This window comes from Rhinoderma darwinii, chromosome 3, assembly GCF_050947455.1.
Source record: "Rhinoderma darwinii isolate aRhiDar2 chromosome 3, aRhiDar2.hap1, whole genome shotgun sequence".
Lineage (NCBI taxonomy): Eukaryota > Metazoa > Chordata > Amphibia > Anura > Rhinodermatidae > Rhinoderma > Rhinoderma darwinii.
Window position 1 is genome coordinate 243,780,481 of NC_134689.1, and position 133,725 is coordinate 243,914,205.

The window sequence follows — 133,725 nt, forward strand, 5'->3', positions numbered from 1 at the left end:
ACGCGTGTTGCACGGACGTATATCACGTTCATCTAAATAAGCCCTAAGTTTGAATTAGGACTGGGAGATATGGCCTAAAAATAACGTCTCAATTGTTTTCAAGTTCAGAGGCGATTCTCAAATTTGATTGATTTTTTTGTGATATTTTTTTTTGCTAAAAGATACGAAAAAAAAAAAGCTTGTGCCACTAGGAGTCTTATACATTATATGGACAAAATTATTGTGACACGTCTCTTAACCCCTTGCCGACCACCCCACGTGGAAAACACAAAATTGTCTGGGTGACCCCAAACTTTTGAACGGTAGTGTATATATATATATATATATATATATATATATATATATATATATATATATATATATAAAGAAGAAAAATGAGTTTGCATGTATCACTTCTAGTTATTGCTCAATGTGAACGTTTAATGTAAAGATGTTATTTGTTGATGTTTTTCTTCAAATTAATTATTTGATTAAGATCAATTAATGATTATACAATGAAAACGCTTGTTCTCCACAGGAAGTCTCCAACTGGAAGCAGAAGGCGTGAGAACCAGATTCTAACAGAATGTGGACGGATAAAGGAAGGTAAACCAGTAGCACCCAAGGCACTCTTGATGGCGCTTGCATCGATTGTGTGACCTCACATATGCCCCAAGACTGCAAGGATCGATTTGGTAAGATCTAATTGGTATGTCCCAGGCTTTACAGCTGTTGCTGCTAAATTCTGTTAGAGCTGTTTGATTTGCCTACAGAACAGTCCTGGCAGACCAGTGCCAACCTTATCATACCCGCCTCCCACGAAGAGAACAGACCTTGAGAGGCCTTCCCAGGCAATACAAATCAGAGTAAGAAAAATTGGTTTGCAACATTTGTCAGATAAAAATGTGGAATCTGTGTATATTTTTGGAAGTTGGAGCTGTTCCAAGCAATCAGCTCAGATCAAGGTACAAATCCTGCTGAAAAGAGTGACACCAAGTGCAAATACAATGTACCCAGTAACCACACATCTTCTAGGTGCCATGTCCATTGTAACAGAGAAGTTTTTTCTTATATAAAGGTGTGTTTGATTTAGTTTAAGGGTCTAACATTGTTATTGTATTTACTTAGAACAACTTTTATATTACGTGGATGATATCACCAGATTAGTATTTATTTTAACAATTGACAAGGGTTGGGGGTCCCCAGAAAGTGCCAGTAAATATGAACTAAAAGACTTTTAATATGATAAACTCCATCACTGAGATGCGGCAGGCGCAGCCGGAGCCAGTACAACGCGTTTGTCATGAACTGACGGCAGTGACACAATTCTAAGCAGCCGCCCAGACAAGTAACTTACCGGAGGAAGAGGATAGATACGGAGGGTTTGTGGTAGTCACAATAAAACTCCACTAACCCGTCTACGTGGGATCTCACCCCAGGCTCACAGCATGAGGTGCTATGTACAGCCCGGTGATGTATACTAAAAGAGACGGTGTCTGAAAGATGAGAAGGACCAAACCAAGTCCTGATGACATCAGCGAAGATCAAAGTAAAGCAAGGAAAAAAAAACTGAGTGAGCCCGTTAGCAGCATCCAAGTGTTTTAATAAATAAGTGACCAGGAGGGGGTAATAATAAATCCCCCACTAGACAACACCAGTCTGACACCATAATTGTGTGGGTTACCCTGAGGGTGACAGTCAGTGAAGAGCAGAAGATAGAAGAGGATGATGATGATGTACAGGACTTGTCAATACACTGGTGGGACCCCATACCCAAACTGGACATTGGTGATGGCATCATATTAGTTGTGGCCCTATTGATATATTGTTTGAGTTTTATAATCATAATATATAATTTCTGTAATTTAATATGAGAAAAAGGGGGGTTTGTGAAGGATGGTTTATTTGCTTATATACTCTGTATAAAATTACATTATGAATTATCAAGCAGGATGCCGAATTACTAAGATATGTATTATTTGAAAGTGATTATAATAATGTTTAAATGATTTAGTTTCGTGCAGCAGCCATCTTGTCTGGAGTTCCCATTTTGGTTCTTTTGTAGTGAATAAGATAGACATTGTTCCTTTAACACAAGTAATGTTGATTTCGTATGTTTTATCTTTGACCTTGGCTCCCATACAAAGCTTGCAGTGAAGGCACAGGGAGTGAGATGGGAGGGTGGCAGATATGCGTGTGGGAATGCCTCCCCCATCTTACGGGAACATTCTGAGAACAAGAGAGATAAGGCCACCTGCAAGCCTGATGTGTGAAGAATTATAATGATGTATCTGGGATGTATCTTATGGTCTGCTATTGGCTGAATTACAAATATTGTCACATTGTCTCTGATTGGTTAACCTCAAGCCTACACCCCTTCTGAATGATACTATTACAGTTTGAGTTTGGAAATAAAACTCCAGAGGAGTATTTTGAGAATATCAGCAGCGTCTGTGTGTTTTCTTCCCCTCTCTCGATATATATCGGTATGAAATATCCTGATTAGGATGCTGGGTAAAGTGCCTGGCCTGAGAGTCTGTTGGACTCTTCTAAATTTCAGTCTAATATATTTTGAGCCATTGGCTTCCACGACACCAGCAAAACCCCAAACAGAACTATTACCAAGCAAAATCTGCACTCCAAAAGCCAAATGGCGCTCCCTTCTGAGCCCTACAGCGTGCCCAAACACCAGCTTACATCCACATATATGAAATTTTATAACTGGGAGAACCCGCTCAACATTGTATGAGGTATTTGTCTTCAGTGGCACAAACTGGGCACAACATTGTGCATTAAAATGGCGTATCAGTGGAAAATGTAATATATGGAGCGAGCTCGTGAGCTGCGTCCGCTCCATATTCTGCAGGTGTCAGCTGTGTATTACAGCTGACACCCGGGACTAACGGACAGGAACAGCAATCGCGCTGTTACAGGAGCCTTCAAAATGACATTAGACTGCAATATATTAGTATTGCAGTGTATTGTACCAGCGATCTAATGATCGCTCGTTCCAGTCCCCTAGGGGGATTAATAAAATGTGTAAAAAAAAATAATTTCTACTGTAAAAGCATTTATGACCACGTGGGGTATTGCCGTACTTGGGAGAAAATGCTTTACATATTCTGGGGTGCTTTTTCTCCTTTATCCTTTGTGAAAATGAAAAAATTCAACATTTTTGTGGAAAAAAATGTTGATATTCATTTTAACGGCCTAATTCTAATAAATTCTACAAAAGACCTGTGGGGTCTAAATGCTCACTATACCCCTAGATAGATTCCTTAAGGGGTGTAGTTTCCCAAATGGGGTCAGTTTTGGGGTGTTTCCACTGTTTTGGTCCCTCAGGGGCATTGCAAATGCAACATGACGCCCAAAAACTATTCCAGCTAAATTTGAGCTCCAAAAGCCAAATATTGTTCCTTCCCTTCTGAGTCGTGCCGTGGGTCCAAACAGCAGTTTATTACCACATATGGCATATTGCTGTAATCAGGACAAATTGCTTTACAAATGTTGTGGTGCTTTTTCTCCTTTAATCATTGTAAAAATTAAACATTTCTATGTTTTTTCAGAAAAAAAGTAGATTTTAATTTTCACGGTCTAAATCCACTAAAGTCATCAAAAAAAACTGTGGGGTCGAAATGCTAACTATACCCCTAGAAAAATTCCTTGAGGGGTGTAGTTTCCAAAATGGGGTTACTTTTTGGGGGTTTCCACTGTTTTGGTCCCTCCAGGGACATGGCACTGAAAACGATTCCAGCAAAATTTGCTCTCCAAAATCCAAATGGCGCTCCTTCCCTTCTGAGCTCTGCCGTGGTTCCAAACAGCAGTTTATTACCACATATGGGGTATTACCGTAATCAGGAGAAGTAGCTTTACAAGTTTTGGGCTGCTTTTTATTCTTTATTCCTTGCAAATACTTTTTTTTTTTATATTTTTTCAGAAAAAAAGTAGATTTTCACTTTCACAGACAAACTCCAATAAATATAGCAAAAGACCTGTGGGGTCAAGATGCTAACTATACCCCTAGATAAATTCCTTTAGGTGTGTAGTTTCCAAAGCCGTGTCACTTTTAGGGGATTTCCACTGTTTTGGCCCCACAAGAACTCTTCAAACCTGACATGGTGCTTAAAATATATTCTAAAAAAAGTAGGCCCCAAAATCCACTAGGTGCTCCTTTGCTTCTGAGGCCTGTGTTTCAGTCCATTATCACACTGGAGCCACATGTGAGATATTTCTAAAAACGGCAGAATCTGGGCAATAAATATTGAGTTGCGTTTCTCTGGTAAAACCTTCTGTGTTATAGAAGTAAATGTATTTCAAATTAATTTCAGCAAAAAAAACAACATCTGTAAATTTCCCCTCTACTTTGCTTTAATTCCTGTGAAACGCCTAAAGGGTTAAGAAACTTTCTGAATGCTGTTTTGAATACTTTGAGGGTGCAGTTTTTAATATGGGGTGACTTATGGGGTCTATCTATTACATAAGGCCCTCAAAGTCACTTCAGAACTGAACTGGTCCTTGAAAAATAGCCTTTTGAAATTTTCTTGAAAATGTGAGAAATTGCTGCTAAAGTTCTAAGCCTTGTAACGTCCTAGAAAAATAAAATAATGTTCAAAAAAAAATGCAAATATAAAGTAGACATATGAAATATGTGAAATAGTAACTATTTTGTGTGGTATTACTATTCGTTTTACAAGCAGATACATTTAAAATGAGAAAAATCATAATTTTTGAAAATGTTCTTTCAATTTTGGTGTTTTTCACAAATAAGCAATGAATCTATTGACCAAATTTTTCCACTAACATACAGTACAATATGTCATGAGAAAACAATCTCAGAATCGCTTGGATAGGCAAAAGCATTACAGAGTTATTACCACATAAATTGACACGTCAGATTTGAAAAAATGGGGCTGGTCATGAAAGCCAAAATGAGCTCGGTCCTGAAAGGGTTAAATATTGCTAAATTATAAATTTTGAATTAAGATTTTGCCTGACCCATACTTATCGCCCTTTACGATAGAAATATTCTTTCCAATGGGATAATGAATCACGGAATTATCTTGGAATCCAACTAATCTTTCCATTGTCAAATTTACTTTCTATTAACCCCTATCCGCACCAGTAACTGTACGTAGTCGCGGGAGGTTACTTCCCGCACGACGACGTACAGTTACTGAGTTTTGTCGGCGACAGTGTGCACCGGGAGTTCAGCTGTTGCCGACAGCTGACACTCCACTCTTGCCGACCAGCGGTCCTTTGCCGCTGATTTCTGCGAATTAACCCCTTAAATGCCGATAGTTAGTATGGCAAACGGAAGCCAAACAATGGCGTCCGTGTCTGTCATGGACGGAAGCCCAACAGGACCAACCTTCGGTTCCCGATGCTGACACTCCAGTGTTGCCGATCAGCGGCTCATTGCCGCTGATTTCGGCAATTAACCCGTTTTCCTATAATAAGTCATTTGTTATAGGGAAAAAATGAAAACGTAAAAAAAAGTGCACATATTTGGTGACACCGTGTTCGTAACGACCCAAACTATGAAACTATAATGTTAATTTTTCCGCACGGTGAATGCCGCAAACAAAATAAACGGAAAACTGTGAGCATCGCTATTTTTTGGTCACCACCCCTCCGAAGATAAAAAGTGATCAAGAAGTCGCATTTACCCTAAAATGGTACCAATAAAAACTACAACCCGACCCGCAAAAAACAAGACCTCCCACAGCTTTTTTGACGAAAAAATAAAACAGTTACGGCTCAGAATAGCGTGTCTCAGAAAATAAATTATTTTATAGAAACGTAATTTTATTGTGCAAACGCTGCAAAAAAAAACTATACACATATGGTATCGGCGTAATCGTACCGACCAGCAGAATAAAGTAAAATGTCATTTATTGCGCACGGTGAACGCTGTAAGAAATAAAGAATTTAAAGCGCCAAAATCGCTGTTTTTTGGTCAAAACGTTCACTATACCCCTAGAAAAATTCCTTGAGGGGTGTAGATTCCAAAATAGGGTCACTTTTGGGGGGTTTCCACTGTTTTGGTCCCTCCGGGGCGTTGCAAACCCGAAATGACACTAAAAACCAATCCAGCAAAATCTGCGCTCCAAAATCCAAAAGGCGCTCCTTCCCTCCTGAGCCTTGCTGTGGGTCCAAACATCAGTTTTTTGACCACATATTGGGTATTGCCGTAATCGGGAGAAATTGCTTTACAAATGTTGGGGTGCTTTTTCTCCTTTATTCCTTGTAAAAATGAAAAAATTCTATGTTTCCACAGAAAAATAGGTGATTTTCATCTTCACAGACTAATTCCACTAAATTCTGCAAAAAAACTGTGGGGTCAAAATGCTAACTATACCCCTAGAAAAATGTCTTGAGGGGCATAGTTTTGAAAATGGGGTCACTTTTTCGACTGTTTAGGTACCACAAGACCTCTTCAAACCTGACATGGTGCCTAAAATATATTCCTAAAAAAGGAGGCCCCAAAATACACTAGGTGCTCCTTTGCTTCTGAGGCCTGTGTTTCAGTCCATTAGGACACTAGGGCCACGTGTTGAATATTTCTAAAATCTGCAGAATCTGGGCAATAAATATTGAGTTACGTTTCTCTGGTAAAACCTTCTGTGTTACAGATATTTTTTCATTACAAATAAATTTCGGCAAAAAAAATGTAATTTGTAAATTTCACCTCTACTTTGCCTTAATTCCTGTGAAACGCCTAAAGGGTTAAAATACTTTCTGAATGAGGTTTTGAATACTTTGAGGGGGGCAGTTTTCAAAATGGGGTGATTTATGGGGACTTTCTAATATAGAAGGCCCTCAAAGCCACTTCAGAACTGAACTGTTCCCTGAAAAAATGGCCTATTGAAATTTTCTTGAAAATATGAGAAATTGCTGCTAAAGTTCTAAGGGTATGTGCACACGTAGTGACCAAAAACATCTGAAAATACGGACCTATTTTCAAGGGAAAACAGCCCCTGATTTTCAGACATTTTTTGAGCAATTCGCGTTTTTCGCTGCATTTTTTATGTCCGTTTTTGGAGTCTATGAGAAAACGGCTCCATAAAATGTCCTAATAAGTGTCCTGCACTTCTTTGACGAGGCAGTCATTTTACGCGTCGTCTTTTGACAGCTGTCAAACGACGACGCGTAAATTACAGGTTGTCGGCACAGTACGTCGGCAAACCCATTCAAATGAATGGGCAGATGTTTGCCGACGTATTGGAGCCGTATTTTCAGGCGGAAGTCGAGGCATAATACGCCTCGTTTACGCCTGAAAATAGGTCGTGTGAACCCAGCCTAAGCCTCGTAACGTCCTAGAAAAATAAAAGTACGTGAAAAAAAATGATGCAAACATAAAGTAGACATATGGGGGATGTTAACTAGTAACTATTTTGTGTGGTATTACTATCTCTTTTACAAGCAAATACATTTAAACTTAGAAAAATGCTTTTCACAAATAAATATTGAATAAATATTGAATTTATCGATCAAATTTTTTCACTAACTTAAAGTACAATATGTCACGAGAAAACAACCTCAGAATCGCTTGGATAGGTAAAAGCATTCCGGAGTTATTACCACATAAAGTGACACGTCAGATTTGAAAAAATCATCTGTGTCCACAAGGCCAAAACAGGCTGTGTCCTAAAGGGGTTAACCCCTTCGCGCTCAGCGAGGTACTATTCCGTCGCGCTAACCAATACGTTCGCGCTCAGCGACGGAATAGTACGTCGCGGGAGTAACGCCCATTTCGGCTGTCCTCCCGACACATACAGGAGCTGTGATAGCTGCTGTCTCGTACAGCAGCTGCCGCAGCTCCTACAGCGGGGACCGATCGCTGTGTCCCCGCTGATTAACCCCTGAAAAGCCGGTTAGTGATCACGGCTTTTTAGGGGTTAAGCTACAATCGCCAGCCTGCTACGCGATAGCGGCTGGCGATGGTGACTATGGCAACCGGACACCAAACAATGGCGTCCGGCTCTGCCATCGACGGAAGCCTAGTGGGTCCTGACGAAGTCAGGACCCACTATGCATGCTGTCAGTGAGTAGCTGACAGCTCTAATACACTGCACTACGCATGTAGTGCAGTGTATTAGATTAGCGATCAGGGCCTCATGCCCTCATGTCCCCTAGTGGGACAAAGTAATAAAGTTAAAAAAAAGTAAAAAAAAGATGTGTAAAAATAAGAAAATAAAAGTTTTAAAAGTAATAAAAGTAAAAATCCCCCCTTTTCCCTTATCAGACCTTTATTATTAATAAAAATATATAAACAAACAAATAAACTATACATAATTGGTATAGCCGCGTCCGTAACGGCCTGATCTACAAAATTATTTTGTTATTTATCCCTCGCGGTGAACGCCGCAAAAGAAAATAATAATAAACCGTACTAGAATCACAATTGTTTGGTCACTTCACCTCCCAAAAAATGGAATAAAAAGAGATCAAAAAGTCGCATGTACCTAAAAATAGTACTGATCAAAACTGCAGTTCGTTACGCAAAAAATAAGTCCTCGCACGGCTTTCTTGATGGAAAAATAAAAACTTTATGGCTCTTAGAATATGATAACACAAAAAGTGAATGATTTTTTACAAAACTTATTTTATTGTGCAAACGCCATAAGACATAATAAAACTATAAACATCTGGTATCGCCGTAATCGTATCGCCCCGCAGAATAAAGTGAATATGTAATTTATAGCTCACGGTGCACGCTGTAAAAAAAAATAGATTAAAAAACAATAGTAGAATTGTTGTTTTTTAGTCACCATGCCACTTAAAAATAGAATAAAAACTGATCAAAAAGCCGCATGCACCCCAAGAAAACTACAATGAATTCCTCAAGGGGTCTAGTTTCCAAAATGGGGTCACTTTTGGGGGTTTTCCACTGTTTTGGCAGCACAAGACCTCTTCAAACCAGACATGGTGCCTATCAAAAAGGAGGCCTCAAAATCCACTAGGAGCTCCTTTGCTTCGGAGGCCGGTGCTTCAGTCCATTACCGCACTAGGGCCACATGTGGGATATTTCTCAAAACTGCAGAATCTGGGCAATAAATATTAAGTTGCGTTTCTCTGGTAAAACCTTTTGTGTTATAAAAAAAATGGTATAAAGAGGATTTTCTGACAAAAAAAAAAATGTAAATTTCACCTCTACTTTGCTCTAAATTTCTGTGAAACACCTAAAGGGTTAATAAACTTTCTGAATGCGGTTGTGAATACTTTGAGGGGTCTATTTCTAAAATGGGGTGTTTGATGTGGGTGTCTAATATATAGGTCCCTCAAAGCAACTTCAGAACTGAACTAGAACCTAAAAAAATAAATAAATTAGACAATACGTCGCTTCTTACATTATACTGATAATGAGCCGTGCCCATCCCGAGATGACCCCAGTTTTGACCGTTTGTATAAATTGAGACCCCTATTAGACCGTTTCAGTGCCCAATTTTCCCAAGCATACACCACCGAGACGTGTATTTCTATTGATGAGTCCTTGGTACATTTTAAAGGGAGGGTTCAATTCCGCCAGTACCTGCCGGGTAAGAAAACAAGGTATGGTGTGAAGATGTATAAGCTGTGCGAGAGTGCATCAGGGTATACCTACAAATTTAGGATATATAAAGGGAAGGACACCAGTATTCAACCCCCATAATGCCCCCCCCCCCTTACTGGGAGTTAATGCAAAAATTGTGTGGGATTTGGTGCACCCACTGCTGGACCAGGGTTACCACCTCTACCTGGATAATTTTTATACCAGCGTCCCACTCTTCAACTGCCTTGCTTCCAGTCCTGTGGCATGTGGCACTGCTAGAAGAAACCTGAGAGGCCTCCCTAAGACTCTGCAGGGCAAACAAGAAGGGGAGAAAGCAGGGCACAATCTAGCAGCAACATATTGTGTGTCAAGTACAAGACAAGAGAGATGCCACACCAGTACCCATGTACCTGTACGAGGTACCAGTACAGAGACCCCCAAACCAGACTACATCCTGAGCTACAATAGGTACATGGGAGGGGTGGACTTGTCAAGTCCTGAAGCCCTACAACGCCATGCGGTGTGGTATAAGAAGCTGGCCGTGCACATCATACAGATGGCATTGTACAATGTGTACGTGCTACGTCGATGTACAGGCCAGAGGGGAACTTTCCTGGAATTTCAAGAGGTGGTTATCAAGAACCTAATCTTTAGGGACCAGGAAGGGGGGGGGCACCCAGTACTTCTGGAAGCGAGGCCACACGCATCGTACAAGGGCAAAACTTTCCAGGAGAAGTTCCCCAAACTGGCAAGAAGGGAAAAAGTCAAAAGAGGTGCAAAGTCTGCTATAAGAGGGGGATAATGGAGGACACAATATATCAATGTGACATGTGTCCCGAAAAACCAGAGCTCTGTATGAAAGAGTGTTTTAAAATTTATCATACATCCCTTGGTTTATAATTTACCCCAATTTTACTTACCCTGATGTACTCCGCACAGCTTATCCCCCCTTATCTTTCCCTTCTGAACCCTGCTGTGTGCCCAGGCAGCTGTTAACAGCCACATTGAGGGTATTGCCATACCCGGGAGAACCCACATTACAGTTTATGGGGTGTATGTCTCTGGTCAAAATGCTCACTACACCTCTAGATGAATGCCTTAAGGGTGTAGTTTTTAAAACGGGGTCACTTCTTACGGGTTTCAACTGTACTGGTACCTCAGGGGCTTCTGCATACATGACTTCACACCAGAAAATCCCCACTAGGCCAAATGGTGGTCCTTTCGTTCTTAGCCCTCCCATGGGCCCAAATGGCAGTTTATCACCACAAATGGGGTATTGCTGCACTCAGGACAAATTGCGCAACAGAATGGGGTATTTTATTTCTTGTGAAAAGAAGAAATTTTCAGCTAAAACTACATAATATTGGAAAAAATTAATTTTGTTTTAATTCCCAGCCCAATTCAAATAAGCTCTGTGAAAAAACTATGGAGTCAAAATGGTCACAACACCCATAAATGAATTCCTTGAGGGGTGAAGTTTCCAAAATGAGGTCACTTCTGGTGGGTTTCTATTGCTTTGATACCTCTGGGGCTCTGCAAATGCGACATGGCACCCGAAAACCAATCCAGCAAAATCTGGACTCCAAAGAAGAAAAAGCGCTCCTATCCTTCTGAGCCCTCCCATGGGTCCAAACGGCAGTTTATCACCATAAATGGGGTATTGCCGCACTCAGGACAAATTGGGCAACAAAATGTAGTATTTTATTTCTTGTGAAAATAAGAATTTTTTAGCTAAAACGACATATTATTGGAAAAAATATAATTTTTTTTAATTCGCAGCCCAATTCAAAGAAGTTGTGTGAAGAAACTATGGTGTCTAAATGGTCACATTACCCATAAATGAATTCCTTGAGGGGTGTAGTTTCCAAAATGGGGTCACTTCTGGTGGGTTTCCATTGTTTTAATACCTCTGGGGCTCTGCAAATGCGACATGGCACCCGAAAACCAATCCAGCAAAATCTGGACTCCAACAAACACATAGCGCTCCTTTCATTCTGAGCCCTCCCATGGGCCCAAACGGCAGTTTATCACCACAAATGGGGTATTGCCGCACTAAGGACAAATTGGGCAACAAAATGGGGTATTTTGTTCCCTTTGAAAATAAGAAATTTTGATCACAAATGACATCTTATTGGAAAAAATGTCATTTTTTTAATTTCACAGCCCAATTCAAATAGGTGCTGTGAAAAAACTGTGCAGTCAAAATGGTAACAACAACCATAAATGAATTCCTTCAGGGGTGTAGTTTCCAAAATGGGGTCACAATTTGGGGATTCCTACTGTTTTGGCACCTCAACACCTCTTCAAACCTGGCATGCTGCCTAAAATATATTCTAATAAAAAGAGGCCTCAAAATGCACTAGGTACTTCTTTGCTTCTGGGGCTTGTATTTTAGTCCACGAGCGCACTAGAGACACATGTGGGACATTTCTAAAAACTGCAGAATCTGGAAAATACATATTTAGTAGTATTTCTCTGGTAAAACCTTCTGTGTTACAGAAAAAAAATTGAATAAAATTGAAATTCAGCAAGAAAAATGAAATGTGCAAATTTCACCTCCACTTTGCTTTAATTCTTGTGAAATGCCTGAAGGGTTAAAAAACTTTCTAAATGCTGTTTTGAATACTTTGAGGGGTCTAGTTTTTAAAATGGGGTGTTTTATCAGGGTTTCTAATACATAGCCCCCTCAAAGCCACTTCAGAACTGAACATGTACCTTAAAAAAAAGGCTTTTGAAATTTTCTTAAAAATATGAGAAATTGCTGTTTATGTTCTAAGACTTGTAACGTCCAAGAAAAATAAAATAAATGTTCAAAAAACGATGCCAATCTAAAGTAGACATATGGGAAATGTGAACTAGTAACTATTTTGGGTGGTATAACCATCTGTTTTACAAGCAGATACATTTAAATTCTGAAAAATGCTTTTTTTTCAAAATTTTCTCTAAATTTTGCAATTTTTCACCAATAAACACTGAATATATATCGACCAAATTTTACCACGAACATGAAGCCCAATGTGTCACGAGAAAACAATCTCAGAATCGCTTGGATAGGTTTAAGCATTCCGACGTTATTACCACATAAAGTGAAATATGTTAGATTTCAAAAATGGGCTCTGAGCCTTAAGGCCCAAACTAGGCTGCGTCCTTAAGGGGTTAATTATAACTCCTTACTCAACAATATTAACCCCTTCCCGACATTTGACGTAAGTATACGTCATGGAAAGCCAGTGCTTCCCGCAAAAGCTGAGCCGGATCTTACAGCTGACATCCGGCTGTAATGGCGGGGACCGAAATTAGCTTAGATCCCCGCCATTAACCCATTAAGTGCAGCGCTGAAACGCGAGTGCTGCACTTAAGGTGTTTGCAGCTCATCGGAACCCCAGCAATGAAATTGAAGGGGTTCCGGTGGCTGCAATGGCCACCGGAGGCCTAATACTGGCCTCCCGCTCTGCCTAGGGCGGAAGCTGGTCAAGATACGCCCGGCGGCGGAGCCTGATCGGCTTCCGTAGCCGCCGGCTCAGGAGCTGATCCGGCGTCATCAGCGGTGGAGGTCAGCTGTATGTTACAGCTGACATCCACCTGTAATTGCAGGAACCGGAGCTAGCTCCGATCCCTGCCATTAACCCCATCGATGAAGCAATCGAAAGCGATTGCTGCATCGTAGCGGTTACTAGCAGATCGCTAGCCCTGACAGGCAATCAGGGCTGGCGACTGCTGTTATGGCAAAAGGACACACAATGGCCTCCTGCTCTGCCATTACGGAAGCCGATTAGGCCCCGCCGGGAGGCGAAGCCTAATCGGCTTGCTGTCAGTGAATAACTGACAGATCTGATACATTGCACTACATAGGTAGTGCAATGTATTATAAAAAAAACATCAGACAGTTAGAACTTCAAGTCCCCTAGTGGGACTTGAAAAAAAGTTAAAAAAAAGTGTAAAAAAAAGTGAAAAAAATAAAAGTTTGAAAACAATAAAAGTTTCAAGTAATAAAATAAAACACAATTGCCCTTTTTCTCTTATCAAGTCCTCTATTATTGAAAAATAAAAATAAACGATACGTATTTGGTATCGCCCCGACCGTAACGACCTGAGGTATCAAAATATTATATTATTTATTGCACGTGGTGAACAGCGTAAAATAAAAACCGTAAAAAACTATACCAGACTTTCTGTTTTTTGGTCACTTTGCCCTACAAATATTGGAATAAAAAGTGATCAAAAAGTCGCACGTTTCCAAAAATGGTACCTATAAAAACTATAGCTTGTCTCGCAAAAAACAAGCCCTCATACAGCTCCATCGACAAAAAAGTTAAAAAGTTATGTTTCTCACAACTTGGCGACAGAAAAAATACATTCTTTTTACAAAAGTAATTTTATTGTGCAAAAAGTTGTAAAACATAAAAAAGTTCTATAAATTAGGTATCGCCGGAATCGTACTGACCCGCAGAATAACGTGAACATGTAGTTTATAATGCATGGTGAACGCTGTTTAAAAAACCTAAAAAAACTATGGCAGAATTGCGGTTTTTTGTTTACCTGGCCTCTAAAAAAGTAGTATAAAAGGTGATCAAAAAGTCGCATGTACCCCAAAATGGTACCAATAATAACTACAGCTCGTCCCGCAAAAAAAAGCCCTCATACCCCTACGTCTATGAAAAAATAAAATTAGTTAAGGCTCCAATAAGTCAGGAAATAAAAAATATGCAGATGTGCCGGCCCGAGGGGAACATTTCTTCAAGAGGCGATTTATCAAGGACTTAAAATTAGGGAACCAGGAAGGGGAGGGCCCAAACATATCTGCTGGAAGGGTGCCCGTATTATACCAGGACAACACTTTCCCATAAAAATTCCCCAAACAGCAAAGGTGCGGAGTGTGGACCAAAAGGGGCATAAGAAAGGACGCCATATATCAGTGCGACACCGGCCTGTGCAGAAAGGATTGTGTCACAGCGTAACACACATCTATGGATCATTTTATTGTTTTTTTACCCTATTATTATACCACCTGACTATGCCCCATATATACTCCGCCCAGCTTACTTGTACCCCCACATTATAAATGGAAACACCAGCAATAATCAAACAAATCTACTACCAAGCAAAATCCGCTCTCCAAAAGGCAAAAGGCGCTCCCTCCGCTCTGAAACCCTACAATGTGCCCAAACAGCAGTTTCCTTCCACATATATGGCATCGTCATACCCGGGAGAACCCTTTTAACAATTTTTGGGGTGTGTCTCCCCAGTGGCATAAGGGCATTACATATTTGTCACTGAAATGGCATATCTAGGGAAAAATATAAATTTTTAATTTGCACCATCCGCAGTGCAATCATTTATGGAAAAGACCTGTGGGGTGAAAATGCTCACTACACTCCTTAATAAATGCCTTGAGGGGTGTAGTTTCCAAATGGGGTCACTTCTCAGGGGTTTCTTTTTATTATTTCACATCTGAGCCTCTGCAGTTGTGAACCAATACTTTGTAAATCGCCAAATTAGGCCTCAATTTTACATGGTACGCTTTTACTCCTGAGCCTGGTCGAATGTCCAGCCAAAAGATTAGTGCCCCATGTAGGGTGTTTCTCAAACTGGGAAGGAAACACTGCATAATAATTAGAGAGCTGTCTTGTTATGGTGGCACAAGCTGGGCACCACATATTGGCATATCTATGGAAAAAAATCCCATTTTCACTCTGCAACATCGAGTGCACACTAATTTCTACAAAACATCTGCAGGGTTAAAATGCTCACTACACCCCTAGGTAAATGCATTGAGGGTGTAGTTTACAAAATTGGGTCACTTCTGGGGGGTTTCCACTGTTTTGGGCCCACAGGCGCCCAGAAACCAATCCAGCAACATCTGCACTCCAAATGGCGCTCCTGTTGTTGCTGATGTTGTGTTCTTTTTTCCCTTTATTTGTTGAGAAAATGAAAAATTTTGCGCTAAAGCTACGTCTTATTGAAGAAAAAGGATTGTTTTTATTTTCACTGCCCAATTCTAATAAATTCTATGAAACATCTGTGGGGTCAAAATGCTTACTACACCCCTAGATGAATTCCTCAAGAGGTGTAGTTTCCTAAATGGAGTAACTTTTTGGGTGTTTTCATTGTTTTGTCCCCTCAGGGGCTCTGCAAATGTGACCTGGCCTCCGCAAATCATTCCTGCTCAATGTGATCTCCAAAAGCCAAATAGCGCTCTTTCCCTTCTAAGCCCTGCCGTATGTCCAAACATCCATTTATTACCACATGTGGGGTATTGTTTTACTCGGGAGAAATTGCTTTACAAATTTTATGGTGCTTTTTCTCCTTCAGTCCTTGTGGAAATGAGAAAAAATTAGCTAAACCTACATTTTCTTTGAAAAAATTTAGATTGTCATTTTCAGGGCCTACTTCCAATAATTTCTGCAAAAAACCTGTGGGGTCAAAACGCTCCCTATACCCCTAAATTATTCCCTCAATGGGTGTAGTTTCCAAAATGGGGTCACTTGTGGGGGGTTTCCACTGTTTTGTCCCCTCAGGGGCTTTGTAAATGTGACATTCCTGCTAAATTTGAGCCGTGTGAATCCAGCCTATCTATTCAGCTTTTTAGTGTTCCCACACCGTATGCCAATGAGCAAAAAAGAGTCATATCTTCATTTGAAAAGAGTCAAATCTTCATTGCTTAAGTCTTTCCGAGTTCACCCCGCCTCCTTAATTTTGATTGAAAGCTCCTCGCCTTCCCTCCCCCAGCACACAAAATCCCAGGCTTGTGCATTGATGTCCTCTTCTGGGGTGTGCGCACAAAGGGACACCGGATTATTACGATAAAAGGCGCGAAATGTTTGCAGACCGTTATTTACAGTCGGAGGAGTTTAGGAGAGGGGATAATGGCAATGAACTTTTGATAGCAGCGGCCAGTGAGGGGTAAGTAAAGTTCAATAGGTGAAGTGCTAGAGACAGGTTCCCTTTAATATTTAAATTTTCTGAGACACTAAATAAGTTTTCATTTACTGTTAGCCATAATCTTCAACATTAAAATAAAAAAAATGTTGGAAATAGATCACTCTGTGTGTAATGAATCTACAGGGTGGGCCATTTATATGGATACACCTAAATAAAATGGGAATGGTTGGTGATATTAACTTCCTGTTTGTGGCACATTAATATATGGGAGGGGGGAAACTTTTCAAGCTGGGTGTTGACCATGGCGGCCATTTTTAAGTCGGCCATTTTGTATCCAACTTTAGTTTTTTCAATGGGAAGAGGGTCATGTGACACATCAAACTTATCGAGAATTTCACAAGAAAAACAATGGTGTGCTTGGTTTTAACGTTACTTTATTCTTTCATGAGTTATTTACAAGTTTCTGACCACTTATAAAATGTGTTCAAAGTGCTGCCCATTGTGTTGGATTGTCAATGCAACCCTCTTCTCCCACTCTTCACATACTAATAGCAACACCGCAGAAGAAATGCTTTTCACGCGTGTTGTACGCACCTATATTACTCTATGGGGCAGTGCAGACGATGCGTGATTTTTGCGCAGCGTGAGTGCGTTGCGTAAAACTCACGACATGTTCTATAATCGTGCGTTTTTCGCGCATCACGCACCCATTGAAGTCAATGGGTGCGTGAAAACAAAGCATGACACACGGACGCTCCTGCGTTGCATGCGCGAAAATCACGCATGAGCTGTTATGTACATGCAAAAGAGTCTATAAAGCTGGTCCAAGCAAATCCAAACCAGGAAGTATCTGCGTTTGCACTGCGAGGGGGCAAGCCTAGTCAGTGCCTGTAGACTGTATCAAGTTTGCTTGCTGTGTCTCAAATAATCTTCTGCCATGCCGCGCGGGATGGACGTAGAGCGCCTCATCCTTTTTGTCCAGGAACATCCTGCAATCTGGGACACGCGATCAGAGGAGTACCACAACAGGACAGTGAAGGAGGACGCCTGGGAGGTGGACGCCCAGAGCCTTTTTGAGCAGGAGTGGGAGAGTGGCCGAACACGGGATCGCAGTCGGTTTGGTGAGTACCACGTATTTTCTGTCAATGCCTGTCATCCCTATAGAAGACCTGGGGCCCTGTATGTGTATTCCGCGCATTAGCACGAGGAACTTTGGTGGAGCAGGCGCATCACCGTGTCCCACGTCATTGGCACTGCAGGGCCCTTTATTTAGAAGTGAGAGGTGATAGTTCTGATGGCGTGTTATGTGTTTGTTAAATCCAACAGTCCAAGATATAAAAACACGGTGGCGGAGCTGCCGTGACCAATTTCGCCGAGAGATGGGTGAAAGGGGACGCAGCGGGGATGGCGCATCTCGGATGCGACCCTATATCTATACAAAGCAGCTGATGTTCTTGAAGGACATCAAGGAGATGCACACGTAAGTGTTTATGCCTTTGCATGTTTCTAATGTGTGTTTGCCCATGTCCTGTTTGCCAACATGTTGGTGTGGGCATTGTTCAATATTCTAATCTTACGTTTTTTTCTCCTTCTAGAACCACCGACAATTTGGAGGACACAGCAGAGGAGACTGACGTCGGCGAGTCTCAGCAAGAACCTCCTGCTCCCAATGTCCTGCCGCCCAGCCCAGAGCCGACACCCCAGGAGCCCGCACCTGGCCAGTCTGCAGGGGCCGTCGCCTCTCCAGCAGAGGAGCGCCCCGTGCATGCCCGCACTCGCCGTGCCCGTGCTCCACAGGCGTCCACAGCTGCCCAGGTAGATACTCGTGTCCTGGAGTATCTTAGGCGAGCCGCAGAAGAGGACGGGAATGACGCGTTTGGCCGAAGCATAGTTCCCCTCCTACGGCTGGTGCCCATGGACCGTATGGGCCGTCTGCAGGCGTCGATAGTAACATTGATCGACGCTTGCAGACTGCCCCACAATCCTAACATCTGCTTCACGGCCATCGAACAATGGCGTAGTTCAGCCATGCCGGCCACCACGAAGGCCGGAAGAGAGAGATCGGCCGAGAGGAATCACCGGGCCAATGTGACTGGTGCCTGCATGTGTTAGGATATATTCTGCATCAAAGGTAGCATCATTAATGCGGCAGAAGTTATGCAGAACGACACACGCTTGTATAACACGTGTGACATTCGGCATGGACAATTGCATTGTCGTCAGAAAGACACGCCACCTGTTCGACATAATGCCAAAGGCACATTCCACACATCGGCGAGCTCGGCCAAGGCGGAGATTGAACATGCGCCGACGGTCATCCAAGCCCCTTCTTGCAAAAGGACGCATGACTTGCCTTGTGAGTGCAAACCCCTCATCCGCCACGATGACATACGGGATTGGGGGCCGCTGGAGCCCGGGAGGATGGAAGGTTCCGGCACCGCCAGTCGATTATTCAGGAGTCGCTTCCCCATTCTTGATGAACGGAATATGCGTGCATCTGCCGAGCTTCCATACGAGCCAATGTCAACAAAAGTGAAACAATAATTAGTGTCCGCCAAGGCTAACAATACCATTGAAAAATACTGCTTGTAGTTATAGTATTGAGAGCCACTGCGGGGGGGCTTTCTCACACGAATGTGTTTGCCGCCTAGGGCAACAATGCAATTTGGGAATTCACTTGCTCTAAGAAATCCCTCTGAAATACTTAGCCACTGTTCTGTCGTGGGCTGAGGCATGACCGTGCTCTTTAACCTCTGCCACAACACGACACAGGTGGATGGGACAATGAACGAAATGGTGGTCACTCCCAAAAGAAATTCAAAATGTAACGAATGATAACTATTGCCTGTGGCCAGAAATCTAGAAAACAACGAGAAAGAAAAAGAAAGCCACAACACATGTTAGGGGGGGCTGGTGAATCAGACAGCGTCATTGACCAAGTAATAGCAGCTGCACACATACCTCAAGGTCACAAGCAGACGTTCCTCAGGCGAAATGCAGCGTCTCATGTTGGTATTCTTGTAGGTGAGACCAGAGCGAGTTTGCTCAAGCAGAAGGTCAAATGTGGCCACAGACATGCGGCAGAAGGCTCTAAATTTTTCTGGATGCCGGCGTAAGTCCTCATACAGGGTATGGAAATGGCCTTTTATCGTACGTTGGGCCACAAGTGGATGAACCCAAATGCGACATCTTACAGGCGTCTGGTGCTGCAGCATGTGTCGGCGCTCCCCAAACCTACGTGAGATCATCCAGACAAGAAGCACACGTGCCAGCGATGGAGAAGGCATAATTCTGGCGTGTCAAGGCGATTCAAACGTGAAGGGAGAAACACACACTGTGGTTTCTGCAGAGGCGGAAATAAGGTTCTAAACAGCCTTCTCCCAGCAAGCAGGGGTTGGGCCAGCTGGCCTATTTGTAGGCAGGCATCCCAGTAATCCCCTCTGCGTTTTTTACGCGCGTTGAAAACGCTAGTCGTGCGCGCGTTTTAAACGCAACAACGCTGCGTATACGCAGTGCATACGCAATACCAACGCGCGCAAAACGCAGCGTTTTTTGAGCGCGCAAAACGCACATGCTCGTGTAAATCAGGCCTAACAGTGGTTTGGACGGGGATCTGAATTAATTTACAAGTCTGGTCTTTAATTTAGAGAGTCTCATGTCCACTTCAGTTTTTTCCTTCAGGGTGCTATCCGTTTTTGTCACGGATAGCACCTCTGAACCCATTCATTTCTATGGCCCCATGCACACTTCAGTTATTTCAACGGATCCGTTGTTCCGTTCCGTGCAAAGTAGAGCATGTCCTACTTTGCTCAGTGATTCAGTGAACGTGTGGCCCATAGAAGTCAATGGGTCAGTGAAAAAAACGGATGGCACACGGAAGGCTTCCGTGTGCCGTCCGTTTTTGACGGATCCTTTGCCATAGCAATGGCTGGGTGGGCCAAAGTTTACAGACTCACAGACTACAGTAAACATTCATTCCTGAAGATAGGCTCATATTTTCACTCCAAAAAACCAAAGTAAGCCAATCAGAGTAATCTCAAACTGTTCTCTATGCTCTGAAAGCTACAGAAAACAGCACCAAAAACTTCTTGTAAACTTTCTATGGGTGTTTCCTGGGACATGTGACAAGTTCAAATGAAGTTCACATCCGTTTTTTAAACGGAAGCCAAACGGAAGCAAAATGTCAGTGTAAAACGGAACAGAAACGGAGTGCACACGGAAACAAAAACGGACACACGGATCCGTCAAAAACGGCCGATAAAATGGTGATGGAAGTGTGCATTACAGTTTGCTGTGGGACCCAGCATTTTCTAATTATTGTATGCCCCCACTTTCATTTCTATTCGTGTTCTCAGGTACTATAATTTTTTTTTAACATATTTCGTTTATTTTATTGAAAGCATACAGTAAACTCACAAAATTTGCATTCGCATAAGAAACATTCAATATACTAAATAGTGTTACATAAAAAGATCTATTTAAATTACAACAAAAGGGCAATAGAATAATAAGGCAACACAAAACAGTGGCGACACTTGGTGATGAGATTTAGACATATCTTCAGGGATTGAGTTGATCTGTCAGAGTTTTTCTATAAGGCCTCATTTACACGAGCGTAATATACGCGCGTGCGACGCGCGTGCTTTTCACGCGTGTCGTACGCACCTATATTACTCTATGGGGCAGTGCAGACGATGCGGGAATTTTGCGCAGCGTTGCGTAAAACTCACGACATGTTCTATAATCGTGCGTTTTTCGCGCATCACGCACCCATTGAAGTCAATGGGTGCGTGAAAACCACGCATGCCGTACGGAAGCACTTCTGTGCGAACTGCGTGATTCGCGCAAGAGCTGTCAAAAGGATGAATGTAAACAGAAAAGCACCACGTGCTTTTCTGTTTACAAACATCCAAACGGAGTGTCAAATTAGAGATGAGCGCACCGAACTTCACCGGGTTCGGCCGAACTCGTTTTGACTGAACCCGGCAAAAAAAATTCCGGTACGCGACGTCGGGAGACAGTCACTGTCCACGGTGCTGAAAGAGTTAAACTGGTTCAGCACCATGGACAGTGACTTCCGATCACAATATACATGTACGTGTAAAAAAACAGAAGTTCTGACTTACCGATAACTCCCGGGTTCTTTCTCCAGTCTGACCTCCCGGGATGACAATTCAGTCCAAGTGACAGCTGCAGCCAATCACAGGCCAAGCACAGGCTGCAGCCAATCACAGGCTGCAGCGGTCACTTGGACTGCCGCGTCATCCTGGGAGGTGGGGCCGGATGACAAGAGAGGTACGCGTCACCAAGGCAACGGCCGGGAGACCGGACTGGAGGAAGCAGGAAGTTCATGGTAAGTATGAACATCTTTTTTTTATTCACAGATTGGTGTATATTTTGATCGGAATTCACTGTCGAGGGTGCTGAAAGAGTTACTGCCGATCAGTTAGCTCTTTCAGCACCCTGGACAGTGACGGACGTCGACTGGCCTCATCTCTATGATGGCGGCTGCGCGAAAATCACACAGCCGCGCATCATACACGGATGACACACGGAGCTGTCAAGTGCCTTTTGCGCGCGCAAAACGCTGCATTTTTTGCGCGCGCAAAACGCACACGCTCGTGTAAATCAGGCCTAAGATGTATGTCAAATCAAAAGAAATTCTCAATTAGCTATTAAAATGTTTTAATTAGTAGAATTTAGCATAATTCTACTTATTCAGCCTAGAATTCAAATATAATTTTGGAGAATTGCTGTTTTAGGGTTATATGGTTGGAAATTGACTAAATTTAGAGATAATATACCTTGAGCGGGAGTAGAAATGATTCTGTGATTGTGATAATAAATTTTGGATCATTTCCCACAAGGGTTATAGAGCCAGGCATTACCGTTACATATGTCTCATATCTCCCCCTCCTTTATTACATTGCCAACAGTTATCTGAATAGTTATGTAACATTTTTGTTGTCAATCTGTGGAGGGTGTAGTAAAGGGCTTTACAGGCAAGGACATTGCTGCTTATAAAATTGCCCCTAAATTAACCATTTATGGGATCTTTAGGGAGAGAGGTTCAATTGTTGTTTGGTGATGAACAATGCTTTCTCCAGCATAATGGAGCACCATGTCACAAGGCAAAAGTGATAAATAAATGGCTTGGTGAACAAAACATTGACATTTTGGGTCTATGGCCAGGAAACTCCCCAGATCTTAATCCCATTGAGAACCTATGGTCAATCCTCAAAAAGAGGGTGGACAAACAAATAAATACAACACAAATTGTGATAAACTCCAAGCACTGATTAGGCAAGAATGGGTTGCCATCAGTCTGGATTTGGCCCAGAAGCGGATATCCAGCATGACAGGGAAAATTGCAAAAGTCTTTAAAAAGAATGGTCAACACACTAAGGGTATGTTCACGCGCTGGGTCAAAAATGACTGAAAATTATGGAGCTCTTTTCAGAGAAAAAAATTTCCGCTGTTTTTGAAGCTGAAAAAGTTTTTTGAGGTGTTTTTCTATTGAAAACAACTCCAAAAACAGGTCAAGAAGTGACATGCTCCTTCTTTTTACGGGGCGTTTTTTTACGCATCGTTTTTTAAAACATTGGCTTACAAATATTCCCTGTCTGAACATAACGCCGTTTTTCCAAATGATTTCAATAGGCAGATGTTTGTAGGCGTTCAACTACCATTCACGGACGTGAAAAACTGTTGTTTTGCACGTCCGAGTTGCCCCTGTGTGAGTCCTGTTTTCACGGATCCCCATAGACTTGAGTCTATGGAGGGATCCGTGAAAACGGAAGAAAATAGGTGTTCTATTATTCAACAGACCCTTCACACGGTCCGTTAAAATAGCGGCAGTGTGAACAGCCCCATTGAAATACATGCGTCCGTGTGACGACTGTTGTTTTAACGGTTGTCACACGGACGTATTCACCGTTCATGTGAAAAAACCCTAAAAGATCTAAAAACACTAAAGCAGCAAACTTTCCTGAGGGTATGTTCGAATATAATCAAAAAGTGAATTTATTTCAGTAATCGAATTCAAAAAGTGAAACTCATATTATATAGACTCATTACACACAGAGTGATCTATTTCCAACATTTTTTTTATTTTAATGTTGAAGATTATGGCTAACAGTTAATTAAAACTTATTTAGTGTCTCTGAAAATGTAAATATTAAAGGGAACCTGTCTCTAGCACTTCACCTATTGAACTTTACTTACCCCTCACTGGCCGCTGCTATCAAAAGTTCATTGCCGTTATCCCCTCTCCTAAACTCCTCCGACTGTAAATAACGGTCTGCAAACATTTTGCGCCTTTTATCGTAATAATCCGGTGTCCCTTTGTGCGCACACCCCAGAAGAGGACATCAATACACAAGCCTGGGATTTTGTGTGCTGGGGGAGGGAAGGCGAGAAGCTTTCAATCAAAATTAAGGAGGCGGGGTGAACTCGGAAAGACTTAAAGAGGCTCTGTCACCAGATTTTGCAACCCCTATCTCCTATTGCAGCAGATCGGCGCTGCAATGTAGATAAGAGTAACTTTTTTTTTTTTGAGGCTTTCTTAAGTACAACTGGGCGTGTTTAAAGTTATGTACAAGTGGGCGTGTATTGTGTATGTACATCTGGGCGTTTTTACTTCTTTTACTAGCTGGGCGTTGTGAATAGAAGTGTATGATGCTGACGAATCAGCATCATCCACTTCTCTTCGTTAACACCCAGCTTCTGGCAGTGCACAGACACACAGCGTGTTCTCGAGACGTCACTTCCTGCCCCAGGTCCTGCATCGTGTCGGACGAGCGAGGACACATCGGCACCAGAGGCTACATCGACTTACCTGCAAATGCCGATGCTGCTGCTGTAGCCTCTGTCGCCTGGTGCCGATGTGTCCTCGCTAGTCCGACACGATGCAGGACCTGGGGCAGGAAGTGACGTCACAGCGTGATCTCTCGAGAACACGCTGTGCGTCTGTGCACTGCCAGAAGCTGGGTGTTAACGAAGAGAAGTGGATGATGCTGATTCATCAGCATCATACACTTCTATTCACAACGCCCAGCTAGTAAAAGAAGTAAAAACGCCCAGATGTACATACACAATACACGCCCACTTGTAAATAACTTTAAACACGCCCAGTTGTACTTAAGAAAGCCTCATTTGCATAAATATAAAAATGGTCATAACTTGGCCAAAAATGCTCGTTTTAAAAAAAACAAAAACGTTACTGTAATCTACATTGCAGCGCCGATCTGCTGCAATACGAGATAGGGGTTGCAAAATCTGGTGACAGAGCCTCTTTAAGCAATGAAGATTTGACTCTTTTCAAATGAAGATATGACTCTTTTTTGCTCATTAGCATACGGTGTGGGAACACTAAAAAGCTGAATAGATAGGCTGGATTCACACGAGCACATTACGTCCGTAATGGACGAAACGTATTTCGGCCGCAAGTCCCGGACCGAACACACTGCAGGGAGCCGGGCTCCTAGCATCATACTTATGTACGATGCTAGGAGTCCCTGCCTCTCCGTGGAACTACTGTCCCGTACTGAAAACATGATTACAGTACGGGACAGTTGTCCGGCAGCGAGGCAGGGACTCCTAGCATCGTACATAACTATGCTAGGAGCCCGGCTCCCTGCAGTGTTCCGTCCATTACGGACGTAATGTGCTCGTGTGAATCCAGCCTAAAGCTACAGAGCCGACTAAGAAGACAATTCTAGGTTATATAGAAATTATTTTTCACCCACTACCACCAGGTATTGCTGGTTTAATAGGTGAAATGCTGGTGACAGGTTCCCTTGAAATAAGCCCAATTTCAAAAATGATTTTTAATACGGAAATGTTGGCCTACTGAAAAGTATGTACTGTATATGCACTCAATACTTGGTCGGGGCTCCTTTTGCATGAATTACTGCATCAATGCGGCGTGGCATGGAAGCGATCAGCCTGTGGCACTGCTGAGGTGTTATGGAAGCCCAGGTTGCTTTGATAGCGGCCTTCAGCTCGTCTGCATTGTTGGGTCTGGTGTCGCTCATCTTCCTCTTGACAATACCCTATAGATTCTCTATGGGGTTTAGGTCAGGCGAGTTTGCTGGCCAATCAAGCACAGTGATGCCGTGGTTATTAAACCAGGTATTGGTACTTATGGCAGTGTGGGCAGGTGCCAAGTCCTGCTGGAAAATGAAATCAGCATCTCCATAAAACTTGTCAACAGAGGGAAGCATGAAGTGCTGGAAAATGTCCTGGTAGACGGCTGCGCTGACTCTGGACTTGATATAACACAGAGGACCAACACCAGCAGATGACATGGCTCCCCAAACCATCACTGACTGTGGAAACATCACACTGGACCGCAAGCAACTTGGATTGAGCCTCTCGACTCTTCCTCCAGACTCTGGGACCTTGATTTCCAAATTAAATGCAAAATTGACTTTCATTTGAAAACAAGACTTTGGACCACTGAGCAACAGACCAGTCTTTTTAAAGGCTTAGGAAACCTTTGCAGGTGTTTTGTGTTGATTCGCTGATTAGAGTGTCACTTCACGAGTCTACAATCTTCAACTTTTACCCAATATTAAAATTTTCTGACTGTTGCCATAATCATCAACATTAAAAGAAAAAAAAATGTATGAGTTTCACTTTTTTAATTACTGACATAAATTAACTTTTTGATGATATTCTAATTCATTGAGAAGGACTAGTATGGCATATACATGGGTCAGGCCGTAAATGTCAGATAGATGCAGGTCTCAGCACCTCTCTTCAGAATGGTGGTCACCCATGCCCTGTCCCACCTGGTGAGGCTGCCACCGCATTCAGGTGGAGTGTAAGTAGAGAGGTGGCACACATGGGGACAGCTCTCTCCAATCAGTTCAATGGGAGTTACAGAAACAGCCGAGCACGCTTGCGAGACTGTTTCCATAACTCCTATAGAACAGATTGGAGAGCCACGCACATGCACAGCCCCCCCCCTCTTTATTCAGTTTCCACACGGACTTGAAGACCGGCAGCTGCCTCACCAGACGGAACAAGGGCATCCGGCCCGTTTGGGAGATAGGTGCGGGTTATAAAAAAAATATTAACGAGGAAATCAGTGACATACTTTAGACCCCAATAAGTGTGTAAAAATGTATATACAAAGAACTGTAGATTTCCACAAGAACACAGTCTTCGATGGTCCAAACAAAGGTCGTAAGTTGTCAAAACCTCCTTTTGCAAGATGATCACAGATGTAATTTTGCTGTTATACCGTTGATGTTAAATCTCCACCGTCTGAACTTAGAATACATTTAACAAGGGTAGTTTCTACCTTATGGTAATCTGGTTCCTAAAGACTGCGCCTGCAAGGCAGCAACTTGGTCTTCACCAGATACATTTATAGATTATAAGCTGGACATTTAGGTTAGAGCAGCAGCCTTCAACTTTTTTTTTTTTTTGGGCTGCAGTGGTTTTCTTTGTTGTGTCCTTCTATAAACACCATTCTTGTTCAGTTTGTTCATGTGTCCACTGATAGAAAAGAGGTTTTTGAAATCTATAGTCTTTTGTAGGTCTTTTGCCGTTATCCTTGGGTTCTTTTTCACCTCCTGCAAGATTGCCCGTGGTGCTCTTGGAGTGATCTGGATAGGACACCTACTCCTAGGGAGAGTAACAAAATTCCAGGGTTTTCTCCATTTGAGGACAAAATGGCTAACCGTGGATTCATGTACACCTAGGTGTTTAGTAATGCTTTCGTAGCCTTTTCAGCTCATTGCGTCTGTATAACACATCTTTTGTTTGCCTTGAGGTATAGATCACACTAAGGCCTCATGCACACAAACATATTTTTTTCCACCTGTAAATACTGGCGTAAATACGGGTCCTTTGTCACATGTATTCGACCCGTATTCCACCAGTATTTACAGACCCGTGCCCGTAAATACGGGTCTGGTGTCACCAGTATTCCACCCGTAATTACGGACCCGTTTTCTCTGCACTAATCAGCAGCCCCTTCTCTCTATCAGTGCTGAATAGAGAGAAGGGGCAGCCCTTTCGGGCAGAGTTTCCACGATTGAAAGTAAAAGAAGTAAAGTAAAAGAAGTTCATACGTACCCCGGCCGTTGTCTTGGTGACGCGTCCCTCTTTTGACATCCAGTCCGACCTCCCTGGATGACGCGGCAGTGCATGTGACCGCTGCAGTGGTCACATGGGATGAAACATCATCCCGGGAGGCCGTACTGGAGGAAGAAGCAGGGAGTTCTGGGTAAGTTAACTTTTAATACTATTAACTCTAGCAGTAGTCACTGTCCTGGGTGCTAAAAGAGTTAGGGTATGTTCACACGGCCTATTTACGGACGTAATTCGGGCGTTTTTGCCCCGAATTACGTCTGAAAATAGCGCCTCAATAGCGCTGACAAACATCTGCCCATTGAAAGCAATGGGCAGACGTTTGTCTGTTCACACGAGGCGTATATTTACGCGCCGCTGTCAAATGACGGCGCGTAAATAGACGCCCGCGTAGAAGAAGTGACCTGTCACTTCTTTGGCCGTAATTGGAGCCGCTATTCATTGACTCCAATGAATAGCAGCGCTAATTACGGCCGTAATTGACGCGGCGTTCAAGCGCCTGCACATGCCGGTACGGCTGAAATTACGGGGATGTTTTCAGGCTGAAACATCCTCGTAATTTCAGCCGTTACGGACCCCCGCCGTGTGAACATACCCTTACTGCCGATGTGACTTTGGCCATTTTAACATGACAGTATTTATAAGAAAAAACTAGGGTTGAAACCAACATAGAGAAAGTATAATGATAAGATTTACACCTCTTCTGTGTTTTGGACCTACAGTACCCCTAGTTTTGGCTTAAAAATACTAATGCTAAATATCAACCTTACTACTAGTGTGAAAGTGAATCAATAAAGAAATCCTAGTAATTCCAAACGATTCACTTTCTTTTTCTTGCACTGTAATTTTTATTTTTTAGCAGCTTCCGTCCATCTCATATATATTGGTATATAGTGTAGTTTTATGGCTGGAGCTACAAGGCGACTTTGGCCACGATACAAGTCACACGGCCAAAGATCAATATGTTCTCTAGCCTACATGGCAAGTAACGAAAGTGAATATGGTCGCAGTAATTGTACTTGTAACGTAGGCTACCGGACAAAGCGATTTTTGCCCATGGGACCTGTGTTGTGGCTAAAGCAGTCGTCTAGCCTCAGCCTAGAACCTATACTATATATCAATATATATGACACAAACAGACAGACATGAGATAGATAGATAAGCGATAGATAAGATATATATTAGATCGATAATAGACAGACAGGAGAAATAGTTATGATATAGATATTAGATATATATGAGATAGACATATAAAAAGACAATATTGTTATACAATAAAGATTATTATTATTTCTCTCTACCTATATCTTTCAGATCACATATATTCATGTATTGTACAATTTTAGGCTGGGGCTGCACGGCGACTTTGGCTCGGACACAAAGATCGCATTAGAAAATTTGCTCTCCAAAAGCCAGTTTGCGCACCATTTATTGTAAGCTCCGCCTTGCGCGAAGCGTGTATGAAATGCACACATATTTCGTATCGCTGAAGTCGGCAGAATTTCGAAATGTGTATTCAGGTGTGTCAACCCAATGGCACGCACCGGCTGTCAGAAAAGGTCACCTGAATTCACACATTTGGGGGAAAAAAAAAGCCAGTTTTACATCTTTCCATCAAAGTCAATGAATTGTCTGGAAAAAAATAGAGGGCTAAAATCTTTTATATGTCACTAAACGAATACCTTAAGGGGTCTAATTTCCTAAAACGTGTCATTTTGGGGGGTGTTGACAGGGTTTTGGCACTTCACAACATCAGTAATGGTCATATGGTGTCTGCAGACCAGGTTTCAAGAATTTGCTCTCCAAAATCCAGTTTGCGCACCATTCATTGTAAGCCTTGCGCCCGGCCTGTAATAAATACGCACACATTTAGAATAGCTTAAGTCGGCAGAAGTTGCCAAATACGTATCCAGGTGTTTTTACCCAGTGGCATGCACCAGATGTAAAAAAAAAATAAAAAAATCGCCTAAAATCGCATTCAGATTTGTTTTTTTAAACTTATTTCCCTTTTACATTTTTTGACCCCTTCCCGCACCTTGGTGTAAATGCACTTCCAGGTGAGCAGTAACTTCGCGCACCTGGGAGTGCAGTTACGTCCGCATTTTAACAGTGAACGACCGCAGCGGCGGTTAACTGTGCAGTGTCTGCAATGCTCTCCGAGTTGCTGATCAGCGACCCATCGCTGCGTTTTGCGCGCGCAAAAGGCACTTAACAGCTCCGTAGGTCATCACCATATGATACACGGCTGCATGTTTTTCGCGCAGCCGCCATCATTATGACACTGTTTGTAAACAGAAAAGCACGTAGTGCTTTTCTGTTTTCAATCATAGTTTTGACTGCTGTTGCGTGAAAAACGCGCGTCCCACGAAGGTGCCTCCGTGTGGCATGCGTGATTTTCACGCACCCATTGACTTCAACGGGTGCATGCTGCACGAAAACCGCACAAATATAGGACATGTCGTGAGTTTTACACAGCGGACTCACAATGCGCAAAAATCACGGACTGTCTGCACGGCCCCATAGACTAACATAGGTCCGTGCGACACGCGTGAAAAGCACTCGCGTTGCACGGACGTATTACACGTTCGTGTAAATCCGCCCTTACGGACAGGAAGAGTGATCGCGCTGTTACAGGAGCCTATAAAAATGACAATATACTGCAATACATCAGTATTGCAGTGTATTGTACCAGCTGTCTACTGATTGCTGGTTAAAGTCCCCTAGGGGGACTAATAAAATGTGTAAAAACAAAACTAAATAGTTATTAGTGAAAAAAAATTAAAAAACTATTTAAAGTCCAAAAAAACAACCTTTTCACATTTTTCCTCTAAAGTAATCTAAAAAATAAAAAAAAAAAAACACAAAATTGGTATCGCTGTGTCTGTAAAAGTCCAAACTATTACAATATACCATTATTTAACTTGCACGGTGAACGCGGTGAAAAAGAAAATTTAAAAACGGCAAAATCAGTGTTTTTTGGTCACCTTGGCTCTACCAAAAAATGTCATAAAAAGTGCTCAAAAAGTTGTATGTACCAAAAAATGGTACCAATAAAAACTACAGCTCGTCCCGCAAAAAATAAGCCCTCACACCACTGACGGAAAAATAAAAAAGTTATGGCTCTTGGAAAGCAGGGATGGAAAAACGAAAAAGCAAAAAATGGTTCAGTCCGGAGAGGGTTAATTACTTTCTAATGAAAAAACATTTATGACCACATGTGAGGTATTGCTGTGGTTTCCACTGTTTTGGCCTCTCAGGGGCTTTGCAAATGCAACATGACACCCGAAAACCATTTCAGCTAAATTTGAGCACCAAAAGAAAAATAGCGCTCCTTCCCTTCTAAGCCCCGCTGTGGGTCCAAACAGCAGTTTATTACCCAATATGGCGTATTGCTGTAATCAGGACAAATTGCTTTACAAATGTTGGGGTGCTTTTTCTCCTTTATTCCTTGTAAAAATTTAAAAAAGTATGTTTTTTCAGAAAAAAAGTAGATTTTTACCTTTACAGACTAATTCCAATGAATTTAGCAAAACAACTGTGGTACAGAAAAAAAAATGTATTACAAATGTATTACAAATTTTGGCCAAAAAAAATGAAATTTGTACATTTCACCTCTACTTTGCTTTAATTCCTGCGAAACGCTAAAGGATTAAAACAATTTCTGAATGCTGTTTTGAATACTTTGAGGGGTGCAGTTTTCAAAATGAGGTGATTTATGGGAATTTTCTAATATATAAGGCCCTCAAAGACACTTCAGAACTGAACTGGTCCCTGAAAAAATAGCCTTTTTAAATTTTCTTGAAAATATGAGAAATTGCTGCTAAAGTTCTAAGCCATGTAACATAAAAAAAAAATTAAAAGAATGTTCAAAAAACGATGCAAACATAAAGTACACATATGGCAAATGTAAACTAGTAACTATTTTGTGTGGTATTACTATCTGTTTTACGAGCAGATACATTTAAATTTAGAAAAACGCTAATTTTTGCAAATTTTCTCCAAATCTTGGTGTTTTTTACAAATAAATATTGAATTTACCGACCAAATTTTTTCACTAACATAAAGTACAATATGTCACGAGAAAACAGTCTCCGAATCACTTGGATAGGTAAAAGCATTCCCAAGTTATTACCACATAAAGTGACAAGTCAGATTTGAAAAATTGGCTTCATCCCGAAGGCCAAAACAGGCTCAGTCCTGAAGGGGTTAAAAAGTAAAAAATATGTATTATTGTTTTTACACACTGTGGAAGCCCAACATGTTCTGATTTTAAAAAAAATACACGTAGGTTGGAAGAGTAATAGAAGAACAATTTGCTTTTAAATTGGCACATGGCTAAAACATGAAAATGGGCCTGGTTAGGAAGGGGGGGGGGGGGTAAAACCTCTGGTCAGGAAGTGGTTAAAATAAGTATTAAAAGCAGGTACAGTAGACGGGGTACTGGACTATCCGATTTTGCGCTCTATCATAAAGCGTCTGTATGTAACCGTGTTATTGATCTCCCACATCATAGATCTACCAAATTTTGGGTAGAGATAGAACACAAACTACCTCCTACCCAAGCCCAAAATGTTCACCTTTTATCTTTTCCTAAGCATATCTTACCTTGCATATGAAATCTGGTAAATCCCACTGTATTGACGACTCTAAGGGTGGATTCACATATGGCATCATTTTATGGAACGGAGTTGACCGTGGCAAACCCGACACAAAAATTTGCCTGAGTGCTTTGGATTTCACCATTTGCAATGCCACATCAAATTTTGCGGCAGATTCACTACGCTCAAATTTGTGGTGTAAAATTGCATAATGTAATCCCTCAGACCTACAGAGAAATAATTCCACAGCTCCAGGGAACTTGCTGTAGTGCCTTCAGTTATGAATCTACATTAATTCCCAGACACCCATCTCTAGTCTTCCTACTGGTTACTCCATTTTTGTTATGCTTCTTCATAGTAGCACCAAGTCATGCAATCTCTTTAGTCTACGACACACTGCTCTCTGGTGAGACAGTGGACACTAATCCTAAATATGTAAGTGCTTGGAAAAGAGAGATAGGTTTCACTGAGGAGTTTAGGGCCAAATCAGTCACCTTGACGCACAAACTGTCAGTGTCATGTAAATTGCAAGAAGATTGCCAAATGGTATAGAACCCCAGTCCAATTACATAGAATTTCAAGCAGTATCAAGCTTATGCTGGTGGTGTTCCATGGCGCCTGGTACAAGACTACATACTTGGTGGGAATGCCTAGGAATAGCCCCATTTTGTCAGATTACTTTGCAGAGATGGCACTTTTCTCAATAATCCCTAGCTCTATCTCGAAGATTAAAAAAGGTCTTCTGAGATACTTTGTACTTGCTTTAAGGAAAATAATCCAAATACTGTACTGAAATGTATCCACTCCCCAAACAAGAACAATGGCCTTAAAGGTGTTGTCCGAGATACCATCATATTTTCAAAAACCCCTTTAATGCATGTAATTTATAAATGTAAATACATTTGTAATATACTCACATTTTCCAAAGTGGCCCCGTTTCCAGATCCTGCCGTGGGGAACTTGACTGGTGACGTCACTGGCTCTCCGCTTTGTTGATCTTGAATTCTTTGCCGGGTATACGACACGTCACTTGTCACGTGGCGTATATCGGCTTGTTCTGCTTCACAGCCCGTAACGCGCATGCGCGGCCTCTGCTGTTCTCACGGTCCCTGCTGTTCTCGAGATAACAGGATCAACAAAGCGGCAGAGCCAGTGCAGCGAGTGACGTCACCAGTCAAGTTCCCCACGGCAGGATCTGGAAACGGGGCCACTTTGGAAAATGTAAGTACATTACAAATGTATTTACATTTATAAATTACATGCATTAACCCCTTCCCTCTTTGGCCACTTTTGACCTTCCTGACAGAGCCTCATTTTTCAAATCTGACATGTTTCACTTTATGTGGTAATAACTCCGGAATGCTTTAACCTATCCAAGCGATTCTGAGATTGTTTTCTCGTGACACATTGGACTTTATGTTACTGGCAAAATTTGCCCGATACATTCAGTATTTAATTGTGAAAAACACCAAAATTTAGCGAAAAATTGCAAAAATTAGCATTTTTCTCAATTTAAATGTATCTGCTTGTAAGACAGGCAGTTATACCACACAAAAATGTTGCTAATTAACATCGCCCATATGTCTACCATAGTTTAGCATCGTTTTTTGAACATCATTTTATTTTTCTAGGACGTTACAAGGCTTAGAACTTTAGCAGCAATTTCTCACATTTTCAAGAAAATTTTAAAAATTCTATTTTTACAGGGGCCAGTTCAGTTGTGAAGTGGCTTTGAGGTCCATAGATATTAGAACCCCCCAATAAGTCACCCCATTTTAAAAACTGCACCCCTCAAAGTATTCAAAACAGCATTTAGAAAGTTTCTTAACCCTTTAGACATTGCGCAGGAATTAAGGCGAAGTAGAGGTGAAATTTACAAAGTTCATTATTTTTTTCCAGAAGTTCATTTTGAATCCATTTTTTTTGTACCACAGAATGTTTTACCAGAGAAATGAAACTCAATATTTATTGCCCAGGTTCTGCAGTTTTAGGAAATATCCCACATGTGGCCCTAGTGTGCTACTGGACTGAAGCACCGGCCTCCGAAGCAAAAGTAGCACCTAGTGGATTTTGGGCCTCCTTTTTATTAGAATATATTTTAGGCACCATGTCAGCTTTGAAGAGGTCTTGTGGAACTAAAACAGTGGAAACCCCCCAAAAGTGACCCCATTTGGGAAACTACACCCCTCGAGGAATTTATTTAGGGGTGTAGCAAGTAATTTGACCCGCCAGTCTTTCTGCAAACATTTTTGGAACTAGGCCATGAAAATGAAAATCTACATTTTTTCAAATAAAATGTAGGTTTAGAAAAAAATTTTTCATTTCCAAAAGAACTAAAGTAGAAAAAGCACCACAACATTTGTAGAGCAATTTCTCCCGAGTAAACAATACCCCACATGTGGTAATAAATGTTTGTTTGGACACATGGCGAGGCTGAGAAGGGAAATAGCGCCATTTGGCTTTTGGAACTCAAATTTAGCAGGAATTGTTTGCGGTGGCCATGTCACATTTACAAAGCCCCTGAGGGGACAAAACAGTGGAAACCCCCAACAAGTGACCCCATTTTGGAAACTAAACCCCATAAGGAAATTATCTAGGGGTACAGCGAGCAGTTTGACCCCACAGGTGTTTTACAGAACTTATTGGAAGTAGGCCGTAAAAATGAAAATCTACATTTTTTCAAAGAAAATGTAGGTTTAGGTATTTTTTTTTCATTTCCACAAGGACTGAAGGAGAAAAAGCACTGCAACATTTGTAAAGCAATTTCTCCCGAGTAAAACAATACCCCACATGTGGTCATAAATGGCTGTTTGGACACACGGTATGGCTCAGAATGGAAGGAGCACCATTTGGATTTTGGAATTGTTTCTGGGCGCCATGTCACATTTGCTGAGCCCCTGTAGTACTAGTACAGTGGAAACACCCCAAAAGTTACTCCATTTGGGAAACTGCACCCCCTGAGGAATCATCTAGGGGTATAGTGAAAATTATGATCCCAAAGGTTTTTTGCTGAATTAATTAGAATTAAGCCATGAAAATGACAAAAAAATTTTTTCCCAACAAGATGTAGTTTTAGATCAACATTTTTCATTCTTACAAGGAATAGAGCAGAAAAAGCACCCCAACATTTGTAAAGAAATTTCTCCCGAGTACGGTAACACCCCATATGTGGTTATAATCAGCTGTTTACATATATGGGAGCATTCAGAAGAAAAGGAGCGGTATTTATCTTTTGGAGCGTAGATTTTGCTGGAATGGCTTGCGGACGCCATGTTGCATTTGCAAAACCACTGATGTACCAAACAAAAGTGACCCCGTTTTAGAAACTACACCCCTAAAGGCATTTATCAAGGGGTGTAGTGAGAATTTAGACTCCACAGGTGTTTTTCAGAAATGAATACGCAGTGGACGGTGCAAAGTGAAAATTGCAATTTCTCCACTGATCTGCCCATTCACCGCACAATATGTTGTGCCCCTAGAGAATCTTACCCCATAAATTGTTAAGCGGGTTCTCCCGGGTATGGTAATGCCTTACTTGTGGCCATAAATTGCTGTTTGGGCACACTGTAGGGCTAAGAAGGGAAAGACCGCCATTTTGAGCATGGATTTTGCTTGGTAGTTTTTATGTTTGGGGTTTTGCTGGTATTTCAGTTTATAATGTGGTGGCATATGTAATCTGTGCGGAGTACATCAGGGCATAATAAGAGGGTATAATAATTGGGTAAATAATAAAATTTTATCCATAGATGTGTGTTACGATGTGAAGCAATCCGTTATGCACAGGCCGGTGTCACACTAATAAACGGTTTTCTTTCTTATCCCCCTTTTGTAATGCTCTGCACCTTTTGGGGACTTTTTCTCCTTCGTAGTTTGGGAAATATTACTGGGAAAGTTTTGCGCTGGTATAATACGGGCGCCCTCGCTTCCAGCGGATGTGCTATGTCCCTTCCCTTTCCTAATTCCTAAATACTAGGGCCCTGAAACTGAAGGAATGTTCCCCTCCGGCCTGCGCATTGAGATGTTTTTCATCACCGCATTACTAGTGCCATAACTTTTTTATTTTTCAGTTGATTGAGCGGTGTGCGGGCTTGTTTTTTGCGAGACGGTCTGTAGATTTTATTGGTACCATTTTAGAACACATACGACTTTTTGATCACTTTTTATTTCATTTTTTGATCAAGGAAATTACCAAAAACAAGCAATTCTGGAAGTTTTTTATTGGGCTTTTTTTTCGGCATCCACAGTGAGCCCTAAATTACATGTTAGCTTTATTCTGCGGGTCGATACGATTACGGCGATACCAAATTTACATAGTTTTTTTTTTATGTATTGCAGCTTTTGCACAATAAAATCACTTTTTTTTATAAAATAATTTGTTTTCTGTGTCGCCATATTCTAAGACCCATAACTTTTTTATTTTTGTGTGCACAAAGCGGTGTCAGGGATTATTTTTTGCGGGACGGATTGTCGTTTTTATTAGTACTATTTAAATGTGACTTTTTTATCACTTTTTATAGCATTTTTTGGAAGATGTGACCTAAAAACAAAGATTCTGGCGTTGTTTTTCATGTTTTTTTTTTACCGCGTTCACCGTGCGAGATAAATGACATAACAGTTTTGTAGTTTGGGTCGTTTCGGACGCGGCAATACCAATTATGTATAGTTTTTTTTAATTTTTACGGTTTTTCCCATAATAAAAGACTTACTATGAGAAAAAAGTCTAGTTTAGCTTTATTTTTATTTGAAACGTGTGTGTTTTTATTGTTTTACCACATTTTTATTAACTTTTTTGACTTGTCCCACTAGGGGACTTGAGGGCCTGATGCCCCGATCACTACTCTAATACACTGCACTACATACGTAGTGCAGTGTATTAGCGCTGTGAGTTATTCACTGACAGCAAGCCTATGAGGACGCGTCACTGAGTTGCCGGTCGGGTTAAAACCTATCAGATGCTGCGCAATATTGAGCGCAGCATCTGAGGGGTTAATCAGCCGGATCGGAGAATAGCTCCGGTCCTGGCAGTTACAGGAGGGTGCCAGCTGTATAATACAGCTGTCACCCCGCGGTGATGGTGCCGGCTCTGCTTCTGAGCCCGCACCATCACTGCGACGTAACTGTACTGCGCTTTGTGGGAACACCTTCCCGGCAGCGCCGTATATATACGGCGGATGTCGGGAAGGGGTTAAAGGGGTTTTTGAAAATATGATGGTATCTCGGACAACCCCTTTAAGGCCCTATTACACCGGCAGATTTTGGCCGGTGCAGCGAGTGCCGATCAACGAGACATCGTTGATCGGCGCTCGTTTGCTCCTGACACAAAGAGCTATATATGGGGAATGAGCGGTCGTTGCTCCGATCACTCGTCACAATACATTATCATCATGTTCACAGCACATCTCCCTGTTCACACAGGGAGATGTGCTGTAGACAACGATAATATTTTACTTTTTTAAAATGATACGATCAGCAGATGAACAAGTGTTTGCTCGTTCATCTGCTGATCGCTGCCTTGTTTACACAGGGCAATTATCGGCAACGATATGAACGCTTGTCTGCCCGATAACCGCCCAGAGTAAAACCCCCTTTAGATTCCCTAATGCACACAGAGGAACTCAGGACCTCAGATAATGATACATCCCCGCTTTTTACTCCACATGGCTCCCGTGGTCGCACTGCAGGGGTTCTTCTTCTTTCTCCACTTTTCCAAGGTTATTTAATATGTAAAAATGTTTACATTCTGGACATTACATTTTATATTCTGGATATTATATTCTGTTTCGTAAAACGTAAATATACTGTAATGCAATTTTTCATTCTCCGAGGGAGCACCCCTTTATGTAAACATATGCGTTTGCTTTTTGTTCAAAACTGATGCTTAATAAAAAACTTCCTGAAACATAAAAGCAGGTATAGTGTAAAGAGCTACATTTTTACTTCCTATTCATAACTATCTGGTAGTCCTCCACTTGGTTATCAACATCTACACCATTTGTTTGCACTAGATTTATGAGGGAGTTCTAATGATGATCAGTTTTTCGGGAGGTCTTGCAGGAGGTCCATGTAAGCTCCTGTGAGAAGATTATCCTGTGAAATCTTCAGAGAATTCATCAACTCTCGTGCTATCAAATCCCCATCTTGTGCCGTCTGGGCGTCTGTGAGAACAACCTACATAAATAAATGGTAGAAATATAAAATTACAACAAATACAAGAGAAGGTTATCTGAGAGAAAATAACTTTCGTATAGTGCTCCAATGGCAGTTTATACAAATGGGGCATTGGACGTATGACCTGCTACACTATTCTGTACTGCAAAAGAATGTATTAATTGGAATACTTTCTTATCCACAATAAAACTGAACAGGCAGATGTATCCAGCTTCTTGCCATGCAGTTACATATGTCTGCATAATATATGTCACCCTTGTGGTGACCACTAATTACACAGCGGCCTGATAAACCTTGCTTACTTTAAGGAATTTAATCCAATAGAAACAAAAATTAATTCCGACGCTTCACTAAACACACACACAAATTTACAATATCCAGCTGACAGATAATATTCAGTAACAGATATACACCTAAAAATAATATATGTTTTTTTTATAATCAATACTATACAATTGTACATTAAAAAAATTATGTGTTAGGTTTCTGCAGATGCCCACAAATATAAATAAAGTAAATGGTTTAAAAATGTGTTGGCTCCTATGGTTGTGTCAATAAACGGCAGTTGATGATAGCGGTTAAAAGCAATCTTATGTCACATTGAACTGTAATGCAATATAATATACTGAAGGCAGCCACCCATTCAAGGAGTAGGATTTGCCTGACTCAGCCTCACTATTAGTAAGCACAGGTTTGGTTTTTTTAAAGTGTAAACACACCATCATAAAACTATTGATCGGTGGGGAACCGAGCAATAAGCCCCCCTCCGATCACTAAAACCAAGTGGCTAAAGTTCTGTGCAGCTTCATTTCTGATCGGCTCTGCTCAGCTTTCCTCAGATTGCCGAGTGAGCGTGTACACTCAGACTTTCTATTGCACCCATACACCTCTCGCTCGGCTTTCCAAGGAAAGCCGAGCAGAGCCGATCTTAAACGAAGCGGCACAGCGCTGACTTTAGCACTTCTGCCACTTCGTTTCAGCGATAGTTGGGGGATGTACCGTGATTATTTTTTGGCACAGAACTAGAGATTCTAGGATTTCTAGAGGTGCCTCCTAAAAAGAGACTAAAACGCGTTTCAGAGATCGTACTTTATGCCTTCCTCAGTAGCAATGTCTTTCCACTCGGTCTCTGACTTTTTATAACCAACATTTTCATGGCGTCATTGCTCTTTGCAAAATCTGAAAATTAGTATACCTAAAAAGGTGGACTGTAATACAAATAAAGAACAAAAACCTGCATCATTTGTGGGTAAATACATTGTGATAAAGCAATGAAACAAATTACAATAGACAAATTGCACATTAAAAATACTGGTTTTATGTATTTATAAAGACTTCAGGTCAGAGGAATCTGTAGACTGGTAGACTAAAGTTTGTGTGTATGTTTAGCGTAGCGCTGGAAAAACTATTTTGGTCTATGTTGCACATGTTTTCCATATGGTTGAAGCATAAGACCTGTAATAATTGGATTCTCATTAGTCAACACTTCCTATAGTAAGTCTTTTCAGAGGATCTGAAAATGACCGGTTTCAAGGTGACATTTGTTGATACAATTCAAAATTCGCCAATGCAACGCGCCAAAATTATTAACCTTTTAAGATACTTTTTGCTCCTCGCCCAACAAAGCGTGACCAAGATGAAAGAGGGTGTGGTCCCACTGCAAATGGGCGTGGCTTAAATGAATCAATGTGCGACAAATTTTAGGCACAAAAAAAAACCGGCATAAAATAAGCCATCCAAAAGGTGGTATAAGGAAAAGAGGAAAGTGCCTTAACATGTCTAGTAAAATACACCAAAATATTCATACAGCATTCGCACCGGTGATAACTGCATCATTGTTTCTATTCATCAGCCTTGTCCTCACACCATGGAATGCTTGCTTAGCATAAGTGCCATGTGCAACCTCAACAGAACAGACAATGTTTACGGACAATTCAAGCTCTGCATTCTGTTCCATATTTTTCTGACAAAAACTGGATTTTTTCCCAACCGAAAACAAGGTGGATAATGTTTCTTTTATCCATGTTGTTATTTAGTTTGACTTTGTTCATTACATAGTACTGTAACGTCTAACACATAAGCTACATAGAAAGTTTCCATACCTCCAGCTCTACAAAGTCTCCTAAATCCTTTACTCTGTCGAGATGAATCCTGGTTTGGCCCACCATAAAGAGAAAGCGTTCCTTCACAACTTTACCACGGACTCCTAGAGCTTGAGTCAATACAGCCTAGAGATATAAATATTTATGAGACCCACCATTTACATATGCTTAAAGGGAATGTGTCGCAAATTAAACCTTTTTTTTTAAGTGTCGTTACTTATTTCTATTATATTTTTTACGTTTTTTGCTGTATTTTTTTTTTTTTCCGTATGGTGGAAAGTATTAAAAATTAAATAATAATTTGACATGTTTTCCAATGTTGGGCACCAGGGGGAGCACTTCCCAGAATTACAGCAAGGTGAATAAGGCAAAGCAACCTGACTCACAGCTGCTGTAAATTTGGGAGGGAACCTCACCCCCCCCTCTCACAAGCCAGGTAAAGGTGTCTTCAAATTGCTAAGCAGTGTCCGGCAGCCATATTGGGTGTGATTCTGCAGCTGGAAGAAGTTCTAGGACACACCAAAAGGCTAAGTTTATGTTCACACGCTTACTAAACAAAGGGAAAACCGCTCCTGATTTTCAGCCATTTTTTAATCAAACTCGCGTTTTTTAACGGCCGTTTTTGGAGCTGTTTTTCTATAAAGTCAATGAAAAACGGCTCCAAAAACGTCCCAAGAAGTGATGTGCACTTCATTTTGGTCGGGCGTCTTTTTACGTGCCGTTTTTGGAAAACTACCACGTAAAAAACGCCCTGTCGGAACAGAACGCCGTATTTCCCATTGAAACCAATGGGCAGATGCTTGTAGGCGTTCTGCCTCCGATTTTTCAGCTGAAAACATTGTGTGTGAACATACCCCTAGGGTATGTGCACACGCTAACTGCATTTACGTCTGAAATGACGGAGCTGTTTTCAGGAGAAAACAGCTCCGTCATTTCAGACGTAATTGCTCGTACTCGCGTTTTGCGAGGCGTCAATTACGGCCGTAATTTGGAGCTGTTCTTCATTGAATTCAATGAAAAACGGCTCAAATTACGTCCCAAGAAGTGTCCTTTGACAGCGACGCGTAAAATTACAGGTCGTCGGCATAGTACGTCGGCAAACCCATTCAAATGAATGGGCAGATGTTTGCCGACGTATTGGAGCCGTCTTTTCAGGCGTAAATCGAGGTCGTGTGAACCCAGCCTTAGAATGATGAAAGTGAAGTGAATGACTTTTCAGTTGACCGGTTCACACGCCGTGTATTTGACATGTTTTTTTTTTGTAACATTTTACGTGCATAAAAAACGCTTGATTACACCTGATTTTGCGTGTTTGGGGGATTTGTGTGTGTGTGTGTGTGTGTGTGTGTGTGTGTGTGTGTGTGTGGGGGGGGGGGTGCTCGCCGCTGATTCTTCAAAACAGCTGATAAGCGGCTATGAAGTATCACCGGCGCCCGTGCACACTCCGCTCTGCCACATACACACACGGGAAAAGTCTTAAAGGGGTCGTCCAGGAAAACATGGCGCTGCACCTGTCCTCAGGTCGTGTGTGGTATTACAGCTCTGTCCAATTCACTTCAATGGAGGTGAACTGCAATACCAGACACAACCTGAGGACAGGTGCGGCGCAGTGTCTCCAATCCGGACACCCCTTCTGTCCTGAGATGACCCGACGGGGGAGGCGGGTGTCAGAGCCACCCACCGCCATCACCGCAGACAGAACCATAACTACGGCATGAGGGCAGGGCTTGTCCTGAATGCACTGTCTCTTGTTATGGACAGAGTAAGGCCTCATTCCCACGACAGGGTTTCCCGGCCGGGTGCCGGCCGTTCATAAATCGGCCGGCACCCGGCTGCATTAGGAATAATAGACCCCTAATGGGGCTATTCACACGACCGATTTTTTGACGGCCTGGAAAAACGGCCGTCAAAAAATAGGACATGCTCTATCTTCGACCGGGTACCCGGCCGCCCGGCTCCCATAGAAGTCTATGGGGCCGGGTAATACACGGCCATCACCGGGATGTGTCCCGAGTGATGGCCGGGTTTTCCGGCGCTTGCGCTCTATCTCCTCCTCCTCACAGCGCAGAGTGCATGTGAGGAGGAGGAGTTGATGCCATTCTGACGAATGGCTGTGCGCTGTACAGTGTGTGGCAGGGCCGGGGTGTACAGCAGGTGGAGGGAGCACTGCGCTGGCTCCCTTCCCCTGCTTGTTTTAAAAGCGCCCTGGCCCGGCGACACCTTCGATGGCGCCGCTAGAAGCTGCTGCTACTACTGCAGCGACGCCACTATAGCAGAGCAGGGAGGTATCTCCCCGCTCTGCTATGTGCTAGCCGCACTTTAGCTCCTTGAAGGAGCGGAATCCCCGTGTTTTCGGGGATTCCGCTCCTGGACAGAGCGCTTGATGTCTCTGTCCATATCTGGGCAGTGACATCAGGGGAAACTCCTGAAGCGGAATCCCCGAACACATGGGGATTCCCCTTCAGGAGTTGCCGCTGATGTCACTGTCCAGATCTGCCCGGCCCGGATGCAAAACTTTATGCAAACCGGCCGGGCAGAATGGGCGATTTTACCGGCCGGCAATCGGGCTCGGGCGCGACCCGGTCGTGTGAACCCCACCTTATAGTCACATGAACCCCGTCTGATGAACCGGTAACCTAGGTCCGATCACATGACAGAGGGGGTCACCAAAAACCCTGTGCACCCTCAGCCCGTCCATCCAGCCCTTTCCTGGTTATATCTGCGTCTGGAAAAGCTGGGTGACCACCATTACTCCTCATACTGGAGTGTTTAGGGATGTGACTAATGAACCTCTCACACTCCAGTGGGAGGGGTAATGGTGGTCACCCAGCTTTCCCAGACCCCTGAACGATAAATCTCTCTAGTTGTGCTGAGACTGTTTGGGAATGTGACTAATGAACCTCTCAGTCTCAGCACAACTAGAGATTTATCGTTCAGGGGTCTGGGAATGCTGGGTGACCACCATTACTCCTACTGGAGTGTGTTTGGGGATGTGACTAATGAATCTCACACTCCAGTAGCAGGGGTAATGGTGGTCACCCAGCTTTCCCAGACCCCTGAACGGTAAATCTCTCTAGTTGTGCTGAGACTGTTTGGGGATGTGACTAATGAACCTCTCAGTCTCAGCACAACTAGAGAGATTTATCATTCAGGGGTCTGGGAAAGCTGGGTGACCACCATTACTCCTACTGAAGTGTGTTTGGGGATGTGACTAATGAATCTCACACTCCAGTAGGAGGGGTAATGGTGGTCACCCAGCTTTCCCAGACCCCTGAACGGTAAATCTCTCTAGTTGTGCTGAGACTGTTTGGGGATGTGACTAATGAACCTCTCAGTCTCAGCACAACTAGAGAGATTTATCATTCAGGGGTCTGGGAAAGCTGGGTGACCACCATTACTCCTCCTAGTGGAGTGTGTTTGGGGATGTGACTAATGAATCTCACACTCCAGTAGGAGGGGTAATGGTGGTCACCCAGCTTTCCCAGACCCCTGAACGATAAATATCTCTAATTGTGCTGAGACTGAGAGGGGTCGGGGGTCACGAGAGCGGGGGTCTGTGAGGTAGAGAGTGGGACATGCAGAGACACACATCTTACCTGCAGTGCAGCTGGTCTTCAGGATAGCGCCTGCTCTCTCCCTGCAAACAGCTGCTCTGCTCTGTGTGACTCTGACCTGCGTCTGCGCAGGACAGAGCCATAGAGCAAAGTCAATGGAACGGCTCCCGTTCATTGACTCCTATGCACTGTAGCTGCCGTATTCCATCTCTGTATGTGTCGTTAAACGACACATACAGAGATGAAAAACAAAATGGCAGCCCCCATAGTGAAGTAAAAGTTAGAAAAAAGAAAAAAGTAAAAAACAAACACACAAATAAATAAAAGATTTTATAATAAAACACTAAATGCAAATTGATATCAAAAATTTTTTTTCGGGACACCATTCCTTTAACAGTATTTTTTTGCTGTAGCATCATGGGAAAATAAAAATATGCAGATCCACCAGCAGTCCTTTCTTCTCCTATTAAGCAAAATCAAGGAGCTGCAGTCTGGTGAATCAGAAATTATTAGCCATCACACTTTATTCACATGAAACCAATGGATAGGACCTTCTAATGGCATTAGGAGAATAGATGTTGGCCATCTACATGTGAATCAAATTTTCTATTCATGTTAATTGCGATTCTTGACTTTGAGCTTTCTAGACATAGCTGTTGGAGTGCTTGTTTTTTGTGGAACGAGTTGTATTTTTTAATAGTTCCATTTAACCCATTAGTGACCGCCAATACGCCTTTTCACAGCGGCCACTAACAGATGTAGCTGGGGGCGTCCCTGCTCGAACGTGTGAGATCGATATAAGTATTACCCGTTTAACCCTTCAGATGCAGCACTCAATAGCGAGCGCTTCATCTGAGTGGTTTTGGAGAGAGGTGGGGAGCTCCCTCTCATGCCACCGGCACCCAGCGATAAGATCGCCGAGTGTCTGTGTCTCCGATGGCAGCCGGGGGCCTAAAAAAGGCTCCCAGGTCTGCCTGTAGTGAATGCCTGCTAGGTCATGCCTCTGGTATGGCCTAGCAGATGCCTGTCCGTTTCAAACAGACAGGCAGTAATACACTGCAATACAAAAGTATTGCAGTCTATTATAATAGCAATCGGAGAATCGCATATTAAAGTCCCCTAGTGGGACTAGTTTAAAAAAAAAATGAAAAACCCACTTTTCCCCTTACAAAATGCTTTACTATTAAAAAAACAAAATAAAGCAAATAAGTTAGACATATTTGGTATCGCCGTGTCCGTAACGATCCCGACTATAAAACGTTTACATTATTTAAACCGCACGGTGAATGCCATAAAAAAATAATATAAAAAAACAATGGAAAAATTGCTGTTTTCTGTGAATCCTGACCTAAAAAAAATGTGATAAAAAGTGATCAAAAAGTTGCATCTACTCCAAAATGGTACCAATAAAAACTATAAGTTCTTCCCCCAAAAAAAAGCCCTCATACGACCGCATCGGCGAAAAATGTTATGGCTGTTCAAATACGGAGACACAAAAACAATTAATTTTGAAAAAAAAAAACGTTTTTAGGGCTTATTCACACGAACGGGATATACGTCCGTGCAACGCGCGTGATTTTCACAGGCTTTGCACGGACCTATATTAGTCTATGGGGCCGTGCAGACCTGTGCGTGATCTTTACGCAGCGTTGGTCCGCTGCGTAAAAGTCACGACATGTCCGTTCTTTGAGCATTTTTCGCGCATCACGCAGACATTGAAGTCAATGGGTGTGTGAAAACCACGCATGCCACACGGAAGCACTTCCGTGGGATGCGCGTGATTCGCGCAACAGCAGTGAAAAGGATGAATGCAAACAGAAAAGCACCACGTGCTTTTCTGTTTACAAACATCCAAATGGAGTGTCATAATGATGGCGGCTGAACGAAAAGCACGCAGCCACGCATCATATGCTGCTGCCACACGGAGCTGTCAAGTGCCTTTTGCGCAGGAAAAACACCACGTTTTTTGCATGCGCAAAAGGCACACGCTCGTGTGAATCCGGCCTAACTGTGTAAAAGTAGTAAAACATAGAAAATCTGAACAAATTTGGTATCGTTGCAATCGTAACAACCCGCTGAATAAAGTTATTTGTTATTTATACCACACGGTAAATGGCGTAGATTTAGGACGCAAAAAAGAGTGGCGAAATTTCAGGGTTTTTTTCTACCCCCCACAAAAAAAAAGTTAATGAAAGTTGATCAATAAACAATATGTACCCCAAAACGGTGCTCTTAAAAAATAACATTTGTCCCGCAAAAAACAAGTCCGTATGCAGCTATGTCGGCGTAAAAAAAAAAAAAAGTTATAGCTCTTGGAATGCGACGATGGAAAAATTTATAAAATACCTTGGTCATTAAGGTTTAATATAGGCTGGTCATTAAGGGGTTAATGTACCATATAATGTACTAAAAAAACTCTCCAAAAAATTTTTGTGAGGTGGAATGGCAAAAAAACTGAAATACTGCCATTTATTTGGTCTTTCGATTTTACAGCATTTAACATACAGGAAAAATGACATGTTAAATGTTTTTTAGAGGTCAGTACGAATACGGAGGTACCAAATGTATATATTTCGTTTCTGTTTTACTACTTTTACAAATTAAAAACAATTTGCTAAAATAAATTAATTTGTTTTGTGAAGCCATAATCGGAGACCCATAATTAATTTTTCCATTGACAGGGCTGTGTGAGGGATTTTTTTTTGTGGGCCGATCTGCAGTTTTTATTGGTGCCCTTTTGGGGTGTATACAATTTTTTGTTTCATTTTTTTGAGGGAGACGAGGATACCAAAAAAAAAAAACACAAAAAAATAAATAAATAAATAAATTGTGGCAGTTTTCCTTTTTTTGACACATTATATTTTAACAGTTCTAATTGTTACAGATGCGATCATACCAATTTTGTTTATTTTTTTTAAATTTAAATTATTGTATGTAAAAAATAGGAAAAGTTTTTTTCTTAACTTTTCATATATATTCTAGAAATTTAAATTCAACTTTTTTTTTTTTTTTTAGTCCCACTAGAAGACCTAAACATTTGATTGTACAATACACTACAAAACTTTTGCATGACAAAAAAAGACAATTCACGGCAATTCTCCTGATGGCTTAGAAGCCATGGTCACTATTGACTGTAGCATCTAAGTGGTTAAACTGCGATTTTACTAAGAGGTTAAGATAATATTGACACTGGCTTTCATAACTAGAAGCAGCTCAGAAGGCAACTTAATGATCAGGAACCATACCTCAAGTCCATGAGGATCAGCGGTGTTAGAGATTGAGTAGTTGGACAGTTTTGGCCCAAGTTGATCAGGACGCTCATAGTAGATTAGTTGACCAGCACCATTCTGAATAAAGATAGAAATAGGCATTAAGGTTTTATGTTAGTAATGTTAATCTGTTTATAATTGAAAAGTTATACAGCTATCCATTTTACTTTGTTTCAATTGCTCACCATTTTCAATATAGTGGTTTGTTGTCTGTGTATTAGACCATTCTTAGGTCCAAGTGCACACCACATTTATGCCCTACGTTTAGCATGTACATCGGGAAAGCTCCCAGCATACATGCTTAATGTGTCGATAGGGTTTCAATGTAAAGATGAAGGCCAAAAAAAGTGCCTTGTTAGCCTCCGTCAGGCTGGATTACATCAGTATACTTTTTTTTTTTAAGGATAGAATAGCGCAGTAGACTACGCTATTCCATTATAAGGGATTCGGGAAAAAAAGGTTTACCACAGGGTATACTTTTTTCTTTTTTTAACATGGGAGCCTGTGCGTGGTGGATGCCACTGTATGGCATATGTCACACGTATATGTTAAACCAGAGGTCGCAATAATGCTTCTGAACACTTTGAAACCAGTCTCATGTTTACTCTTACACACGAGACAGAGTTCATTTTAAGCAGGGGGGGGGGGGGGTGGAGGTGGCAATGGCGGCACAGTAGATGAGGTGATATAAGTACATATGGAAAGGTCCTCTCTGAACCTCCCCTCATATACTTATTTAAACTCTCGCTCGGTGCTGCCAGTGTGGCACTGACGGGCGGCTCCTAATGACGTCTGTCAAGCACCAGCACATTGAGCCAATAAGGCTCTTTATGTGTGCCTGTGCGGCATCACTAGGAGCCACCCAGCAGTCCCACGTTGGCGACACTCGGAAATTAGAGAGGCCTCTAAGGACAGAGAAATAATCCTTCATAGACATGGATGGAGAAAAGTATCTGCTGTGGCAGCGCCCGGGTAGGAGTTCTCACAGGAGGTAGAGATGGAGGTAAAAAGATTGCCAATCCAGGACAGCTGTGGTCCTTTCCCTGCGCCATCATCCCCCATCTCATTTAACGCCCTCCCCCCAGCCCCTGTGTTTATGTGCCTGTATGTATTGTCCAACAGTGGGATCGTCCAGGGTCATTTGCCCCTCCTCCATGTCTGCTGCTGACCCCATCACCCCCATACACAGGGTCTCTCACTTTCTCCACCTCAAACATTTGCTCGTGTGTTCTTAACTGGGTACACAGGTTGCAGTGAAAATGCGTTTTCTTTGCCACTAACCAGGGGGAAAAAACATTACATAATTTTGCCCCAATTTTTTTTAAATTCCGTCAAAATTGTACCAAGCAAAAAAAAATAATAATCTAATTTTCACTGCTATGTGTGAACCCAGCTTGACTGAAATGAGATCTCTGTAAATCCCACCTGACACTGCTTCAAATTCATTTCCACTGGAGATTATTACTATATATAAGATATCCATTTTATTTGGACTATGCATTTTTTTGGTTTTGGGGAGGCGCTGCATAGTGCTGCTTATATTAAGCAGTGCTAGATTGTGCCCGTCCCCTTAACTACAGATTTGCGCTGTTTTAGTTACACTACTTTAATAATTTTTGCTTTGACAACAGGGAAAGAGTAGGATCCAGCGCTACGTCAAGTTTTAAAATGGATTTTCTGTTCCAAGTTTAATGGCATAGATGTTTTAAAAGGAAGTCCAGTTGTGGAGAGTGAATTAAAATCAAAAATAGGTCAAATTCATCAACCAGCTCATTAGACACAATGTATAGGTACTAATAGTAAACGATATTAGTTTGTTGATCAGTTGTGGCCACTTAATCACAGTAGTTAATGATGTTTTTAGCCTTACTTGTTACAAACTTGCTTATGACAGGACTTGTATATTTGACATATGTATGGACTTGCTAGTGTTCCTCCTGGAATCACTAGAATGGAGGGAGCTCGAGAGGTAAAGTAGAACGAACTTGCAATACAATAGAAAGTAGGGAGGAGACCTCCAGCTCACCTAACACACTCCGGTGTGTTATGGATGGCACTCGGATCCTCGTGTCGGCACACGGTAGATAAACAACAGGGAAAGAGTAGGATCCAGCGCTACGTCAAGTTTTAAAATGGATTTTCTGTTCCAAGTTTAATGGCATAGATGTTTTAAAAGGAAGTCCAGTTGTGGAGAGTCCTGGGTTGGTAAGAAGTGAAGGTAATGTCCTCGGGGCCTACGCGTTTCGGACGACTGCCGCGTCCTTAAACTTGGCTGTAGTGGTTTTGAATAGCGCGCGCTGTCAGATTTTGTACTGAGTCAGTATGGTCAGCTGATTACTTTCTGCGTGTCATTGTTGGTGACGTGTTGGAACGCAAGCCGGAAATAGTTATCCGGTCCTGTATTAGGATCGATGAGGCTTACAAGTAGGTATTGTTTTTATTATTAACAGGCTATTCTTTATCTAGGTACATTTTTGCATGTTTAAAACTAGTAAGTATTAGATTAATTTGGTGTATGTCAGTGTGTTACGACGTTTCAGTTTTTCTTTTAGGGGTGTCAGACAACGACGATGGCCGGCCCGGCCAATCACCCGAGCCTAGTGTGTCTCCCAAGAAACATCATAAACGTTCAAGTTGAGGTAAGTAAGGACAAATACATTACTATATTAATTTTTATTTTTGTTTTTATAACCTGTATTTATTAAACTTGTAAATATTCCATAAGACCTCTTTTTGAACTATCACAATGTAAAAATATTGTTAGGACTAGATTTAAGATGGCTGCGGATATTTTAAAATAAATATTTCATATGACTATCGCGATGTTTTTCTATTGTTGTATGGCGGCGCATTATAATAGAGATCGAGGATCTGGTGGGGAAAGTGCGGATAGGACACAACTGAAACTATATGGGCTCGGGTGATTGGCCGGGCCGGCCATCGTCGTTGTCTGACACCCCTAAAAGAAAAACTGAAACGTCGTAACACACTGACATACACCAAATTAATCTAATACTTACTAGTTTTAAACATGCAAAAATGTACCTAGATAAAGAATAGCCTGTTAATAATAAAAACAATACCTACTTGTAAGCCTCATCGATCCTAATACAGGACCGGATAACTATTTCCGGCTTGCGTTCCAACACGTCACCAACAATGACACGCAGAAAGTAATCAGCTGACCATACTGACTCAGTACAAAATCTGACAGCGCGCGCTATTCAAAACCACTACAGCCAAGTTTAAGGACGCGGCAGTCGTCCGAAACGCGTAGGCCCCGAGGACATTACCTTCACTTCTTACCAACCCAGGACTCTCCACAACTGGACTTCCTTTTAAAACATCTATGCCATTAAACTTGGAACAGAAAATCCATTTTAAAACTTGACGTAGCGCTGGATCCTACTCTTTCCCTGTTGTTTATCTACCGTGTGCCGACACGAGGATCCGAGTGCCATCCATAACACACCGGAGTGTGTTAGGTGAGCTGGAGGTCTCCTCCCTAATTTTTGCTTTGACTTTAGTTTGTTCGCATGGTTCTTCTGCCCTCGTACCGGAGGGAAAGATTTCGAGCTTCAAGAAAGATAGTGTCCCACACTTATGTTCAGTGTGTAATATAAAATAGGTTTAGAATGATCTAAACTCGCTATTTATGCACGAAAGCATTGTTAGAATTTATAGTAATGTTTCACTGCATAAATAGCAAGTTTTTAACACCACGTATCCCTACATATTATTTTGAATTACCGCAAATTACGTACTCCTTATTGGCTAAAAATATACCTCAAAAGTGGAGTATTTTTACTTAGCTGGAAAATATCTAATGTGACCACATCTCAGAAAACAGCAGGACTAGCTATGTATAGGTTTGCAGCCTTTGAAGTTAAACAACAGTGTTCTCAATCACTGTCAGCAAATAAATACGTTAATAATGGTGAGCAATGGAAACAAAGTACTGTGTATTAGAAAATTGTATAACTATATTTATATAGTGATTAAGCTTTATTAACAAAAACTGAAAATCCTTTGAATTAACCCCTTCCCTCTTTGGCCACTTTTGACCTTCCCGACAGAGCCTCATTTTTCAAATCTGACATGTTTCACTTTATGTGGTAATAACTCCGGAATGCTTGTACCTATCCAAGCGATTCTGAGATTGTTTTCTCGTGACACATTGGACTTTATGTTACTGGCAAAATTTGCCCGATACATTCAGTATTTAATTGTGAAAAACACCAAAATTTAGCGAAAAATTGCAAAAATTAGCATTTTTCTCAATTTAAATGTATCTGCTTGTAAGACAGCCAGTTATACCACACAAAAATGTTGCTAACTAACATCCCCCATATGTCTACTTTAGATTGGCATCATTTTTTGAACATCATTTTATTTTTCTAGGACGTTACAAGGCTTAGAACTTTAGCAGCAATTTCTCACATTTTCAAGAAACTTTCAAAGTGCTATTTTTACAGGGGGCAGTTCAGTTGTGAAGTGGCTTTGAGGTCCTTAGATATTAGAAACCCCCAATAAGTCACCCCATTTTAAAAACTGCACCCCTCAAAGTATTCAAAACAGCATTTAGAAAGTTTCTTAACCCTTTAGACATTGCGCAGGAATTAAGGCGAAGTAGAGGTGAAATTTACAAAGTTCATTATTTTTTTCCAGAAGTTCATTTTGAATCCATTTTTTATGTACCACAGAAGGTTTTACCAGAGAAATGCAACTCAATATTTATTGCCAAGGTTCTGCAGTTTTAGGAAATATCCCACATGTGGCCCTAGTGTGCTACTGGACTGAAACACCGGCCTCAGAAGCAAAGGAGCACCTGGTGGATTTTGGGCCTCCTTTTTATTAGAATATATTTTAGGCACCATGTCAGCTTTGAACAGGTCTTGTGGAACTAAAATAGTGGAAACTCCCCAAAAGTGACCCCATTTGGGAAACTACACCCCTCGAGGAATTTATTTAGGGGTGTAGCAAGCATTTTGACCTGCCGGTTTTTTTGCAAAAATTTTTGGAACTAGGCCATGAAAATCTAAAATTTTTTCAAATAAAATGTAGGTTTAGCTAATTTTTTTTCATTTCCAAAAGAACTAAGGCGGGATTCACACGACCGGGTCGTTCCCGAGCCCGAGTGTCGGCCGGTAAAATCGGCCATTTTGCCCGGCCGGTTTGCATAAAGTTATGCATCCGTGCCGGGCCGAGCAGATCCGGACAGTGACATCAGCGGCAGCTCCTGAAGGGGAATCCCAATGTGTTCGGGGATTCTGCTTCAGGAGTTTCCCCTGATGTCACTGCCCAGATATGGACAGAGACATCAAGCGCTCTGTCCAGGAGCGGAATCCCCGAAAACACGGGGATTCCGCTCCTTCAAGGAGCTAAAGTGCGGCTAGCACATAGCAGAGCGGGGAGATACCTCCCCGCTCTGCTATAGTGGCGTCGCTACAGTAGTAGCAGCCGCAGCAGCAGCAGCTGCTGCTACTAGTGGCGCCATCGAAGGTGTCGCCGAGCCAGGGTGCTTTTAACAAGCAGAAGGGAGCCAGCGCAGCGCTCCCTCCACCTGCTGTACACCCCAGCCCTGCAACACAGTGTACAGCGATGCCATTCGTCAGAATGGCATCAACTCCTCCTCCTCGCATGCACTCTGCGCTGTGAGGAGGAGGAAATAGAGCGCAAGCGCCGGGAAACCCGGCCATCACTCGGAACACATTCCGGTGATGGCCGTGTAATACCCGGCCCCATAGAGTTCTATGGGAGCCGGGCGGCCGGGTACCCGGGCGAAGATAGAGCATGTCCTATCTTTTGACGGCCGGATTTCCCGGCCGTCAAAAAAATCGGTCGTGTGAATAGCCCCATTAGGGGTCTATCATTCCTAATGCAGCCGGGTGCCGGCCGATTTATGAACGGCCGGCACCCGGCCGGGAAACCCTGCCGTGTGAATGAGGCCTAAAGTAGAAAAAGCACCACAACATTTGTAGAGCAATTTCTCCCGAGTAAATCAATACCGAACATGTGGTAATAAACGGTTGTTTGGACACACGGCAGGGCTTAGAATGGAAAGAGCGCCATTTGGCTCTTGGAGCTCAAATTTAGCAGGAATGGTTTGCAGAGGCCATGTCGCATTTGCAAAGCCCCTGAGGGACCAAAACAGTGGAAACCCCCAACAAGTGACCCCATTTTGGAAACTATACCCCTTGAGGAAATTATCTAGGGGTATAGTGAGTATTTTGACCCCACAGGTTTCTTGCAGAAATTTTTGGAAGTAGGCTGTGAAAATGAAAATCTACATTTTTTCAAATAAAATGTAGGTTTAGCTAATTTTTTTTCATTTCCACAAGAACTAAAAGGAGAAAACGCACCATAAAATTTGTAAAGCAATTTCTCCCGAGTAAAACAGTACCCCACATGTGGTAATAAACGGCTGTTTGGACACACGGCGAGGCTGAGAAGGGAAAGAGCGCCATTTGCCACTCAAATTTAGCAGGAATGGTGTGCGGAGGCCATGTCGCATTTGCAAAGCCCCTGAGGGGACAAAACAGTGGAAACCCCCCCACAAGTGACCCCATTTTGGAAACTGCACCCCATGAGGAAATTATCTAGGGGTACAGTGAGCAGTTTGACCCCACAGGTGTTTTACAGAACTTATTGGAAGTAGGCCGTAAAAATGAAAATCTACATTTTTCGAAGAAAATGTAGGTTTAGGTATTTTTTTTTTCATTTCCACAAGGACTGAAGGAGAAAAAGCACCATAACATTTGTAAAGCAATTTCTCCCGAGTAAAACAATACCGCACATGTGGTCATAAACGTCTGTTTGGACACACGGTAGGGCTCAGAATGGAAGGAGCACCATTTGGAGTTTGGACTGGTTTCTGGGCGCCATGTCACATTTGCTGAGCCCCTGTAGTACAGTGGAAACACCCCAAAAGTGACTCCATTTGGGAAACTGCACCTCCCTGAGGAATCATCTAGGGGTATAGTGAAAATTATTGATCCCAAAGGTTTTTTGCTGAATTAATTAGAATTAAGCCATGAAAAATAAAAAAAAAATTCGCAACAAGATGTAGTTTTAGATCAACATTTTTCATTTTTACAAGGAATAGAGAAGAAAAAGCACCCCAACATTTGTAAAGTAATTTCTCCCGAGTACAGTAACACCTCATATGTGGTTATAATCAGCTGTTTACATATATGGGAGCATTCAGAAGAAAAGGAGCGGTATTTATCTTTTGGAGCGTAGATTTTGCTGGAAAGGTTTGCGGACGCCATGTTGCATTTGCAAAACCACTGATGTACCAAACAAAAGTGACCCCGTTTTAGAAACTACACCCCTAAAGGCATTTATCAAGGGGTGTAGTGAGAATTTAGACTCCACAGGTGTTTTTCAGAAATTAATACGCAGTGGATGGTGCAAAGTGAAAATTGCAATTTCTCCACTGATCTGCCCATTCACCGCACAATATGTTGTGACCCTAGAGAATCTTACCCCGTAAATTGTTAAGCGGGTTCTCCCGGATATGGTAATGCCTTACTTGTGGCCATAAATTGCTGTTTGGGCACACTGTAGGGCTAAGAAGGGAAAGACCGCCATTTTGAGCATGGATTTTGCTTGGTAGTTTCCAGCGGATGTGCTATGTCCATTCCCTTTCCTAGTTCCTAAATACTAGGGCCCTGAAACGGAAGGAATGTTCCCCTCCGGCCTGGGCATTGAGATGTTTTTTTCATCACCGCATTACTAGTGACATAACTTTTTTGTTTTTCAGTTGATTGAGCGGAGTGCGGGCTTGTTTTTTGCGAGACGGGCTGTAGATTTTATTGGTACCATTTTAGAACACATATGACTTTTTGATCACTTTTTATTTCATTTTTTTGGTAAAGGAAATTACCAATAACAAGCAATTCTGGAATAGTTTTTTATTGGGTTTTTTTTCGGCATCCACAGTGCGCCCTAAATTACATGTTAGCTTTATTCTGCGGGTCGATACGATTACGGTGATATCAAATTTATATAGTTTTTTTAATGTATTGCAGCTTTTGCACAATAAAATCACTTTTTTTTATAAAATCATTTGTTTTCTGTGTCGCCATATTCTAAGACCCATAACTTTATTATTTTTGCGTGCACAAAGCGGTGTCAGGGATTATTTTTTGGGAGACGGATTGTAGTTTTTTATTAGTACTATTTTAGAGTAAATGTGACTTTTTGATCACTTTTTATAGCATTTTTTGGAAGGAGATGTGACCTAAAAACAAAGATTCTGGCGTTGTTATTCATGTTTTTTTTTTTTACCGCGTTCACCGTGCGGGATAAATGACATAATACTTTTGTAGTTTGGGTCGTTATGGACGCGGCGATACCAATTATGTATAGTTTTTTCAATTTTTACGTTTTTTTCATAATAAAAGACTTACTATGGGAGAAAAGTCAGTTTAGCTTTATTTTTATTTGAAAAGTGTGTGTTTTTATTGTTTTACCACATTTTTATTAACTTTTTTTACTTGTCCCACTAGGGGACATGAGGGCCTGATGCCCCGATCGCTACTCTAATACACTGCACTACATACGTAGTGCAGTGTATTAGCGCTGTCAGTTATTCACTGACAGCAAGCTTATGAGGACGCGCCGGAGGCGGGTCTTCATCGGCTCCCGTACAAGGCAGACTCGGACGCCATTTTCTGGCGTCCGATTGCCACAGCAACCCAGCGATTGCGTCACTGGGTTGCCGGTCGGGTTGAGCGCAGCATCTGAGGGGTTAATCTGCCGGATCGGAGAATAGCTCCGGTCCTGGCAGTTACAGGAGGGTGCCAGCTGTATAATACAGCTGTCACCCCGCGATGATGGTGCCGGCTCTGCTCCTGAGCCCGCACCATCACTGCGACGTAACTGTATTGCGATTTGCGGGAACACCTTCCCGGCAGCGCCGTATATATACGGCGGATGTCAGGAAGGGGTTAAAAAGCATTAACTAAATCACAAGATATTTTACATCACTTAGGCAAAGGATTCAGTTCTGATTAAAGGGAATGTGTCGCTAGAAAAAAATTTTTTTTTTTGTTAAACAGTTAGTGCATAGGTGATTAAACATTGTTCTAATTTTTTTACGAGTCAGGAAATATTATAAATTAGATTATAATTTATAACATTTTCCAGCGCTGGTCACTAGATGGAGCAATTCCCAAAATTGCAGCATTGCATGTGGTAAAGCAACCACATTGCTTTATGCTGCAAAATTTGAGAAAACTCACTCGCTCTAGTGAGCTCACAGAATCCCCCCTCCTTTATCCTGGCTAGTGTCGGGAGAAACGAGGGGATTGAACTGTCAAACCTCCTACACTGTGTGTCACCATTTTTTGAGCTAACACACAGTGTAGAAGGTTTACATACAGTAGTAAACACACACTGAAACACGAACATACATAGAAATAACTTACCTGCTCCTGCCGCTCCCTCCGATCTGTCTGCTCCCTCCGCTCCAAGTGCACAAGTCCGGAAGTCGCGACCGGAAGTAGTAATCTTACTGTCCGGCCGCGACATCCGGGCCACAAGAAAATGGCGCCGGACGTCGCAAAGTTCAATTTGGACTGTGTGGGAGCGGCGCATGCGCCGTTCCCATATAGACGGCATACAGCATAGTGGATGGAACGGCCCCCGTTCGCATTCACTATGGGACTGTATGTGCCGTATTCCATGTCTGTATGTGTCGTTAATCGACACATACAGAGATGGAAAAAAAAAATGGCAGCCCCCATGGACAAGAAAAAGTGAAAAAATAAAAAAAAGTAAAACACGAACACACAAATAAATAAAAAAATGTTTAATAAAACACTAAAAGCAAATTGCTATAAAAAAAATGTTTTTTCGTGACACTGGTCCTTTAAGGCACCATCAGCATTAAGTTATTCCCATGAATGGATTTGCTTTTAGCTTTGCTCCATCGTCCAGAAGCATTAGGATTTCTGGCCTTCCATGAAATCTTCACGACAGTATGCATTAGGTGGTAAATTAGACTGACACCCTTTAACACAGGGGACAATAAATCTATTCACTTAATAAAGTGGTTTCACAATAAATAAAAAAGGGTAATAAAATAAGAATATAATTCATAAATTAAATGGGTTGTCTGATTTAGAAACACCATTTTCAAATACACCATTAGGGAATTCTCAGTTAACTGGTTGCCGACACAGGACACAGGACGAGAATGCTCGCCCTGAGCGGCGAGTACTTGGCACATCAGGACGAGCATACTCGTCCTGTGTGCGCGCGATTGAGAGCGGGGCAATGGCTGTAATACACAGCTGACAGCGGAGAGGAGAGAAACCTCTTCTCTCCGCCGTTAACCCTTTGAACGCCGCGATGAAAGCGGATCGCGGCGTTCAAGGAGGGGGGACTGCACTTTGATCGCGTCACAGAAAATAACTGTGACGCGATCAAAGCCCATAACTTGTATGGCCAGACAGCCCAGGGTCCATTGAAGGACCCCAGGGCTGTCTGAACATATTTCCTGTTAGGGCATACTGAGGTCTGCCCTAACAACTGCCCGTGTACAATCAGTAACAGGCTAATGTACTGGCATATAGATATATGCCAGTACATTACAGTTACAAAATAAAAATGCTAAATCCCTTAATGGGATTTAAAAAAAAGTTAAATGAATGTAAAAAAAAATAGTGATAAATAAAAAGTAAAAAAAATACACAAACAATTTTTTTTATAATAAATAAAATATAAGTCCCAAAACATGAAATAATAGAGACATATTTGGTATCGCCACGACCGTAACAACCTGTACAACAATTGTATAACATTATTTATGATGATCGGTGTATGGTGAAAAAAAAAATATTTTTTTAAAACTGCTGCGGAACTGCTTTTTTTCTGCATTTTCACCAAAATAAAAATGTATAGAAATGAAACGATAATGTATTTGTACCAAACAAATGGTACCTACATAATGTACAACTCGGCCCGCAAAAAACAAATTCTCATACAACTACGTCGTACAAAAAATAAAAAAGTTATGAGCGTCGGGATGCAAAGAGGGAAATGTAAAAAAATTGTTCTGTCCTCAAGGCCAAAATTGGCCGTGTCCTCAAGGGGTTAAAAGAAGTGGGTCCTCCTTTCAGTACCCTCATCTATAAGCCCAAGCAGAAAGCGACTACACTTAGCATCTTTTGCCCTGGAGGATCTGGCAGGTTCGTACATCACATGGATAGCCCATTGATTTTAATGGGAACTGTGTAATGCTTATCCCCTTCCAATGACGTAATAGTAGTCGACACGGTGAGCGGGTTCCTGCTGTTATGGCAATAACTCCGATCCCGAATTTGTAACCTATTAGATGCCACGGTCAATAGCAACCGTCGCATCTAAATGGTTATACAGAGGTATAACCACTGTGGGTCTCAGCGGTCGGACCCCCAGCGATCACACATTTAACCCTTATCCTGTGGATAGGGGATAGATGGGTTTTGTGGGAAAACCCCTTTAAAATTAACCAAAAACTCCATCAAAAAACATGGAGGCAAGGCTTAATAGGTGTACAAAGATGGTGGACCTGGGGGCGTTCATTAAGCCCCCAGGCAGCCATAGCAACCATCGCCCCCCCCCCGCGATTGCGTTGCGGGGGGGGGGCGCGATGAGCTGTTAGAAGAGGTCGCCCCCCTATTCCTGATGATTTAAATGCCGCGGTCAGTATTGACCGCAGCATTTAACGAATTAAAGTAGCGGGATCGCGCTCGAGCGCGATGCCGCTAGTTACTCTGAAGTAACATACAGCCGACACCGTCATCGTATGGAGCGAGCTCACTGCGTGAGCCCGCTCCATACTTCCCCTACCCGACTTTGGTGCATGGATACGTCAAATGTTGGGAAGGGGTTAAGAGCCATAACTTTTTTTATTTTTCCTCTAACATAGCTGTATGAGGGCTTTTTTTTTTGCGGGACGATTTGTCTTGGTTCCATTTGGAGTACATACGACTGATAATTTATCAAATTTCTTGAATGCAGGATCAACAGAAAACAGCAATTCTGTCATTTTATTTTTTTTCAGCACTCACCTTGTTGGTCAAATAATGTAATAACTTTATAGTTGGGGCTGTTACAGAGGTGTCAATATCAAATATGTGTAACTTTTTTACTTTTGTTTTTTTCTAAATAAAGCATTTTTTTTGACATATTTTTTACCTGGGATTTTTATTTATTTATTATAACTTTATTTTTTTTTTATCAAATCTGTTTGTATTCGAAAAAAGAATTGCAACATCAAATAAACATTGGCACATTTGCCCAATATGCAAAGAAGGGGCGTTACAATCACAGTACATGAAGCTTGTAATACAAATCACATAAACTGTAGACAATCATACAAAAAAAAAAAATAGTCATGTAAAAAATAAAAATAAAGGGGTAGACATACAATGACAAACATACAGTGACAAGAGTGGCAATAAGCATCAAATTGTGTTCTAAACCCAGTTTCTACTGAAGAGCGATATAAGCAATGAAAGACATGAGCAGTAAACATGTATCCAGAGAACCAATGTAACAGAAGCCTGAATATATGGTAATATTAAGCCAAAGTGGATGGTCTAGGATTCCTCCAAAAAACAACCCAAGGCTGCCACAAGTTCATATACTTGACAAGGCTTCCCGTCTCCCAGATGGCCAATTCCTCTAATCTCGAGATCTGATGTACCTTATCAATCCACTGTTCCATAGTGGGGTGTTCTACAGATCTCCATTTAAGTGGAACTAGCAGTTTTGCCGCCGTTATTAATATTGTGGGTAAATTATGTTTAGTGGGCTGAAACTGTGCAGTGGGGAGCCACATCAAAACTAACTCGGGGGTCAAGGAAAATACCCTCCCACATATTTGTGTAATGTACTGTCGTACTTCTGACCAGAAGGGTTGAATCAAATCCCAATGATACCAGATCTGTGAAAGAGTGCCTATACCTCTACCACACCTGCAGCAGCAGTCATCCTGTGACAGCCCCATCAACTTTAAGTTGGGTCTTGTACTATCTGGTCAATGTTTTGAATAAATTCTCTTGTATTTTGATACATTTAGAAAATCCATGGGAACTTGAAAGGACTTTAACCCCTTAATGACCGTGCCTGAAAACACTTTAATGACCAGCTAAATTTTTCTGTTTTTGCCTCCCTGCCTTTCAGCAGCCATAACTTTTTTTTTTTCACTGACGTGGCTGTATGAGGACTTGTTTTATGCGAGAGAAATAGTTTTTTTTTTTCCTCACAGTTTGGGGGGTAAAAAAACCAAATAATGTTTACGGTGTGAATATAGGAAAAAGCGATTGTCGACACTGTTTTTCTTGTTTATTTTTTTATCCCGTTCACGTTTCACACTAAATAACCCATTCGATTAATTCTTCAGGTTATTACGGTCGTGTAGATACCTAATATGTGTAGGTGTTTTGTTTTTATTTAGTGTAGGGGCAATAAAATGTATTTTATGCAAAATAATGACTTTTTTTGGGACTTTTTTTTAGTTATTTATTTTTTCTTGTTACTTTTTTTTTTTTTTAATCCCATCAAGGGATAACTTTATTTATAACTTTATTTTTTGCTTGTGATGTATTAGCATACTCCTGTATGCTAATACATTACACTGTGTCACTATGACACAGGCTGCTAAACGGGCAGCACATAGTTTGCCCGAACATCAGGCAAACGGAACAGACAGCCCTGGGTCCTTTGTAGGTCCCATGGGCTGACTGCAGAGGGATTCCCTGGTGTTTGATCGCATCACCGGAATCTCGGTGATGCGATCAAAGAGGGGAATTCCCTTTGATCATGCCGCGGTCACGGACGACGGCAATCAAAGGGTTAAACAGCTGGGGTCCGAATGTTTTCCGACCCCAGCTGTGTTCAGGAGGCTGCTCTAAGATCAGGAGCTGTTAGTTACAGCTCCTGCTTAGAGGATGAGCACTCACACGAGGGCAATACTTATGTACTGCAGTGTATTATTGCCTGTCAGTGTAAAACGGACAAAGCCTCTGGGATGGCCTAACAGGCATTCACTAAAGGCAGACCCCTGGGGTCCTTTGTTAGGCCGCTGGCTGCCATAAAAACCATCGGCACCTTGCGATTGCATTGCGAGTTTTCCGATGGGGTGAGAGATGGAGCCCCTTCCCTCTAAAACCATTGATTTGCGGCGGTCGCTGTTGACCGCCGCATCTGAGGGGTTAAATGGGCAGAATCACATGACCGGAGACTACGGCTATTGGTTTCTGATCGTTGCTCTGAAGCCCGGACAGCTTTGGCTTTAGGAGCAGAATGCCTGATTCGCGGGAAACAACTACTGAAGTGCCACCGTGAAAAGGCGGCGCTTCAGAAGAACTACCCTGAGCAGCCGCTTTAAAAAGACTATACGGCGGTCATTAAGGGGTTAATTGCACTTGGTGTTTTGAATACACGGCATGCTGAATGTTTGCCATTTCCTGTAATTTTCCACCATGGGGGCTTCAATTTACGGTATCTGACTAGTTAATGCAAGTGGCATAAACTCAGACAAAATACAACACAAAAACAGATTGTGTGTAAGGCTGGATTCACACAGCAATATTTATGGTCCACATGCGGTCCCAGCGCTCTACTGTGGACTTCACATGGACCGCAAATACAGCCGTGTCAATGCAGCCGAATGTCCATCATAATCACCCAAATATTTACTCATGCATTTTGTGATATTAATCTGTTACTTATTGGTGTTTTTGAAAAAGGATAGAATCTACAAGACAGGAAATAGATCAAAATCTGCCCGACTGCATTAGAGATTAGGGGACTGTCACCTGTACCTGAAAGTCCCTAAGCTTGAGGCGGCCTTTTGTGGTGTTATAGAAAACATCTCTCTGCGAGATCCTCTCCCCATTACTTCCACTCAGCTGCTGGCAAACTTGAAGAGAGCGTTCCCAGTCATGAATTCTTGCTTTTACTTCGACATTTCGTGGCATCTAGTAAAAAACAGATTAATGATTAAATATTGATAAAATACTGTACCTGTAATCCTCCCAGGTGGAATTTATTTTTAATTGTATTCTTACCCACAAAGTTTTTTTCATTCAAACTACATTATAACATCCGATAGGAATATGTTCACATTTGCGTTGGAGCCTCCATTGCAAATTCCATAAATTATGGAGGAAAAAATAGAACAGCTGCATCACCAGTTTTCTTGTCAAACGATGAACATTATTGTAAGTCAATGGGCTCCGTTGGACGCCGCAGTTATCTGTTGTGAAACCTTGGCACTGCGTCATGGCTTCAGTTATAAACAAAAGCCACAATACAAATGTGAACCGAGATTGAAAAGGACGGCAATGGGAATGACATACCTCCTCTTACGCTAATCTATTCATGGTATACTATGAGGAAGATGATATCTGTAGTTTGGGACCCATATCAAGTACTTTTGCCACTATATAAAGATAATTTGAAAAGGAACCTCACAATTTTGTACATTCTCTAAATAAGAGCACTTCTCCCCTACATCCATTAAATTCTTAGTAATAATTTTTATTTATTATAGCGCCAACATATTCTGCAGCACTTTACAGTTCAGGGGGTACATTGTACAAACAAAATCAGACATTACACATTGACAAAACTAATTTACAATTCAAACAAGAGGAGTGGGGAACCTGCTCGCAAGAGCTTACAATCTATGAGGAAATAAGGGACACACAAAGTGTAAAAAATGCTTAAAGGGATTTTTCAGAGTTAAAATGTGTATGTGTTAATGCTCGTAATTTATGAATGTAAACAGAACAGCAGGGACCGCGCATGCGCGTTACGGGCTGTAAAACAGAACAGCCCATACACGGCACGTCACAAGTGACGTGTCGTATACCAGGAAGAAAATTGCAGATCAACACAGCGGCCAGAGAGTGACGGCACCCATCATGTACCCCAAGGCAGCATCTGGAAACGGGGCCAATTTGGAAAATGTAGTTTAGTGAATGGAAGGCCGATTAGTAATGAGTTACAGTAATCAAGACGAGAGTGAATCAGAGCGACAATGAGAATTTTGGCTGTTTCCACAGTAAGAAAAGGGTGGATTCTGGAGATGTTGTTAAGGTGAAAGTGATTGAATGTGTGAAGTATAATAAAGATCAGAGTCAAAAATAACCTCAAGACAGCGGGCGTGCTGCCTAGGAGTTATGGTAGTGCCACACACGGAGATGGCGACATCAGGCTTAGGTAGGTTAGTAGATGGTGGGAAAACAAGGAGCTCAGTTTTAGAAAGTTTCAGATAGAGAGAGGACATAATGTTAGAGACAGCAGACAGACAATCACTGGTGTTTTGTATTAGAGCGGGTGTGATGCAATGGGAAGAGGTATATAGTTGGGTGTCATCAGCGTAGAGATGGTACTGGAAGCCAAATCTGCTGATGGTTTGTCCAATAGGGGCTGTGTAGAGACTGATCCCTGGGGAACCCCGATAGCAAGGTGAAGAGGAGAAGAAGTAGAACCAGCAAATTACACACTGAACGAGCGGTCAGAGAGATACGAAGATAACCAAGAGAGAGGCCAATAGAGTGGAGCATGTTAAGTAGGAGTTTGTGGTCTACAGTGTCAAAGACTGAAGAGAGATCCAGAAGAATCAGTAGAGTATTTGCCATTAGATTTAGCCGCCAAGAGAGGCTCTTTGAGGTTTTAGTATAACAGTTTCTGTGGAGTGTAGAGAGCAGAAACCAGATTGTAAGGTGTCAAGAATGGAGTTAGCAGCGAAATAGCAGATAAGGCAAGAGTAGACCAAGCGTTCCAGGAGTTTGGAGATGAAGGGGAGATAGGAGACAGGTCGGTAGTTAGCAGCGCTGGATGGGTCAAGAGTTGTTTTTTTTCAGTAATGGGTCTATAATACCATGTTTAAAAGAGGGAAAGATTCCAGAAGAAAGAGACAGGTTAAAGAGGCTCTGTCACCACATTATAAATGACCTGTCTCCTACATAATCTGATCGGCGTTGTAATGTAGATTAGTGGTCTTTATTTTGAAAAACAATCATTTTTTAGCAAGTTATGAACAATTTTAGATTTATGCTAACTAGTTTCTTCATGCCCAACTGGGCGTTCTTTAACTTTTGACCAAGTGGGCGTTATGACGCGGAGCAATCGGCGTCATACATTTCTCTTCATTCATGTCCATCTGTACTCACTGCACAGCATGATCTCGCGAGATCACGCTGTGCTGTCACTTACTCCCACAGTAACTTTACCGAAGTGTCTGGAGAGTGAATAGACATCGCCTCCAGCCAGGATGCGATATCTATTCACACTCCCGACACTTTGGTAAAGTCTCTGTGGGACTTACACAGCACAGCGTGATCAGATGGACATGAATCACAGCACAGCGTGATCTCGCTAGATCACTCTGTGCTGTGAGTAAGTCCCACAGTAACTTTACTGAAGTGTCGGGAGTGTGAATAGACATCGCGTCCAGGCAGGAGGAAATTTCAATTCACTCTCAAGAAACTTCGGTAAAGTTACTGTGCTTGCTCTGTTTTGGCTTGCTAAATCAAGTGGTTTGTATAACAAGTGGAGCTACTAAACCGGAATGACTTGCCGTGTACTTGTGTGGAGTACTGTATGGGATACTGTGTGTGATATATGAATTGAGTGCTTGCTAGTAGAAGTTTGCAAAACTGACAATTTAAAACCCTTTTTTCCTTCTTAGCTTCTGTCCTATTGTGCAGCTGACTAGGGGGAGGGATTAACTGCTCTCAGGTGGTATAAATTAGCCCTCAGGCCTCTGTAGAGCTTGCTCTGTTTTGGCTTGCTAAATCAAGTAGTTTAACAAGTGGAGTTACTAAACCGGAGTTAAAGCCCCTGTAAGTACTCTTCCTTTCTTTTACTTTAACAATTGTTCAAAATTTTTTTGTAACTGGGATAATGGATAGCAAGATTGGAGGTTTTCTTCAGTGCACAGTTTTCCATATGTATGCACGACTGGAGCAGGAGTTCCAGGGTGAATACCTCTGTGACAGATGTGAGCACGTTGTTCTCCTGGAAGCTCGCATTAGAGATCTGGAGGAGCAAAATGCAACACTGATGGCGATAGACAATCTTGAGCGGAGCATGCTGCTCACTGAGCAAGCAGTTAGTGGGGTAGTACTGGAGGGTGAAGACATGGGTCAGCAGGATCAGGCAAGTAGCTGGGTTAATGTAGTTAGGGGCAGTAGAAAGGGGTCCAAGAAAAGGAAGGCCAATCCGGTTTCTGATATTCCAAGCAAAATTGCCAAGTTGGGTGATGATGCGAGGGTGTCGGTCTCAGAAATGGCAGCCCTAGTGGATACTGATCTCCCTAACAGCTGGGAGAACAGCCCAGCTAGTAGTCGGCGGGATGGTAATTCAGGTAAGGCAGGACAATTGGTAGTTGTAGGGGATTCTATAATCAGGAAGACGGATAGAATAATTTGTTGCCAAGATCGCCTCAACTGAATGGTTTGCTGTCTCCCTGGTGCCAGGATTTGGCATGTGGTGGAACGGGTGGATAAATTACTGGGAGGGGCTGGTGATGATCCAGCTCCTGTGGTCCATGAAGGTACCAACGACAGAATAAATGGTAGGTGGAGGAGCCTTAAGAATAATTTTAAAGAACTAGTCTACAAGCTGTAGGGAAGGACCTCCAAGGTTGTATTCTCAGGAATACTGCCTGTGCCATGCACATCACAGGAAAGACAGCAGGAGCTCAGGGAGTTAAATGCATGGCTTAAGTCTTGGTGTAGAGAAGGCTTTGGGTTCCTAGAGCATTGGGCTGACTTTTCATTGGGATGCAAACTGAATTCTGCAGATTATTTGCACCTAAATGGAAGGGGGTCTGTTGTGCTGGGGGAGAGAATTCTAGCTGGGGTGGAGGAGTATTTAAACTAGGGCTGAGGAGGGAGGTCAATGTAGAAAATAAAGAGGTAGTCAGGGTAGAGAGGGGTCAGACTATATTGGTGGGGGGGGGGGGGGGAGGAGAAACAGACTGTGGGGAGAGGACTAGTCAACAGGATAAGGAGATCCTTTTGTTACAAAACAGCAATGAAAATAAAAATGGCCAAATAATGTCAAATAATCACACTTCTGAAACCGAAAAAACTTAAAAGGCAAGTTAAAGTGTATGTTCACAAATGGCAGAAGTCTAGCAAGCAAAATGGGGGAGCTGGAGGCCTTGATACTGGAAGAAAATATAGATATAGTTGGTGTTGCTGAAACATGGCTAGACTCTTCACATGACTGGGCTGTAAATCTACAGGGTTTTACACTTTTTCGGAACGACAGGACAAATAGGAAAGGCGGTGGTGTATGTCTGTATGTGAGAAGTGATATGAAGGGGAGTGTGAATGAGACAATAGTGCGTGAAGATTGTGAGGAGGTTGAAACATTGTGGGTGGAATTACAAAGGGAGGTAAACACTGAAAAAAATTACTTTTGGTGTAATCTATAGACCCCCAATATAACTGAAGAGATAGAAGGTCAAATATATAAACAAATGGAGCAGGTTGCACAGGCGGGTACTGTAGAGATAATGGGAGATTTTAATTACCGGGATATTAATTGGTGTCATGGTTCGGCTTCAACTGCAAAGGGGAGAAATTTCCTCAACCTGTTGCAGGAATGTTATGGGCCAGTTTGTGGAAGACTCGACTAGAGGTGAAGCTCTGTTGGATGTGGTCATTTCTAATAATGCAGAGCTTGTTGGGAACGTCAATGTTCGTGAAAACCTCGGTAACAGTGATCATAATATAGTTATATTTTACATATACTGTAAAAAACAAACACAGGCTGGGAGGGCAAAAACACTTAATTTTGAGAAGGCCAATTTCCCCAGGATGAGGGCTGCAATTCAGGATATAAACTGGGAAGAACTAATGTCAAATAATGGTACAAATGGGAGATTTTCAAATCTACTTTGGGCAATTATAGTGCAAAATGTATTCCTATAGGTAACAAGTATAAACGACTAAAATGAAACCCCACATGGCTTACACCTTCTGTGAAAGGGGCAATACATGACAAAAAAAGGGCATTTGAAAAAATACAAATCTGAGGGTACATCTGTAGCCTTTGTAAATTATAAAGAGCTTAATAAAATCTGTAAAAAGGTAATAAAATCAGCAAAAATACAAAATGAAAGGCGGGTGGCCAAGGATAGTAATACAAATCCCCAAAAATTCTTCAAGTATATAAATGCAAAAAAGCCAAGGTCTGAACATGTAGGACCCCTAGATAGTGGTAATGGGGAGTTGGTCACAGGGGATCAAGAGAAGGCAGAGTTACTAAATGGATTATTTAGCTCTGTATATACAACAGAAGAAAGAGCAGCTGATGTAGCTGGTGCCAGTGCTGTTAATTTATCAGTTGATATACTAAATTGGATGAATGTAGACATGGTCAAAGCTAAATTAAATTAAATAAAATAAATGTACACAAGGCCCTGGGACCAGATGGGTTACACCCTAGAGTTCTTAAAGTGCTTAGTTAAGTTATTTCTGTCCCCCTCCTCATAATTTTAAGGGTATGTTCACACGCAAACTCAAAAACGTCTGAAAATACTGAGCTTTTTTCAAGGGAAAACAGCTCCTGATTTTCAGACGTTTAAGCCACTCGCGATTTTCCCACGTAAGTTTTTGGAGCTGTTTTCTATAGTCAATAAAAAACTGCTCCAAAATCGTCCCAATAAGTGACCTGCACTTCTTTTTCACGGCCGAGTAAAAAAACGGCCTGTCGGAACAGAACGCCGTTTTTCCCATTGTAATCAATGGGCAGATGTTTGGAGGCGTTCTGCTTTTGATTTTTCGGGCGTTTACGGCCCGAAAAACGGCGGAAATAGGCCGTGTGAACATACCCTTAGAGATTCTCTAGTGACTAATATAGTGCCAAGGGACTGGCGCAGGGCAAATGTGGTGCCTATTTTCAAAAAAGGCTCTAGGTCTTCGCCCGGTTATTATAGACCAGTAAGCTTAACATCCATCATGGGGAGAATGTTTGAGGGGCTATTGAGGTACTATATACAGGATTACGTGACAAAAAATAGTATTACAAGTGACATCCAGCACGGTTTTACTAAGGATGGAAGTTGTCAAAACAACCGGATTTGTTTTTATGAAGAGGTGAGCAGAAGCCTAGACAGAGGGGCCGCTGTGGATGTAGTGTTTTTGGACATTTGACACTGTCCCTCATAGACGTCTAATGGGTAAATTAAGGACTATAGGTTTAGAAAGTATAGTTTGAAATTGGATTGAGAATTGGCTCAAGGACCGTATCCAGAGAGTTGTGGTCAATGATTCCTACTCTGAATGGTCCCAGGTTATGAGTGGTGTACCCCAGGGTTCCGTGCTGGGACCACTATTATTCAACTTATTTATTAATGATATAGAGGATGGGATTAATAGCACTATTTCTATTTTTGCCGATGACACCAAGCTATGTAATAATGTTCAGTCTATGGAAGATGTTCGTGAATTGCAAGCAGATTTAAACACACTGAGGCCTTATGCACACGAACGTAAAAACGCCCGTAATTACGGGTCCATAGACTTCTATTGGCCACAGGTACGTTTGAAAAATATAGAACATGTCCTATTTCAGGCCGCAATAACGGCACGGGCAGGCCCATAGAAGTCTATGGGGCTCCCGTAATTATGGGTGGCTACGTGTGTGCACCCGTAATTACGGGAGCGTTGCTATGCGACGTCAGGGGATAGTCACTGTTCAGGGTGCTGAAAGAGTTAACTGATCGGCAGTAACTCTTTCAGCACCCGGGACAGTGACTACCGCTGGAGTTAATAGTATTAAAAGTTAACTCTTCTTTTTTTTCCTCCAGTCCGGCCTCCCGGGATGACGTTTCATCCCATGTGACCGCTGCAGCCAATCACAGGCTGCAGAGGTCACATGGACTGCCGCGTCATCCAGGGAGGTCGGACTGGAAGTCAGAAGAGGGACACGTCACCAAGACAACGGCCCGGGGTACGTATGAACTTTTTTTAACTTTTGAAACGCTGCGGAAACTCTGCCCGAAAGGGCTGCCCCTTCTCCCTATCCTGATAGAGAGAAGGGGCTGCCGATTAGTGCAGAGAAAACAGGTCCGTAAATACTGGTGGAATACTGGTGACACCGGACACGTAGTTACGGGCAAGGGTCCGTAAATACTGGTGGAATACGAGTTGAATACGTGTGACCAAGTACCCGTATTTACGCCAGTATTTACGGATAGGAAAAAATACGTTCGTGTGCATGGGGCCTAAGTGTTTGGGTGTCCACTTGGCAAATTAAGTTTAATGTAGATAAATGTAAAGTTATGCATCTGGGTACCAACAATCTGCATGCATCATAAGTCCTAGGGGGAGCTACACTGGGGGAGTCACTTGTTGAGAAGGATCTGGGTGTACTTGTAAATAATAAACTAAATAACAGCATGCAATGTCAATCAGCTGCATCAAAGGCCAGTAAGATATTGTCGTGTATTAACCCCTTCCCGCCGCAGCCCTTTTTCAGATTTTCATTTTTGTTTTTTCCTCCCCACCTTCCAAAAGCCATAACGTCTTTACTTTTCCGTCAATATAGTACTATGAGGGCTTGATTTTTGCGGGACAAGTTGTAGTTTTTCTTAGCACCATTTATTTAGCCATATAATGTACTAGGAAACGGGAAAAAAATTATTTGTGGGGTAGAAAATGAAAAAAACAGCGATTCCTACATGATTTTTTTGCGCAGTGTTTTGCCGGAATTTACTGTGCAATTAAAACAACATGTTTATTTTATTCTGTGGGTCAATACGATTACGGCGATACCAAATATATATAGTTTTTTCTATATTTTACTTCTTTTACAAGTAAAAACCTAAATTCCGCCAAATTCTGAGAGATATAACTTTTTTATTTTTCCATCGATTAAGTGGTATGAGGGCTTATTTTTTGCGTGATAAGCTGTAGTTTTTAATACCATTTTGGGGTACATGCGACGGTTTGATCACTTTTTATATCATTTTTTTGTGGGAGATTAGGTGACTAAAAAAATAGAGATTCTGGCATTTACAATTTATTTATTTTTACGGCGTTCACCGTGCGGGTTAAATAAGGATATATTGTAATAGTTCAGACTTTTACGGACGCGGCGATACCAATTATGTTTATTTATTAATTGTTTTACTATGATCTAGGGGGAAAATGGGAAAAGGTTTTTTTTTAAAACTTTTAATATATTTATTTTTTTTAACAGAAAAAAACAACTTTATTTAACTCTTTTTTACTTTTTTTTATTAGTCCCCCTAGGGGACTTCAACCAGCGATCGTTAGAGAGCCAACTATTAAGCCCTGCCTGAGGCAGGGCTTACTAGGTGCACAAAGATTGCGGACCTGGGGGGCTTCATTAGGCCCCCAGGCAGCCATCGCCTCCCCGCGTTTGCGTTGCGGGGAGCACGATGAGCGGTTAGAGGGGGTCACCCCTCTTTCTAACGATTTAAATGCTGCGGTCGCTATTGACCGCGGTATTTAACGAGTTAAACGAGCGGGATCGCGCTCGATCGCGATGCCACCCGTTATTCTGAAGTGTCGGCATCGTGAGCCCGCTCCATACTTCAACTACCCGGCTTTGGCGTATGGATATGTCAAATGTCGGGAAGGGGTTAAAATAAGTGGCCAGGTCTTCAGCACTGATATCTATGATTGGTGTCTGCACTTTAGGACTAAGGCGGAATTCACACGACAGGGATTCCCGGCCGGGTGCCGGCCGTTCATAAATCGGCCGGCACCCGGCTGCATTAGGAATAATAGACCCCTAATGGGGCTATTCACACGACCGATTTTTTGACGGCCGGGAAAACCGCCCGTCAAAAAATAGGACATGCTCTATTTTCAGCCGGGTGCCCGGCCGCTCGGCTCCCATAGAAGTCTATGGGGCCGGGTAATACACAGCCATCACCGGAATGTGTCCCGAGTGATGGCCGGGTCTACCGTCGCTCGCGCACTCTCTCTCTCCTCCTCCTCACAGTGCAGAGTGCATGTGAGGAGGAGGATCTTTTATTGCTCGCAGTAGGAGTCGGAATCCCCAATCCCCGGCTGGGGATTGGGGATTCCGCTACAGGAGAAGTGAGTGACTACACTGTCCATATATGGACACAGCGAAGTCACTCACTTCTGCAGCGGAATCCCCGACTCTATGGCCGGGGATTCCACTACAGGAGAAGTGAGTGACTACACTGTCCATATATGGACACAGCGAAGTCACTCACTTCTGCAGCGGAATCCCCGACTCTATGGCCGGGGATTCCGCTACAGGAGAAGTGAGTGACTACACTGTCCATATATGGACACAGCGAAGTCACGCACTTCTGCAGCGGAATCCCCGACTCTATGGCCGGGGATTCCGCTACAGGAGAAGTGAGTGACTACACTGTCCATATATGGACACAGCGAAGTCACTCACTTCTGCAGCGGAATCCCCGACTCTATGGCCAGGGATTCCGCTACAGGAGAAGTGAGTGACTACACTGTCCATATATGGACACAGTGACGTCACTCACTTCTGAAGCGGAATTCCCGACCTGTGGCAGGGAATTCCTCTTCAGGAGAAGTCAGTGACTAGACTGTCCATATATGGACATTGAAGTCAGTGACTTCTCCTGGAAGGGGGGGGGGATGGGTGCAACCTACAGGGGACTGTGTGGCATCACCTACAGGGGGCAGGGTGGCATCACCTACAGGGGGCAGGGTGGCATCACCTACAGGGGGCAGGGTGGCATCACCTACAGGGGGCAGGGTGGCATCACCTACAGGGGGCAGGGTGGCATCACCTACAGGGGGCAGGGTGGGTGGCATCGCCTACAGGGGGTAGGGTGGGTGGCATCGCCTACAGGAGGCTGGGTGGGTGGCATCGCCTACAGGGGGCAGGGTGGCATCGCCTACAGGGGGCAGGGTGGCATCGCCTACAGGGGGCAGGATTGCATCGCCTACAGGGGGCAGGGTGGCATCGCCTACAGGGGGCTGTGTGGCATCGCCTACAGGGGGCTGTGTGGCATCGCCTACAGGGGTCTGTGTGGCATCGCCTACAGGGGGCTGTGTGGCATCGCCTACAGGGGGCTTGGTGGCATCGCCTACAGGGGGCTTGGTGGCATCACCTACAGGGGACTTGGTGGCATTACCTACAGGGGACTTGGTGGCATTACCTACAGGGGGCTGGGTGGCATTACCTGCAGGGGACAGGGTGGCATCGCCTGCAGGGGGCTGTGTGGCATCGCCTGCAGGGGGCTGTGTGGCACCTACAGGGGGCTGTGTGGCATCACCTACAGGGGGCTGGGTGGCATTACCTACCAGGGGGGCTGTGGCATTATCTACAAAGGGCTAAATTCATCCGATTTTAAAACGGACAGGGAAAAAAACGGATGCAAATCGGCCGGTAAAAACGGCAACTCGGCCCGGAACGGAATCGGAACGGATGCAAAACGGATGCAAACCGGCCGGGAAAATTGGCCAAAAACGGCCGATTTTCCCGGCCGACACTCGGACCCTGTCGTGTGAATGAGGCCTAAGGCCTCATGCACACGAACGTATTTTTTCCCTCCCGTAAATACTGGCGTAAATACGGGTCCTTGGTCACGCGTATGCGACTCGTATTGCACCAGTATTTACGGACCCGTGCACGTAAATACGGGTCCGTGGTCACCAGTATTCCACCCGTATTTACGGGCACGTTTTCTCTGGAAAATTGCACTGCAGTAATCGGCCTCCCTTCTCTCTATCAGTGCAGGATAGAGAGAAGGGACAGCCCTTTCCGTAGTAAAAGTAAAAAATATCCATACTTACCCGGCCGTTGTCTTGGTGACGGGTCCCTCTTTCGACATCCAGCCGGACCTCCCGGGATGACGCAGCATTCCATGAGACCGCTGCAGCCTGTGATTGGCTGCATCGGTCACATGGGCTGAAACGTCATCACAGGAGGCCGGACTGGAGGAAGCAGGGAGTTCTGGGTAAGTATGAACGTCTTTTTTTTTTTACAGGTTGATCTATATTGTGATCGGAAGTCACTGTCCAGGGTGCTGAAAGAGTTACTACCGATCGTTTAACTCTTTCAGCACCCTGGACAGTGACTATTTACTGACGTCGCCTAGCAACACTCCCATAATTACGGGTGCACACACGTAGTCACCCGTAATTACGGGAGCCCCATAGACTTCTATGGGCTGCCCGTGCCGCAATTACGGCCTGAAATAGGACATGTTCTATATTTTTCAACGGCATGGGCACCTTCCCGTAAGCATACAGGGAGGTACCCGTGGCCAATAGAAATCCATGGGCCCGTAAAAACGTGCCGTAATTACGGGCGTTTTTACGTTCATGTGCATGAGGCCTAAGGAGGGAATGAAAAGTATCAAAGAGGCGTTTTGGATTATTAGGTAATGTGGAGGAGAGAAGTGAAAGACTTGTTTGGCTCGGTGAAGGGCAGCGTTGCAAGTTTTGAGCATAAATTTGTAATGGAGGAAGTCTGCTGACAAATGCGATTCTCTCACAGACGTTCGGCACATCTCGAGCACCGCTTGTTCGGAGTGTGTGTGAGTGTTTATTCTTTCATGAGTTATTTACAAGTTTCTGACCACTTATAAAATGTGTTCAAAGTGCTGCCCATTGTGTTGGATTGTCAATGCAACCCTCTTCTCCCACTCTTCACACACTGATAGCAACACCGCAGAAGAAATGCTAGCACAGGCTTCCAGTATCCGTAGTTTCAGTTGCTGCACATCTCGTATCTTCACAGCATAGACAATTGCCTTCAGATGACCCCAAAGATAAAAGTCTAAGGGGGTCAGATCGGGAGACCTATTCATTCAACTGGCCCACGACGACCAATCCACTTTCCAGGAAACTGTTCATCTAGGAATGCTCGGACCTGACACCCATAATGACATAAATAACTCATGAAAGAATAAAGTAACGTTAAAACCAAGCACACCATTGTTTTTCTTGTGAAATTCTCGATAAGTTTGATGTGTCACATGACCCTCTGCCCATTGAAAAAACTAAAGTTGGATACAAAATGGCCGACTTCAAAATGGCCGCCATGGTCAACACCCAGCTTGAAAAGTTTCCCCCCTCCCATATACTAATGTGCCACAAACAGGAAGTTAATATCACCAACCATTCCCATTTTATATAGGTGTATCCATATAAATGGCCCACCCTGTAGATTTCTCTATGTCTGATACGTAGGGATGACCTGTGGAGGCAGAGAATTTGTGATAGTACAGGAGAGCAGGTTGTGATCAGAGAGCAGAATTATTAAAGTCAGAAACTGAGCAGAGACAGAAGAAGACCAGGTCAAGTGAATGGCCGTCTTCATGTGTAGGAGAGTTAGTAAGTTGTGACAGACCTAGGGAGGAGGTTAAAGATAGAAACTGGGAGCCAGATGAGGAGATTGGGTTATCAATGGGGATGTTAAAGTTACCCATGATGAGAGTTGGTGTTTCAGATGATAGGAATTGTGGAAGCCAGGCAGGAAAATGATCCAGGAATTGATGCGGTGAGCTCGCGGGGGCGGTAGGTGTGGAAGGGGTGTGAACCTTTTTATCGCCTGAAGTATCCTGTCCTGGGATGGGCGGTCTCCTCGCATGGGTGCGGTCATGGGCGATGATAGACAAGTGTTAATTTTACCAATATCCAGTACAGAAGTCACATGGGCCATTGGAACCTTTGAACAGGAAGGCACACATTGACTACTCGGCTATGTTCACACAGGGCGTATACGCTGCGTAAAATTGCACAGCGTATTCGCCCTGGTCCTCGCAGGGAATTCCATCGAAGAACCACACCAAATCGTGGTGCAGTTTTTCAGCCGGAATGTCTGCTGCAGAGCAGGTAAAAAAAAAAAAAAAGCCTATACTTACCTGTAGCCATGGCAACCCTTCCCTCTGACGTCCTGCAGCCCGGCCTCCTGGGATAATGTTTCATCCCATGTGATTGGCTGCAGCAGTTACATGGGATAAAACGTCATTCCTGGAGGCTGCGCTGGACCATTGAGATCTGGGAAGTATATAGTGTTTTTTTTTTTTTTATTTCACTGAATTGCGATTTTTGCAGCTTCTCTGCGGCAAAAATTGCAACATCTGCTATTTGTTGCAGGTTTTACCTCCCATTGAATTCAATGTGGGAAAACACACAACAGAAATCTAGCAATTCACAACATAATTTGACATGATGCAAATTAAAACAACGCACAGTAGATAAATTTATTAATGTTTTTTCTGCATTTTTTTTTTTTTACACAGCGTGTGAATGAGATTTGTACAAATCTCATCCACTCTGCTGCTACTGCGTTACACTGTGGATTTTCCGCAATTAAATAAGTGGTGGAAAATCTGCAGCGTTTACTGTATGTGCGAACATACCCCTATGGGAGAGATTTATAGGCATGACTTGTGCCGAGGTCATTTTGCAGGATCGGATAGGAGGGGAGCTGTGTTCATCACTTAGGGCCTGTTCACATCAGCGTTGTCTTTCCGTTGAGGAGTTCCGTCAGGGGAACACCTCAATGGAAAGGCAAACGGAAACCTTAGCTTCCGTTTGCATCACCATTGATCTCAGTGGTGACGGAAACTTTGTTAATGGTTTCCGTTTGTCACCGTTGTGAACAGGTTCAGTGATTTTGACGGAATCAGTAGAGCAGTCGGAACCCGTTCACAATGGTGACAAATGGAAACCATTAGCAAAGTTTCTGTCACCACTGAGATCAAAGGTGATGCAAACGGAAGCGAAGGTTTCCGTTTGCCTTTCCGTTGAGGGGTTAACCCAAAGAAACCCCACAACGGATGGGCAACGCTGATGTGAACAGGGCCTCAAAGAGGCTCTGTCACCAGATTATAAGTGCCCTATCTACATAATCTGATCGGCGCTGTAATGTAGATAACAGTGGTTTTTATTTTGAAAAACGATCAATTTTGAGCAAGTTATGAGCAATTTTAGATTGTAAAGAGAAGTGTATGACGCTGACCAATCAGAGTCATACACTTCTCTCCATTCATGTCAATTTGTACACACAAACTTTACCGAAGTGTCGGGAGTGTGAATAGACATTGTGTCCTGGCTGGAGTGATGTCTATTCACTCTAAAGACACTTCAGTAAAGTTAATGTGTGAGTATATGACAGCGCAGCGTGATCTCGCGAGATCACGCTGTGCAGAGTATAAATGGACATGAATGGAGAAAAGTATATGACGCTGATTGGTCAGCGTCATACACTCCTCTGTACAACGCCCACTTGGTCAAAAGTTAAAAAACGCCCAGTTGGGCATTAAGAAACTAATTAGCATAAATCTAAAATTGCTCATAACGTGCTCAAAAACTAGTGTTTTTCAAAATAAAAAACACTGGTTATCTACATTACAGCGCTGGTTAAATTATGTAGGAGACAGGGCACTTATTATCTGGTGACAGAGCCTCTTTAAAGAGGCCCTATCGCCTATATTAGGAGATCGGCGCTATAATGTAGGTGACAGTAATGCTTTTTATTTTTTAAAAACCGATCTATTTTCACCACTTTATTAGCGATTTTAGATTTATGCTAATGAGTTTCTTAATGCCCAAGTGGGCGTATTTTTACTTTAGACCAAGTGGGCGTTGTACAGAGGAGTGTATGACGCTGACCAATCAGCCTCATGCACTCCTCTCCATTCATTTACACAGCACATAGGGATCCTTTTAGATCAGTATGTGCTGTCTTATACTTACACATTAACGATACTGAAGTGTTTAGACAGTGAATAGACATTCCACGGGATATCTATTCACAATCCCTGCACTTCGTTACTCTGTCTGTGGTAGTTACAGCAGAGGAAGCGTGATCTCGTTGTAACCTGTCATTTACCGTGTAATCTCGCGTCCTCTGCTGTAACTACCACAGACAGAGTAACGAAGTGCATGGATTGTGAATAGACCCCATGGAATGTCTATTCACTGTCTAAACACTTCAGTATTGTTAATGTGTTAGTATAAGACAGCACATAGTGATCTAGCAGGATCCCTATGCGCTGTGTAAAGGAATGGAGAGGAGTGCATGATGCTGATTGGTCAGCGTCATACACTCCTCTGTACAACGCCCACTTGGTCTAAAGTAAAAATACGCCCACTTGGGCATTAAGCAACTCATTAGCATAAATCTAAAATCGCTAATAAAGTGGTGAAAATAGAGTTTATTTAAATAAAAAGCACTGCTGTCACCTACATTATAGCGCCGATCTCCTTATGTAGGAGATAGGGCACTTATAATGTGGTGACAGAGCCTCTTTAAGGCAATTAGTCCATTGGATGATGCTACGATTAATCCGGCATAGCAGTTTACATTATAAACGGGTACGATCAGTGGCGCAGCAGAGGTCCTGACATCACAGCGCTGTGCACAACGTCCGACCCTGGATGGAGACAGGACCTCCGCTGCGGCTGAAGAGGGTAAGTTTAATACCACTGTCTGCTGGAGCCGATAGGTCGGGATCAGACTCCCGGGACCCCCGCCAGTCAGCTGTTTTGAAGGGGGGTGCCTCGCTTGTACGAGCGCTACTTCCTTCATTTCGGTCACTTTCTCACACTGTGAATCTCCAACGCCGATGTGTCAGCAATTCGCAGTGTGAGCGAGTAAGAGAAATGTCTGCTGAGCCACCGTATCTAATCCGATCCACAGCTACAGGCTCGTAGTGCTATATATATATATATATATATATATATATATATATGTCTCCTATATACACTTTTTTTTGGGGGGGGGGGGGTATATGTATTGGGGCTATTTCTCAGACGTTTTAAGACCTTAGTGACGCCCCTGACCCAGCTAAAAGCTGTGGGCCGCTGGCCAGTTTGGGGGGGCAAGAACCACCTTTGAATCGGGACCCATGGGCCTTTAGCTATGCCCCTGGGTACGATGTAGATGTGAATATGCCTAAATGTTAAACTTGCGACCGCCCGCAGCAGCCACAGGGGTGCATGCCTGGGCTAATACACAACAGATTTCATTGTTCTGTCGGCAGACTCCCTGACAATAGGTTTCTCGGAGTTTAGACCTTGCCTCACTGGAGAGGGTGTAGAGCTGCTGCACTCCAAACTCTTCCTCGGGCGGCATTTCTCACATGCGGCAGATTGTTGTGGAACTACAAGTCCAGCATTTCCAGCTAGCGGAACGTGTGTCACAGAACGGCCGCCTATAAACGACAATGACCCTTTCTCGTACCTAGCCGCACGTTTAGAAGATTCAGCCTTACCTTACAGTATGGAAAATTCCCGCCAATCCACACAAAAAATGTTATTTTACAACCTCCAATCACACGCGTAAGGGGGCGTGGTCTGACTTTAAAGCGCACTTCACACGCTGTCATATGCCGTCTTCGAGAAAATGGCGGCTGCCAAAGACAACTAAACAGAGCAATGCATAAGTAATAGATTTATGAACAAGTGGAGCGTTCGTTATGGACACCTATAGGCTATTTGTTATTTTTCATGCATACAGGGTTCGATTATCAGCGCAGCACCGCGTCATTGTTAGCGCATTCACCGATCACGTGGCTCGGGCTGTCATTAGCTTGTCAGAACAGTCTGCTGATTAGAGGGAGTGTCAGTTGAAGCTTCGCGTTCTGATTGGCGGGAGTAGACGTGGTCAATGGATCCCGGCTTCTGCCTAAGCGAACACATTGGAATTATCTTCCTTCAGAATGAGCTGTAATGCTGTGTATGTAGCGGAGGTCGCTGTGACAACCACGTGATATCCCTCACCAGTGGCGCTGCGACCTGTATTACACCGAGGGCGGGGCACAGACAGTATGACTGGTAGTCCCCAGCATGTCATGAGTTGCGGGCACAGTAGATGATGGGGTGATCACCAGTGAGTACAGAGTCTCCTAATACACGGGCTGTGAGTGACGCCGGGACACGGAGCTGCCACTTCTACACCGTACCACATCCTGACGGTAGAAACCATGGCCTCTGCTAATGAGGGAACAGTACCGCTATCCCCTGGGGGGCGCCGGCTGGAGCTGAGTGAGGAGTTACGGAAGAAAGCGTATTCTCTGTGTCGGGACTACTTACGAGGGGCCTGGAGGACCATCAGTCCGGAGCAGATGAGGGTTTCTGTGGTCAGGTAATTGGTACACGTAGTCACCGGGTCACATAATGGGGACACCCCAGGATAGATCTTCCTGCCCCACATCGCAGTCCCTGCAGTTGTGAGGACGTGTCCACTGCCCAGATCATGTCACAAGGAGAGCAGTGACTGTCCCCAGCCCTGGTTGAGAAATTCATCCAGTATTCTGCCACCCCCCTGAAGCAGGCTTGCCAACCTCCACTTCAGAAATATCTGGACAGCTGAGCTAAAAATCACGGACAGACCAACATTTTTACAGACGCATTACAATATCAAGAGTAAGGCCCCATGCACACGACCGCAGATTTAGTCCGTGATTACGGACCCATTCATTTCAATGGCCGTAGAAACCTTCCGTAAAAAATAGGACATGTCCTATTTTTTATTTTATGGGCCATGCTCCTATACTTTATAATGGGGACACGGTTCGCAAATGCGGATGACTGTCCGCAGCCGGCCGTGGCCGTGATCACAGATTGTGATTACGGGCACGGTCGTGTGCATGGGGCCTCAGTGATAATATGGAGCATAACTAACACCTTCTATAAGTGATCACACGAGTGGGATAGTAAGAAGAATACGTGCACAACTGAAGTGGAATTCAAAAACGATTAGGCTTCTTTCACACTAGCGTTAGTATGCGTTTACCTCTCCATCCGAGGAAGAAAGGATCGATGCATTAAACGGAAAGCAACAGTGCCGTTAGAATTACCATTGCTTTCAATGGTAATTCTTTTGTATCAGTTGCTGTCCGTTTGTCTCGGTTTGCTAGGTTTCCGTTTTTTTTTTTAACGGAAACAAAAGTGCAGTCTGCAGAACTTTTATTTCCGTTCAAAAGAACAGAAACCTAGCGAACGGAGACAAACGGAAAGCAACTGATACAAAAGAATTACCATTACACTCAATGGTAATTCTAATGGAACTGTTGCTTTCCGTTTATTGTATCGATCCTCTCTTCCTCTGATGGAAGAGCGGTAAACTGATAGTAACTGTAGTGTGAACTTCGCATAATACAATTAAGATATTAATATGTAAAAAAAAAAACAACCCTGCTGGGGATTGAACCACTGACCTTTCAAATGAAAGGCAAGCAAGCTAACCACTACACTATAGAAGCTATCATATCCAATACTTGCCAATCACTAGTTGAGAATAGAACACAAGGTAGGAGCAGCATTGTGTCAAGAAACCAAAATTGGCTGGTGCTATGCTTCAAATAGTGAGGAGTGATGTCTCCCCATATAATGTATAAGGAAAATAGAGCACGGAAGCAGCACTCAAAGCAAAAGAATGTGGAATTTATTCACCCAGCAGATGCAGCGTTTTACTTCCTCAACTGTCTCAGTCTATCCTGCCAGCAACGTCTGTCTGCTGCGTGTGGGTGGTGACTGGTCAGAGACTCTGAGTCAGACTCGCAGCTGCCGCATGCAGTGTGCACTGGGAGTGACTGAGACTCACCAGTCACAGCCCCGCATGCAGCTTTCCCACGCTAATTGAGCACAGGAAATCTACAAGCAGGGCTGTGACTAGTGAGTTGGACACTCAGTCCACCCGCACCCCCCTGCCTGGTCTCTGGACATGACGTCAGGACCAGGTGACTCACACGTTACTGGGCCCAGCACCGATCCAGTGACGGTCTAGGTGTCTCTGACTGAGGTCATCCCCAGTCAGAGACCGTCATGGGCTCCTCCTCCGCAGCCGCTCTCCTTCTAATTGCCGGCTGCTCTTCCCTTATTTGCACTGCGTCTGCGCATGTCAATTTTGGCGAATGCGCAGAGCAAATCATCGGAGGGAACAGGAAATCCCGGACAGTGTTTATTTCTGCCGGACGCTACGGACGGCAGAAAAAAACACTAGGTTTTTGCGGACTGTCTGTAAATTTGGCAACCCTGCCCTTAACATCTTTACTGGATGTCATCGCAGGGAAGAACATTGTGGTCACTCATAGGGTCGGTTCACACACAGTTTTTTGACGTGTAAACCACGTCGATATAAGTACCAAAAAACGTCAGAAATCGCCTCCCATTGAAATCAGATGCGTTTTGGCCGCACATGCCGCGGTTTCCACCTCTGACCTTCCATTGAATTAACGGGAGGTAGAAGAAGCCCGCGCCGCTAGTTTCCGAGTGTTTTTCGTGGCATTTTTGCCTTCTGTCCTTGCAGTAGCTTCAATGGCCGCAGGCGAAAACGGTGGAAAAAAAGTGTAATCAGTTCAAGATCTGCCTTAGGCCCAGTTCATGCTGAGTTTTTTTTGATGCGGAAACCGCGTTTGAATCATTGGCGAAAAATTGACGAAACCACCTATTATTGATTTCAATGGGAGGCAGGGGCGTTTTTTTGGCTGCTCTTGGTAAAAAAAAGCGGCATGCTCTTTCTTGCCGCTATTCCGCCTCTGACCTCCCATTGAAATAAGTAGGAGGCCGAGAAACCGTTTTTCGCATCCTTTGTTTTGCCCGCGGTGCTCACTGGCCGCGGGCGAAAAATGTAGTAAAATTCTTGGCAAGAATTTGCAGGCAGGTCAAAATTTGTCTCAAAATTCCAAAAGGAATTTTGAAGCGTATTTATCTGCCTGCAAAAAAACTTCGTGTGACCAGGGCCTAAATTTCCTGAAGGGATTCTGAGTCAGATTTTTTTTTTTCTGCCTGCAAAAAAATTTGGTGTGAACATGGCTTTATTATTTCATGTATACCAAGCATATAAAATATAGCTTCACCAGTTTGGGTGGTTGCCTAGCAACAGGTGCCTCTGCAATTAGGGGACTACTCCCAATTGCCATGCTCCTGTGGAGGACAGAGATGTCGCGCAATGTTCTGGTGATAGGTATGGATGTTGTCTTAATAGGCTCTCTAACTCAAGGGATGACTGCCGACAGTCCCCAATGCTGGAGTTAGGATTGAAAGTATTATTTTCTCCATGTGGAAGCAGTTGGGGACTGTCAGGAAAGACCTTGTCATGCTGAAGGAGGGTGACAACATCTCCTGCCAGTCCCAATGTTGAATACGTGATTATTGTCCTCTTTATTTCCTGCTGACCTTGGAACAGTGGTAGTGGCGCTTTATCAGGTGGTTTCCACTCCGCACACCATTAGATCTGACTTTACCCTCCTGTTTACATGGCAAGTGCAAAGTTTACAGATATGTCCTGTGTCATCATGTGCTGACTTGCCCTGCTGTCACCTGGAGACAACCCCTATCACTTATTTACTTCACTATTGTGGAATATATATAGATCCATCATACAATCCACCGTAATCACGCAAGGAGCTCACCCCGTGTCTTTTAGACTTGGGTCTCATTCACACGAACGTGAATCTCGTCCATGTGACGGCCGTTAAAACAATGACCGTCACCTGGACCCATGTATTTCAATGGGGCCGTTCACATGACCGTTGTTTCAACGGAGCGTGTGAAGGGTCCGTGAAAAAATATTACGTCCTATTTTACTGCGGCTCTCGCATCCCCCCATAAACTGTAGACTGAGAGCGATCCGTGACAACGCGTCCCGCACGGGTCCTCCTGGGATGTGGATAACTGCAGTTTTTCACGACCGAGGTGGGCTATGTTCGTGTGAATGTAGCCTAAGACTATTGATGGTAGACTGTGGAGATCCGTCTTGTGTACATGTAGTTGTGACCGCTCGTCTTGAGTTTTCCATTACAGCCCGTTTCCCTCTGCAGTTCTGTGACGTTCTCTACAAGGTCATCACAATGTCATACAGCAGCTAAATCCAAGCCAACCTGTTTACAGCTAGTTATGGCTAAGGGAATAACTTATTACATATAATTTTTTTATTAGTGCACTGGTTTTATTGGCTGGATTCGTTGGAATACTTTCTATGCCGCCTGTGTAATTGTTTGCTTGTCACTCGTTTTGTACTTTTACAAATGTTCTTCTTTGTGGTTTTGGTAACTGCTGTACTACTTTTGTCTTTCAGTGGGGGACTCAGTAACCTGCTGTATAAGTGTAGTCTCACGGACACTGTACAAACTCAATCCACAGAGCCACGCCAAGTACTGCTGCGGATTTATGGCGCCATCCTGCAGGTAATCTGTTTTCCTGATGCTCCTCAATCAGTGGCGTAACTACCGCCGTAGCGGCTGCTACAGGGCCCGCGGCTTGAGGGGGCTCGTGTCGTCCGCCGGCACGGGCCCCCACCATGGCCGGAGGCTCCGCTAGCAGCCGGTATGGCTGCTACAGCGCAACGCCACTGAACACTACGGCAGAGCAGGGAGGTATCTCCCCGTTCTGCCATTAAACAAAAGACATGTATTCCCTATCCACAGGATATCCACAGGATAGGGGATACATGTGTGATCGCTGGCATTGATAGGGAGAACGGGGGACTGAAAGTCCCCTGAAGTTCTCCATCACAAACCTCGGACTTCCGGGGTCTGTGTCGGCAGCTCTGTAGAAATGAATGGAGCGCAGGTCGCGCTTGTGCGCATGCGTGACCAGCGCTCCTTTCATTTTTATTGAGCTGCGCAGACTCCGGAAGTCAGAGGTTAGTCATGGAGAACTTCAGGGGACTTTCAGTCCCCCGTTCTCCCTATCGCTGCCAGCGATCACACATGTATCCCCTATCCTGTGGAGAGGGGATACATGCCTTTTGTAGGACACACTGTAGGTTGGATTTTTTTTGGGGGGTTGGGGCTGCATGGCGTTACCTACAGGGGGGGCTGTATAGCGTTACCTACAGGGGGGGCTGTATGGCGTTACCTACAGGGGGGGCTGTATGGCGTTACCTACAGGGGGGGGCTGTATGGCGTTACCTACAGGGGGGGGCTGTATGGCGTTACCTACAGGGGGCTGTATGGCGTTACCGACAGGGGGGGCTGTATGGCGTTATCTACAGGGGGGGCTGTATGGCGTTATCTACAGGGGGGGCTGTATGGCGTTACCTACAGGGGGCTGTATGGCGTTACCGACAGGGGGGGCTGTATGGCGTTATCTACAGGGGGGGCTGTATGGCGTTATCTACAGGGGGGGCTGTATGGCGTTATCTACAGGCTGTAAAAAAGGCACTATCTACAAGGGGGGGGGGGGGGGGGTTGTGTGACACCCAGGGGAGGGGGGGGCCCCAGTCAAAAGTTTACTATGGGGCTCAGTCTTTCCTAGTTACGCCCCTGTCCTCAATATATCATGAAGTATTTGTCATTCCCGTACATTTTATGTACAGTAATGTGAGATATATTGGCTCTAAAAAAAATAATTGTTTCAGTATATGTAATTGATGGCTTAGGAAGCTCCTTATGCACTTTAACAATGACTATGTCTTTACATTCTGCAGGGTGTGGACTCTCTTGTTCTGGAGAGTGTAATGTTTGCGATCCTTGCTGAGCGATCACTAGGTCCACATTTGTATGGTGTGTTCCCGGAAGGCCGTCTGGAAGAATACATACGGGTGAGAGGCTCTGCCGTAAGAGGAGAAAACTGAGAGCAGTTAGTCGCCATGCACACGACCGTATTTTTCATCTGTAACCATTCATTTCTATTGGCCACAGACACCTTTCCGTATTTTTACTGATGGGTGTCCGTGCTGAAAAAAAATATAGAACCCGTCCTACTGTCCGTAATTACGGCACCGACTCTCCCATAGAAGCCTATTGGCGCTTCCGTAAATACGGGCGGTTTCAGATGTGCATCCGTAAACTGTCTGTATTACCAGAAGCGTTGCTATTCAACATGTTGATGACATCATTCGCAACCTCTCTTTTTTTTTTTTTTTTAACGGTTCCGTATATATGGATCAAATACGGATGCATTACAGGCCGTATTTGCGGATACCGCTCCATATATGTGGATAAGTTACGGATGACTACGGATCTGTATTTACGGATAGATGAAAATACGGTTGTTTGCATGGGGCCTTATTATATTGTAACTTTTGTCTAAAATTGACCATTCTCCCAGAGACGTAGTCTGTCATTCAATCACAACCGACGCAGTTTGGTCACTAAAAAATACCAAATTTGGAACACAAACCGGTAATAGTCCTAAAATATATTTTATAAATATATTAAACTGTGATTACATGGACACAGAACTTAGGCCTGCACACTCACCCTTAGGATTCCCGGTTGGTCACGTGTATATTATTTCTATGCATTGGCTTAATGTACTGACATAAGACCTTCAAAGAGGTTTTCCAGCCACGTACATTTACCGACCGCCGTTTGGCATTACACGCCAGCCAATAAGAGGAGGAGAAGCTTGGCAGAGGTGGCCATGCATGGTTCTCTACATTCAACTCTATGGGAGTTATGCCGAGCAAGTGTTCTTTGGGAATACTTCTTTATTAGGATTGAAACACAAGTGAAAAATGCTCTGTTCACATTGGCACCTTGGTTCCGTTCTGTCGTGTTATGTCACGTCTCTGAAATGTTGGTGTTGATCTTTATTTCCTTGTTGTTCCCTTGCTCAGAGTCGTAGGCTGGTCACCTCAGAACTTCGTGATCCGGAAATTTCTAGTGAGATTGCAGAGAAGCTGGCCGTATTCCACATGATGGAGATGCCTTTCATTAAAGAACCAGTGTGGCTGTTCAAGACTATGGAAAAGTAAGCTTTTATTTTTTCTGATTATTTTCTTATCCTTTTGTTAACAGTAATCATATTGCACCACAGAATATCCAATTCCAGAATATTTTTTTAGTCAGGAAATATTTGGAGAGCGAACCTAGCTGTAATTGGTGTCATTATTTGCAGCGTTTGCTTCACTCCACTAACATATTATTTGTCTTTAATCAGTTGCAACATTGACCGCCTGTATTTTCACAGCTAGGGTAGTCTAAGGTCAAGTTGAGAGATGGAATTTTTTATTTTCCCTCATTGACTTTTTAGTGGAAAACGATAGCATTGAAACCATGATGTAACGGTATCACAGGGATGTCTTCCATGGATGCATTTAATACACAACCTCGGATGCCGCAACCCCGCCTCGGCAGCACTACAACTCAAAGTCTGACCTCTGCCTGGATGGAGTATTCTTGAATATTTTAAAGAGTAACTACACTTTCATCCAACTTTTCATATGTTATAGACTCATATCAAAAAACGGAGATGCAGAAGGGCTCAGCTGAGTGCTTTGCAGCTTCGTCATCAGCGCTACCTGTCAGGCTGAAGACGGCTCTCATAGAACATCCATGTAAGCTGTCCTCCGCCTGACAATGAGCACTGATTACAGCCGATATTGCAGGGTGCTCAGCTGAACCCTTCTGCACCTTAGTTTCAGCAACAGTGGGGGTCTCTGCACCCGGACACCCACCGATCCAAACTTTTGCTATCTCTATGATGAAAGTATAGTTACTCTTTGAATTATATTCTATTGAGATTTTACACATTGGTGGCTCGTGCTTCTCTGTTTTGGATTGGAATGCACAAGAATTGTGTTTGCCAGTTGTTGCGCAATGTCCTTTCTGCTTTGGAATTTAGATAAGATTAATTTGTGAGCATTTGCCAGCCTAGTACCCGCTTGTATTTGCTTTAACACATCACTTCTGTCCTGTAAGTACCACGTATAATATTTACATTTCACTCTCTTTTAGGTACATGTCTCAGATTTCTTCCCTATCCTTTACGCAAGCTGCTCTGGTGGAGAAGTTCGACAAGCTGAAGAGTTTTCACATGGAGGAAGAAATGAAAAGTCTTAAGTAAGTTTCTTAATGTGGTAAAGAACTTTATAAAGATGTCTAGAAGCGCCCGCCTGTTTATTGTGGTGCATCATGTGACACTCAAATATACTCGCCAATTATATACTGCTAAACTCCAGTAAAGGGCCACTTTATCAGAGATATTTGCCCTTCTACGAATAGGTGTTCCTTATATGAAAAATAGACACGTGACCCATAAAATCCAGTGAGCAAGTTTTCCGTGGATGAGTTTGTGTGAATCCACATTAGGCCTTATTCACACGAGCATAGTTTACGTCCGTGTTACGCGTTTTAAAACAACGGCCCTATGCAATTCAATGGGGACATTCAGTGTTTTTCACTCAGCATGTGTCCGCTGCATGTCCTATACTTGTGCGTTTTTTGCGCATCACGCACCCATTGAAGTCAATGGGTGCGTGAAAATCTAGAACAGCACACGGACGCACATCCGTGTGCCATGCGTTTTTCACGCAACCGTTGCTAAAGAAATGTTGAGAAAAAAAATCACCTTCAGTTTATTTTGCGGACGTAAAAAAAAGCGTGACATACAGATGACCTACGTGTGTAAAAAACGCAGACTTGCATTGTACATGGATGTCACACGGAATTGCATCGCAAGAAAAACGCGTTTTTTACGCACGCAAAATGGACACGTTCGTGTGAATAAGGCTTTAATGCACAAGTATAGGTCATGCAGTGAGTTTCACGCAGTGGACGCACGCTGCGTGAAAAACACAATGTCTGAATGGCCCCATTGAATTGCATAGGTCCGTGTGACGTCCGTTGTTTTAACGCGTGTAACACAGACGTGAAATACACTTGCGTGAATAAGGCCTTAGAATGGGAAAATTGAGCAATCTGAGGGACTTCGAACAAGCCATGGTCATCGGTGCTAGACTAGCCATGACCCTGTGGGCATTTTTCGTTCTACAATGTCAAGAGTATGCCAAGACCGCTGAAAATCAGAGGCTGTTTTCTCTGTCAAAAACTTTTTGATCTTGTGTGTGAACATACCCCTAAAATGATTATAACAGAGGCTTAAATTACATCCATCACGCTATATTTATTATACTTAACCCCTTCAGGACTGAGCCTATTTTGGCCTTGTGGATGCAGCCGATTTTTTTTTTGAATTTTTTTTTTTTTTTTTTTTTTTTAATCTGACGTCACTTTATGTGGTAATAACTTCGGAATGCTTTTACCTATCCAAGCGATTGTTTTCTCGTGACATATTGTACTTTATGTTAGTGGAAAAATTTGATCAATAAATTCAGTATTTGTTTAGGAAAAGCACCAAACTTTAGAGAAGATTTGCAAAAATTAGCATTTTTCTAAATTGAAATGTATCTGCTTGTAAAACAGATAGCAATACCACACAAAATTAACATTTCCCATATGTCTACTTTAGATTGGCATAGTTTTTTGAACATTCTTTTTATTTTTTTGTCTAGGACGTTACAAGGCTTAGACCTTTTAGCAGCAATTTCTCACATTTTCAAGAAATTTCCAAAACCTATTTTTATAGGGCCAGTTCAGTTCTGAAGTGGCTTTTAGGGCCTCATATATTAGAAACCACCATAAGTCACCCAATTTTAAAAACTGTACCCCTAAAAAATGTTAAAACAGCATTTAGAAAGTTTCTTAACCCTTTAGGTGTTTCACAGGAATTAAAGCAAAGTAGAGGGGAAATTTAAATGCATTTTATTTTTTAAAATTTTTTGTCAGAATATCCATTTTAATTCATTTTTTTTGTGGCACAAAAGGTTTTACCAGAGAAACGCAACTCAATATTTATTGACCAGATTCTGCAGTTTTATAGAAATATCCCACATGTGGACCTAGTGTGCTAATAGACTGAAACACAGGCCTCAGAAACAAAAGAGCACCTCGAGGATTTTGGGGCCTCCAAGAGCTCTTGTGGGGCCAAAACAGTGGAAACACCCCCAAAAAGATACCATTTTGCAAACTACACCCCTCAAGGAGTTTCTTAAAGGGTTATAGTGAGCATTTTAACCCCACGGGTTATTTGCTGAATTTAGTGGAATTAGTCTGTTAAAAATTAAAATCCAATTTTTTTCCAATAAAACTTAGAAATTATTAATTTTTACAAGGAATAAAGAAGAAAAAGCACCCCATTTCTCCTGATTACGGCAATACCCCATATGTGGTAATAAATGGCTGTTTGGGCACACAGCGGGGCTCAGAAGGGAAGGAGTTCTATTTGGCTTTTGGAACTCAAGTTTGCTGGATTGGTTTTCGGGTGTCATGTCGCATTTGCAAAGCCCCTGACACCCCCCCAGAAGTGACCCCGATTGGGAAACTACAGCCCCAAAATCTAGGGGTATAGTGAGCATTTTGATCCCATAGGTTTTTTCGCTGAATTTAGTGTAATTAGACCGTGAAAACTTCTATTGTTTTTTATTCTTTTTTTTTTTTTTTTTTTATGGCGTTCACCGTGCGCTATAAATGACATAATTAATTTATTCTGTGGGTTGATGCGATTACAGCGATACTATATGTATATAGTATATAGGTTTTTTATGTTTTATGGTGTTTGCACGATAAAGTCACGGTTTTAAAAAAAAATGATTTTGTTTTTGTGTCGCCATATTCTAAGAGCCACAACTTTTTTATTTTTCCATCGAGAAAGCTGTGTGAGGGCTTGTTTTTTGCGGCACAAACTGTAGCTTCTATTGGTACCATTTTTGGGTACATGCGACTTCTTGTTCCCTATTTATTAAATTTTTTGGGAGCTGATGTGACTAAAAATAGCTATTCCGGCATAGTTTTTTATGGCGGTCACAGTGCGGGATAAATTACATTATATTTTTATAGTTCAGGCCGTTACAGACGTGGCGATACCAATTATGCATAGTTTATTTTTTAATAATAAAGGACTTTTATTTATATATATATATATATATATATATATATATATATATATATAGGGAAAAGGGCAATTTTTTTATTTTTTTTCATTTTATTATTTTGAAATGGTACTTATGTATTGCAGGGTATTATACCTGTCAGTTTCACATTGACCGGGGGCATATTAGGTCCTTCCTCTGGCAGGACCTAATCGCCTTCCATAGATGGCAGACCGGAAGCCTTTGTTAGGCTTACGGTTGCGATGGCAACAATTGGCCCTCGCAATCGCGGCTGTGATCCGACCCGATGTTTTCCCCCAGTACTAAGGCTGCTAGTAGCCGGGAGTGCCTGTGTGCTCTGTTAGGAGCACACGTAGATTAACCGGCTGCAGGCACAAGGACCAGCGCTGCAGCCCGTTAATCTACGTGGGGTGGTCGGGAAGGGTTTAAAGGCTATGGAAACTTCTGACATGGGGGGAAATTATTTCTATATATGTTAGTGCTTACCTGGAGTCCAATCTTTATTCACTTCCAGACCCCCTGATATTCAGTTTACAACCTGCTCCTCGTTTCAGACTTTTCTCCTGTAGATATGTCCCTTCCAGTAATAGATGCTGGATGTGAGATCTGTGTCCAGGATGCTGCTGTCTTCACCAGCTCTCATGTGTCAGCACAGCTTCATTCCTGTACTGATTTCAGAAACCACAGGACGACCATCTAGGTAAAGTTACAGACTACAGCAGCAAAATGATAGGACTTTTTTTTTTTTTAATGAAGACTATTTAGAAAGGTACTTCATTTTGCGCCTAGCAAGCAAATGTACAAAAAACAATATTCAAAACAAGAGCTATTTCACATGTTCGCAAATAAACTCTATTCACTGTACAATGAAAAGTTATACCATTTTCTATTAAACTTTCTGCAGGGCTTCTCAATCTTCTTCTACCTTGGTCTCACCCTTGGTCATAGTAAATGCCAAAATGTTAAAAAATGTATTTCAATTTAATTACAATTTGCCTCCTAATAACATTAAAAAAAGCACAAAGTGAGTCTATTCTGTAGCTAACCAGAGATTGGTGCAACTAGAGAAAGTCCTTTGCAGCATATAATTCCTTCTGTCAAAGTTACATCCCCAGCAACTGGGGCGCACCTCACCAGTGTGCACATCTCTGCTTGTAGTCATTGGAGGGGAACCTTTCATTACTTATGGAGGATGAAGTAATCTTGTGATAATCACTGAGGTGCACGTCTCCTTACAGGCTTATGTGCTAAGGACATGCTGAAACTTTTTGTAGTTATATTGATCAACATGTGATTTTCACGTTACTTCTATGGTGGAAAAAAGTAGCTATTGCTTTAAAAACCGCTCAGAAATCCGAAACCGATTAAAAGGTATTTGCTTGACTGGAGAGATTTTCACGCATTGCGATGTATTCCTATGCAGAGCGATTACTGGAAGTTTTTTTATCTGTAGTCCGGCTATAAAACATATCCTAGTAGCTCTAGCCTTATTATTGTGCTGAAACGAATAAACTGTGCTTGCTGAAACCAGAATAATCAGTGTGTTCGCAACTTTCTACTTACTTTTTATTTTTACTTTTTGAGATACAGCTGCTGTGCATCCTGTATACAGCACTGAGACCTGAATCCGTCAGGCCAGCGGCACTGACTGCTTCAGTGTCAGCTGGTCCTGCGTGTCTAAGTTCTTGTGATCGGTAAGAGCTCTATCCTGCGTGTCAGACCCTGCAGGACCTATCATCATTGTACCCATCAGTGCCGCTGTCCTGACACAGGTTTCAGTGCTAGATACAGCTGCTCTGTATACAGGATGCAAAGCAACTGTATCTCAAAATGTAAAAATAATAATAACAAAAAAAAAGTAATGCCAAAGTTGCGCTGATCATTTTTATAAAAAAAAGTTTTTAAAGGTGTACATAGCTTTTAACTTGAAGGACTTGATCCAAGTCCAAAACGTTTTTTAAACAAACGCAAACAAATGTATTCTTCTTTCCAAAGAAAATGCTCCCTGAATAACTGCAGGACCGTCTCATTCTATCCATTTCAGGCTTCTGCTGGAATCGACACCATCTCCTGTAGTATTCTGCCACAATGATGTTCAGGAAGGTAGGTGACCGCTCCTCGTACTTTCCTCCTTCTGTCACTTTGCTGTTTTCGTAGCATGGAAATTAAATCCAGCTTTTCAACAAGGGTCAGATTTTCATAATGTACATGAGCTGGCAATGGGAACATAAGTTGTTTGCTTAGCACCTGTGCTTTGGAAATAATCTCTCCCATTTCATCAAACACTTCACGTCCTAAGTAGAACAAGCTTGATGCTTGAAACAATGGCTAATAGCTTGTACTAAAGATTGCTCAAACTGTACTATGTCAAAATCGAATTCTTTCTTTCATTCTCTTTTTTTTTTTTCTTGAGAATTGAGGAGTTGGCAACTTGGTGCACTGCAGAATGTTATTGAGCTGTTGATCTTGCACCTCTGTTAATGACTACGGAGACACAACTTAAAGACTATGTACACCTTCGAGAGAGATGTGTATATATATTTGTGCATCTTCCTAAATACATTTTATTAAAAAAAAAAAAAAAAAGTTTTGAGATAGTTTTGTATACTGTAAACAGAGCAGCTGTATCGTGTGCTAAGATCTGAATCATTCAGGTCCACGGGACTGACGTGTTCAGTGTCAGCGGGTCCGGCATGTCTGACACGCAGGGTCGAACTGTTATCCACTACATCTAAGTTCAGAACTGAGAGTTGATTGATTACAGGTGGATCATGCGTGCCAGAGACACGCAGGACCCGCTGTCACTGAACCCGTCAGTCCCGCTGACCTGATGGGTACAGGTGTCCGCGCTAGATACAGCTGTACAGAATACAAAGGAGCTGGATCTCAAAAAGTCAAAATAATTTAATAAAATGTATTTAAGACACAGATCCTAGTTCTTTGATCTATTGATAACCTGTAAATATAATTACTTTAAGGATAGAATGTGACACCGGTATTATGTTCTGTTAAACTGTTTTATTTAAAGGACGGGTGTCGCGGAAAAACTTTTTTTTTTTTTATATTAATTTGATTTTAGTGTGTTGTTTAACCCCTTAAGGACACGGCCAATTTTGGCCTTGAGGACAGAGCAATTTTTTTACATTTCCCTCTTTGCATCCCGACGCTCATAACTCTTATTTTTTGTATGACGTAGTTGTATGAGACTTTGTTTTTTTGCGGGACGAGTTGTACTTTATGTAGGTACCATTTGGTACAAATACATTATCGTTTAATTTCTATACATTTTTATTTTGGCAAAAATGCAGAAAAAAAGCAGTTGCGCAGCAGTTTTAATATATATATATTTTTTTTTTACACCATACACCAATCATCATATATAATGTTATACATTTGTTGTACAGGTTGTTACGGTCGTGGCGATACCAAATATGTCTATATTATTTCATGTTTTGGGACTTATATTTTAAAAAGTTTATTTATTATAAAAAAAATGTGTTTCTCTGTGTATTTATCATAAAAAATTTTTTTTACATTCATTTAACTTTTTTTTTTAATCCCATAAAGGGATTTATCATTTTGATTTTGTAACTGTAATGTACTGGCATAGATCTATATGCCAGTACATTAGCCTGTGTACTGATTGTACACGGGCAGTTGTTAGGGCATACCTCAGTATGCCCTAACAACAGGAAATATGTTCAGACAGCCCTGGGGTCCTTCAATGGACCCTGGGCTGTCTGTCCATACGAGTTGTGGGCTTTGATCGCATCACAGTTATCTTCTGTGACGTGATCAATGTGCAGTCCCCCCTCTGAACGCCGCAATCTGCTTTCATCGCGGTGTTCAAAGGGTTAACGGCGGAGAGAAGATGTTTCTCTCCTCTCCGCTGTCAGAGCGGGGCCGTGGCTGTGTTTTACAGCCGTTGCCCCACTCTCGATCGCACGCAGAGACGGCTGTCACACAGGACGAGTATGCTCGTCCTAATGTGTGAAGTGCTCGCCGCTCAGGACGAGCATACTCGTCCTGTGTCGGCGACCAGTTAAATACATTTTATTTATTTGTGTTTTACTTTTTTATTTTTTTTAACTTTTACTTCACTATGGGGGCTGCCATTTTTTTTCTTCATCTCTGTATGTGTTGTTTAACGACACATACAGAGATGGAATACGGCACATACATCCCCCATAGAGAATGCGAACGGGAGCTGTTCCATTCACTATAGCGTACGCCGACTGTGTGGGAACGGTGCAAATGGAAGGTCTTCGGCCGAGAGACATCCGGCGCCATTTTCATGTGGACCGGAAGCCGCGGCCGGACAGTAAGATGACTACTTCCAGTTGCGGCTTCCGAACATGTGATTAGAAGCAAGTACTAGGAGCGGAGCGAGCGGACGGAGCGAAGAGAGCGGTAGCAGGTAAGTTATGTTTGTGTGTGTGTATGTTCGTGTTATACTGTGTGATTACCACTGTATGTAAGCCTACTACACTGTGCATCCGCTCAAAAAATGGCGGCACACAGTGTAGGAGGTTTGAACATTCAATCCCCTCTTTTCTCCTGGCACTAGCCAGGATAAGGGTGGGGGGATTGTGTGAGGGCGCTAGAGCGTGTGTGTCTACACCAATTTTGCAGCATAAAGCAATGAGGTTACTTTACCACATGCCAATGCTGCAATTTTGGGAATTGCTCCCTCTAGTGACCAGCACAGGAAAATGTTATAAATTAGAATCTAATTTATAATATTTCATGACTTGTGAAAAATGTAAAAAAAAAAAGACAATGTCTAATCATGTATATACTAACTGTTAAACTAGAAAAAAAAAAATTCTAGCGACACATTCCCTTTAACTTTTTATTTTCTTTATGCAATTGTTTTATATGGATTAGTGATTGGATAAACTGTTCATATAGTGTACATGTCATTATTGATTTTGCTATCATATTTTACTGACGTTACTGCTCCTATTCCGATATCTAATTGCTATAATACATTGATTGCAAAATATTAAATAAAACATATATTTTTTTTTTTCAAAATGTATTTAGGAAGTTGCACCAATTACACGGACACACAATTTTATTTAAAAAAAAAACATGTCCAAGGTGTAAACCATTTACCGCTAACACTAATGGGCAGAATTAACTTGTCTGTATATGTGTGTTTGTATTTTTTATTTCTACATTCGGAGGTTTCCTTTCTGTTTGGTACTGTTGCATTGCATAAAAGTTTAAACAAAGCCTTTTAAAAAGGAAGAAAAGACTAGCTCCAGTTGCAACCTACCGTCAGACATGACATTGGCGTGGAGGGATGCTACTGTATGCTAGGCGGTACAGTTGCCTTGACCACCATACGACATACAGAGGGTATCATGCACGGGTCCCATAAGTTATAATAGGACCCATGCAGTATACTCTTTGTGCGTCGTGCTACCCAGCATGCAGTAGCGTCTCTTTACGCCCAATGTGAGGTCTGGCGGTAGATCCCAACTGGAGCTGTACTTTAACGTTGCAGCAATCTTCCTGTAAGCTGCTGATCTGTGACTCCCAGGAAAGGCAGACCCTTTGATGAATTTCTATTTAAATTATGCATAATATGTAACCGGCTTGTTCAAACTCCTAACATGGATCCGGACAAATAGCTGGTATCAGGGAGCCAATGTGCTTAGAATTTTATTTTTTACTATTGATATCTATGGAAGTTTTTATTGTCTAGCCACTACAAAAAAATGTATTATCTACTGGACTCCTTTTACTGGCTCCTAAAGTATAAGATTGTGTCTCTTCCTGACCGAATGAAATACATTTAAATTTATAATGATATTTTTAAGATCTGTAAATGCTATTAAATCCATAAGCTAAGATGACTCCACATTGTTGTATGCACTAGGAGTAATAGTAGTAATAATAGGGCTGAGTATACATGCTGCAAATTTAGCATCAAATCCGCATGTCCCATGCAGATTTTGGTGTGGATTTCACCCTATGCATTGCAATGGGTGAAATCCACGATGAAAATCTGCAACAGAATTTACAGTTTAGAAAATCCACTCAATTTTGCGCTGATTTTTTATTTTATTTTTTCTGCTACGTGTGAATGGGATGTTTAAAACCCCATTCACATACATGATACTGTAAATTTTTGTAGACTTTCTGTGCGGAATCCGCACTCAAATCCGCCACAACTCCGCAGCAAGGGAATTCACCCAATACTTCACCTAACGTTGAGCACTGTTTATATTACATGTGACCTTGTATTATATATCTTCTTCTTGTTATTTGAGGAGATACATTTTGCTTGGATGGGTGTATTTGCTTCCTGTTGCTTTTAGTAACTGCTCGTCCTTTCTCTTTTAGGAAATATCCTGCTTTTGTCGACTCGTTCCTCCCACCTGTCAGATAAGCTTATGCTCATTGACTTTGAGTACAGCAGCTACAATTACAGGTCAGGCCAATCGGCATTCGCTTGTTTTCTCAGACATATCGTAAAAACATCCTTTTTTGGAACACCCATTTCTATGTTCAATATTGGGTCATAAAGAGCTAATCGATTGGGCCCCTTCTAGTAGCCACTGCAGATCTGTGGGGGGGGGGGGGTTGATTGTTTGAGTAGCCGAAACATTAAGAATAAATAACAAAAAAAAATCCCATCAATTCTCATAGGGAGAAACTGTCAATTAAAAAGAGGGGGAGGGGTGGTAGCTAGAAGTTATTATACAGCTCATGAAGACATCAGCAGCATTCTAACTAATAATGGGGCCATTTCACCTAAAGGGTCTGTCTGTGGTTAGAAAAATGAACTGCTTTCTTACAAAACTTCACCACTCTTGTTCTGGGTCTATGTGTGGTACTGCAGCATAAGGCTTAGGTGCATTGCCAAATACAGCCTTTTCTGGAAGCAGCCATGTTTTTCTAATCTCAGAGCTCCTTAAAACACTTTCATTCCTATGCTCAGCATCCATAAGGCTTTATTTACACGACCGTGAAAAAAACGACCATTAAAAACGTGTCAACTCTCAGTTTTTCATGGTCGTTTTGCATCAGTGTGTCTCTAAAATGTCATCAATTTTCAGGTCGTCTGAGCTTTTTGAAGGAGTTTTCCCATCAGGGACATTTATGGCATATCCACAGGATATGCCATAAATATCAGATAGATGCGGGTCCCACCTGTGGATATGTCATACATGTCCCTGATGGGCAAAACCCTTTAATGGCCATTTGCCATCTGTTTTTTACAGCCGTTAAAAAATAAAAACAAAATAAAAAAAAATTATGAATTTCATTTGTATGGGTTATTTTCGTCCCAACCCTGAGAAAACACCACAGTGCCCATGTAGATAGTACCACAATGACCCTGTAAATAGTGCCCACATAAATGGTGTTCACTGTAGATAGTGCCCACGTATTGCCACAGTACCCACATATAAAATGCCAGTGTTCCTGTAGATAGCTCCAGCGTCCCCTGTAGGTAGTGCCACCCCCCCTGCCGGGGACAGTGACGTCAGGAGCGGAATCACCGGCCAGAGTGTTACCAACATTCTGCCCGGGGATTCTGCTATCTCAAAGCCCCTAATGTCACTGTCCATATATGGACAATGACGTCAGGGGTTCCCTACAGGAGCAGAGTCTCGGGCCAGACTGTTGCCGGGGATTCTCATTACAAAGCCCCTAACGAGGAATCCTCGGGCTGAAAGCTTGTGATGCTGTGGCCGGGGACTCCATAGTTGAAAGCCCTGACATCACTTTCCATATGTGGACATTGATGTCTGGGGCTTTCCCAGGCTCAGCGCCTAAAGTAGCTCTGAGCCTGGGGAGTCCGCTTGTGAGGGCCAGAATCAGTTTTTTATGGCTGTCACAAGAATTGATTACTGAAAAACGGCCGTTAAAAACTGATCCATTGACTTCTACAGGGGCTGTCGGGCTATAAAAATAGCAAAAAATAGAACGTGTTATATTTCACAGCCGGGATTTACTGGCCGTTTTATAATAAAAATAATGGCCGTGTAAATACAGCCATAGAACTTCATTGTTCTGAAAACAATCGCGTGATGGCCGTTAAAAAAAACAAAAACAGTCTGTCACAGCCATTTTTCACTGTTGTGTGAATTCAGTCTAAACCTGAAACCTTTACCTGGTCACCATTTTCCACCTGACCGTTTCTCTTTGGAAGATGTATTCTGAATAATGCGCACTACAAGCTGCTAAGTGTCTGTATTGGGATCCGTTTACTATGGTCTAATCTTTTATAAGAAGCTTCTATTAAACCCTGAAAGATCATGCTTTTCATTCGCTTCTTACTCTGCATTACTTGTAGATACAACCTATTGTGTTATATTGTATCTTTTTTTTATATTTATTTTTATTTATTTTTTTGGTATTGCCAGTGGCTGAAAGTCCTTTTTCAGTAAACACTAGATTTGGCATTCGTTACTTCTTCGCATCCGCAACAGTGACTGGACAGCATCATTCAGCCTTGGGTAGTCCTACGTATAGCCAAGAATAGGTCTGGTATGTTCATTGTCAAAGTTAGTTACAGTTTAGAAAAGTGTGCCAATCAGCAGAGCGATTCCCCATCTCCCGTGCACTGATGCTGGGGTCTGTTTCCTTACATGTATTTGTTTTATGTTGTCTTTATATTCATGGTGTACTTACAGTAATTTCTCTTTTTTTTTTGCCCCCACAGAGGATTTGACATAGGGAATCATTTCTGTGAGTGGGTATACAATTACCAGCATGATGAGTGGCCATTCTACCACGCACAACTAAGCAACTACCCCACGCGGGAGCAGCAGGTACTCTCTTTAGTAGTCAACTAGGAACGTCCTCTACAGGTAGCCTTCCCAACGTGGTACAAAAGCACAAGTTTACTAGGTGCCATTAAGTGCAAAGATTCCTCTACACATGATAAAATAATAGTCTTTGTGTACAATTCCCTGCGAATTAAGCACTTCCATCTCTTTTATACTGGTCACAATACAGTTTTGTGCTCAGCTGTAATGCCTTAAATTTCCATTGCATGCCATGTATGGAGCTCTGTTCACACAGCCTCCGTCTTGGCAATTATTAACACCTTGTAATTTTAGGTCCGACTTTCTGTTTTGATTCATTTAACATATCCGGTCTGTGCTCCATTTTTCCAGTGCAGCACTCCAAGTCTCTTACATAGGTTTAAAGGTAAATGATAATTTGCGGCTGCATGGAGCCTAAAAGCTTACTGCATAGCATATTACTGAGTTCAATGTGTTTAGAGTATCCAACAAAATCCTAAGCGTCCACCACTTCCTCCTAGTGGTGGCTGTAGGCAGGTAGAAGTTCATCATTTAGCTCTGTCTATACAGGGTGCTCTATATCTGAAAACCACCTTCCAAGAGTCCTAACTTTTTTTTTTATTTTTTTTTTTGCGGGATGAGTTTTATTTTTCCATTGCACCATTTTTGGGTGCGTATATTATATTGATTAACTTTTTTGGGCTAGGGAATTAAGAAAAAAATAAAAACTGCTATTCCAGCATTGTTTTTCGCGTTTTAAATTTACGTCGTTCACTATGTGGTGTAAACAACATGTTACCTTTATTCTATGGGTCGGTAGTATTAACGCGATGCTAAATATGTCTAGGTTTTACTATGTTTGCACAATACACAAACATTTAAGTTAATTTGTTTTCCCATCGTCACATTTCACGAGACGTAACTTTTTAGTATATTTCCGTAGATATAGCCGGCTTGGTTTTTGGAGTACATGGGACTTAATTGAATAACTTTTTATGGTGTGGAAGCAATTGTTCCGGTGCTTTTTTTTGTAAGCCATTCATCCGGCGGTTTAATAATTGTGTTCATTTTATTGTTATAATCGTGGCGATACCATATGTAAATGTTTTGTTTTTTTTCACACTTCTAGTAAATAAACCCCCCCCTCTTTTTTTTTTTTTTTTTCATACTTTTTTCTAATCAACTTGATTTGTGTGTATGTGTGTGTGCCTCTGGCATCATTTACACGAGCGTAATATACGCGCGTGCAACCCACGCACCTATATTAGTCTATGGGGCAGTGCAGACAGTCCGTGAGTTTTGCGCAGCGTGAGTCCGCTGCGTAAAACTCACGACATGTTCTATATTTCGCCGTTTTTCGCGCATCACGCACCCATTGAAGTCAATGGGTGCGTGAAAACCACGCATGCCGCACGGAAGCACTTCCGTGCGAACTGCGTGGTTCGCGCAACAGCTGTCAAACTCTGAATGTAAACAGAAAAGCACCACGTGCTTTTCTGTTTACAAACATTCAAACAGAGTTTCAAAATTATGGCGGCTGCGCAAAAATCACGCAGCCGCGTATCATACACTGATGACACACGCAGCGGTTAAGTGCCTTTTGCGCATGCAAAACGCAGCGTTTTTTGCGTGCGCAAAACGCACACGCTCGTGTAAATCAGCCCTAATAGGCCTATAGCCAGGTCAGGCCTGTGGGCCTTTGTTAGGCCCCCGGCTGCCATGACAAGCTGTCCCTCTATCAAACCACTTAAATGCTGTGGCCGCTATTGACTGCGGCATTTAAGGGGTTAAATGGCTGGGGTTTGAGGTTCATCCAATCCTAGCCGTTGCAGCGAATGCCCAGCTGTCAGTCACAAACACGTACATGGTGGAATACATGAATGGTTGCCTTACCATGCAGTTCATGCACGTGGTTATGCATTAAAGAGGCTATATCACCACATTATAAGTGCCTTATCTTGTACATAATGTGATCGGTGCTGTAATGTAGATTACAGCAGAGGTTTTTATTTAGAAAACGATTTATTTTCACCAAGTTATGACCTATTTTATCTTTATGCTAATTACTTTCTTAATGGACATCTGGGCGTGTTTTTACTTTTGACCAAGTGGGCGTTGTGGAGAGAAGTGTATGACGCTGACCAATCAGTGACCAATCAGCATCATACACTTCTCCCCATTAATTTACTCTACACATAGTGATCCTGCGTTGTTCACTATGTGTAGTCACATACACACACATTAATGTTACTGAAGTGTGTTGACAGTAAATAGACATCGCGTTCAACCAGGACCGGATGTCTATTCACAATCCCGACACTTCGATAACGTTTGTGTGTGACTTACTCACACAGCACATCGAGATCACGCTGTGCTGTCATTTACAGCGAGATTCCGCTTGCTGTGCTGTATATCCAACACAAACGTTACCGAAGTGTCGGGATTGTGAATATATATCCCGCCCTGGCTGGAAGCGATGTCTATTTACTGTCAAGACACTTCAGTAACGTTAATGTGTGTGTATGTGACTGCACATAGTGATCCTGTGTTGTTCACTATGTGCAGAGTAAATGAATGGAGAGAAGTGCATGACGCTGATTGGTCAGCGTCATACACTTCTCTTTATAACGCTTACTTGGCCAAAAGTAAAAACATGCCCAGTTGTCTATTTACCCCTTCCCGACATCCGCCGTATATATACGGCGCTGCCGGGAAGGTGTTCCCGCAAAGCGCAGTACAGTTACTTCGCAGTGATGGTGCAGGCTCAGAAGCAGAGCCGGCACCATCACCGCGGGGTGACAGCTGTATTATACAGCTGGCACCCTCCTGTGACTGCCAGGACCGGAGCTATTCTTCGATCCGGCTGATTAACCCCTCAGATGCTGCGCTCAATATTGCGCAGCATCTGATGGGTTTTAACCCGACCGGAAGCCCAGCGACGCAATCGCTGGGTTGCTATGGACGCCAGAATATGGTGTCCGAGTCTGCCTTGTACGGGAGCCGATGAGCCAGCGGCGCATCCTCATAGGCTTGCTGTCAGTGAATAACTGACAGCGCTAATATACTGCACTACGTATGTAGTGCAGTGTATTAGAGTAGTGATCGGGGCATCAGGCCCTCAAGTCCCCTAGTGGGACAAGTCAAAAAAGTTTAAAAAAAAATGTGGTAAAACAATAAAAACACACACGTTTCAAATAAAAATAAAGCTAAACTGACTTTTCTCCCATAGTAAGTCTTTTATTATGGGAAAAGCCGTAAAAATTAAAAAAAACTATACATAATTGGTATCGCCGCGTCCGTAACGACCCAAACTACAAAACTATTATGTCATTTATCCCACACGGTGAACGGGGTAAAAAAAAAACATGAGAAACAACGCCAGAATCTTTGTTTTTAGGTCACATCTCCTTCCAAAAAATGCTATAAAAAGTTATCAAAAAGTCACATTTACTCCAAAATAGTACTAATAAAAACAGCAATCCGTCCCGCAAAAAATAATCCCTGACACCGCTTTGTGCACGCAAAAATAAAAAAGTTATGTGTCTTAGAATATGGCGACACAGAAAACAAATGATTTTATAAAAAAAGTGATTTTATTGTGCAAAAGCCGCAATACATAAAAAAACCTATAAAATTTGGTATCGCCGTAATCTTATCGACCCGCAGAATAAAGCTAACATGTACGGCTATTTGGGATACGCCTTGGTTGCCCCATATGAACACACTAACAGATTTTGCTTTGTGGAAGGACAAGGGGGTTCGTAGAATGGACCAGTTGTTGGATAATCAGGAATTGAAGTTATGTTTACAGACGGAGTTTGGTCTTCCTTATACCCAATTTTATAAATATCTTCAGGTTCGTCATGCATACGGTGTGTTTAATAGGAGTAACGCGGTCACCATAATGGATAATGTCCTGATAGGAGTTATTAGCAAGACTAGTTATACCTCTGGCCTTATCTCTTCTGTACAAAAGTCTTCTGATAAGAATCCTAGATGATTCACCTTCCATATTGAGGAGTAAATGGGAAATCGATCTTGGGCCCATAGAAGAAAGTCAGTGGGGAGATATATTGCCGCGGATCCCTAAACTTTCTATGAATGAGGCACATTGTATTTCTCATTTACATCTAATACATCGGGTGTATAGAACGCCGGAATTTCTGACTAAAATTGGGGTCATGCACTTTGCCCCCCCCCCCCCGAATGTCCTAGGTGTGGTGGGGAACCTGGCACGTTGATGACATGATGTGGCAATGTGTGCAGCTGCGACAGTTCTGGTCGGAGGTAGTGGACACTATCTCTTCTATCTATAGTGTTGGTAGATTTCATTCCGTTTGTAGGTGTCCTAGGGTATGTGGAGGATATTTCTATTACTGAACATGTTAATCTGGCTGTTGCTTGTATGCTGTATGTGGCTAGGAAACTTATTGCACAACATTGGCTGGATGATAAACCACCTATGTGATCGTGTTATCGGAATTCTGTAACAAAGTCATGTGGTTAACATGCATGGAAAAACATATACACAGCTAGGAATGTTAAGCATACATTTGATAAAATATGGTCTCCATGTGTGGGAAGCAGGGGCCCGAGTTCATCGTCCGATGTTGCGGCTGGGCTGCAGTCTAGATCTAGACCGCGATAGTCCGGTAGATATGCGAGGTGTAGAGTACTCGGATTGGTCTTGGGGGGGGTTTTGTTCATTCTTTCTCTAATGTGCACTGGATTTGTGGATGATATATTATGTATTTGATACTAATCTATGTGATATGTATTCATGAGTATGCATACTATGGAAGAAGGGGGGAGTTTTGTATGTATTGCGATGCTGTATCGCAAATGTTTTGTTTTTGCTGAAAATAAAAAATTACTTGATTCAAAAAAAAAAAAAAAAAGGGTTTAGGGTGGGATGGGGGGGAAAGGCGCTAGACCATACTGTATTAACTAAACGGAGATGTGTAAGGGAAGGAGAATGAAGCTGTATATGCTACGTATTACTGTTACATGTGTGAAATATGTCTGTATCACCGATAACCCTCTGATATTCCAGATAATTATCTGATGCTACTAAGAGACATGGGGTGTTTAGATTTATGTTAAAATGCCGCCCTGCTATTTATTGTCTGCAGGAAACGCACCTTACTATTTACAGGGTTGATTTAATGCAGCGACCATGGAGAAGTTCTGTATATCATGCTACTTACTCCAATAATTCTAGAGGAGTGAGCATCCTGGTGTATAGGGACATGCCATTCCAGCGTCTTGCGCAGCGCATTGATGAGGGAGGTCGCTATGTATTTCTCCTCTGTAAAATTGATCAGCAGTTCCTTGTGCTTGTCTCGTATATTCCTCCTCCTTTTTCTTCTGTCCTGTTGAAAGAGGTATTGGAATTTGTGGCCCTACATCCTGGAACTCCATGTCTGCTGGTGGGGGACTTTAACAATGTCCCTGACTCTGCCTGGAAAAGATGTCGTATTGCTGCCCAACCTGTAGTGTCGGAGCGTACCCCTTTTGGTGTACTTGTTGCAAAAGTCGGCCTTATAGATGTGTGGAGGGACAAACACCCGCTGCTCATCGACTTATACGTCGTTATCTCATATAGATCTGGCCCTTTGTAGTCCTGTGTTGCTCCCTAGGGTAAAGGAGGTTGAATATCTGCCTAGGTCTTTGTCAGACCACTCTCCCTTACGGATAGTTGTGGAACTAAGGGAAGGATATAGTGGATCCTGGACGTGGAAACTTAACCCGTTCTGGTTGTCTATTATGTATGATCGGGATCAGGTCCCGCGATTGTTAGGGGAATACTTTTAAGTTAACTTTTAATTTATGCGGGTTTGGCATCGGGGCATTTGGTATGGGAGGCTATGAAGGCATACTTGAGGGGGGTGGTGATTTAAGTCCATCAATATTACTAAATCTAAGGCTTTGGATAACACACTGCATGCAGATGTGACGTCTGCGGAAGTGGCTTTTATTGCCAACCAGATATCAGTGCATGCTTGAAACAAGCCCGGTCTTGCCTGAAAACTCACCTCCTAGAGGTGGCTGATAGAAAGGGACCGTTTGCCAAACAGAGATTTTACGCAGAGGGGGAGCGGGATGGTCACATGCCATCTATGATCTCTAGGGCCCAGCACGGTTCCACACACACTAGTGTTTTGAAAGACAGTTCGGGTAGCTTGATTTCTGATGTCCTGGGTATTTTGGGAATATACTTCTTTATATTCCTCTAAGGTAACTCCTACTACTGCAGACATCACAAGCTACTTGGATAATGCTCAACTGCCTAAATTAACTGGGGATGCCAGAGATCAATTGGATGCCCCTCTTAGTCTTGAGGAATTGCAGGGGGCTGTGCGAGGTATGGCTAATGAGAAAACCACGGGAGTAGACTGGTTACCCACAGAGGTATATAAAAGTTATGGGGAGGTATTGTTACCCCAACTTCTAGAGATGCTCCAAGAGTCGCTAGCGCTGGGATTTCTACCAGCGTCTATGCAGGAAGCCACTATTGTTGTTACCCAAGGAGGGTAAAGACCCATCGCTCCCTGAGTCATATCGCCCTATCTCCTTACTGCCTACAGATGTTAAAATCATTGCGAAAGCTCTAGCCAATAGGTTAAATAAGGTTATTCCTTCTATTCTACAAATCAAACCGGATTTATGCCTGGCAAAGAAACGTCTGTAAATATCCGACGGCTGTTTCTTAGCTTACAGGTTCCGCCGGATAATGATGGTAATAGGGCCATCCTCTCGCTTGATGCTGCTAAGGCATTCGACAGTGTTGAATGGCCATATTTATGGCACACACTTGCCAGTATGGGGATAGGTCCGGTTTTAATCTTCTGGGTCAAAAGTCTTTTATATTCGAGTCTCAAGGCTAGAATTAGAGCGAATGGAAGCTTATCGGAGAGGTTTCAACTTTATAGGGGTACGTGACAGGGGTGTCCACTTTCTCCCCTACTGTTTGACATTACTATTGAACTTCTGGCTGCTGCGGTTAGACTTTCCTCCACTATTAAGGGTTTACATACAGCTATGAAAACAAAATTGCCTTGTACGCAGATGATGTGTTGCTCTTTTTGAGAGATACTGGTCCCTCCCTGACGGCAGCTATGACTCTGGTTGATGAGTTTGGATGCCTCTCCGGTCCCACTATTAACTTGAAAAAGTCGGCATTGCTACCGATTGATCCTTTACCCAAGCCTCTGGTGAGCATGGGGACCTTGGTCCAATGTGTTGCAGATATGTTACTTGGGTATTGAGGTAACCAGGCGACTGTCTGTCTGATTTTGATGATCTTAACCTGAATCTTTTACTACAAAACTTTTTAAACGTAAGATCGGTGCATGGCGCAAACCGTCTCTTTCTGTCGTGGGTCGGGTGAACCTTATAAAAATGATACTGATGCCACAATTGCTCTACCTGTTTCACAATGCACCAGTGGGGATCCCGCTCAACAGGTTTCACAGGATAAAGGCCCTTTTCTGAGATCCTATATGGCGTAGGGGCCACCTTAGACGGTGGTTAGAAATTTTGCAGAGGCCCAAAGGTTCAGGGTGTCTTGCCCTCCCTAACCACTGGACATATTTTCTGGCGCACAGTGTCAACACCTCAAGTGGTGGGGTGCACGCATAAGAGAGGAGGCTTCTGAATTAATACTGCAATACCATTTGAAATGTGATGTTTTGTTAGAGGCAGTTGAGGGTGGTCGTCTCTCGGGCAGACGTTCTGTGTTTCCAACGCTGGATCTTGTCCACAAAACGTGGGGGAAAGTTAAGCAATTAAGAATGCTTAATGGTGGGGGAATGGGTCGCTCCCAGAATTTCTCACACGAGATGGTTTGGAGTACTGGAAAACTGTGGGGGTTTCCCAGTTGGTTAGCGGGTCTGACTTTTTAAATCCTTTCAGCAGTTTCAGGATGAATTGCATATCCCCCATAGTAGTAGGTTCTACAGGTATCTACAACTATGGCATGCGTTTCGGACACAGTTCTCCCAGTCACCAGTTAGTATACAACAGGACACTATTATCCAAACCCTTGGTCCTTCTGTTAACACAAAAGGAGTTATCATGGGTGTATCCGCTACTATTGTCTAAATTCTTAGATAGATATCCTTTAGTTGCTATGCATAAATGGGGAAGGGATATACCTGGGATTGATGATGACCAGTGGTCTACTATTATGGCGGCTGTCCCCAATGTCTCACTGAGCGAGGGTGGTAGACTCTCACAGCTATACATATTGCATCGTGTCTATAAGACGCCTGTGGTGTTGCAAAGGAATTGGGATCCGTCCTGATGCTACTTGCCCGAGATGTGGTCTAGAGCCTGCTGATCTCCTACATATGCTGTGGGACTGCCCGCAACTAGATGTTTTGGTCCCGTCTCCCGACAATTGTGGGGAAGGTGTTCTCTGTGTCGGTGCCCAGAGACCCTAAGGTTTGTTTATTGGGCTTTGTAGATGATCTGCCTCTGGACTCCAACGGGAAGGTGGCCGTGGGGGGATTGCTGTATGTGGCTCGGATACAGCCCTCTCCTCCGACCGAGCAAGAGTTTATAGCAAAGGTGAATCTGTTGCTTATCAATGAAAATACTGTTTTTCTTAAACGTGGAGCGTCTGCTAAATTTGACAAATTATGGGCATCTTGGATAGAAACTGATCGCCTGGCCTGTGCCCCACTGCTCAGGGATAGAAGGGGGAGGAGCTAGGTCTTTATGATTCCTATTGCATAGGGGGTGGGAGTTTGGGGGTCTGCTGTAGATGTGTCCGGAAGTGGTAACTCACATAGATGTTTGAAGGAATCTCTGGGGTAAGGTATATCTCTGTGTTTACATACGCTAAGTTACCCTCTGACAAATGGGGAGCTAATGGTTTTCTGATGATTAATGTAACTGTATATGTGTCTGCCCTGCGTGGCGAGAACTTCATGTGTCATTGCTATGGTCCTTTCCTTCTTGTTCTCTCTGGTTGCTTGGTTGAGTGGAAAGGGTGGTGGGTGTTTTCTTTTGTGTATGTTACTGTATTTTTTGAAAATGCACAATAAAAAATATTTGATAAAAAAGAAAGAAATGAATCCGCACAGAACCATTATTGATTTATATATATATATATATATATATATATATAAAAATGTATTTCTAAAAAATTTCTTCTGTTATAAGAAAGAAAAATGGAATTAATGTTAAAAAAAACCTACCTTATTAGGAACTCACTTCAACCCTCAAACCCTCCCACCCCTACGGAGAAAAGGAGAAAAAAATTAATAAAACAACCACAGAGCGAAACTAGACTGCGTAGAACATATGCAACTTGTTCATAGTTTGCCATGAGCCTTTTTTTCTGCATTTACATGTAAATTCATTGCACTGTCCCAAGATTTAGAGGGAACATGTCACCACCTTTATACTACCCTCTCTGAGAACAGTATAAGGTAGTGATTTCTGGCTTGTGAGTGTTATTATGTCCCCTGTGGTGTCATTTTTGAAAAACTTAGACTTCATTCATCACAGCGCTTGCATTCAAGTACTCCGTTTTCTCCCTATGCGCACAGTAAGAGGGATTAAACTGTCAATCTGTGGAGGGAGGGCAGAGGCAGCCCGCAGCTCATGAATACAGAGGACTCCTTCCTCGCAGTGTGATGCAAGCAGTGCTAGAAATTATTAGCCTTCTAGCTGTTTGTAAAGCCTTGACGCTCACTATTATCATACTTTATTTATTGGAATCCAGTATTTTTACCCAGTAGTGATGGAGCTTAGGGTTGCGCTACATCATATGAATTTATTCTATGTTGGACCCCTTACATCTTGGACAGTTGTCATCAGATTTTGGGTTACATTTATTTAATAATTTAGCACTGTAATATGAAGTGATGTATAAACCACTGAGATATTCTAAATTAATTTATGTATAAATGATGGTGCCACCTCCAATACATGTCTCTGTAAGTGAACTCTTTGCAGACTTTTGTTTTTAAGAGCTTTTATACTGATTTTTTATTTTTTTTAAATTTCTTAATTTACGTAATTTTTTCTTTTCTTCCCCCATTGTGATGTCTCATTAGCTTCATTTTTTCCGATCTTACCTTTTGGAAAGTTGTCCAGAGCTTGGCGAGGAGGAACGGTGTGTTCAGGAGACTGCCATGGTTATTGAGGTGAATCGGTAAGAAATCTACTCTTTGTACATGTCTATTTTCATGTATTGTAGCCTTTATAACCTAATCTGTCTATAATCTTTGTAAGAATAGTATAAAGATCTAATGTGACTTGGTTCATACAATAGTGCTATTAAGCTTGTAATAAACAGGAAGATGACTCCATGTGGGGAAAAAATAATTCCTATCTATCTAAGAAATGGCGACCGCACACTGCGAACGCTAATGCCACCTAAGCCACTAAATAAAGCCACTAAATATAAATAAATATTCATTACTACTAAATCTACTTACAAATAGGGAGGTTCTTAGTGCACATTTTGATCAAAAATTGTTTGCCCACCTGCCATGACAAGGCGACCTCTGTAAGGTGGGGACCTACGCTGCACATACACCCAGAACTGGGACTAAGCCTACATATATATCTGGGGATGGTAGGATCCAGCATTGAACAGAGTAAAAAAATCACCCGGGCAGAATGGGAGGAGTGCAAGAACAAAAATTGAGGCAGTTCCTAACCTGCACAATATCAAGCTATTCCGACTGTAAGAATTCCATCACAAACATCCCATTTCTTACCTGATTTGTAGCATTGGGATATGGAACTTGGTCCATCTATATCAGCAACACGGTTGCCTCGTTGGCATTGGGTGACATAATCGGGGTGGACTATAACATCAATAAGGTTGAATTTTTAACATTTAGATATACTGGTTAAAGGCTTTAATAACCCCACCCCCCCCCCCCCCCCAAATATGAGAGGCAGTCTGTGTAAATCAGACTTGTCATACAGGAGTCTGGTTCCCATTGTTTAATGGGCTTGTCAGATGCCATTGGGATCCATCGTACATCATTATATATGGAAGCCACAACTCTGATGTGATCAAAGCCTTAGGCTATCTCTCACCAGTGATGAACCATACCACTCAGTCTCTTTAGTGTCAACTCTAATTTCTAATGTTCTCATGTCTCGTGAACGAGCAGATGATTGATCACAGTATTGAGGCTGTAAACCTAGGTAGCTCACCCGAACCCTGGTCAGAACCCTCTGCTGGTCCATTAGAAGCAGGCACAGGATTGTGGGCTGGGGGAGTGCAGTGCTTCTTCTAGACCCAAGTTTGAGAAAAACGGACAAAAAAAGGAGCCTGAAGAGGGGGAACCTGCCGAAAAATGCATTATACAGGGGAAATGGTCATCAGAAATACTGTCATTACTCAAGAACACTTCATATGTCATGACGTAATTAGACAGATTTGTCATACAAGAGTCTGGACAATATGTGACATATCCCTGAGATCAAATTGTCTGTTACCCAGTTTTCTCAGGAACCAATGTAACTAGGACAACTAATAAGTGGCTGGATAACAGCATAGCTTTAATTTTTTTATATAATTAGATTTTTTTATTTTATTTTTTAGAGTGGGGGGTTTGCTGTGCAAATGTAAAATTCTGTCTGTGACATGCAAGATGCAAATCAGTGGTGGCTTTGCAACTGTGTTATACATATTTACCATATGTTTGTGAGGAGGCTATCACATCTAAAAGATTACAAGGAGCTCAAACGGTTTGTGAGGAGAAAAGGGATTATGAGGAGAAAAAGATTACTGGAAGCTTACACTTGTTAAATCCTGTTGACGGACATATCACAGAAATTAGGAGAAATCCTATAAGTACGGTTTTTATATATTTATCCTTTAACGGACATACTAATATAAAGCGAAAGATGAGGAGTACGTTTTAATTGACACTAGGTGCACCAATGCATACGTACGTACATATTTTACTAGCGCAGCATACGGGTGCTCTCTGTGGAACACATTGTAAGTTCAGAAGAAATATGTCCACAAAATTTGGATCCTACTTGTTGACTGACAATCTTTGACTATTGCCTCATGTTGCTAATTCCAGGTAAGCAGGCAATGGAAGTTTGTGTTGCAAATAAACTGCGTTGATTTTTGGGAAATGGGTCCTTCCTATCATCCAGGTACAGATCGAAGATTTCATCCTGGGTGCCATTGAGCGCCTTTATTGGGACTCAGTGATTTGTAACTGGGTTACGGGGAACCCCAATCAGTCACATTGTCAATGGTCATGAGTAAACAGATTCCTTTTGTTGACTGTTTCAGCTTCTATTTACCTCTGTCTTCTAGATTTGCTTTGGCTTCACATTTCTTTTGGGGTCTTTGGTCCATTTTGCAAGCAAAAATCTCCACTATTGAATTTGGATACCTGGTGAGTATGTATTAGTAGTGTTTTAACCTGGTTTCATTTTTTGGGTTTATTATCAACATACTACAAGTCTGCAGGCTATTAACGTACATGGGGTTATAATTTGAGACTTTAAACAGTTCAGGACCGGGCTATTTTGAGCCTTCAGGACCAGACTCCGTTTAGCCCTTTTTAGCACGTGTTCGTTAAATGCTATAACTTTTTTATTTGTTGGGCTAACGACATGATTTTTGCGATGTTTTTTTCCGTAGACAATGCAGGTTTATTTATTTTTATCGTTTTTATACACCTTTTTGCTATTTTAGAATTTTTATTCTTAAAGTTTGAAAATAATTGTAAAAAAATAAGCTTTTTTTTTAATTTTCAGCAATTGTTTTTTGGTAATAACATAGTTTTACCCTAAAATAGACCTTTTTATTTGTGATAGTCATTGTCTACCGTAAATTTTAATATATTACATGTCTATTTGGTCAGCGCTAGCCATTTTGGGTGTGATTCTGCAGCTGGCAAAAGCTATAGGACACACCAAAAGGCTTAAGGGCATGTTCACACGCTTACTAAACAAAGGGGAAACCACTCCTGATTTTCAGCCATTTTGTAATCAAACTCGTGTTTTTGGTGTTTTTTTATGGCTGTTTTTGGAGCTGTTTTTCTATAGAGTCAATGAAAACATCCCAAGAAGTGATATGCACTTCTTTTTGGCGGGCGTCTTTATAAGTGCCATTTTTGGAAACGGTCACGTAAAAGAACCCCCGTCGTAACAGAACGCCATGGGCAGATGTTTGTAGGCGTTCAGCTTCTGATTTTTCAGGACGTGTTTTGCTCATTAGTGCAGCGCGGGCCGCATCGCATCATCCTGACGGCGCGCACTTGTTAGGACTCAGGAGCGGGGTAATAGCTGTATCACACAGCCGCAGCCCCGCTCTCATACATTCATGTGTTACAATTCTAAGCTGTGTATCGAAATACATGAAATACGCTATCGAAACGTTTGGGAATGCACAGTATTGAAGTTTTTCGATGCATCGTGCATCCCTAATTAAGACTGCGCCAGTGTTATTAAAAGTCAAGCTGGAGTAGGATGCAAAAAATTTATCAAAAGGCACATACCTCTTATTAAATTGATCGTGTCTTTGGCTGTCCATATGCCACTGAATAAAATCTATGCCAGCCAGGAGTTGGCGTAGATTTCCGCTATAATTTCCGCCACATATAGTAAATGCTTTGGGCCGTGGGTAGCCACGCCACCTTTTGCTAAGCTCCTTCACTTTTCTTTTAAAAGAGTCGAAAGCAGGGAAAATTACCCAAAAGTTGCAATTTTTGCGACTTTTGTGCCATTTGCGAAATTTTTTACACCAGAAAGCTAACTTTAACACGTTAGTGACCGCCGATACGCTTTTTTCACGGCGGCCACTAATGGGCTTTATTCTGATGCATAAGCCTTTTTACGGTGCTGCATCAGAATAAATAAACAGAGCAGGTAGCCGTCAAATCTCCCTGCTCTCAGATGTAGCCGAGAGCTGGGGGCGTCCCTGCATGAACGTGTGAGATCGATATAAGTAGCGCCGCATCTGAGTTGTTTTGGAGAGAGGGAGGGAGCTCCCTCTCATCCCACTGACACCCGGTGATAAGATCACCGAGTGTCTGTGTCTCCGATGGCAGCCGGGGGCCTAATAAAGGCCCCCCAGGTCTGCCTGTAGTGAATGCCTGCTAGGTCATTCCGGAGGCATGTCCTAGCAGATGCCTGTCCGTTTAAAAAAAAAAAAAAGTTGAATAAAGTTAATAAAATTGTGAAAAAAAAAAAATGAAAAACCCACTTTTTCCCCTTACAAACTGCTTTACTATTAAAAAAAACAAAACAAAATAAAGTAAAAAAGTTACGCATATTTGGTATCGCCGCGTCCGTAACGACCCCAACTATAAAGCTATTACATTATTTAACCCGCACGGTGAACGCCGTAAAAAATTAAATAAAAAACTATGGAAAAATTGCTGTTTTCTGTGAATCCTGACTTTAAAAAAATGTGATAAAATGTGATCAAAAAGTCGCATCTACTCCAAAATGGTACCAATAAAAACTACAAGTCGTCCCGCAAAAAAAAAGCCCTCCTTCAACTGCATCGGCGGAACAATAAAAAAAGTTATGGCTCTTCAAACAGAGACACAAAAACAAATAATTTTGAAAAAAAAGCGTTTTTACTGTGTAAAAGTAGTAAAACATACAAAAACTATACAAATTTGGTATCGTTGCAATCGTAACAACCCACTGAATTAAGTTATTGTGTTATTTATACCGCACGGTAAACGGCGTAGATTTAGGACGCGAAAAAGTGTGGCAAATTTCTGGGTTTTTTCTATTCCCCCCCCCCCCCCCAAAGAAAAAGTTAATAAAAGTTAATCAATAAATAATATGTACCTCAAAATGGTGCTATTAAAAAATACAACTTGTCCCACAAAAAAAAAGACCCTATACAGCTATGTCGACGCAAAAATAAAAAAGTTATAGCTCTTGGAATGCGACGATGGAAAAACGTAAAAAATACCTTGGTCATTAAGGTTTAAAATAGGCTGGTCATTAAGGGGTTAAGTTATACAGTGGTAAATATTTAGATCACAATAGACTTTGTTAAAATTGGTAATATACCAATGGGTTATGTCTGTTCTTTAAGGGTATGTTCACACGCTTAAAGGGAATGTGTTGCCCGCAAAACATGATTATTTTTTTTTTAGTTAAACAATTAGTGTATAGGTGATTAAACATTGTTCTAATTTTTTTATTTTTTTCACGAGTCAGGAAATATTATAAATTGGATTCAATTGGATTCTAATTTATAATATTTCCCATTGCTGGTCACTAGATGGAGCCATTCCCAAAATTGCAGCATTGCATGTGGTAAAGCAACCACATTGCTTTATGCTGCAAAATTGGGTAAAAAGCCCTCGCTCTAGTGAGCTCTCAGAATCCCCCCCTCCTTTATCCTGGCTACTGCCGGGAGAAACGAGGGGTTTGAACGGTCTAACCTCCTACACTGTGTGTCGCCATTTTTTGAGCTAACACAGTGTAGAAGGTTTACATACAGTAGTAAACACACACTGAACACAAACATACATAGAAATCCCTTACCTGCTCCAGTCGCCGCCGCTCCCTCCGGTCCGTCCGCTCCGTCTGCTGCCGCTGCTCCATGTGCACAAGTCCGGAAGCCGCGACCGGAAGTAGTAATCTTACTGTCCGGCCGCGACTTCCGGTCCACAGGAAAATGGCGCCGGACGGCGCGCATTTCAAATTGAACTGTGTGGGAGCGGCGCATGCGCCGTTCCCACACAGCGGCGTACATGTTAGTGGATGGAACGGGCCCCGTTCGCAGTCCCTATGGGACTGGAGCTGCCGTATTCCATGTCTGTATGTGTCGTTAATCGACCCATACAGAAATGGGAAAAAAAATGGCAGCCCCCATAGGGAAGAAAAAGTGTAAAAATAAGAAAAAGTAACACACAAATTAATCCAAACGTTTTTAATAAAGCACTAACATCTTTAACATATTAAAAAAAAAATTGTGGTAACACTGTTCCTTTAACAGAAGAGCTGTTTTCAAGGGAAAACGGCCTCTCTAATTTTGAGCGGTTTTTCTATTGACCCAATGAAAAACGGCTCAAGAAGTGACATGAACTTCTTTTTACAAGGTGTGTTTATACGGGCTGTTTTTTCAAACGGCCGCATAATAAAAGCGCCCCGTGGGAACGAAACGCTGTTTTTACCATTGAAATCAATGGGCAGATTTTCGGAGGCGTTCAGCCTCCATATTTTTAACAGTTTTTCGGGGCGTTTACGGACAGAAAAATGGCTGAAAATAAGCCGTGTGAACATACCCTAAGAAAGAAAGAAAAATGTAACAAAGTATTTATTAAGCAGGTAAAATAATTTGTGTGAAGAAATAGCATATGTAGAACTAGGAGAACTTTATTCTTAAAGTGGTGTTAGAGTGTATCATGCACACATCCGTTTTTGGGATCTATTCGGTACAGATCCAGAATCCGGTGGTAATGTATTCTTTCAGCAGTTCCAGGCTGTATTCCTCCCTAGAAGCACTTTTTTAGTGGTTCTAGGTAAAACTAATGTAGGATATATGGCTAATACTGAACCATATGTACCACAATACAGAGAACAATATGGTTCCGTATTGCATTGGTTATGCTCGTAATCCTGTTCATGAGGCCTATAGTATTTATCAAAGAAATACAGTATATATGTTTAAGTGTTCACTGTTTTTCTTAATGTATTGTTTTAGGGTTCAGAGCTCCATTTCTCTCCTGTGCAGCCTGCTTTGTTATATACTGTAGTAATAATTCTGTCAGCATGCATCCACCTTATACTGAATATGTGGCACTCGCATCTATTACAGTTCCTTAGATTAAACTATATTTTTGTATTCAGCTTATTAGCACGTATACAGGGTGATTTCAAAAAGGATGGTTCAAAATTATTGCCTTAGTGTGTCTTTTAATGTAATTTAAATACTATCTATGCAAGTTTTATCTATATACTACAAATGTTTTAAAGTGATTTCCAGTGGTAACACGGCAGATGGCTAGGCGATAGTCCAGTTCTGTCCAGACGAGTGCCAGCATAGCCTCGATTACGGACTCCACTGTTTCAGTGATGGGTTGTCTCAGGTCGTTCAGGTCCTTTGACTCTGGCCAGATACACCTTTCTGGATCCCCACAGAAAGAAGTCGCAGGGTGTTAGATCTGGCAATCATGGAGGCCAGTGCAACATTGGTGAATTGTTTTCGGCACACCCGATTTTAACGTTCCAGTAGACTTTCATTCAGGTATCGGCGAGCATCCAAATAGAAATGTGGAGGTGCACCATCCTGCTCATAGACTATGTTTGGCAGATGTTACTCTATCTGTGGCATAAGCCATTCTTTTACAATGGCCAGATAGGAGTGGCCAGTGACTGTATTCTCGGCAAAAAAGAAGGGACCGTGGACTTTGCGCCTGCTCATAGCACAGAACACGTTTACTTTGGGTGAGTCCCTCATGCGCTCGATAAGGGCACATGGTTTTTCTGAGACCCAAATTCTAACGTTGTGGCGATTCCCACTGAGGTGAAAGGTAGCCTCATCGCTGAACACCTGCCTGTCAGCGAATTCATACTCTTCCAATCAGCCCTGCAAGTCAGGCCTTTACTTTTGTACCATCCTTTTTGAATCACTCTGTACCAGTTGTAAAATATGTCTGTCTGGAATTCATGTACTTATTTGTAAAGATGTGACTTGGAACATTCACAGGTGTTACATGTTAATTGGGTTTGTTACAGTTCTTTTACACGGTCGGTTATCCTCATACATTTCCATCATGTCGGCAGCACATCTCCCTGTTTACACAGAGAGATGTGTTACTTACTAGCGACCATTTTATAGGCCGCATAAACGACGTGAAGAATGAGCTTTTGCTAGTTCATCAACTGATTTATACAGATTTACCCTGATTTACCTCATTTATACAGGGCAATGAATGGGAATGAGTGTTCGTATGAATGCTGGATTGCCCGATCATTGGCCACGTACGGGCCTTCAGAATTAGGGTGCAGTCACATGCGGCAGATTTTGTTGCAGAAATTTCTGCTACTGAAAAAATGTATGCGGCAGGTTCATGGATTTCTGCAAGTTCCAATCGGATGAATGGAACTGATTTTCAGTCACCGCAATTTCTGCAACAAAATCTGCCACATATGACTGTACCCTAATATTGAAAAATTAGCAGGGACTTGGTATTGATGGATCTTCCAATATGAAAGTGTCTAGATTGACAGATGTTGGTGTTCTGCAGCGATCTGAAAAGATTGGTCTGTAGAAACCCAAACCATAGCTGTTGCTGGGACTTGTAGTTACACAGCAGATGACGATTATGTCTGTTCTATAGGAATGAATAGTACAGGAAATTCTAGGGGGTAAAATCTTTGGTTTGTAATTTTTTTTTTCTCTCCTTTTATTGTAGGATTATGCCCTCTCTCGTTTTGATGCTTATTTCCAACAGAAACGACTGTGGTCCTGAGATTCAAATGATTCTCCATCCAAACCGCCGTCCTTTCAAACATTTCATATTTTCTCTGTTGCAACAGACCTACCTGCACCTGCGCATGTGCTCCTACCCGTCCAGCCACACAAAACGCCTCCTAGCAGCTGAAATTCTAGTAGCATGCCTATATGACTTAATCTTTATTTATTTTTCATCTCACTCATTAACACCGACTTTCTATACTGTAACAAATCCAAATGTTCTGTTGTCGCTGTAGTTCCGAAGTATGCCTACAAACTATATACCCTTTCACTTTTAACATGATGATTTCTAAATCTGCACAGACTTCCGATTCCTTATCGTATAGTTTTCAGAATTCTACTTACAGAAACATACTCCTAAACTATTATCCTGTATAGTCGCCATTTCCATGCTGGTTCTTACAAGCCTCTCATTGTGTGCTCCTATCCGTCCACACAGGTCTAGCATGTATCTATTGAAAATTAGCTAGTGAGACCAAGAGATTATGAAATTGAATGCAGTGGTTATGAGAAATTCTATTTTTAAAGGCCAATTGCCCTCAAACATGTATATCCAGGTTTGGCTGTGGTTAACATGTGTCCCTCTATCCCACACAGTAGAGGGTCTAGGCAACTGAGATAATGTGAGCTGTTTGGGGTCTTGTACCTGCCTGTGATTCTCTTATCCCTTGTCAAAAAAATTCATAACTAAAGGTTCCTTTGCACATTCAGATATCTGTCCAATTTCTATCCACTCAGACCAATATCGATCTAATTGATGATAATTGAAATCTGTCTCATCTGCCAGAAAACAACTGATGTGTTTAGTCTGTGTTTACACAGGTTGTTTTTGTGGTGTTTTTGTTGCTGCAATAAGAAGATACAGGGCAAAAAAAAAAACACGCCACAAAACCTGCTTGTGTAAATTTACTCATAAAAATCTGTCTGCTATTGTAATGAGAAAATGTCATCTGAAAGATATCTGACTCCACGCCATTATAGAGAATAGAAAGGTTTTACTTCACCAACATCAAAACCGATGAGGAAGACGTGACTCCTAACAAACTATTTTTGTGTGCAAACAGCCAACTCAGACCACTGGTGTATTTACATGTCCAGTTTTTTTATGTTTTTGTGTCACGATTGTTAAAAAAAAAATCACAAGAGAAAAACCATGTAGTTGTGCCAAGCAGGCACAGGGTCTGCTAATGGTCAACCATTCATTTGAATACTACAGTTGTAGTAGTCTGTATGGCCAGACACGGCTTCCCAGCCAGCTAATTGCTGGGCCCATTTTCTTTTTCTATTATAATGAAGGTCTGCCTCCATGAGCCAACCGCTTAATCATTCCTGAATTTTCGCAGTTTGTGTGGGGGTAGGCTTTTACTTTATCGCGTTACTTTCAAAGGTAAATTGAATGGCTAATCTCCTTTTGTCCGTAGCGCAGTCCACTACGGTGTTCATCCCGTCAAAACGACGGAACCCTTGCACAACGGAGACAAATTGAAACCATTGGCACCAGGTCCGTCACCATTGAAAACGATGATGATGGAAACGGAAACCTATGGTTTCAGTTTGCGTCAGTCAGGGCTCCGTTCCGTTGGAACGGAGCCCTGACGCAGATGTGAACGAAGCCTAGCATGACAATACTTCACATATAAACGCTGCTACAGGCGTCTTTCTGTAAGGGCCTGTTCACATCACCGTTTGGCTTCCGTTTTTAACGGATCCGTTAGACTTTAACGGAAACCCTGTTAAAACCGGAAACAAACGGAAGCCCTCATTTGTGTTTTTAACTGATCTGTTTTGATGGATCCGTCAGTAAAACGGATCCTTTACGTTCCGTTTTGTATCCGTTTGCAACGGATCCGTTATTGTTGATACTACTTGTTTTTGTTTCAATTTTTAAAAACTCCTCCTATTGCATGAAGGAAAGAGATGACCAGGAAGAAGAAATGTTGCAGATCGCTGCAATACACATATACACCCCAAAACAGCCAAATGCATAGAGAGCCCACAGAGCAGATTGCTTCAATACCCATATACACCCCAAAACAGCCAAATGCATAGTCGACTGCGCTATTGATTCCGTCGTTAAAACGGAAACCTGCCGGAATGGTGACGAACGGAAACGTTTCCGTCACCATTGATATCAATGGTGACTAAAACGGAAGCTGTGGTTTCAGTTTGACTTTCAGTTGCGGGGTTCACCCGACGGAAAAATCAGACGGAGTCCCGGAACAGAAAGCCAATGTTGATGTGAACAGGCGTGTAAAATTTTAAATCTAAACTTAAAAACAATGACAAAACCCCAAAATACCTTTTTTTTTTTTTGGGTAGAGTGAGCACTTCTCTGCTCAAAATGGAGTGTCTGTTTTTTGCAGACTGTGCAAGTTGCAACAATTTCTAAACATGCTCAGCTCTGCAAAATGATGTGTTTGACGGAAAGCAATAACGGAATGCCTTCAGTTTGCTTCCGTCTGCTTCCGTTGGCCCATTGACTTCAATGATAAAACAAAAACGGAAATGTCATTTCCGTTAGGGATCCGTTTTATCGACGGAAACAATAGATCTGCAGGCTGCGTTATTGTTTCCGTCCAAAAAACGGATCCCTAACGGAACGGAAGCAAACTGATGCCAACGGATACTTTAATAAATTCCATTGAAATCAATGGTAATACAAATGGAACGTCTACTTTCCGTTTGTCTGTTCCTCTGACGGAAGAGATAAACGGAAAGCCAAACGGTGATGTGAACAGGCCCTAACTTATCACATCAGTCAGTTTGGAGATGCTCCTGATGCTTCATCTGTCGTCATTATACAAGTAAATAGTTATGGTAGAATACTATATGTACTCAAATTTTCCAGTTTACTAATATACGTACAATGAGTTGAATCATAATTTATTAATTGTTTTTATTAAAAAAATATCTTCATTTTTTGTTTTATTAATCATTTGCGTTGTGCTTTATTCTCTTTGACTCAGATTTTCATCCAGGCAGGAAGTCCTGCCAAAATCCACACAGTCAAGCTTCCCCTGTAAACTTCCTATTTTTTTTTGCAGTTCTGCCATTATTGTGTAACTTACTGTTTCCTGCTTCTACAAAGGAGAATGGTTCTTGTTTGTCACCCATGTTTTGCCAGACGTCCTTCCCATGAGCCGCGACTTAATTATTTATCGTTCTATCTTTGTTGTAATGAGAAATTGTCTCGGTTCTTGTAGCAGCCAATCTGAACAAGCTGAGCTGTAGTGTAAAAGCATGAGGAGGGGATAAGCCACTAAGGAGACAGCGGTGTATTTCAGACTACCTCAGCCATTCTATACAGCCTTCATTTTTTTCGCAGCAGTCACAGATCATAGTTCTGCCCTAAAGGAGCTGCGCTAAAAAGTAGCGAAAACGGAAGAAAATGAATAGCAGGTATGAATCATCCATGGGTTAAAGGTACGTGCCTAACACTATTCTTTTTTTTTTTTTTTTTTGTATTTAAATTCTTTATTCATTTTTCCAAACATATAAAATTCAGGGATACAGGGCCCACAATTAGCAGCTCTGACAGACCCTCTTCCTTTTACCGCTTGGCAGATCACTCAATTGATACATTTTCTCGTGTCCTTGCCTAACCCTTCGGATTATGCGCGGGATAATTCCCCTTTTGAGCTCCTTTGTACAGGTACGGGCACGTTGCGTCACACTCTGTCCAGGCTATATACCCTACTGATTTCCCCATCCAATCTTCCCACACCTTCCTACCTTCTCAGCTGGGAGAGGGACTTGGGCCTAACATTTACCTCAACATAAATACAGTTTGTTCACAATGACACATAAATCCTCCATGGCTAGCCGATTTCAGGAGGCGGGATTTAAGATCTTATCGCGTTGGTATAGCGTGCCTTGCAGGTTGCATGCAATTATTCCTGCGGTCTCACTGCTGTGTTGGAAATGTGGAGACCAGGTGGGCACGATTTGACATATCTTCTAGGAGTGCCCGCAGCTGACAGATTTTTGGTCAGAGGTGTGGCGTATCTCCAAATTCACGGATTTCCACCTTCCGCATACGCCGGCCTTCTTCCTGTTCCATCTGTGCGAGGTGCCATTATCTATGTACCGTTGCTCTGTGGTTCGCCATCTGGTGAATGCAGCTAGAGCGTGTATCCAAGCGCTGTGGAGACAAACTTTCCCTCCGTCGATTGGTATGTGGTTCGGTAAAATCCAGGAGATTATGAGAATGGAGGATCTCACGGCATCCATGAGAGGGACCCATGCTAAATTCCTCAAAACTTGGTATCACTGGGTCAGATTCCAATCTTCTGTCGAGTTCAGGAATATTGTGGCTTCATGAATATATTCCTGAGGCATAGGGGGCATTGTGAGTTTTCTTCCCTCCCTTTCCTCTCTCTGTCTTATCTTCTTTTTTGCTTTCTCTCTCTTTGATATGTCTACCCATGGACCTTTGCGCATGGCTGCGGGTTCAGGATGCATAGGGTGTCGGTTTTGATTACTGTATCAGATGTGCGTTATTGTTCTTTTTGCACTTAATGTGGAAATTATACTGGCCTGCGAGCCGATGTTTGTGCTGCAGATGTTTGCACTATCGTGTCTTGTTTATTGGAAAACGGAAAATAAAAAATTTAAAAAAATTCAGGGATACAGAAAAAAGAAAAGGTATAGAAGCACATAAGAAATAGTACATTCCAGTTTGCACGTGTAATATTGTATAAAAATATCCAAGAACATTCATTCATATAGTACTATTAAAACTTGCTTGCTATCTCACCCCCCACAACGCACTAAACAAGAAGGATCCTAAACAGCCACCGAGCGATCTCCAGGAGACGCACTCGGAATCCTTTGACATCTATCTGATATATAGAATGATTACTAGTAAAACCAAGTCTTTCTAAATTTGTCTGCACGATCAGTTGAGGAATAGACCAGATCTTCCATCCTCTGGATTTTATGAATGCACTCAAGCCATAGCCGAACAAACAGGTGGGGGGCTCAGAGGATCTCCAACATGCTGGAATACAAGCCTTTGCTGCATTGAACAAGTGTCTCTCTAATTATTTCTTATATTTCCCTATTGATATATTATGGACCACCCTCTGATTTCATGTATAATATCTTGAACCTCAGTCCAAAAAGGTCTGTTTGTCACAGCTCCAAAATATGTGTAAAAGAGTCCTTTCTTCCTTACCACATCTCCAACAAAGGGGAAAAACATCAGGGACAGTGGGACTGTACCACTGGGAAAGTAGTTTAAAGTTAGTTTCTGAATAGGCATTACTAATTTATGCTTTGAGATAGGGGCATGATCTCACCTTCTTTTCTCCCGATAATGAGATCCGGAGATCTCGCACCCATTTCTCAATAGATGGAGAGGTGTATCCCTCATCAGGTGTAAGCAGCAGGCTATAACTATTTGATAATGTACGTCTCACATGGCCCTTTCGAGAGCACAAGGATTCGAAAGGAGTTAATGTGCGTGCATAAATAGAGGGCACTGGGAGAGAAGACAGATAATGTGTCAGTTGTAATGTCTGCCACTGGGTAGCCACAGGGAGGTCTATAGGCATCGAGAGCACTTTTTCCTGTAACCAGAAGTTTTTCCTATAGAAATGACTGACCCTGAAATGTCACCCACTTATCCAAGTCCTAAATGTAAGATCAGTTTGGCCTGGATCAAGTTCCGGATTGCCCAAGACCGGGGTCAGATGTCAGTGGTGTGTGTAAAGTCTTAAATACCTGCAAAGTCTGATAGATAGTGGGATGGTCAGCCAGAGACCTCCAATGAGTTGGTGCTATCCATGTTCAACATTTCAGGGGGCTGTTTGTAAAACTTTTGTTCCACTGTGTGAGATTAATCCCCATCACTCTTGAGTTCCTTTCCTCGATAACCCAATTTGTCCAGGATTCATTCATATTTACAAAAATGACCGGTCGGGAGAGATTGCACATACAATGGTTTGATGTACAGAAAATCTAAAATGGCTGTGGACAGAGCCTTTATTTATAGGTTCATGCTTTCACTTAACACACATTAACTAATCAGATGATGCCAAGAACATATAGGCATACACCCAAAAATACTTCCATCTAAGGTAATGACTTTCTTCCTAGTATTCCATTAGTTTGGAATGCCAGATGATGTCATGTTTACCCTATCTTGGATGATCGAGAATACATTCATTTAAGAGACAATTAAAAAGATATCTAAAACTTATATACTACAGATTACAAACCATATAATGCAGTCATTTTAATAATATTAATACAATATAAATTAAGTTATTAGATTTATTACTCTGACAGTTCCTCTCTTTTTGACAAAATAATGCATCCAACTATTCTATCCCTATGGGAACCGATATCCTCTGAAGGTGAAAACTGGGATCCTCCTATTCTTTCCTAATCTAGTATAGTGGCCATTAGATTGGGGAATCTACCTATCCTGGGTTACAGCTGAAACTGTGGTATATCACGGATTACACGGGTAGCCATATAAAAAGTGGGATCAGCAAACTTGCCTTGAGATCCTTTCCCCCAGATCATCTATAAATTATTTACATAAGAGTGGGGTGTTCCTGGCTACACAACTCTATCCCTAATTATCTGATTCTTTCCAAACACCACCACAATGGACACATATGTCGACTTGAGAGGGGTTTAATCGATCACGGCGCTAATTCATCCATCATCCTTGATGAATTGAGGCATGTGAACTGTTACTGGAAGTTTGGCCTCATTTACACGAGCGTGTGCGTTTTGCGCGCGCAAAAAACGCAGCGTTTTGCGCGCGCAAAAGGCACTTGACAGCTCCGTGTGTCATCCGTGTATGATGCGCGGCTGCGTGATTTACGCGCAGCCGCCATCATAGAGATGAGGCTAGTCGACGTCAGTCACTGTCCATGGTGCTGAAAGAGTTAACTGATCGGCAGTAACTCTTTCAGCACCCTCGACAGTGCATTCCGATCACCATATCGAGTAACCTATTTAAAAAAAAAAGAGGTTCGTACTTACCGAGAACTTCCCGCCCGTTGCCTTGGTGACGCGCCTCTCTTGACATCTGGCCCCACCTCCCTGGATGACGCGGCAGTTCATGTGACCGCTGCAGCCTGTGCTTGGCTTGTGATTGGCTGCAGCTGTCACTTGGACTGAATTGTCATCCCGGGAGGTCAGACTGGAGGAAGAAGCCGGGAGTTATGGGTAAGTCAGAACTTTTTTTTTTTTTACACGTTCACGTATATTAGAATCGGAAGTCACTGTCCAGGGTGCTGAAACAGTTTAACTCTTTCAGCACCCTGCACAGTGACTGTCTCCTGCCGGGTTCGGTCAAAACGAGTTCGGCCGAACCCGGTAAAGTTCGGTTCGCTCATGTCTACGACACTCCGTTCGGATGTTTGTAAACAGAAAAGCACGTGGTGCTTTTCTGTTTACATTCAGTTTGACAGCTCTTGCGCGAATCACGCAGTTCGCACGGAAGTCTGCACTGCCCCATAGAGTAATATAGGTGCGTACGACACGCATGAAAAGCACGCGGGTCGCAAGCGCGTATATTACGCTCGTGTAAATGAGGCCTAAGGATGTAGAAGTTATTTTATGTCCCAATGTTTCTCCTTTTTCTACACGTAGAACTTTAATCTGCGTTGGATTTTTATAACCATTACAACACTTCGTCATCAGCGTAAAAAAATTAGTTTGACAATCCAATAAATAAGTATTCCTATAATAAATACCTACAAAGCTACATGTAATATTCCGTAAAACGGAACCACCTCTTCCCTTAAACCAGTCAGCTGGGTTTAGCCAACTAAGCAAATCTGAATTCCAGTTATCCTGAGAGTTTTATTAACTCTCCTGAACTCTTCCTTTCTCTTCTTAGGGTATGTTCACACGTAGTGACCAAAAACATCTGAAAATACGGAGATGTTTTCAGGCGAAAACAGCTCCTGATTTTCAGATGTTTTTGTAGCAACTCACGTTTTTTACGGCCGTTTTTGGAGCTGTTTTTAAATGGAGTCAATGAAAAACGTCCCAAGATGTGTCCTGCTCTTCTTTTGACGAGCCGTTATTTTATGCACCGTATTTTGATAGCGGCGCGTAAAATAAGGGCTCGTGGGAACAGAACATCGTAATTCCCATTGCAAGCAATGGGCAGATGTTTGTAGGCGTATTAGGGCCGTTTTTTCAGGCGTAATTCGAGACGTAAAACGCCCGCATTACATCTGAAAACTGCGTGTGAACATACCCTTTGTCTGCTCGATATCATATGTGACTTGCAACAGGCTGGAGAGTTCTATATAATAGCAGCAGGCAGGGCCTACTATCTGTCACATACCGCCTTGGGATGGTATGAGATAGTCCAGGACTACAGCATGCTGGTTAATTACTAAAATAAGCTGACTGGTAAGTGTGCTAGTTATATTTAAAGCATCAAAAACATATTCTGTAATATTGGCAAATAAGTCAGCAAGCTTTTCAATATTATGTGCAATTCTTACAGATAGCCCTATTAGTGTGAGTGATCGGCCTAACTTTTCTTGCCAGGGAACATGTACTAGGGATTTAGACTTACTCGGATCAGCTTCCCTCTTGAACAACATATGATTTGGTATGTTACTGTAAGGAAAATCATTATCTTCCCATACCCATGTGGCTGACTGAAGTCTAGCTAATGTACAGGTTCCTTCAGCTCCCATAGGTATCCATTTATATGCATTATTACCACACACTATATAGATATCATCCGGAAGCTTAAAGGCGCCACTCCTATTATGTACCATCATATCTGCTAGTTCTACAAGTCTTAGGGAATTATGGAAAAGGCACCAGGGTTCACTAGTCTTGTTACCCATGGGGCTATGATCTCTTTCCTGTCTGCATATGGAAGGGTCACTGATTATAATTATCCCCAAGATCATGAATAGCTCCCCTTTGGGTACAGATGGTATTTTCTCCTTTCGTAAAATTTGATGACCATCCACAAGCTGAATCATGCACATACTGACCCAAACAGTCATTTGAATGTGGCATGTGACAGCCTAGATAATCTGAGGCCTTCTGAAAGCTAATTTTCAATTTACTACTAGTAGTATCTCACGACTTAAGTGCCGCCATATTGACCCTTTTCCAACTTCCTGGGATTCCTTGTTTATATTCCATCATCCATGGGTGTACTCTTTTAATAATGTTGACCACCCATCAAGGGTCAAATACATGCCCCACTATTGGAAGAGGGACACTAACATTCGTCCACATATGGTAATCGTACAATGTCACGTTCCAACAATCGGACACAAGTCATTTTTTACTACAGTCTGATGATATTTGATAAACTTGTCTCAATCCTTCTTTGGGATTCAAGGTTGTAATATATTGGAGTAAAAGATAGGTTACAATAATGAAGCCTCGGGGTTCAGAACCTTCTTGCAGTAACTGGTAAATATCCAGGAAGCTTTCCCTTCAAGTTTTACGGAAGTGGAAATGGTCAGCTGGACTTGATGCAGTTTGTTAAATCCGGGCTCAAGAGTTCTTCGGACGTGCCTCTTTACCATTATCCAGTCTCCGGGCTTAACACAATGAGACCCTGCAAGGGAATCTGGATCTGGAAGGGAACCATAAACAAAGAAATTCTATCTTTATTCAGTGCTCCCACAAATGCAGTAAGATCTGAGTGCAAAAGTTGGCGCTGTTGAGGAAAGTATAGTCCTGTTTTGGGTGGACATCCAAACAATATCTCATGTGGGCTCAACCCTATCTTTCTGTTTGCAGTGACTCTAACTGCGTGAAATACTATAGGAATGCATTCTGTCCATGGTTTTCCTGTCTGATATTGCCTTTTGAATTTTTAACTTCAGTGTACCAATTCATTCTTTCTACCGTCCCACTACCCTGGGCGTGATGGGGTGTATGGAACGCTTGTTCAATGTTTAGTGCTGAAATTACTTCACTAAGTATCTCTCCTGTGAAATGTGTAGCTGGATCACTTTCTGTGGTTTCTGGAACACCATACCTACGTATCACTTCATTGCGCAGCTTCTTAGCCGTGTTTTTGCATTCGCTGTTACCACAGATCATGCTTCAGGCCATCCTGAAAAGATATCAACACAGACAAGGACATATTCCTACAAACCAAACTTGGGTAGCTGTATGTAACCAATCTGCAGTCGCTGGAACGGGTACAATGGCTTTGGGGTATTCTTCTCTGGGACTTTTACTGTTCTCCCTGTGTTATGGCTGGCACAAAGAAGACATGTCTGCACATATCGGGTAGCAGTGTTGTTTTACCCAGGGACAACCCAGACCCTGGAAACTAAACTTACCATTTCATCCATGTGTTGGTCCACGTGTCATAGGGTATAGGGGTAGGCACAGTTTACCTTCTGTCTACCATAGCCCCTCTAAGTCCTCTTTTGCCCCTTTTTCTTCCATTGCAGCCTGTTTTTGTAGTAATCTGAGCATTGATATATTAACCGCCCCCTGGCCTGCTTCAGCAGGCTCATATAGCATTATTGTGGGGAGAGGCATCAGTGCAGCTGCCTTGGCTGCCTCATCTGCCTTTCGGTTACCTACGACAGGTGACTGTTCCTTTGTATTTGCCTGGACTTTTATAATGGCTGCCTTTTTAGGTAGCTGTAAATCTCTGAATATGGCTGCTACAGCTTCACTGTTTTTCACAGGTTTACCTGATAAGCCAACAAAATCCCTGCTCCTCCAAATTGGGACATAATCATGTGCAACACCAAAAGCATACCTCGAGACCAGTGGTGTAACTACCACCGTAGCAGCCGTAGCGGCTGCTACGGGGCCCGCGGCATGAGGGGGGCCCGCCGGCACGGGCCCCCACCATGGCCGGAGGCTCCGCTAGCAGCCACTATGGCTGCTACAACGCCACTGAACACTACGGCAGAGCAGGGAGGTATCTCCCCGCTCTGCCATTAAACAAAAGACATGTATCCCCTATCTACAGGATAGGGGATACATGTGTGATCGCTGGCATTTATAGGGAGAACGGGGGACAAAGTCCCCTGAAGTTCTCCATCACAAACCTCGGACTTCCGGGGTCTGTGTCTGCAGCTCCGTAGAAATGAATGAAGCGCTGGTCGCGCTTGTGCGCATGCGTGACCAGTGCTCCTTTCATTTTTACTGAGCTGCGCAGATGCCGGAAGTCAGAGATTAGTCATGGAGAACTTCGGGGGACTTTCAGTCCCCCGTTCTCCCTATCAATGCCAGCGATCACACATGTACCCCCTATACCGTGGATAGGGGCTACATGTCTTTTGTAAGACACACTGTAGGTCGCATTTTTTTTGAGGGGGGACGCTGTATGGCGTTCCCTACAGGGGGGGGGCTGTATGGCGTTCCCTACAGGGGGGGGCTGTATGGCGTTCCATACAGGTGGGGGCTGTATGGCGTTCTCTACAGGGAGGGGCTTCAATTTAGTGCAACCCCTGCTCTACAGCTCCCAGCATGGCCCGAACAATGATAAGGATATGCTGGGAGTTGCTGTTTTAGGGTATGTTCACACGATGAGAAGCATTTACGTGTGAAAAGACAGACTGTTTACAGCTGCCTCGTTTCACACGTAATTGCTCCAAACAAAACTACTACAAGCAAAATCCACGCTCCAAAAGCCAAATGACGATCCCTCCCCTCTAAACCCTGCAGCGTGCCCAAACAGCAGTTACTTCCACATATATGGCATCGCAGCAATTGCCAGCAATTTGCCCAGGTCCATAACACTGCCAGCACTGTATGCGGCCCCGGTCCCCAACTTGAGACCCTGGTCTGGCCTTCAGTGTCTCTCTGGGATTTCTTCCCTCCGTCTGCTCCCCTTCTGAGCCACCTCCCTTAAAGACATTTCTCACCCGTCTAGCAAATGGAACAGTCTTACCGGGTGCTCCGCACGATTTGCTGTTCCTGGGGTTAGAACATCCAGGCGGTACTTCTTGGAGTAGATCCTGAGTAGCTCTGTACCTTTCAATCAGGTTCGCCAGCTGTTCCGCATCTGTAGGATCTCCTTGACCGACCCAACGCTGAACCTTCGGTGGTAAGGAGCGGATGTATTTGTCAAGCACCACTCTCTCCACGATCTGCGCAGGGGTTGATTCCTCTGGCTGTAGCCATTTCCTTGCAAGATGGACAAGATCATACATTTGTGATCGCGCAGGTAGGCGTTCCACGAAAGTCCAGTTGTGCACCCGTCGAGCACGCACATTCATATTAACACCCAGACGGGCAAGGATCTCACCCTTCAGCTTGGAGTAATCCTTGGCATCCTGCTCATTGAGATCAAAGTACGCCTTTTGCGGCTCTCCGGTTAAGAAAGGTGCCACCACTGCTGCCCACTTCTCTCGTTCTGCCACTCGCTCAAACACCATGAGATAGGCCTCAGCGTCGTCGGTGGATGTCCTCTTCTGCAGTGGTTTGGCGCAAACCATGAGGCCCCGCTGACCTCTCCACTGAGGCCTGAATTTGGTCTTGCAAATAGCGATTAATTTGCTGCTGTTCTTTTAATGCCAGTCTGTGGGCTTCACCCAGCAGAATATTGGTTTCAGCCTGTGCACGCATGGCTTCCTCATGCACCATTCGCTGAGTCGTGCTGGCTTCTTGCAGAGCTGTGCTTATCTTCCCCTGGTTGATATTAGCCTGAATCAGCTGTTTAAGTATTTCATCCATTTTAACAGTCTCTTTTAGCCCTGTTGCCGCCTTCACCCAAGACATACACTTCCAAGCACTCTCGGGGAGAAAAAATTGTGTTGTTGCCCCTAGCAACGATTTTCCACTTGGAGCAGCAAAAGTCCTTTTAAATAGGTGTATGTCTCTTTAAGACCGTGCCCGCATCGGCCACCATATGTGAGGGTTTAGCACCAGGAGAGGTTGGTACAGCGGTTTCTTTGTAGCCAGAGACAGGGACACCGTGCATTAAAAGTCATAACAGGGCTTTGCCTGTGTTTTTATTCTTGTCAAAGAAACAGCCTCTTGTACAACAAGGCAAAATACAAAATAAATCCTGCTCGTCTGAGCACTAATTAAACAAGATATTATCTAACTATACCGAGTGCCTTCCTACCAGGCACTGGACACAAAGTAACACAGGTCTTTACTCACATAGAATACAGGCTACTCCAGCCTTAGTAGTCTCCAGTCTGAGTCAGGGGTGAGACTCTCACACACTGTGTCTGCACCTTTTTATACACAGGCTACAGGTGCAGCTAATTGAGCAGCAGCCTTGTCCTACAAGCAGAGATGGACTAGGGATTGGAGAACCCGCCTTCTCTTCTCCAATCCAACTCCAGGCCCTTTTTCCGGCTTTTCCTTAAGCCGAGATTGGAAAGCTAGAGCTTTCTATTGCAAGAACTACTCATTCCCTGGAGCCTAGGATACATATGACAGGATTCTAGGGGAAATGTACCTTCCCTCAATGACTTTACCTCTCACTGTCTCACAATATATATATGAAAAAATAGAGCAAAGAAGCAGCACTCAATAGCAAAAAATTAAATTTATTCACCCAACACAGCAACGTTTCACTTCCTCCATGGAAGCATTTTCAAGCAATTAGTGAAAATCACACACAGATATAAATAGGGAGCGCAAAGCTCAATGAACAAATCCTCTAAATAGAAGCAATTGTACAATGCATATTAAAAAAAATACCCCGTGTAGCAGTGTATCAAAATATCGTACATATGTGTAAAAGAGTCAATCTATGACAAATGGTATAAGAAACGTTAAAATTCTGACGTGTAATATGTGCATATAAAGTAGTGTATTGCATTAATTGCCCATCGATTAATAATCATATTACAATCACATTACAAATACACAATACCTGGCACTCACCAATCTGGAGTAACAAGGACATCCTGAACTTAACATGTGTGGATTAAAAATTCGGCGTCACAAGCGCCGAACTGCGCATGCCCCAACTCTAGCTGTCCATTGGGTAATGCTAGTCGTGCTAGAGTCAGTGTATCATAATACGCCATGTTTGTTAAGGGCATATTTGCCCTGTAATATGATTATTAATCGATGGGCAATTAATGCAATACACTAGTTTATATGCACATATTACACATGTCAGAATTTTAACGTTTCTTATACCATTTGTCATAGATTGACTCTTTTTACACATATGTACGATATTTTGATACACTGCTACACGGGGTATTTTTTTTAATATGCATTGTACAATTGCTTCTATTTAGAGGATTTGTTAATTGAGCTTTGCGCTCCCTATTTATATCTGTGTGTGATTTTCACTAATTGCTTGAAAATGCTTCCATGGAGGAAGTGAAACGTTGCTGTGTTGGGTGAATTATATTTCATTTTTTGCTATTGAGTGCTGCTTATTTGCTCCTATTTTTTCATATACCATATTGGGAGAACGTCACTCCCTGTTATTTGAAGCTTAGCACCAGCCACATTTGGTTCTCTGCACAGTGCTGCTCCTAATGTGTGTTTGATCATATATATATATATATATATATATATATATAATTATAAGTATATTTACTGTATATACTAAGAATCGTACTATAAACTACTTTCTTTTTAGGGTACGCTGTTAGACGGCGTGTACGCTGTTAGATGGCGTAGGGTGCTGTTCTGGGCTTGGGTTTACTGTTTGTGTTAGGCGTAGGGTTTAGGTTTAGGTTTGAAAAAAAAAACTTACATTTTTTTTAAAAAAAAGTAACGTTTAATTCCTTTAGTGTTCATAGTTGATTAGTTGATAAAAAAAATTAAACCGCTAGTTACATTTATTATTTGCGGTTTAGACTGTATAATAATTATGGCTGCCAGAAGATACAGCGTTGAGGAAGCCTATCAGATGCTATGTTCAGATACGGATTCTGCATCTGAAGTTGACCTTTTACTTGAAAGCGACAGTGAAAGTGTCGCTTTTAAGGGATTCTATTGATATGAGACCCAGCACCAGTGATATGGGAGACGGCGCAGTTGCCACAACATCCGTTCAAAGTGCAGCCCCTGAAATTGCACAACCCCACCCAACCGATTTAGTGTGGGAACCCACAAGTTTATTTTCTCCCACCATAAATGACTTTATTGCTACTCCTGGCATAAATCCCAATGTCAGTAATTTTTCACCACTAAATTATTTTAATATTTTTATTACGGACCAAGTTTTGGAACATTTTGTGCAGGAAACAAATTTGTATGCCAGGCAGTACATTGCAAATAAGCCTTCGTCACCTTATGCCAGGTTGTGGAATCCCACAAATGAAATGGAAATAAAAAAAAATCTGGGCCTCACCCTTAACATGGGAATTATAAAAAAAACCTCTATTAGGTCATATTGGGCATCAAGCCCTATACATGCCACCCCCATTTTTTCTGGCATTATGTCACGCAGCAGGTATGAAATACTTATGCGATTACGCCACTTTAGTGACAACCTACAGGCACCCCCTTCCAGCGACAGAAGCCGTGACCGTCTGTATAAATTAAGGCCTTTGCTACATTTTCTTAATTCCTCCTTTTTAGGAGCATATACCCCTGAACAAAATTTAGCAGTGGATGAATCGCTAATGAATTTCATTCCGCCCATTCATACCCTCAAAAAGTGCAAAATATGGGGTAAAGATCTACAAGTTATGTGAAAGCACTACAGGCTACACATGTGCGTTTAAGATCTATGAGGGTAAAGACAGTGAATTTAATCCACCAGGGTGCCCTCCAAATATTGGTACCACTGGTAAGATTGTGTGGGATTTAATTGGCCCTTTCCTACACAAGGGGTATAATGTATACACTGACAGCTTTTATAAAAGTGTGCCATTGTTTAGCGCCCTTCAGTGTGCCAACACCGGAGCCTGTGGCACAATACGCAGGAATCGCAAAGGTTTCCCACGTCAACTTGTGGATAAAAAACTGCGAAAGGGGGAGTCATGCACTTTTCAAATTGAGAAGATGCTGGCTTTAAAATTTAGTGACCGCAAGGACGTCTACATGATCAGCACTATCCATACAAGTGCAACAGCAACTGTTAGAGAACGTGGGGCCTCTGCCTATAGACAAAAGCCTGTGTGCGTCATTGGCTATAACAAATTCATGGGTGGGGTAGATTTGTGCGACCAGATGTTACAACCTTATCTGGTTAAAAGGAAAACCAGAACGTGGTATAAGAAAGTGGCAATATACCTCATCCAGGTTGCGATGCACAATGCATTTGTCCTGTACAAAAAATCAGCGGGCAGGGCTACATTCTTTGAATTTCAGAAGAAAGTGATTGAGGATCTCCTATTTGAATCATCTAATTTTTTCTTTTTATTCTGAGGATTTCTAATAAGCGAGCTGTTCCTTATCAATACACTATGGGCTTTATTACAGTTTTGTTCGGGTTTTTGGTGGACCTCTTACACCCGACAATACTTCTAGAAATAGCGACATTAATTTGGGGAGTAGTGGTCCTTTACTGTATCTATACATACGGTGTGGGACACTGCCCCTTTATATATTCTACAGGTAATTGGTTGTTTTCTGCACATGGCGGTTCCTACCTTGCCGGGCAGGGGTCTGTTATGGTGTACCGCGTCACTTGGCACATTCGTCCCTTATATAGGGATTGATGGAGCTAAAGAGACGTTGTATGACCAGTCACTTTGAATAATAAAGTCATTAAAGCCCTACAAATTTTCTTTCATCCTGTGAACATGCTCTAGTTTTCCACAT

General features: G+C 42.5%; 2 protein-coding genes across 4 annotated transcripts; one reads left to right on the forward strand and one right to left on the reverse strand.

Annotated features, from left to right (window-relative positions):
- Positions 1-36,269: 36,269 nt before the first annotated feature.
- LOC142749508 (uncharacterized) lies at positions 36,270-78,761 on the reverse strand. 3 transcript variants are annotated; one of them, XM_075857619.1, is made up of 5 exons: positions 78,431-78,761; positions 62,010-62,165; positions 47,164-47,265; positions 40,365-40,490; positions 36,270-38,262 (listed from the first exon to the last, which is right to left on the reverse strand). In XM_075857619.1, exons 1-5 carry the CDS (start codon positions 78,542-78,544, stop codon positions 38,125-38,127), a joined length of 636 nt encoding a protein of 211 aa, XP_075713734.1. In that variant the 5' UTR covers positions 78,545-78,761; the 3' UTR covers positions 36,270-38,124. The 3 variants fall into 3 exon arrangements, with proteins under 3 accessions (XP_075713734.1, XP_075713735.1, XP_075713736.1); XM_075857620.1 differs by lacking the exon at positions 78,431-78,761 and adding an exon at positions 78,238-78,418 and having other exon boundaries at positions 36,271-38,262; XM_075857621.1 differs by lacking the exon at positions 78,431-78,761 and adding an exon at positions 78,233-78,256 and having other exon boundaries at positions 36,271-38,262.
- On the forward strand, positions 78,571-119,983 carry CHKB (choline kinase beta). The gene is made up of 11 exons (XM_075857618.1): positions 78,571-79,302; positions 83,239-83,347; positions 84,592-84,705; positions 85,726-85,859; positions 86,846-86,950; positions 91,883-91,941; positions 96,193-96,280; positions 98,519-98,627; positions 108,671-108,768; positions 110,911-110,992; positions 116,990-119,983. The coding sequence occupies exons 1-11, from the start codon at positions 79,142-79,144 to the stop codon at positions 117,044-117,046; spliced, it is 1,116 nt and encodes a 371-aa protein (XP_075713733.1). The 5' UTR covers positions 78,571-79,141; the 3' UTR covers positions 117,047-119,983.
- Positions 119,984-133,725: the final 13,742 nt, after the last annotated feature.

Bases quoted from the DNA above. Each gene is read 5' to 3' on its own strand.
- LOC142749508 (XM_075857619.1), bottom strand. From the start codon at position 78,544: ATGACAGCGTGTGAAGTGCGCTTTAAAGTCAGACCACGCCCCCTTACG. The intron at 62,166-78,430 runs GTAAGGCTGAAT...GTTTTTTACTAG, and splicing joins GGAATTTTCCATACTGTAAG to ATGCCACGAAATGTCGAAGT. The intron at 38,263-40,364 runs GTATGGAAACTT...TTATTTATGTAG, and splicing joins GAGACTTTGTAGAGCTGGAG to GTTGTTCTCACAGACGCCCA.
- CHKB (XM_075857618.1), top strand. From the start codon at position 79,142: ATGGCCTCTGCTAATGAGGGAACAGTACCGCTATCCCCTGGGGGGCGC. The intron at 79,303-83,238 runs GTAATTGGTACA...TTTGTCTTTCAG, and splicing joins ATGAGGGTTTCTGTGGTCAG to TGGGGGACTCAGTAACCTGC. The intron at 110,993-116,989 runs GTGAGTATGTAT...CTTTTATTGTAG, and splicing joins CTATTGAATTTGGATACCTG to GATTATGCCCTCTCTCGTTT.